General features: G+C 40.9%; 1 protein-coding gene across 1 annotated transcript; it reads left to right on the top strand.

Annotated features, from left to right (window-relative positions):
- Positions 1–26,746: 26,746 nt before the first annotated feature.
- On the top strand, positions 26,747–127,122 carry C11H12orf42 (chromosome 11 C12orf42 homolog). Its single transcript, XM_049694937.1, is given in 4 exon segments — positions 26,747–26,828; positions 27,640–27,708; positions 122,872–123,258; positions 126,611–127,122. Coding segments are annotated over 4 exon segments (1,050 nt in total).
- The last annotated feature ends 17,057 nt before the right edge of the window (positions 127,123–144,179 follow it).

Raw genomic sequence — 144,179 nt, 5'->3', positions numbered from 1 at the left:
GCCTCCCCATCTTCACCTGGCAGCTCTCTCCATTCGACTGTAAACTGCTTCTGGCAGGTTTAACAGCTGCCCTGATTATTTCTCTGTTCTTAGCACCAAGGGCGACACACACACCTAATAGGAGCTAAGTATATATTTGTTGAATGAATGATTATATGAGAGAAGGAGATAATTATATATAGATAGATAGATAATTATAATATATAATTAAACATTACCTATAATTATATAAAATAAAATATAAAATTATACCAAATTAAATATAAAATATAATTAATGTATCTAATAGTTATGTTATATATAATTTAAATACATAATTATATAAATATAAAAAATAGAAATAGCATACATATAACTTGCAAGGCAATTTCCATTTTGAATGATATGAAAAATTGTTTTTTACTCTTTAATATATCCATGATTCTTTAATTCATTTCTTTTTTCTTTCTCTTTTCAAAACATAATTTGTCGCACTTGGAAAGCATATAGGACAGTATCTGACACATAGAAGGTGTTTATTTGTTTATTCAAGAAACTGATCTACATTGTTCTAAGCCCTGTGATTTGATGATTTGTTAAAATGAAAATTCAGTGTATATCAGGATGGGAATAAAAAAGTTTGCACCAGGAAATGTGGGTACAGAATGGAGGGCTGATAGATTTCAGCAGAAAGGAGCCAGAATGGACCAGTCTAGGGTTCCATTTGCTGGATTGGAATGTCAGTGATAAGGTTTTCCAGGGAGAGCCTCCTCGTCTTCAGTCTGCTAAAGGTCTTGGGCGCCCAAACCAGCAATCTGTTGACTTGCCCGTCTGTGCTGCCCAGTGCTTGCAAATGTCATAGCTCACAGAGTTGTCGACCCCTTGTGATTGTGAGACCCAAAAAGCAGGTATGAGATCATCAGTCGCACCTCTCCTTGCTTTTGTGAAGAAATGGCAGTGTGTGTGCACATTTGTTACAGATGGTGGGTGGCATTATCTTCTTGTAAAAATCTAGGGGAAAATATGTACACCAGATTTTATAATATGGAATGGAGGTTAGAGGAAAGTTGTAAAAATGGAGGAAAATGAGCATGTGAAAATTGGAGTGGAAGTTTTAACGGTTACGAAGCAGATTCTTGATTTTTAAGAGAGAAGAATTTGTCTTTAATGATTGGATTTCCTTTGACGTGGGATGACATTTCTCCCTTTCTCAACAGAAGGTTCTGGTTTTCTTTAGAGAAGACATTTCCTGGTTTCACAGTTGCCCATCTAAAAATTGTACCAGACCTGAAAGATAAAGGATGCTGCTGTGTACACCCTGAAGATGGGGTTTGCTTGACATAGCGCCCAGCTCTCAGCCCACTGCTATTCCTTCTGAAGACTCTTCCGTGATGAGCTTCACTCATTCATGCCCAAATGAAGCCGCTCACATCCTCAGAGGCTGTTGCTCCTGGGTGGCAGGTCCACATAGATGTCTGAGTCCCAAGATGTAAGAAAACGGGCGGAACAGGAAGAGGTGATAAGTTTTTGGTTATGCATGGAAAGCATTTCTTAAAGCAGCTCAGTTTGAAATTGTTGCCCCACTTTTTCTTTTCATGATCAAGTTTTAGTTAAAAGTCTTCACATCTGAAGAAAAAAAATTTAACTCACTTCTGTAAAATTTAGCCCAAAGCCTTCAGTTTGTATTAGTAGTAGCAGTGACATCAAGATGTGAGGACATCTTGAAAAATGGAAATTTCCTCCCCCTTTTCTGTTCACTATTCTAGGAGATAAACTTTCCAATGAGCTTGGGTTGGGGAAGGGATCCTAGACCTCATGGGCTCTTTGGAAGGTATAATACGTAGGAGACTAAATACTTGGAAGGAAATAATACTGTTCTTGACAGAGTAAAGATAGTTGCTTATCAATGAAAAATGATGCTGGTCACTTATCATCCACTGTTTTCTTGCTAAAGAAATGGATTTATTCCTTTCCCATTTAATGGTATGCATTCATATTCTCAAATTAAAAAATGATAGCAATATAGTAAGATTTCACCCATTGATAACATGGAACAATGAAGCATTCCTCAAGGTGTGCTCTGTGGGAATACGTGGGGTTAATAGATGTTTAAAGTTAAAAAAGGTTCTATGTTCAAAGTTTGGGAACTTTGGCTAAGCCAATATACATTGCAACTCACCAAGAAGGAAGCTGCCACGTGCAATGATTGCCATGCTGATTTGGCCCCCTGGCCAAAGACCCTCTGGCCAAATTCTTCCTTTGATATGGAGTCAGACAGATCTGGGTTGGAATCCTGTGCCACTCTGGGCAAATCACATAACCTCTTTGAGCTCTGGTTCATCTGCAAGACGTGTCTAATAGCACATGTTTGATGGTTTTGTGGCGAATATCAATGAGATAATGCATATAAAACACCCAGCAGGGATATTGCATAAGAATAAATGTTAATTTAAAATGTATGCCTTTATCCTTAATTTTGTAGTTAGGGGTCTATAGCGAAACACCCACGTGCACCAGAGTAGGACATGGAAGAAGCAGGTCCTGCTACTTCCTGACTGAGTAACCTTGGCAAACCTCTTAACCAAGAAAATTGTGTTTTCAATGTTTTCATCTTAAACAACAACAACAACAACAACTAAATCTACCATCTTTTGTGGAGCATTTGAGAATCAAGTTAGTTTTAAAACTCTTATGGAAATTCTCAAACATCATGCTATTGCATCCACAAATTCTTCAGTGTGCATCATTAATTGATAAGGATGTCCACATCTATACCTAAATTTACATCTCTCTACATTTGTACATATAGACCATGCTATGATTATACATAACAAAAATTAATAATAATTCATCAACACAGTGAAATGTTAGTCCACATTTCTTTTTCCCAGACTGTCTCAAAAGATGCCATTTTACATTTGATAGGATTGAATCAAGATTCAAACAGATTGCACACTCTGAATATGTTGCTATATCTTTTATGTTCACTTTAATTTTGTGACGCTCTACCTTTCCTCTTCCCTCCAACCCATGCCACGGTTTTGTTAGAGAAAATAGGTCATTTCTCCGGAAAGTGTCTCACATCCTGGATTTTGCTGAATCCTTCATTGATGTGCCTTTTAACTTGTTCTTCCAACCCCTATATTTTTGTAAACAGCTAGTTAGATCTAGAGGTTCAGTTAGACACTGGAACAAATTTTTAGGGAAGATACTTCAAAGATGGTGCTATGTCCTCCTTGTTGTATCACATCACGAGGCATACTATCTAGTCACCCCCTTTTTAGATATCTTAAGATTCATCAGTGAATACAGATGGTGTCAACATGATCCTTTCATTGTAAATTCCCCATCAATCATTCAATAATAATTTCAACATCCATTTTTAATCATTTTAGTATTAGGTATAGAAGCAATCAGCATAGATCCATTTTTGCTGTAAGTGTAACAAGATGGCAGTTGCCTCATTTTATCATTTCTTGTGCATTTATTAGCTATAATATTCATATAAAGAAGAACTTTCTTACATCAACTGTTTGGTTACCCTGGACCACAGGAAAGGAAGGATAAGCATTTCTCATGGTTTTACTTATTTAATGAATATCTATTGGGTACCAGGAACGGTGTTAGGTGTTGGAGACACAACAGCAAATGTATCTGCACCCTACTGTTAGGAAGCTTATACACCCAGTAATGCAGATGAGTAAATAATTCCCATATTGTGTGAGGTATTATAAAGTGCATAGTTCTGTGGGAGTCCTTCTGGGCTTGGGATTACTGGGTCTTGTATTACTGCTTTTCATCTATGTTATATAGTGTATTAATTTGTTAGGGCTGGCATAACAAAATCAAGGTGTCAGCAGGGTTTTTGTTTTTTTTTTCCGAGACCTCTCTTCTTGGCTTGCAAATGGGCACCTTTTTGCTGTGTCCTCACGTGGTCTTCCCTCTGTAGCTATCTGCGTCCTAATCTGTTCTTTTTAAAAAAATTTATTTGTTTTATTTATTTATTTTGGCTGCGTTGGATCTTCGTTGCTGCGTGCAGGCTTTCACTGGTCGCGGCGAGCGGGGGCTACTCTTCGTTGCGGTGCACAGGCTTCTCATTGCGGTGGCTTCTCTTGTCGCGGAGCGTGGGCTCTAGGCGTGTGGGCTTCAGTAGTTGTGGCTCGTGGGCTCTAGAGCGCAGGCTCAGCAGTTGTGGCACACGGGCTTAGTTGCTCTGTGGCATGTGGGATCTTCCCGGACCAGGGCTCGAACCTGTGTCCCCTGCATTTACAGGTGGATTCCCAACCACTGTGCCACCAGGGGAGCCCTAATCTGTTCTTATGAGGACAATAATAATATTGGATTAGGATCCACCAATATGACCTCATTTAACCTTAAGTATATCTTTAAAGTGATTATCACCAGGTACAGTCACATTCAGAGATACTGGTAATTCATTCAACATATGAATTTGGGGAGACACAGTTCAGCCCATAACATAATGTAAGGCTGAGTATTTAATGCATTTTCTCTCTCACTAGCTGCAAGCTTCTTTAGGAAGTAGGGACCTTCTATTATACTTCATACATTCCCAACATAGTTCTAGTAAGTTTCTAGTAAGAGGTTTCTAGAAAGTTAAGTCATAATAGAAAACATTCATTGAAAGCTTGTGTGAAAGAATAATCCAGCTATTGCTTCTTGAGCACTTACTGTGGATCAACACAGTTTATATGTGTTATTTTATCTTAAAAATGACCCTCAACTTTGGCTGTTGTTACTACTATCATGACAGTGGCCACCTTTAAGGGAGAGGAACTTGAGAGGTAAGAGAGGTCACCTTGTCTGGGCTGCTGTAACAACTAAGTGTAGGATGCAGGATTTGAACCCACAGCTCATGGTTTTACCACAGTATTATGCCGCCTGTGATATTGAGGAAAGTGGTTTATAAATGATAGCTCTCCATAAAAGGTTAGACATTAATGCAGTTTGGTGGAAATGGCATGGACTCTAGGGTCAAAATGGCCTTTGTTTAATTTTTAACTCCATCACTCCTCACTGCGTGGTCTTGGATTCCTAGTTCCTCTGAGCCACAGTTTCCCAAGCTAGAAGATGGAAATAATGATATGTGACCTGATGGCTTGTTGTGAGCATTTGAGAGGCTGTACATAAAGACCTCAGCACACTGTCTGAAGGATCAGGTTCTAGATAAATGATAACTACTATTCCAGTCTCCTCACCATCCTTCACATGTTCTTTTTTTTATGAAAGAAAAAGAATATTCATTTATTTTTAATGACTTATTAGAACAAATACCTATAGATATCATTATATATATGATATATAAATTATACAATATATCATGTATTAATTATTAAAACATACTCTGGTAAATATTATATATTCAATATGAAACAGGAGGAAAGGGGGCAGGGCACAACCTTTAAAAGAATTACATAGCCTGAGGACACAACATAAACTGATTAGAACAAAATAGGTCCAAGATGGCGGACGAGTCTACTTCCACTAGACCTTGAGCCTCAGTATACACTCATTGTAACACATCAGCAAGCTAAGCGACACACCCACAGGTGCCACGACAGTTCCAAGGATGACCATAAAGGTCAAAAAGTGGGCGGTGGCTCAATTCCTAGAAATCCCCACCCCTTCCCAAAATAGCTGGAATACTCCTCCCACTGATCAGCGTATGAAATTACTCACCCCTATAAAACTAACAACCCCATACCCTGGTGCTGCCCTCGCCTTTTTTTTTTTTTTTTTTTTTAATAGGTATACCTGGATTTAATTCTCACTTCTACCGCTTGGTAGCTGGATAGCCTTAGGCAAGTTTCATACCTCCCTGAAATTCACTTAATTCAGTCTGTAAAATGGCATAATAACTTATTATAGCATCCTTTTAGGAATTTTAAATCAGTTCTTGAAATAAAAGTACACAATATATAGACAAGTATGGATTCCTCAATAGATGTTTGACCTTTCATTTCTCCAGTATCCCACCCGCATCAAATAAAGAAAAATACTTTTTAAAATTTACGAATATTTCATTGTTGTAAAGTTAAAGCCATAAAAATAATCAAATGGCCTACTATCATACCGTTAGAAGAAAAAAAAAAGGTGTTCATGAGAGTTCCATATTAGAATACAAGTTTTCCTTAGGCACCTGTTTATGTATGCTATTCTGCTCTTTGCAATAAATAATTAAATTTAAAAGACTTAATTCCTCACTTTTAAGACCTTATTAGTTTACAAATTACATATTGACCTATGCTAAATTTTATACCGACCCATGCTAATGAATTCAGTACAGAAAACAAAAAACACTGCACTCAAGCAAACTACATATATATATATATATATATATATATATATATATAACTTATATGAGAATTGCTACTCCAGCTTTCTTTTGGTTTCCATTTGCATGAAATACCTTTTTCCATCCCCTTACTTTCAGTCTGTATGTGTCTCTAGGTCTGAAGTGGGTCTCTTGTAGACAGCAAATATATGGGTCTTGTTTTTGTATCCATTCAGCCAATCTGTGTCTTTTGGTGGGAGCATTTAGTCCATTTACATTTAAGGTAATTATCGATATGTGTGTTCCCATTCCCATTTTCTTAATTGTTTGGGGTTTGTTATTGTAGGTCTTTTCCTTCTTTTGTGTTTCTTGCCTAGAGAAGTTCCTTTAGCAGTTGTTGTAGAGCTGGTTTGGTGGTGCTGAACTCTCTCAGCTTTTGCTTGTCTGTAAAGGTTTTAATTTCTCCATCAAATCTGAATGAGATCCTTGCTGGGTAGAGTATTCTTGGTTGCAGGTTTTTCTCCTTCAACACTTTCAATATGTCCTGCCACTCCCTTCTGGCTTGCAGAGTTTCTGCTGAAAGATCAGCTGTTAACCTTATGGGGATTCCCTTGTGTGTTATTTGTTGTTTTTCCCTTGCTGCTTTTAATATGTTTTCTTTGTATTTAATTTTTGACAGTTTGATTAATATGTGTCTTGGCGTATTTCTCCTTGGATTTATCCTGTATGGGACTCTCTGTGCTTCCTGGACTTGATTAACTATTTCCTTTCCCATATTAGGGAAGTTTTCAACTATAATCTCTTCAAATATTTTCTCAGTCCCTTTCTTTTTCTCTTCTTCTTCTGGAACCCCTATAATTCGAATGTTGGTGCGTTTAATGTTGTCCCAGAGGTCTCTGAGACTGTCCTCAGTTCTTTTCATTCTTTTTTCTTTATTCTGCTCTGCAGTAGTTATTTCTACTATTTTATCTTCCAGGTCACTTATCCGTTCTTCTGCCTCAGTTATTCTGCTATTGATCCCATCTAGAGTACTTTTAATTTCATTTATTGTGTTGTTCATCGTTGCCTGTTTCATCTTTAGTTCTTCTAGGTCCTTGTTAACTGATTCTTGCATTTTGTCCATTCTATTGTCCATTCTATCTCCAAGATTTCGGATCAACCTTACTATCATTATTCTGAATTCTTTTTCCGGTAGACTGCCTATTTCCTCTTCATTTGTTAGGTCTGGTGGGTTTTTATCTTGCTCCTTCATCTGCTGTGTGTTTTTCTGTCTTTTCATTTTGCTTATCTTACTGTGTTTGTGGTCTCCTTTTTTGCAGGCTGAAGGTTCGTAGTTCCTGTTGTTTTTTGTGTCTGTCCCCAGTGGCTAAGGTTGATTCAGTGGGTTGTGTCGGCTTCCTGGTGGAGGGTACTAGTGCCTGTGTTCTGGTGGATGAGGCTGGATCTTGTCTTTGTGGTGGGCAGGTCCACGTCTGGTGGTGTGTTTTGGGGTGTCTGTAGACTTATTATGATTTTGGGCAGCCTCTCTGCTAATGGGTGGGGTTGTGTTCCTGTCTTGCTAGTTGTTTGGCATAGGATGTCCAGCACTGTAGCTTGCTGGTCGTTGAGTGAAGCTGGGTGCTGGCGTTGAGATGGAGATCTCTCGGAGATTTTTGCTGTTTGATATGTGCAGCTGGGAGGCCTCTTGTGGACCAGTGTCCTGAAGTTGGCTCTCCCACCTCAGAGGCACAGCACTGACTCCTGGCTGCAGCACCAAGAGCCTTTCATCCACAGGGCTCCTTAATTTGGGATGATTCGTTGACTATTCAGGTATTCCACAGATGCAGGGTATATCAAGTTGATTGTGGAGCTTTAATCCGCTGCTTCTGAGGCTGCTGGGAGAGATTTCCCTTTCTCTTCTTTGTTCTCACAGCTCCCAGGGGCTCAGCTTTGGATTTGGCCCCGCCTGTGCGTGTAGGTCGCCGGAGGGCGTCTGTTCTTTGCTCAGACAGGACGGGGTTAAAGGAGCCGCTGATTCGGAGGCTGTGGCTCACTCAGGCCGGGGGGTAGGGAGGGGCACGGAGTGCGGGGCGGACCTGCGGCGGCAGAGGCCGGCGTGACGTTGCAGCCTGAGGCGCGCCGTGCGATCTCCCGGGCGAGTTGTCCCTGGATCCCGGGACCCTGGCAGTGGCGGGCTGCACAGGCTCCCCGGAAGGGCGTGTGGCTAGTGACCTGTGTTCGCACACAGGCCTCCTGGTGGCGGCAGCAGCGGCCTTAGCGTCTCATGTCTGTCTCTGGGCTCCGCACTTTTAGCCGCGGCTCGCGCCCGTCCCTGGAGCTCTCTCAAGCAGCGTTCTTAATCCCCTCTCCTCGTGTACCAGGAAACAAAGAGGGACGTAAAAGTCTCTTGCCTCTTCGGCAGGTCCAGACTTTTCCCCGGACTCTCTCCCGGCTAGCCGCGGTGCACTAACGCCCTGCAGGCTGTGTTCACGCCGCCAACCTCAGTCCTCTCCCGGCGCTCCGACAAAAGCCGGAGCCTCAGCTCCCAGTCCCGCCCGCCCTGGCGGGCGAGCAGAAAAGCCTCTCGGCTGGTGAGTTCCGGTCGGCCCGATCCTCTGCGCTGGAATCTGTCCGCTTTGCCCTCCGCACCCCTGTTGCTGTGCTCTCCTCCGCGGCTCCCAAGCTCCCCCACTCCGCCTCCCGAAGTCTCCACCCGCGAAGGGGCTTCCTAGTGTGTGGACACTTTTCCTCCTTCACAGCTCTCTCCCGCTGGTGCAGGACCCGTCCCTATCCTTTTGTCTCTGTTTAGTTTTTTCTTTTGCCCTAACCAGGTACGTGGGGGGGTTCCTTGCCTTTTAGGAGGTCTGAGGTCTTCTGCCAGCGTTCAGTAGGTGCTCCGTAGGAGTTGTTCCACGCGTAGATGTATTTCTGGTGTATCTGTGGGGAGGAAGGTGATCTCCGCGTCTTACTCTTCCGCCATCTTCCCGGAAGTCCCTTCACATGTTCTTATACTCAATGTTCTTTCTTATTTGATGCTAGATAGTTACAACAAAGGAATGAAGACACAGGGGGCTTAGTAACAGATTACATTATTACTGCTGACCTCAGAGAAACAGATCCGGTTTGTGGATTCATTTATAAGCTCATCCCCACCATATATATTTTGTGCCCATGGTGTGGGAGAAACTGGAAAAGGCCATGTTTACAGGGGGCCTGACCTCAGAGGGCTTCACTTCTGCATGGGGATTGGTATAGATGTGTTTCTAGTAAGTTAAGTGCCAATGCTTTCCATTCATGCATTTGCCAAAGTGGCCCAAATGTCATACGATACATAAAATTATCACAAAAACATAAACTGAACAAACGAGCAGTGCCTTGCACTTCCTTTTAAATCCATCTTCAGTTAACAAAGTTGAGTGGATTTTTATATGAAGAAAATTAAAAATTTCATATATACATATATAAATATATATATGTATACTTTGTAGGATTACCCGGGAATATAATTTTCAACTTGTTATCTTTAGAAGGGATACTGAGAGCTTTGACTTCGTTCGGAATTTTCATTTGCCTTAATTCTGTTTTTGAAACTCATTAAAGTTTAACCAGATGCACACTCTTTCTGCTCCACTTGGAGGAAGAGCACAGTTTAAATATCTGTCAAGCCCGTCGTCGCTACTCGTAGAAATGTGCCTAATTGTGAGCCTCAAGATGTGATCTGCTGGGAGGAATGCCACACATGTCACCCAGTGAGTGTGCAATGGAAGCACATGTACAAATAGAGGAGCCCAAAATCTTCCCAGAAGTTTCCTGCTGCATTAATACTCGAGGGTTTGATTTGTAAATTTCCCATTCAGCCCTACTAAAGAGTCGGGGGCGGGGTGGGGAGAGAAAACCCACTTATCTTAAAGATTCATGATTCAAGCGCTTGATAGAATCTGCAGTTTCCATAGTGCTGGGCCCTAGATTTCCCTTTAATGTAATTAAGCCTCAAGATTTATGAATACAACAGGCCAGAACTTGATCCGTGTTCATTTTCAATTACTGCAGTGAAAGGGCTCTATCCAGATGTCTCTATTTACAGCGTTCAGGCAGGCTGGACTGGGGGCCGAGGGGGGAGGACCCACAAATTGTCACACTTGTTAATTCTTCACAGAGGATACTCAGCCGAGGTCCTGGCTTTGACCCTGTAACAAAAGGCTGGGGGCCCCCGGGGCAAGGGCATCAATGCTTCCAGGGACAACACGGTGACCCACGGGGGTCACTCCCTCTGCTCTGTAGGTATTTGTGTAATAATGGGGTCCATTCCTTATTTTTATTTTTGTTACAGTTCTGGGAGCATCCAAAGGAAAAGCCTGGCTCTGATGTGAAAGACAAACATATATAATGAGAACATCAAGTGTCCCCTGGCAACAGTAACCATGATAAAATGCTACAGGGGAAATGCACAGTAGGCAGTGACCCACATAATAGGGCCTATTTTGGGGCATTGTTTTATTTTTCTTTTGAAGGGTATTTTTTTTTTTAAATGTTCCCTGGTCTGCAATTTAGTTTTGTCAGGATTATTGGAACACAAGTGTCTTTTCTCTTGCTACAGTTACAGTCCTACTTGTTTTGGAGCCCGTTTTATAACCCCCAAATACCCACCTGCTAGCACAGCCTAAAATATTCCATTTTATTCCCTTTATTTTTTCTTGAAAAAATTTCTGTGCTTTCCATGACCATTCTACAGGTTTCTTAGGCGTGTGCTAAGTGCTTTCTTACACTAGTGTGGACGTTTGCATTGAGGTATCATTTTAAAAGGAAAATTCCACACAAAAGCCTTAGAAATAACAGCCCAGCGGGAGACTCTGGACCTCGAATGCAATGTACTGCCTCCAGTAAAAAGCCCCAAATCCTGCCCCACACTTTTCCTCTGTGGCGTGTGTCTAGTCCATCATTTTATTTTCTCAACTCACAGACCAGAGTTGTTACCTTATGAACAAGAATGAATTGGGATATGGCTTTTGTTGAACAATAATTGGCTGTTATATTAACATGTGGCTCAGTAAAGTGGAATTGTTGGCCAATTCTCTACCATTTTCAGAAGGTTGTTTCTTGAAAGTACTGCAAAGCTCCTCCTTGATTAGCCCCTTTAAATCAATTTTGGGTTTTTCTTTTTTGAGTCATGACCTCTACAGGCCTCAAATTCATTTCAGTCAATTTAAAGAGATTTGAATAGGACAAGGGATTGTTCAAAAATAGAGCTTTCACTCACACATATCCCATTCTTGCCCTTCAGAGCAACACCTCTTTTTTTCTTTTTTAATTTAAGAAATGATTTAATAATTCAACACCAAATCTAATCAAGGGCAGTACTACATTATACATAAATTTCTCCCTCTGGCTCCAACGTTTCAGATATGTTTCAGATACAAATGGCATCATTTCTGACCATCTTATTTTCTTTTTCGGAAGGCGAATGGACCAGGTGTATAGGGCCAGAGAATGGGACTGAAGGGCTTTGCGATTAGTCACTCCTCTGGAAGGCTCTTACCCTGACAGTTTTAACAATTAATTTGTACCTTTTGCAGAAACACTGGTGTAGACTTCAGGCAGCCCTGCATCCGTCGGTTACTAGAGGGAATTAGAGCCAGGGGTATGTATTGGAACAGTTGTTTTGCAGCAGTGTTGAGACAGTGCTACTGTACCGGAATATTAGTTCCGTCAAGTTTTAGTTAGTTAGTTTTTCTGCTACTTCTGTCCGATAGATTGTGTTGGTATCAGTACACTTTATTTTCTAAAGTAGTTTTGAGTTTACATTTATTTGGTCTTAATCTTCTCATTGCCTCTTTACTTCCCTTCTACATTCTCTTCCTCCCTTCTCTCTTTTACTCATTTGTTAGTAGTCTCAGTGGATTTTTCCCCCCGTGCTTCTATGTTTATGATGATAACAACCCTGCAAAATGTGTGTGTGTGTGACATATAATATTTCCTTTGGATTTAAAAAAGGCAGTATTACATAAAATATACATATATATAAAATTTGGTACAATTAATAATAATTATGGGAATTTTTGTTGCAGAAAACTCTGTGTACAAGTTCAGCTTTGTGGTGAGAACCCTCTGTGCAGGGCACGCTGGAGGGAATAGATGGTGGGTTCGGGTTCCAGGAAGCACAGCAAGGTGTCTCCCAAGGGTCCAGGAACGGAAGGAACCAAAGGCTGATTCCCAGCTCAGGTTCTCTGAAAATGTAAAGGCCAAGCTGGAGAAGCCAAGTTCAGTTAAACGAATGGCCATAAACAGGCCCAAAGGACTGGCTGGCGTGTATACTGAGCAGAACTGGAGAATCTGGGAGTCCAGCCTGGAGGATTCTGGGCAGGGGCCATTCGGACTCTCCTGGGATCCTACAGTCTTCGATGGCGGGGTCCCCTGTCATCACTGCCTCTGGTCTATTTTAACCCACACAACCTCCAACCTGGGACCAAGGTGACCCTTCTAAAATGTATCTTTGCTTAAAAAGTCACACCTTGGCTTAAAACATTCTAACGCCTCCCTCTCCATTGCCTCCAGGATAAATGCCAAACGCCTTTACAGACGTGCGAGGTCCTTCGCCATCTAAACCCAGCTTCTCCAGCTTTTCTCTGCCACTAAACCCCCTTTCTTCTCTCTGCTGCCGTCGCTCTGAACTGCTCGTGGTTCTCTGAAGGTGCTGTCATCTTTCTGTTGTGTGTGCGGCCTTCCTGCCCGTCCTCCATTCAGGGCCGAGTTTGGATGGCTCTTTCTTGATATCCCAGGACTGGCTTGGACGGCCCTCCTCTAGTGTGGCTGTTTGGGACTCACCCGTTTAATTCTCTGTTTCACTGATGGGCTCAGAGAACCAGAAGCACATGTGGAAAGAACGCCAGAATTGTGTCACCAGTAGAGACAATATAAGGAAGCTGTACAATATGGCTACCAAAAAGAATCCCCCTTCCCCACCCAGTGACAGAGACAACAAAAAACTTAATGGACTGTTGCATATAAAAAATAAGCTTTTAGGGCTTCCCTGGTGGCGCAGTGGTTGAGAGTCCGCCTGCCGGTGCAGGGGACGCGGGTTCATGCCCCGGTCCGGGAGGATCCCACATGCCGCGGAGCGGCTGGGCCCGTGAGCCATGGCCGCTGAGCCTGTGTGTCCGGAGCCTGTGCTCCACAACAGTGAGAGGCCAGCGTACTGCAAAAAAAAAAAAAAAAAAAAAAAGCTTTTAAAAACCGTTTTCGCGTACTCTGCTTAGCAATTGTCTACAAATTGTTAGTTTTTACTGCAGTAAATACACTGGTCTATGCCAGGCCTTCTTGCTGTATCCAAGTAGCTGCTTGCGATCTGCTGCTTGTTGGAAGTCAGGTTATCTTGGTAGCATTGTGTGTTATATAAGAGTCTGTAGGCTTTAAATGAAGACTGCACACTTCTAAGAGGAGCACGTGGCTGCTGGTATCAGGCTTTTCCTGTCCTTGTTTTGATATCTCAGAGGCCTGTGTCTAGATGTTGATGGATCCAGAAACCTGAATTTTTCAGAGGTGAAGATTATTGTATTGAGAAAACAAAATATTTTCCCAGTCAGTGAAAGGAGGATTTGATTAGGTAGTACTTTAGAAATAGATCTGGGTTGAGATTCATTTAAATACAATTCCCATAATAGCTATAGAAATAAACAGCTATTCTAAAGAGCTCTTGGCTGCAGGGCAGAGTCCCAAAGTTATCTTTAAAAAATGGCTTTGTGAACAGAGTTGGATTAGACTAGATTCGGAGTTCAATTGATGTTCTTTTCCAGAAATTTTTTACTGTCAACTCACTGTATTATTACTGTTTTTCTACTTGAATCTCATGTAATAAGATACACCATTAGTTCGTTCATCCAACCGTTGAATCATGCATCCATTTATCCACTTATGTATTCATTCCTCATCTTCCCATCCACCCATCAATCCAACCGTTTCTTCTCCCGCCTGTTTCTGCATCCATCCATTTATCTACCCAGTAAAACTTGTGTAAGCATCTACCCAGGATAAGGCATTCTTAGTTACTGAGGAGATTCAAAAATAAGCAAGACAGTCTCTCTTCTCAAAGTGTGTCAATGTTAATGCCCTCTTAGAGCATTAAAATTGAGACCCAGATACAGGTAAGGAGAGGAGAGCACCAAGGAGGAAGACAGGGTGTGATGCTGCCACGCAGCTGGGAGAGTGTGAAGCACGGTGGGGACCCTGAGGTTTGTGTAAGGGGAGCTGAGTGTGTCCAGGGGCGAGTGGTGGCCGTGGCTGGAAAGGCGGTTTGGATAAAGGGGCAGAAGGTCTTAAATACCAAACAAAGGAGTGTGGAGAACCTTGGGTGATTTCTGAGCAGGGAAAATAACATGAAGGTTAACTATTCTTTAGGAAGATCAATCCAGGTCAATTTGGGAGATGGATTGGAGGAGAGGGATAAGAGGGAGATAAGAGACAGAGAGACCGGTTAGTGCTTCAAGATAATTAGGTTTACTCTGATTTGGGTGGCTTGCAGCACATGGACTGTGCCACGGTTAAGTTAGGGGACTTTCCCATTATAAGTACTCAGGTACTGGTCATATTTCAGGGATACAAGAGAGAAGCCTACAGGAAGCAAATTTACTCTTTTTGGCTTATGTTCAATGTTGACTTTCTCCTAAATGTTCAGGAGGGTGTTTTGTACATTGAAAAGAGCTGTTCTTGATCTGGAACATTCAGGTAGCTTTTGTTGTAGTAACATATGAAGGCTTAGGGGAAAGATACAATTATCAAAGTCCAAGCTTGAGAGTGGGGGAAAGAGAGGCCCCTTCTCTTAGTAAAATAACATCAACATTAGAAACCAGCCCTTTGTCCTACACATACTGGTTGTGATATCTTTTGTGTAACTACTGTGAAAACAAATATTTGACTCATTAGTGATGTAGCTTGCTTTGAAACCAATGCTTGGGATATGGAAGGCTAAAACAGAGGTGAAGAGTTCTAATTCAGTTCTCAAGGTCACCAATTTCAAAGAAAACAAAGTCAGAATCATGCAAAGTAGGGAACAGTAGATTCTTTCCTACAGGGTAGATAGAGTGTTTGTAAAGTTGTTACTTAAGGGCCAAAGTATCTTTGCTCTCTCTGAAGCAAACTCTGTTTCAGCTGCCTGCATACAGTAGTAAACAGGGCACAGATATGAATACATGCCCTTCTTTTTTGGGAGTGGGCTGCTGTAATGCTTTCTTCAGTTTCAAGAGAATGTCTTTCCCCTACCAATTTATCATTCCTGCAGAGCCTTGTTAAAAGCAAACAACCAACCTAAAACTTCATTGCAGAAATATTCTCTGGCTACCCCTGGGTTTCCAGCCTCCCGAGAAAATGTGCCTGTTTCCCCAGTATGTTTAGCTGGGCCCATTGCTGCATGCCGCCAACACCTCCCTGTCTTCTATAATGCAGTAAACCTTTTGGTTCAGAGGATGCTGTCAGATTCTGAGGGCTTCAGCTCTTCAGATCAACTGAAAAGCTCCGGGAGTCGAAACTCTTTTTTTCTACCTTTCTTCTATATCAACTTCTGTATTATTTTATATAAATGTGCATACCCCTGTTGAATAACATATACTTTAATTAAAATAAAGACAAACAACCGAAATGACACCCCACCACATGTGTGCACACACACTCAGTTGCAAAAAGGCCATTAAGAAACACTTTGAGACAAAGGCAAAGGGGCCTCAGTCATCACTGCTAGATCATGTGGACCCCTCTCAGAAGGCAGAGACTTGCAGAAGAAGACAGAGGGGTTTTCTCTTCTTGGAAACAGGGAAAAATGAATAAAATTCGGCACTTTCTCAGCGTAGCAGCTGCGCCTGTCTCCACAAGAAAACACCATCCAGCAATCCGTGAATTCATGTTAAATAATTGCTCTTCATGTAAGGTGACTATTGTGTTCTGTCCCTCATTATGAATATCTTGCAGTCTGATTTTCAGCACATTGAATTCTGTTCAAAACCAAATGAAACTCCGAAAGCATATGTTACTGTAAAGCCTGAGTCACAGACTGTCATGATATTTTGCAGAGTATTCAGCAGCCGTCTGAAAAATGAAAGAGCAAAGAGCGACATGCACTAAATGCTTATCACGTGGCAGAGGCTGTATGAACTGATTTGTGGACCAGCGTTCAAGGAGTGAACACCGTAACGTGTTTGTATTATAACACTGTTTGGTTATTGCTGTTTAGTGGAGGTATAATAATCTTAGTGTTTATTTGAAAGGCTGTTCAGTAAGAAAGGACCCACTGTTCAACGTATTCTCATTTTGATTCCAAAATCTGACATTTCACTTGTGCTGATTCAAAGGTTAAAACTTTGGACCTGGTGAAAATGTTAGTTAGCAGGATGAGTTCCAGAACATATGCTTAATGCCAGGGTATCAGATGGTGTTGTGTTGCCTTGGTAACCAGTCCAGATGTGGCACCGGTGTGTACGTGGAGTCTACTTAATTACGTCTACAAACTCAGAGCACTGGAGTTAGTTGCCAGTGATCACTGCATCCGTCACTCAGCCCGTTACCAGGGAAACAGTACTGGGCTCCTTATGACATATTTAGAGTGGTAATGAGGTGTGAAATTCAAGTAATCAGTTTTAAGTCTCTCTCTCTCTCTCTAATTGTCCATGTTACAAATTTTCTTTCAGTGGTTTTACTTTTGGATAATAATTATATTTTATAATACCCAATGATACCATATCCAATGGAAATAGAGAGTTCTGGAAAGTGTAGGTTGTTATAGTTTTGCATCATAAGATTGACAGGAAGTCCTCCTTGATCATGACTTCTTTGAAAACTTTTGCATATTAAGAAAGGTTAATAGGGTTAAATATATAACCCTATTAGAATGGTGTTATGACAATAAAAGATTAATGGGTTTTTTTAGATATATAGAGAGCAAATTAAATAGTTGCCTGTTAGCTTGATACAATGGATAAAGCTGACAAATGAATCTGCAGGTGTGCATTGTGCTAGAAGGGATGGGAGAGGATGGAAACCACTGCAGCATAGTCTTTTTTTCTTTACTCCTGTTCTGAAGGGAGTAAAAAGTACTATTTTACTATCAGAAGAATAGTAAAAGTTATTGGACCATATTTGGAGGCATTCTGGGGACAGATCTTAATTCAAGTCCCCCTTGTTTAGTAGCTGAGGTCCTTGGGACTGTCATTTAGTCTTCCGGGCAGTTTTCTAATCTGAATGGAGACCATACAACCTCTCTCCAGAGCTGTTGTGATGTGCTCAGTAACTGCTGACGCTTCTTCCTCCTGACCCTTGTGCTTGCTTAACTTTCAAGAGAGTGAATGGACCTAAACTTACAGAGTCTTCCTCCTTTAACCTGATTTGCTGATCTGAAAGTACACAGGTCAGGTTTCTCTGATCCCCAAGACTGGAATCACTCCAGAAATAACTCCTGTGTTCTCACCTGCCCCAATCTCCCAGCTGTTCTTGCTGGAACAAAGTTACCGTCCCAAGTGTCCTTCTTCTAGCTCTGTCCTAGGCACTACTCAGAGCAATGGTGGTCAGTATGGACACATGTTCCCCATCCACCCTGAGACACATGCTCTTTCCCATGAAACCTGGAAGGTTTCAGCGTCCTCCTTAATGTCACGTCCAGGTAGCCACTACCAATGGATCTGAGTTGGTGTCCAAGTTGAAGCTTTAAGTTGAAGCCAGTTCTCTGTCCTGACCTAACAGCCCTACAGGAAGAAGATTTACAGCACACAAATTTGAACACAAAGATCTTGACTCAAAGATGATCACACAAATATTTTTACCTTCCTTTTTACACTAGCACAGAGAGATTAAATGTTACTCAAGATCTTAAATTGGTTTCAGAACCAGGGCTAAAATTTGGGGCTCTTGACCTCAAAATTAAGGCTCCTTTTAGTTTAGGTTTTCGATTTTTGCTTATGAAAGTGTTGTCTCCCTGGAAACGGGTGGCTGCAGGAAACAGTGAGTTTGAAGTCTTCATGGAATTATCCAGCTACAGACTGTATGACAGTGGGGTGAGGGTGTTATGAGGACATGCAAACATCAACTGGGATGTTGGATTACATCGTCTTTAAGATGTCTTCTGGGCCCCTGATTCTGAGATTCTCCTTACAATGTCACTCAAGAATGCAATTTCCTAAACATCACATGTCTCAGGAAGTAAGTTCCATGTCTGGGGCTCATTTGTAATTGGACATTCAAGACCCTAAATGACATTTCGGTCAATTAAGTTTTGTCTGGTTTCATAAAACACATTTAGTGCTTCTAACCATGTCAGTACATTTGCTCATTATAAGGTTATTAGTAGACTTGTGGAAATTACGAAATTTGGAGAATAAGAATCACTACATAAATACCTAATGTTTTACAAAGTCAAGGCACTCCTAAATGCATGACCAGATATCGTGTCTATTTTTTTTTAGGTAGGAAAGAAATCTTATTCATCTGAATATCCTTTTTAAAAAGGATCTATAAGAAAGTTGACAATTTAAGATAATTCTACAATACGAAATTTCAACAGTGCACATCTGTCCACTTCTGACAACAATGCATGTTAAGTAGATTTTCAGGTTTTCTTTTTTTTTTGTGGGTATCAAAGTGATGTTCTTATTGAACCTTAAAAGCCATAGTAAGCCTCTCTTGTCTCCTACCTTCCCCTTCAGCGCTGTAAATCTAACTTCTGCCTGTCCTATTGTTCAGAAAAAAGCAGACATATTGTGCTGATTGCTATTAAATTAAAGCAGAAAGGGAGAGACACAAATGTGGAAGGCCATCTTACCAGCAGGGATACCACTATCTTTTATTTTGCATTTTGGGAGGGTCAGAAAGTCATGACAGGCATCTGACCTCTGATAACCTCTTTGGTGCTTCTGTGTGCAGTTTTGGGGGGAAGAACTTAATTAAATACAATTGAATTTCCCTGCTAACATTGCCACTGAAAGGACTCCTTTTAGATGGCTTGGTGTTTGCTGGTGAGGAACAAACAAAGATGCTTCTTTTGTTCCTTAAAGAAAAGTTAGCATATGTTAGTTAAGGATTTGTGATTTCTTTTGACTAGACTGGCAGGTTCCTAAAAATTCAATGAGCCTTCTGAAATGGTACCCACAATAAAAGATGAAACATAAGACTAACTAAAACCCTAACTTTTCTTATTCCTGATAGTTATTGATAAGGCTACTATTTTTAAGAGTCTACTATATTTATTTGTACTCAAATAAAGATTATGATCATAGATTTATAATGAGGCTACTAATATTTGGCCACACAATGTATAAGTTGTCCATCTCCTGGATTCTCCGGTCACCAGAGGAAGAGAACTGGAAGCAGATGAATTTTTAGTGCTATATGTTAGGAAACTGTTACAACAGGTGTTGATGAAGAATACACAATTTTTGGTTATGAGTTTATTATTATGCATATTAATTGTTGAATAAGAAGCTTGTCTGTAAGTTATACTTTAATAAAAATCAATAATTACATAAATATGTGGGTTAGAAATCCATTTTCCCATTGTTATTCTTGAAATCAGCAGCTAACCATTAGAAACGGAGGAATCAATTTTATAATTATGACATATGGAAAGAATAGGTTATTTTATTCAAGTTTGAGTCTTAGTGTTTATTTTAGGAGGAATTAGGTTTACATCTTCTTACATTCAAAGAATCTTTTAATCCTGAGATGATTTTTTTTTCCTTGAAGAGAGGATTAGAATAAGGAATTGATGCTTTTGAATTTAAAGTTGACTATTGTGTGTTAAACCTGCTTCCTCACCTCCATACCCCTTCCTCTATTTCTAAGCTTTCCCAGGTCTCTCTAATTATTTAGGGGGGAAAGTCAACACTTGACCCTGTTACCCTGTCTGGTTTCTGTCTCATCTCTTGTTTTCTATTCACGGTTAAACTCCTAAGAGTAGTGTGTACTGCACTTACGGCTCTTGGGTCTGCTTCACTATCTTTCTGGAATCTAGTTTTTACGTTCAGCCCTGGGCCACATACTGTGTATCCCAGCTGAAGGCGGCCACATCAGGGCCACCATATAAGGGCTAGAAGGGTGTACCCGACACAAGGGCTCCAGGCCAAGGGGATAAGTGGAGGCTGAAATTCAGGCCCATTTGCTGGTGAAACCAAGTACTGTCTTGGGGCTGTGTCTGTCCAGAGGGGGGCGGTTTTGTTTTGTTTTGTTTTGTACTTTGCCCGAAGGCTCCATAGGGCTAGCTGTGGCTTTGTCAACAGTTTCCTTGGTCCAGTCTCAGCCTTTGCTGCCTGATCTTATTCTTCAAAATCTAGACCTTTTAAAAGATAATAAATGAGCATGTGGTCAGGAGGGAAATCATTCATTTTTTTAAGGGTCCGCAGTTCTTTACCAACCAGTGTCAGCCCAAGGCAGTTAAAATCTTAAATTACCATGCGATTGGGATGAATTATGTTTTCTGTTTATTGAGCAAAATGCTAATTGAGGGAAGGAAAATTCAAGGCTGGAATCCTTATGGAAAATGTAATGTCAACCTCTCACCAGATCACTGGCTGCCTCACACCCCACAGCCCAGTCACACTGAAACACTCATACGAGAGACCCCAGAACATAGTGAACTAACATAGGCTTGGCTACTAGGTAGGTTCGTGTTGGAATCTCAGCTCCACCGCTTCCTTAGTGATTTTGCCTTGAGCTGTCACTAAATTCCCTGGGCTTCAGATTTCTCATCTACAAAATCAAGATAAAAATAGTCTCACCTCTCTGTGGTCCTTTGGTGGAGAAATTGTTGTCGAACCCAAGTTTGTGTGCCTGACACACAGTGAGGCCCAACAAACCCAAAGGTCAAGATTTTGCAGTGGAGAAAGGTTTATTGCAGGGCCAAGCAAGGAGAATGGGGTAGCTCACGCTCAAAAGACCTGAACTCTCCGATGGTTTTCAGGGAAGTTTTTATGGGCAAAATCTGTGGGGAGGTCTGCAGGATATATGACCTTCCTCTGATTGCTTGGTGGGGAGGTAACAGGGTGGTGTTCCAGGGATCTCAATCCTCAGCCTTCTGGTTCCACCCAGTCTGAGTTTCACGTGTTAGTTCCCATCCTCCACCTGGGTGGGGGCCTTAGTTCCTGTAGACGGCTCAGAGATGTGTATCGGATTGTTATGTAAATCCCTTGAGGAGGAACCAGGACCCTGCCCCGCGGCTGCACTACTGTTTCTTGACGGCTTTTCTTTGTTTATGCATTCCCTCACTCCTCTAATTAGCAACTTTTTGAATCTGCCCTTTGGAACTCAGGGAAGGTCTAGGAAGCTGAAATCTTTTTCCTGCAGACAAGAAACGGGGGGACACAGAAAGGCTTTTGTATCCAGGAGGGCCCCATAAGGTTCTGCTCAGTTTCATATTCAGGGAGTTATTGTAGGGACATACCTGCTATTTTATTTGGGTTCAGAATGCTCTCCTGGTGTAGACATTTTTCCATGCTGATCCTCTGCTAAGGACATTCTTACTTCCTCTTCTTCAGGTAGATAATTTTTTGCTCCTGCTTCAGTATTCAGCTCAGCTGACATCTCTTCCAAGAAGTGTTTCCTGATAACTTTTAACTTGTTTAAACATTCTTCTCTTTAGCTCTGGGTCAGGAGCTCCCCCCGGTACCCTATGCATCCTTTTATCATAGCTCTTATCCTGCTGTGTGGTAACCCTGTTGGGGGAGCACCATGGAGATTACGACTCATTTATTTTTACATCCTCAGTACCTCACATAGCGCATGGCATATCAATAATTATTTGGTAAACTGAATTGTCTGGATGTCAACAACTGGAGAAGTGGACCAAAAAGCTATGGCAGCTGGGAGCTGTGTATTAAGGAGGAGTGGTGACTAAACCACTTAACTTGTGTCTTTCATTTGTAATGGGTATTCATTCTTTTAGTGCTTAATTTCTGGTCCATCACACTTTCCAGGTTTCTTCTTGGAGAGGAACTGATCTATTTCCAAGGCTTCAGTTACCTCTAGTCCTGATCTTACAACCTTTTAAAACCAGCTACCTGCTACAGTGATCAGTACATAACTACCTTGCTGTATGGAAATCAGTGTTGCCTGGGAGCTTGTTATATTGATATAAAAGCAGAATCTCAGGCCCACTATGGACCTTCTGAATCAGGATCTGCATTTTGACTAGTTTCTTAGGTGATTCGAATCACTATAAAATGTAAGAAGCACTGGATTAGTAGTAGGTGCCTTAAGAATAGTGTATTCCCTGAATTTCCTGATATATTTCTTTATGAAGACTTAGGAAATGGTATTGGGACTGTTGCAAAGAGAATGAAATATTGATGAAGTCTTGGTCAAAATCAGGAAGTAATTTTCTGACCAAGAAAATCTCAAATGAAACACTCCATATTAGGTTAGAACTAGGTAGATGGTCTAAATGTTTCAAATGGTTGTAAACAAGTGAGAAATGCGTTTTTCAGTTTAATGTCTTGATCCTCTGCCTGGAAATAAAATGTTTATCTTTTTAAAGCGAGGCCACATGTCTTGAAAGAAATGCACACACCCCGTCATGGCAGACACATTTTTTTTTAAATTTGGTAGCAGTTAAATGACCTATGTAAGGATTTCAGAAGCTATCTCCTGGTTTCCGTTTTCTGTTCCAATCCGGAGGCAAAACAAGTATTTGTTTTTACCATAGTGGATACCCAAGCACGTTGCAAATGTTTCCACAAAGCCATCTGCCCGTTAAGGATCCCCCTGGGAACCGTTCTTTTGGTTACCAACCCTCAAGCGCCTTTAACCCCTATTTGCAAAGTATTTGTCAGATGGGGAGGGCTCATGAATCTTCAGCTTTTTTTTTTTTTTTTCTTTTGCGGTACGCGGGTCTCTCACTGCTGTGGTCTCTCCGGTTGCGGAGCACAGGCTCCGGACGCGCAGGCGCAGCGGCCATGGCTCACGGGCCCAGCTGTTCCGCGGCATGCGGGATCTTCCTGGACCGGGGCATGAACCCGTGTCACCTGCATTGGCAGGCGGACTCTCAACCACTGCGCCACCAGGGAAGCCCTTCAGCTCTTTTTGAGGAGGATGCTCAACACCCCTGTTAGGAAAACTTTGTCCCCTGCTCAGACCTTCGGATTCATCTGAAGACTCTAGTACAACCATCCTATTACAACCCGAGGAAAGCAAAAAAATAAATAAGTACACCCAACCAGCACCTCTGTAATATTTCTTGTATGACTATTGTAGGATCGAAAATTCTGAAAATATGCAACTCTTGTTTTGAATTGTGAATGTATTTTTGGAGCAAAGTTTCTGTTTATGAATGCTGGGACCACATGGAATTTTGTGTCTCCTTTCTGCTCTCTAACCAGTTCCAGGATGGTTTTTCCCTGGGGATCACCTTTATTTTCCCTACCACCGCCCTTCTCTCCTCCTTTTTAAAAGTAGCCCCTAAATGCATTTAATGGCTGGCCTTTCATGCCATGTGCTAACTCGAGTAAAAAAGCTATAGTCAAGCACTGTTTTGGAAACTCAAGTTACAGAATTGCGAGTGACAGAGACCTGGTAACTACATACTGAGAGGCAGGGGCTGGCCAAGGACCTGATTGAGGATTCAGTTTTTACGCTTCACACATCTAATAGGTAGTTCAAGAATGTAGAGTCTGTGTGCCTGTGCATGTGTGTGCATGCCCACGTGCACAGACAGAACAAAAACTTGAACTCTCTGCCACAGGCCACCTGTTTTCACACCATTGTGGTTACAAAAGGGTTTTTTTTTTTCATTCTTTCTTTTTTTAATTAGCTAAGCTGTCCTATTTTTTTCAGTAACTTGCCTCTTCTCTAACATATGGGCTGGAACCGTATTTCTTTTCATTAGACCTGGGCCTTATTTATCATTTACACCATACTTTTGCCTTTCTCTTTCATTTTGAAAGAAAGAGAGGTTCTTCTATTATTTTAGAGCAAAGCACCTCTGGTTTATGTGGCGACTCTTGTGGCTTTCTAAATGCACTTGATTTAGCTTTCAATGTGTAATTACTGCCAAACAAGTTAATTGCTTTATAAGTGTCCAAAATTCCCTGGTTTAATTTTGCTTTCATTTACCAACCTTCATTATACATCCACTCTTCAACATAAACACAAATGATTGTTAATGAATGCCTAATGCCATATTCATTAGAAAATCAGGTTAATGACTGGCAATGAATATCCCAGTTACTTTATTCTTTCAAGCCTTTTTTTTTTTTTTTTTGCTTGTTGATTACAATAGCTTTTTTGTTTACCAAAAAATTCTACCTGCATTCTAGGCTTGCTTAAAAGTTCAAGATGGAGCTTTTCTAAGGTATCAGATAACCCCATCCCTGATTCTTCTTTCTTCTTGCAGCTGCCTTTACCCTTTGGAAAGAGTCTACTATTAGAATGAAACAGAATGCACAAGATTTCCTCAGACTGTTGGCTACCATGATGGCTTATTGTTTGGAGAGCAGAAATCTCAGGACCGCTGTGTACCTACGTTCAGGTGGTGCACTGAACAACCTCAGGGGGGCATTGTTTGCATGGTACACTCTGTGAATGATAGCACTCGGTTGTTACATCTACAACCTGCAGAGCTCTGAGCAGTGGTGCTGAGAAATCTCCATTGATTGGAGAAACACGTCAGAGCAGTGTGGTTTGGGACAGCGTTCCGTGCTTGGTGCTGACCACCCCGGGCAAGGGTTACCTACTCAGAACAAAAGCAGATGTGTGAAGCAATATGGGGGAGGACTGAGATGCATGTGACGGAACTGGGCCTGACTCTCCATCTGCTGATTCTTGCTTTGTGAATGAGATTCCTTTTCCTCCCTGAAGACATGGGGTTGCTTTCTCAATCAAACCTGAGAGTTGGACTTGGAAGACCACGTGGGCTCATACCTGAATATAGGATTATGGAGTGGACCTGGGAGTCCAGACTGGGAAATGTGATCGCTGGCTTGTCACTGCATGTTTGCGCGGTCTTGAGCATTTTCCTCATCTGTTCAGTGAGAATGTTAGTGATTTAGGATCCTTTTCAGTTCTTATGCTCTGTGACTCCTTTTAGGATCATGGGAGAATCCACCTGTATTCTTTAAACACACTGATTGGAGGCTTACCTGGTACCCCGGTACAAAGTTGATGTCAGGGATCAGGTAGCTCCAATCCCTGATTCTTCCTTTACTTTGTAAAATTAGATTCTTCCTTTATTGTGTAAAAGACATATTTCCTGACCTCACGGGAAGACAGACGAGTGTGGCGCACATGTGCGCAGCTGTACTTGCCAGTGTGGTATGTTTACAGTACAGTGCTATGAAAGCTTTTTAGGCCCCTCCCCCCAGTGGTTTCCTCCAGTCATTTTACCTTTCTTCTTCCACCTGGAACATCCTTCTACTTCTCTTGTCATATTTCTTCAGTCTTGGTACTTTGATCTCAGAAATGCCATTGTCTCTTCTTCCAGTTTTGTCCAAGTCTCTGTAATCCACACTCCTTGGCTCCCCAGATGCCTGGATCCCATGTATCTCTCCTTTATAACATTTAGTATCATTGCAAATTTGCCTTTATTTGTGTGATTCTCTGTTGACTGTCTCCTGCTTTGGACTCTAATCACCTTGAGGAGAGGAAGTGGTGGACTCACCATTGGTTTCTTCAGTATGTAGATACATGCTTATGACCTGGTCATAGCTCTCTTGGGGTCCCTCCTTCTTGACACCAGGCTATCTAGGCCAATAAAAGGCTGAGGCACTATATTAGCAAATGTTGACCAACAAAAAGTCAAGGACCTTGAGGACTGTGACTAACCAAACAAACAAAAAGCATCAAATTGAAAAGTAGAAATATGGGGCTTCCCTGGTGGCGCAGTGGTTGAGAGTCTGCCTGCCAATGCAGGGGACACGGGTTCGTGCCCCGGTCCGGGAAGATCCCACATGCCGCAGAGCGGCTTGGCCCGTGAGCCGTGGCCGCTGAGCCTGCGCGTCTGGAGCCTGTGCTCCGCAACAGGAGAGGCCACAACGGTGAGAGGCCCGCGTACCGCAAAAAAAAAAAAAAAAAAGTAGAAATATGAAAATAAATCCTGATACGGTCTTTTTAAGGTTTGGTATTTTAAGTAAAATTCCAAGGCTCCCGACCATTGTCATATCCTCAAGGGTGCCTTTCCTGACCTCCCCGAATGAACCTACTGTATCTATTGTATATTTGTTTCAGTCAGGTTTCTGCTATGATAATTTTGCATAACAATTCCAAAATCAGTAGCTTTTCATCAGCAGCATCCAGTTTTTATTCATGTTTGCAGATCTGTGAGTTGGCTAAGGCTCTGCTAGCCTCAGCTGGGATTGGCTTGAGGCTGTGGGTTAGGTTTGAATCTATTGCATTTGTCTCGTCCTATAGCTGTCTCCACCAGTAGCTGCCTGGAGCAATATTTTTTGTTTGTTTGTTTTTCTTACTAAAACAGAAATGCAAGAGGCCAAGCCAAACCCTGTGTGTACATTTAAAACCTCTGCTCATGTTAAGCTTGTGAACATGTCATTGGCCAAAGCAAGTCATGGGGACTGGCTCAGCATCAGTGGGACAAGGAAGCATATTTCCTTTACTCAAGTGGGAGGTACTTCAAAGTCACATGGCAGAGGGTGTAAATGTTTAATTCCATTTCATCCTAATACATCACAGTGTTCTTAAAATTCTTTATCTCATTCATAACATTTGTCACAGTTGAAAATTTACATTTATTTGTATAATTCTGTAGTTACTACCCAAGTCTTCCTCTGGACTCTTGATGGTAGGAATTGTATCTGTCTGGCCTCACCATTGTTCCCCTAGAACCCTGGACAGCATAATGGACAATATCAGGCACTCAGTGACTGAACAGCCATTGTTTGAATTTGTTTTATTGAAGAATAATTGATTTACACTATTAACTTCAGGTATACAGCATAAGGATTCAATATCTTTACAGATTATACTCCACTGAAAGTTATTACAAGATAATGGCTGTAATTCCCTGTGCTATATCCCTGTTGCTTATCTATTTCATACATAATAGTTTGTATCCCTTAATCCTATACCCCTAATTTGCCCCTCTCCCATCCCTCTCTCGGTCGGTAACCACTAGTTTTCTATATCTATGGGTCTGTTTCTGTTTTACATATACTTTCATTTGTATTATTTTATAGACTCTACATACAAGTAATGTATAGCATTTGTCTTTCTCTGTCTGACTTATTTCACTAAGCATAATATTCTCTAGGTGTATCCACATTGCTGCAGATGGCAGAATTTCATTCTTTTTCATGGCTGAGTAATATTCCATAAAAAAGAATAGCTTCTGATCTGCCCCCAGATCAACTCAGGAATGGAAATATATCTTTGTGAGAATTATTGGAGTGATTCTAAATGCCTTGTTTCAAATCTTTCAGAAATCCTTCTGCTGTATTTCCATTGTGAGAAGTGCAACCCTGTGGGAGAGAAGGATATCTCATGCAAACGTGAGTAAGTGGAGTGCTCTTGTGCAGGACTGTGTCCATTGTGTCATCATTTGGGGTTCAGTTGCTTGATACATAAGATTTGTTCCTTCATTTAAAAATGTATAACTGGTGAAAGATTTGTTTTTTAGATTTCAAAATAAGGAGAATGCTAAAAGACATTTCCCATAGAACTTTGGATCCCTGTTTGAGAATCATTCTACCCCTTTCTCCTTTACACACAGATATGTACACTGAGAAAAAACTGTATCACTAATCTGATGAGGAAGTATAGAAAGGCAGTGCTTATATGTGGTACAGCATACAGGAAAGAGGGCAATGATTTCATCTTAGCATAATCAATAAGAAGAAACAACTGAATTCATCAAGAAAAAGGCTGACGTGTTAGTAGAATTCTTCCCCAGCCCACCTTGTACTCACTGGTTGCTAATGATCCGCTCTTGGGGAGAGCAGAAGTGAATGTTTATCCTGCAGTGTGCATATGCATGTCTGTAAACGGCTGTGATGTGCACATGGAGATGGTCGCCATGGCTGGCCTGTCCAGTTGTCATGGAGCTGTGGTAGCTTTCCAGGTTTAGTCCCACCAGAGCTTGTTTACAAAAGCAGGATTGGGAAAAAAAGAACCTTTCAGGGCCAACACCGAAATTTACATCCTAAGGGCTCTAATTGCCTTCATTTCCTTCCTATTTACATGAAGAGAATGGCAATGTCCTTTAGAGAGGACCAGAGAGCTCAGTGATACTGATGAAATCAGAAAGTCCCAAGCCCATGGGGAGGGGGCGATTCTAGTGTTATCTTCCATAGTCTCTACTTTCCAAAACTTGTGGGCAAAATTGCTCCAAGTTACTGCTTGCTGAAAAGAAGCATATGGTGACTGGAAATAGAATTCAAGAGTAGAAATCAAGAGATGTAGAAAATCACACATTAAGATGAAAGAAAAAGGCCAACTGTGGGAAGATGCAAAACATGACCTGGTTGAAAAATGTGACCTGGTTTTCTATAGCGCTAAAACCCAGAAATATAGCTAAATAAGGCATCTACAAGATGCTGTTTCATTAGTTATTTTTCCATTTGGACTTGGAGTAATTGATTTCTTAAGAATCCTCGCAATTAACGGATTCCATGACTCCCAGCATGGACTTTGTTGTGGAGAAAATGGACTCCAGTGAAGTACCCTTATTGCTACCACTCCACCATTTATACACAGGCCCTGAGAGGTCAAGGCTTCATGAGAGGGGACCACAGGTCCACTCACTTGGCGAAGAGTGACGCAGGTGACAGTGAGAGCCGTATGTTGCTAATTAGCTGATGCCACAGCCATACAGTGCCTCTCAGGCTCACAGACAGGTGCCACCTGGGTACCACCTGCCACTCCTTTCCTCAAGGTGAGGACTGGGAAGCAAGTGCAGTCCTCTGTGAACTCAGGGGCTTGGCATCAGCTGGATCCTCTTTCGAATTGTTTTATCCCTTCCCTTTTCTTGTTTCCCCCTTTCTGCTCCTTTTCTTTCTCTTTCTCTGTGTGTTTGTGTGACTTTGGAGGAATTATAGAAGTGGGACTAAAAAATTTTAAGATGTATGTCTTTAAAAGACTTTCCGGGGCTTCCCTGGTGGCGCAGTGGTTGAGAGTCCGCCTGCCGATGCAGGGGACACGGGTTCGTGCCCCGGTCCGGGAAGATCCCACATAGCGCGGAGTGGCTGGGCCAGTGAGCCATAGCCGCTGGGCCTGCACGTCCGGAGCTTGTGCTCTGCAACGGGAGAGGCCACAACAGTGAGAGGCCCCCGTACCGCCAAAAAAAAAAAAAAAAAAAAAACTTTCCTATTAGTTGTCATCATTTATAGTAGATTGACTACTGTATACTTTAGTACATAGTATATATTATACATTGTATATTATGCATGGTACATTGTATATTATATAGAACGTATTTTGTATAACACGTTAGACATCATATATAATATACTACCATATATAATATCTCAAATAACTATATGGTGTGTGTGTTCCAATATTATACATGATATATTGTATTTGCTGACACCAGTGGTGGTCAGTGAGCTGTTCTAAAAGCAACCGTAAAGAAAAAAATCTTTGCCTTCTAGGAGCCTATCATATAGTGAGGAACATAAATAATGGTAAATGAGCAAAATAAAGAAAGTAATTGCCGGTAATGAAAACTGCAGTGCTGTCAAGTGGGTAAATTGGGGTAATAGGTTGAGGGTGATGTGAGGTGGCCGGGGAGGCACCCAGGTAAAGTTCTGGCTGGCAGGAAGTGCCCCTGCTCCGAGCAGAAAGAGCATCCTGAGGTGGGCTGCGCTTAGCACATCTAAGAGCCGACAGAATGTCAGTGGAGCTTGAAGCGGTTGGAGCAGTGAGCAGGGGCCAGGTCACACAGGGCCTCGTGTGATGACTTGTGGCCAGTGAAAGGAGTTTGTCTTCTGTTCGGATTGCAAGGCAGAAGCCACATGACAGTTTATTTTATGGCAGGGGATGCAACGATCTGATTTACGCTTTAAGAGTTTCACTGGCTGCTTATGCAGGATGAAGTTTTTGGGAAATAAGAGACCTCGAGTCCCAGGAGGAAGTTATTAGAATATTCCAATGAGGGAAGATGGTGGCTAGGACTAGGTTCATAGCAGTTGGAAATGGAGCTGATAAGACACGGTAATGGATTGGATGTGGGGTATGGAGAAAAGTGTAATCAAGAAGGACCTTTGGGTTTTTGGCCCAAAAACCTGGGGTGGAAGATGGTGCAGGTGGTAGGGATTTGGGGAATAGATGTTTGGTAGTGGTTGATCATCAGTAGTTGTGTTCAGAGAACGTTAAGTGTGATATGCTTAGTAGTTAACAGCTCATTGATCAGAACTTAGGCTCATGGTCAGATCTAGCTGCAGGAGAGGCTGGGAAATGTCCATTAACTGAGCACATTGTGACCTCAAACTCAGGGTTCTGTTACAAAGAATGAAAATAGAATGGATATTGGGATAGTTGACTAACAATGTCTGCCACAGAAATCAATAGTAAAAATACTACCCAAAGTATGGCTGCCAAAACATTGCTTCAACATGACTAATGGGTCAAAGAAGAAATAATGTTGAAAAGGAAAAAGTTTTCAGAATTAAACGATATAATAATAATAAGAATAAATGTGGGATGCACTTAATGTGGTTCCTGGCGGTGGATTTATGCCTAAATCTCATATTAGAGAAAAATAAAAGTTGAAAATTAAAGAACTAGGCATTCAAATTAAGGGCATATTATTAAAAAAAAATTCAAAGGAAGCGAAAAGAAGGAATTAAAGTAGGACAAGAAATCACCAAAATAGAAAACAAAAATACAATTAGAGAAAATCAACAAAGCTAAAAGCTTTGTTATTGGAAGGAGTGAATAAAATAGACAAGCCTAGCAAGACTGATAAAGGGGAAAAAAAGGAGAAACAGTTTTCATTTTCATTTTTAGGAATGAAAAGGGAAATGTACCTACAAATGCAGTGGAGACTTAGAAGATCAAGGATCAATACTATAAATAACTTACGTGAACAAGTTGAAAACACTATTAAATCAATATTCAGAAGTTTTCATTCCCTCAAAGAAAGCATGCCCAGAGGGTACTGTAACTGAGCTTTATTAAAACTCTAAATGTCAGATAATCCTTATATAGAGAAAGAGAAAACGTCACCTCAGTCATTGTTTGAAGTTAGTAAAGCTTTGAAAATAAAATGGGACAGACTATGGATCAACCTCATTTATGAAAAATATTAAATTAACTGTGAGCAAACTGAAATTCAGCAGTGTAGACAATAAAATAAATCATAACCAAGTAGGGTTTATTCTAGAGATGCAAAAACAGTTTAACATCAAAAAAATCAATTCATGAAATATACATTAACAGATTAAGGGAGTAAGATCATATGGCCATCCCAACGACACTTCAGCATTAATTTATGGGAAAAAAGGAACATTTAGAAAACTGGGAATATTAAGGAACTTCCTTAACCTGAAAAATAATCCATAAAAAGCCTACAGGAAGAATAATCAGACTTAATAGCAGGCCTTTGGATGCATTTCTATTAAAGTAAGGGAAACCAGAATGTCTGCTATAATTGTGTCTATTCAGCAATGTCCTGGGGGGACAAAGCAATGAAATATATATTTTAAAAAGTTACAAGAATTGGGAAAAAAAGGACAATATTGATTATATGCCTTGCAGATTATCTCCAAATTATTAAAACATGAATTATTAAAACCAAAACTAAAGTCAGCTTGGAATAAATCTAACAAAATATTTGTAAAACACATATGGAGAAAAGTACAAAATGTTACTGAATGACATAAAGAAGGACCTGAATAAAGGAAGAGACACTATGCTAAGGAATGAGAGATAATCACAGTGTTTTTGGTGAAGTTAAAGAGCAGATCCTACAAGTTGTCTGGAAGATCAAGGACTAAGTGTAAATAAGAGTTATGAAGAAGAAAATATGGGAACTTGTAGTATCAGCTACCAAGACCTTCATAAAGATATAATAATAAGACAATGAGCTATTGGCTCAAGTTTAGGCCAACGGAGCAGAATAGAATATATAATTCTTATATATTCTTATATAAATTCTTCTTTTTTAACATTTTTATTGGAGTATAATTGCTTTACATTGTTGTGTTAGTTTCTGCTTTATAACAAAGTGAATCAGCTATACGTATACTTATATCCCCATATCCCCTCCCTTTTGCGTCTCCCTCCCACCCTCCGTATCCCACCCCTCTAGGTGGTCACAAAGCACCGAGCTGATCTCCCTGTGCTATGCGGCTGCTTCCCACTAGCTGTTTTACGTTTGGTAGTGTATATATGTCCACGCCGCTCTCTCACTTTGTTGCAGCTTACCCTTCCCCCTCCCTGTGTCCTTAAATCCATCCTCTACATCTGTGTCTTTATTCCTGTCCTGCCCCTAGGTTCTTCAGAACCATTTTTTTTTTTAAGAGTCCATATATTTGTGTTAGCATATGGTATTTGTTTTTCCCTTTCTGACTTACTTCACTCTGTATGACAGACTCTAGGTCCATCCACCTCACTACAAACAACTCAATTTCGTTTCTTTTTAATGGCTGAGTAACATTCCATTGTATATATGTGCCACATCTTCTTTATCCATTCATCTGTTGATGGACACTTAGGTTGCTTCCACGTGCTGGCTGTTGTAAATAGAGCTGCAGTGAACATTGTGGTACGTGACTCTTTTTGAATTATGTTTTTCTCAGGGTATATGCCCAGTAGTGGGATTGGTGGGTAGTATGGTAGTTCTATTTTTAGTTTATTAAGGAACCTCCATACTGTTCTCCATAGTGGCTGTATCAATTTACATTCCCACCAACAGTGCAAGAGGGTTCCCTTTTCTCCACACCCTCTCCAGCATTTTTTGTTTGTAGATTTTTTGATGATTGCCATTCTGACCGGTTCTTATATAAATTCTTACATAAATCTTATATAAGTCTCGTTGTATACAGAAGGTACATTAGATACTGATGGGGAAAGGAAGAATTCTTTAATGAACGGTGCCTGAAACAACTGGCAATCCCTACGGAAAAAAGGTGAAAATGTATGCCTACTTTATAGCATGCAGAAAAGTAAATTTTGGGTGATTTTAAGCCCTACGTGTAAAAGGAATAACTTTTAGAAAAGAATAAAAAATATTTTTGTGACATTAAATGTCTAGGAAAGTTTTCTTCAGCAAGGGATGTAAATCACAAACTTTAAAAGTATGTTGATAAATTTTACTACATTAAAATTAGAACATTTTGTTGACTGAGATTTATAACAAAAGTGAAAAGACGAGTTAACAATAAACATATGTAAAGTAAATATTAACAAGGGGTTGGTATCTTGAATTTACAGAGAATTCATACCAGTTGGTAAGAAAAAGATAAGTAATGTGGTAGAAAGAGGAACAAAGGGTAGGAATTGACAATTCACAAAGAGCAAAGCTGAATATCTAATAAATGTGCTAATTGATGTTTAGGCTTACTTATATCCATCAGTGGACATAACTTTAAAAAATCTTACGGTAACAACTGTTGGCAAATGTGCAGAGAAATGAGACGTCTTGTACACACTGCTGTGGAATCACTTTGGAGAGCATTTTCACCATCTAACACAATTATAGAATGCAAACACCTTTGTCCCAACAATTTCCCACCAGGTGTGAATTTAGAGACTATGTGTACTCCAGGATACGTATAAAAGAATGTTTTTTGTTGCACTGATTTTTGATAATGACAAACTGAAAAGACATACCTGACCATTAACAGGAGAATGGATAAATACATTGTGACATATTTATATAATGGTATAGTATTGTACCATTGGAGTTTAAAGGAATTGCAAATAGTTTAAAGGAATGAGTTAAAGCTACACATACCGTCAAGGATAAATCTCAATAACCTGATGTATGGATAAATCACGTCACAGAAATAATTATGTGTTTAATGTGATAGATATTGTCGTTTAGGCCAGATAAATCTACATGCCTTTGCTTTCCTTTCCCAGTTTAGGGTCATTTGAGACAGACAAATCAGACAGTTGGTGGTAAAAATATACTCCATGTCAAAGCTGGATTGAAGGACTTCGTAATGTTTCCAAAAATATGAACAGATTATATCATTCTCCTGCTCACAAACCTACAGTGTGTTTTGATTTAACTCCCAATAAAATCCAGAGTCTTTATTATGGCTCTAAGACCCTGCACCTTCAGGGTCCCACTACCTTCTTGGCCTCATCACTCATCCCTTTCTCTCCAGCCTGTCTCTAGTCCAGTTCTCCCAGCCCCCTTTTCACTTACTGTTCTAGTATTCTAGTGCAAGGTCCTAGAATGCACCTTGCTCCCTCCCTTCTTCCAGATCTCAGCCCCACTTGCCTCAGAACTAGAGAAACCTGGTTGGATGGGACATGCAGGATTGGAGCTCTCCTAAGTAAATCGATCTAGAGTTACTCACCAGCTAGTCTGTGCTCAAGGATCTAAAACAGTGGTGTCCAAATTTTAACTGCAAACTCCTAGCAATGAAAAAAAGATTGAGTGCCTATCTCCAATCTACTTACATTTATTTATGTATATGTACTACTCCATTTGTTAGTGTTATAAACTATGTTCTAATGTATTTATACATTATAAATATGTTATAAATACATATCCCATCAAATTTAAAAATAAATAAGACAAGTGAACATTATTTTCTCATGTCTAATCATGATGATTTCATACTATCTTTAAATAATGTCAAGAAACATCATGCACAAGGGTTATTGTTAGTAAGAGTGGATATAAAGTCTTTATATATGTAGTCTTCATATATATAAAATCTTCAGAAGTGTTCTTACTAAATTTCAAGTATCTTGACCAACTTCTTGACAGCTTCTTTGAGATCATCATTTTTTACCTTGTAGTGTGGCACATGAAGATATCATACTAGAAAAAAGAGAAGTGTTGACTCAGCCATTTTCTCAGTTGATTAATTCATCAAATACTGATTCAGTTACTGCTGTGTGCTAAATGTAAGCTCCCTAAGCGTAGGGGCCAGGCTGTCTGTTTTACTTTGGTTAGATCCTCAGCTCCGGGCAGGATGCGTGGTGCATGGTAGACGCTTGTTATCTGTTGAATATCAGCTTAGTATTTGTTGAATAAATGAGTGAATGAGCCGAGTGCCCTGCAGGTGCTGGGGAGACCCAGGTGAGCCTCTAACCCCACTTTCCTATTGCTGTGTTTAGCTGTTGTTCCCGGAATGACCTTGCTTTGCTCCTGAAGCTCCCACATCTGTACCACTGCCCCCGCCAGCCTTGTTTCCCTGCACCCAGCCCCACACTAGATGGAATTTTCTCTGCCCCGATTTGGAGTCAGCCTCCGTTGCTGGGCTTTCATCTGGACCTCACAATGAGCTGTGTACTCACTCCACCCCTCCAGTGCTTGCTTTCCTTTTCTGCTAGAGTCTTTCCAGGTTGCATTGCTAGGAAACACTTCTTAGTATTTGTGGAAAAAAAATACGTTGTTTTCTGGAAAGTATGCTTTCAACTGGCTGCACATTTCAGATCACAGTCAAATCAGCGATCGTGTATTAAACACATATTCTAAAGTTACGTGCCATTCAAGGCTCGTATACAAGCTGTGGTGGTTTCACATGGAGAAAGATACAGGAGTTGGTCATAAACAGGTCAGTAACCCTTGCACGCATCCGTTCCACACAAGTGTTAAAATGGATATTTGAAAGAATGAACTGGAGGCGGCTGGGTGAGCTGAGGACTGTAAGAGGTAGGTAAATGTAGGGCAGGTCCTGAAACTTGTGTTCTAGAAAAGAGCGTCATTTTCTTAGCAGGTGTAAGTGAGCTAGATTTGGACAGGAGGGAATTTTCAGACCTTTTATGAGTGAGTAATTTGGAAAGTGGAGTGTCTTCATCTCAGCATGCCAGGTAGAGAGCTCATTCTCTATTTCCTGTATGATTTCGGAAGTGGATTAATCCTGCTGTGGCTGAGATGGTCTGGGGACACCTTTTGTATTCAGCTAAGTGTTTCTGCAGACATTTAAGTTTGGCTTTTCTAATATCCAATATGAAAGTCTGAAAGAAAAAGAGAGGAATGTCCACTTACTTTGGAAAAGCGAATATTAATTGTCCCAGACGATAGCTGGCAAATCAGGGTCCTACAGAAATGATAACAAGCACATACCTGCGTCCCTGGAGGAGGGCCCACTGGGGACCCTGCTGATCTCTAGCATGTTGCTCTGCCTAGAAGCATAGAGCACAGAGCTGGAAAGGGTTATGTTTCAGAAGTGGAATCACACATATAGAGCTGTGAATAAACATCACAGGTTTTCGCTTTTAACAGACCTGTGTTGTTGTTAGGGTTAAATGAGTTAACAAGTGTTAGATGTTTCATTCATGCAACAGATTGTATTAAGTGAAATAAATACACAGCAGGCATTGTTTTAATCATAATTAGTGAGCAAAATGAAAGACTCTGTCCTCATGGAGTTTCCATTCCAGCGTCAGAACCAGTTAAGGAACAGATGGGTCAGAAAGCATTAAACATTATAGAGAAGATGTTGGATAAGAGAATGGGGGCATGTGCCACCGTGGATAGTATATCAGTAGGATTCTTATTTGCAAACAACAGAAGCTGACTCTGGTTGTTTGATCAGTAAAGGGGTTAAAATTGGGTGGTTCACAGGATCATCGGGAGTGTTAGGGAACCAGATCCAAAGGTAGGCTTCTTAGAACAGTGTCTCAGAGAACCTTGCAGAACTGATCTGATCCCTGCTACCACCTGCCTCCACCTCCACCACTGAGAATGAGATGCTGTAGCTTATGCTGCTGCTACTTCTGTGCCAGGGACTCGGACTTGCACTTTCTTCTACTGGCAGAAAGAGAAAGAGCTTCCTGCCTTTTTCTCACATGTTACTAGTTCAGGAGTCTGGCTGCGGATGCCAGTGCCTGGGCATTGACAGTATCCACAGATTTGAGATCAAGGTTAAACGAGTTAGCGCTAATAAACAAATTCAGCAAAGCTGTAGGGTACAAAATCAACATGCAAAACTCAGTTGTATTTCTATACACTAGCAATGAACACTCTGGAAGGGAAATTAAGAAAATAATTCTATTTATAATAGCATAAAAAAAGAATAAAATACTTATGAATGAATTTAACCAAGGAAGTGAAGGATTTGTATGTTGAAAACTATTAAACAATGCTGAAGGAAATTAAAGACCTAAATAAATGCAAAGACATCTTGTGTTCACAGATTGAAAGACTTGGCATTACTGGTAAGATAATATTACTACCTAAAGTGACCTGCAAATTCAATGCAATCCCTATCAAAATCCCAACTTTTTAAAAATAGAAAAATTCATCCTGGGAGTTCCCTGGCAGTCCAGTAGTTAGGACCCAGCACTTTCACTTCAGGGGCCCAAGTTTGATCTCTGGTCAAGGAACTAAGATCCCACAGGCCATGTGGCGTGGCCAAAAAGAAAAACAACAAACATTCATCCTAAATTCATATGGAATGTCAAGGGACCCCAAATAGCCAAAACAATCTTGGAAAAGAAGTACAAATTTGGAAGGCTCACACTTCCTGATGTCAAAACTTGCTACAAAGCTACAGTAATCTAAACAGTGTGGTACTGTCATAAGGATTAACAAATAGACCAGAGGAATGGAACTGAAAGCCCAAAAATAAACCCTCACACATATGGTCAATTGATTTTGACAAGGGTGCTAAGATCATTCAATGGAGAAAGGACAGTCTTTTCAATAAATTTTGCTGAGAGAACTGGATATTCAGATGCAAAAGAATGAAATTGGACCTTACACAATATATAAAATTAACTCAGAGTGGATCAAAGACCTAAATGTAAGAGCTAAAACTATAAAAGTCTTAGCAGAAAACATAGGGAAAATTCTTCACATGGAAAAATCTTCAACCATTGCCATAGATTTGGCAGTGATTTCTTAAATTTGACACCAAAACACAGGCAGCAAAAGAGAGAATAAATTGGACTTCACCAAAATTAAACACTTTTGTACATCAAAGGACACTATCAAGAGAGTGAAAAGACAACCCACAGAATGGGAGAACATATTTGCCAATCATATCTGATAAGAGGTTAATTATCCAGAATATATGAACTCTTTTTTTTAATTGAAGTATAGTTGATTTACAATGTTGTGTTCATTTCTGCTGCACAGCAAAGTGACTCAGTCATACACATATATACATTCTTCTTTTAATATTCTTTTACATTATGGTTTATCATAGGATATTGAATATAGTTCTCTGTGCTATACAGTAGGACCTTGTTATTTATCCATTCTACATATAATAGCTTACATCTGCTAACCCCATCCTCCCACTCCATCCCTTCCCAACCCAACCCCCCTTGGCAATCACCAGTCTATTCTCTATTCCTGTGATTCTGTTTCTGTTTCATAGATAGGTTCATTTGTGTCATATTTTAGATTCCACATGTAAGTGATATCATGGTATTTGTCTTTCTCTTTCTAACTTCACTTAGTATGATAATCTCTAGTTGCATTCATGTTGCTGCTAATGGCATTATTTCATTCTTTTTTATGGCTGGCTATATGAAGTAGTATATGAAGTACTCCTATAACTCAACACAAAAAACCAAATAATTGGATTAAAAAATGATCAAATGACTTGAATGGACATTTCTCCAAAGAGTACATACAAATGGCCAATAAGCATATAGAAAGTTGTTCAACACCATTAGCCACTAGGGAAATGCAAATTAAAACCACAATAAGATATTTCTTCACAATCATTAGGATGGCTATTATTAAAAAAACAAAAAATAGCAAGTGTGGGCAAGGATGTGGGGAAATTGGAACCCTGGTGCATTGCTAGTGGGAGTATAAAATGTTGTAGCCACTGTGGGAAATGGGCCCCAAAGAACTCAAAACAGAGACTCAAACAGATATGAGTATGCCAGTATTCGTAGCAGCACTATTCACAACAGCCAAAGTGTAGAAACAACAGTGTCATTAATACATGACTGGATAATCATAATGTGGTATATCCATACACTAGAATATTATTCAGCTATAAAAAGGAATGAAGTTTTGATATTTGCTGCAACATGAATGGACCTTGGAAACATTATTCTAGGTAAAAAATAGTGTATGATTCCATTTATAGGTGGTCTCTAGAAAAGGCAAATTCAGAGAGACAGAAAGTAGAAGTTGCCAGGGAACCTGAGGCAAGGAGCTAAAGGGGAGTTATCACTTAATGGATACAGAGTTTCTGTTTGAGATGATGAAAAATTTCTGGGATTAGTGGTGATCATTACTGCACAACATTGTGAATGTACTTAATGACACTGAATTGTATACTCAAAGATGCTTAAAATAGTAAAATTTCCTGTTTTGTATAATTTAAAATTATAAAAAATAAAGATGAAATGGTGTAAAGCACATAGAACTGTCCCTGGAACATAGTAAGTGCTCTGTAAATGGTAGCTATTAATATTTTGTGCCAGATTCTGGGGATGCAGTTGTAAGAGAGTGAAGAGAAAAGACATACAGAAGAATGAAAATCAGACTGGTAGTGGAGTTTCCAGCAGCAATGCTGGAGGCCAGAGACATTGAAATAACATCTTTAATGTGCTGAGAGTAAATTAGCCTTGTGTCACTAGCAAAATGATCTTTCAAGGATGGGGATGAAATAAAGATATTTTAAGTGAAAACTGAGAGATTTCACCAACAGACCATGATGAAAGGAATTTCTAAAACTGTGTTTCAAGAAGGAGCAGTATGACCCCAGAGAGACCTGAGATGCGAGAAGGTGTGAAAACAGAGCAGCTGGGAGTGCAGCTGAGGTCCACATGTGCTGCCCAAGATTAGACTGAGCCTCATGACCTCTCTGGGCCTCATATCTTCATGGACAGTGGATTCCTCAGCAAATTAACTGCCTCTGTGCCTTCCTATCCTGAGGTCAACCTCTTCTGTGGCCCCAAGGTTAGAAACTGATAGAATGGCTTGTCGAATGAATACATGAATATTGGGTAGAAAGATGAGGGCACTCAAGGGAAGGTCTGTGTATTTCATTTCTTTCTTTTTTATTAATTATCCATTTTATACATATTAGTGTATACATGTCAATCCCAATCTCCCAATTCATCACACCACCCCGCCAGCTGCCACTTTCCCCCCTTGGTGTCCATACGTTTGTTATCTACATCTGTGTCTCAACTTCTGCCCTGCAAACCAGTTCATCTGTACCATTTTTCTAGGTTCCACATATATGTGTTAATATACAATATTTGTTTTTCACTTTCTGACTTCACTCTGTATGACAATCTCTAGATCCATCCACATCTCTACAAATGGCCCAATTTCATTCCTTTTTATGGCTGAGTAATGTTCCATAGTATATATGTACCACATCTTCTTTATCCATTTGTCTGTCGATGGGCATTTAGGTTGCTTCCACGTCCTGGCTATTGTAAATAGTGCTGCAATGAACATTGGGATGCACGTGCCTTTTTGAATTATGGTTTTCTCTGGGTATATGCCCAATAGTGGGATTGCTGGATTATATGGTAATTCTATTTTTAGTTTTTTAAGGAACCTCCATACTGTTCTCCATAGTGGCTGTATCAATTTACATGCCCACCAACAATGCAAGAAGGTTCCCCTTTCTCTACACCCTCTCCAGCATTTGTCGTTTGTAGATTTTCGGATGATGCCCATTCTAACTGGTGTGAGGTGATACCTCATTGTAGTTTTGATTTGCATTTCTCTAATAATTAGTGATGTTGAGCAGCTTTTCATGTGCTTCTTGGCCATCTGTATGTCTTCTTTGGAGAAAAGTCTATTTAGGTCTTCTGCCCATTTTTAGATTGGGTTGTTTGTTTTTTTAATATTGAGCTGTTTATATATTTTGGAAATTAATCCTTTGTCCATTGATTCGTTTGCAAATATTTTCTCAGAGGATTGTCTTTTCATCTTGTTTGTAGTTTCCTTTGCTGTGCAAAAACTTTTAAGTTTCATTAGGTCCCATTTGTTTATTTTTTTATTTCCATTACTCTAGGAGGTGGATCAAAAAAGATCTTGCTGTGATTTATGTCAAAGAATGTTCGTCCTATGTTTTCCTCTAAGAGTTTTATAGTGTCCAGTCTTACATTTAGGTCTCTAATCCATTTTGAGTTTATTTTTGTGTGTGATGTTAGGAAGTGTTCTAATTTCATTCTTTTACATGTAGCTGTCCAGTTTTCCCAGCACCACTTATTGAAGAGACTGTCTTTTCTCCATTTTATGTCATTGCCTCCTTTGTCATAGATTAGTTGACCATAGGTGCGTGGGTTTATCTCTGAGCTTTCTATCCTGTTCCATTGATCTGTATTTCTGGTTTTCTGCCAGTACCATATTGTCTTGAATACTGTGGCTTTGTAGTATAGTCTGAAGTCAGGGAGTCTGATTCCTCCAGCTCCGTTTTGTCCCCTCAAGACTGCTCTGGCTATTTGGGGTCTTTTGTGTCTCCATACAAATTTTAAGATTTTTTGTTCTAGTTCTGTAAAAAATGCCATTGGTAATTTGATAGGGATTGCATTGAATCTGTAGATTGCTTTAGGTAGTATAGTCATTTTCACAATGTTGATTCTTCCAGTCCAAGAACATGGTATATCTCTCCATCTGTTTGTATCATCTTTAATTTCTTTCATCAGTGTCTTATAGTTTTCTGCATACAGGTCTTTTGTCTCCTTAGGTAGGTTTATTCCTAGGTATTTTATTCTTTTTGTCACAATGGTAAATGGGAGTGTTTCCTTAATTTGTCTTTCAAATTTTTCATCATTAGTGTATAGGAATGCAAGAGATTTCTGTGCATTAACTTTGTATCCTGCAACTTTGCCAAATTCATTGATTAGCTCCAGTAGTTTTCTTGTAGCATCTTTAGGATTCTCTATGTATAGTATCATGTCATCCGTAAACAGTGACAGTTTTACTTCTTCTTTTCCAATTTGTATTCCTTTTATTTCTGATTGCCGTGGCTAGGACTTCCAAAACTATGTTGAATAATAGTGGTGAGAGTGGACATCCTTGTCATGTTCCTGATCTTAGGGGAAATGCTTTCACTTTTTCACCATTGAGAATGATGTTTGCTGTGGGTTTGTCATATATGGCCTTTGTTATGTTGAGGTAGGTTCCCTCTATGCCCACTTTCTGGAGAGTTTTTATTATAAATGTGTGTTGAGGGTTTCCCTGGTGGCACAGTGGTTGAGAGTCCGCCTGCCAATGCAGGGGACACGGGTTCGTGCCCTGGTCTGGGAAGATCCCACATGCCGTGGAGCGGCTGGGCCCGTGAGCCATGACTGCTGGGCCTGTGCGTCCGGAGCCTGTGCTCCGCAACGGGAGAGGCCACAACAGTGAGAGGCCCGCATACTGCAAAATAAATAAATAAATAAATAAATGGGTGTTGAATTTTGTCAAAAGCTTTTTCTGCATCTATTGAGGTGATCATATGGTTTTACTTCTTCAATTTGTTAATATGATGTGTCACATTGATTGATTTGCGTATATTGAAGAATCCTTGCATTCCTGGGATAAATCCCACTTGATCATGGTGTATGATCCTTTTAATGTATTGTTGGATTCTGTTTGCTAGTATTTTGTTGAGGATTTTGCATCTATATTCATGAGTGATATTGGTCTGTAATTTTCTTTTTCTGTAGTATCTTTGTCTGGTTTTGGTATCAGGGTGATGGTGGCCTCATAGAATGAGTTTGGGAGTGTTCCTTCCTCTGCAATGTTTTGGAAGAATTTGAGAAGGATGGGTGTTAGCTCTTCTCTAAGAAGAGAAGAGGGTACTCTGAATGAGATGCGGAGCCACTGGAGGGCTGTGAGTGGCTGGATGTGACTTAAGTTTACCAGGACCATTCCAGCTGACTTCTTGGAGGTGAAAGAAGAGCTAGCAGGTAAGGATTTCCCCCAGGAGATCAGGGTTCTGTAGGAGGGGTACTTGGGCAGCCCAGCCTGGTTCTCGGGACTCCCTTCCAGATCTAACACCTGGAGGCTCGCTCAAAACTCCAGCATGTGTGTGGATGTTCAACCCACTTCAAAGGTGGTTCACTTCATGACAGCTGAAGCCAAAACAGCTGAAAAGAGTGGGTGTGACTGCAGCCTATTCTGTGTCTTTTAAGCAACTACACCTGCGGAGTGGTTGCTATATTTTGGACCATGCTAACCCTCTTTTGTGATAAACTTTATGCCTAAGGATCAAAGGCTCACATTCATGACGAGTTCAGGAAGGTTGTACGTGGCAGGGACTTTGAGCGCTTAGCCAGGGTTTGAGTAGACTCCTTTTCTGTGGTGGATGTGACATTGATCAGATGAGTTTCAGGGTTTAGAGTATTGAGAAAGGATGGGTGAGTCCATGTCAATAAGCCAGAGATAACCTGGGCTCAGGACAAGATGGAGTTCCAAGAGATCACTTCAGGTCTAGAGAAGAGTTTGGAATTACCACCAAATTCTTGACTGTATTCCAGGTTACTTAGAAATGTGATGCTGAGGCTCCTGGTACCTGCTTTCAGATGGCTGTGGCTTGAGTGGGTGGCAAACGGAATAAACGCTTAAGGACAGTGATTATACAGACACACCCTGGGGGCAGACATCCTGAGTTCAAATCTTGGCTTTGCTGCTTGTTGGCCTGTGACTTTGGGAGATACGTCTCATCTTTCTACGCCTCAGCTTCCTCATCTGCAAGATGGGGAAATAATAGCACCAACCTCATAAGGTTACTGTGGGAATTAAGTGAGTTCAATGTCAAATGCTAGCACTGTGCCTGGCATGCATGAAAGCCTGCTACATACGTTAGCTTTTTTTTTTTTTTTTTTTTTTTTTTTTTGCGGTACGCGGGCCTCTCACTGCTGTGGCCTCTCCCGTTGCGGAGCACAGGCTCCGGACGCGCAGGCGCAGCGGCCATGGCTCACGGGCCCAGCTGCTCTGCAGCATGTGGGATCTTCCCGGACCGGGGCACGAACCCGCATCCCCTGCATCGGCAGGTGGACTCTCAACCACTGCGCCACCAGGGAAGCCCCATTAGCTTTTACTAACATTTCTTCTGACAAATGCACTTTATATTTGAATCTCTCTTTTTCACGAGGCTGGTCCTTTTTGATCACAGTGACTGACATGCTGTCATCTTTCTGGTTTCAGAAGTAGGTGAATTATTTCCTCTGAGGTTCTCTCTAAATCCATCAGCAAATGTTGTTGGTTTTAAACAAAGTCAAGCTTAGCATTTATCTCAAGTTGTCATTTTCACTTCAGATATGAAAAACATCAAGCTAAACTTGGTCAATTTTCAAAGTAAAATTTTTTTTTTTTTGGTTTAAATCTGATTAGGCAAGTGAAATTTAGAACTCTGGTAAACAAAAATGATGAATCCATCGTCCTCAGAAAAATAAGGCCATAATTCTCTAGTAAAGAAGGTGACATCATTACAGCTTATTTTAATCACTTAAAAACTTTATTGAGCATTACATGGATTTATTTACGAATCCAGTTTTACCTGAGTAGCTTTCATATTCTACTAATGGGTTACTTATAGCACAAGAATGAGTACATCTCAAGGAAGAATATATTTGGATTCATTACTCATCATAAGTATAATTATTGTTTAACAATATTATGAAGGGCTGATGATGAGACGCAGGTGTTTAAACACGCAGTGCCAATAGATTTGACACGGTATTCAGTTCTGGGCTTATACATTTTTAAAGGCTTCTATTCACCGGGGGGACAATGAAGCCCCACACAATGGTAAGTGTGTTTGCTAAAAACATGAAGTGACTGGTTAATTTTTAGTCTTTAGATTTTAAAATGGATTTTTTGGGGGGGCAGTGATATGTATTTCTTAACTTGCTAGTCTATACGTTATAATACTTTCGAGTAGAAAATACAACAGAGCTATATTGATAAGTCCATGTAACTAGACCTTTCAAACCGTCTCTGGAAGATGATTGAAGACTGGAGGAAACTACATGCAGTTCAAGACTGGGCCAATAACCTACAAAGTGGTGACCTGAAGCTTTAACAAGTATTTTTTCCTGGAATTATTGGTAGCTTAGAAAGGATGTAGCACAACCTTCTAGCTTCCCAGATGAGAAGACTCAGGCTGGAGAAAATCATTATTTGCCCAAGAAAACATGGCTGATGGACCAGAATTTGTCGACTCGAACCCGAGTCTCCTCATTTTTTGTGACTGGACTCCTCCCAGTGTGCTATGTTGCCTCTGGTCAAATGTGGGACTCTCATTATTTCAATTCTTGATTAATATATCCACTCAATAGACACTTTTGGAGTATCTGTTCTGTGCCTGTTCTAGGCCCCAGGATCTCTGAAATTCCCTGACTTGATTCTGATGTAGCTGTTCTGCTCTTTGTTCTCCTTTGGGTTGATGATTTCTTCAGAACATTCTGTGAGTGTGTCAATACGTTTGTGGCTTGTCGTGAATCTTCAGCCCTTAGTCAGGAACAAGTGGGAAGAAAACAACGTTTACTAAATACTGCTGTGCACTTTACATTTGTTACCTTTATGAAAGGCTTATAAGGTGGCATTGTACCCTAGACAATGAGAAGCTAAATCATTTGATAAGGTTTCAATATCTCTTAAGTGACAAAGTGGGAGATTTATTCACCCACAGTTTAACACAGTGCTTGGCGTTCAAACCACTTCAATTGTGTTGAATGAATGAATGAATGCTGGACGTTAAACTCAGGGCTATGTGTTTCCAAAGATCTTTCTACTATATTTAGTTACCCCTTTTGGTACATCCCAGGGTCAGGAACACACTGGCTTTCTTTGGATCTCATCTAGTGTGTAAGCAATTGTTTAATAAGTACCTTTTCTTAGGATGGCGTATAACGTCTCTGAGGCTTAGAGGGCTTACGTAGCTGTCATTGTAGGGTTTTTTAGGAATAAGAAAATATGTACTTGCAAAATTAATTAATTGTCATTGGAAGGTCAAGGCAGATAAGGATGCCCACAGTGGTGCTATGAATACTATGCAAAATACTGGAGTTGTGAAGACACCCTCCAGGGTTGAAGACCCTCTTCTGCCCTGTGGCTCTCAAATACTGCTGGTGACTTTCCCTGTCTGCAAAAAGTTCACAGCACCCACACTCCCCTCATTTAAAAGATTTACATGCATGTGTGATTTTAGTCCAATAATAGCTTACTTTCCCCTGGGTTAGGCACCTTTTCGATACTATCTCGTCTAATCCTTCCACAGGTTTTTGAAATATTTCCCCATTTTACACGTGAGGAAAGTTGATTTCAGGAGTGGCTAAGTAGAGGTTAAATCCTGTAACACAGGCCCAACTACTGCATCATTTACCTTGACTGTGGTTTACTATCACACTCTCAGTTACTTGCTAACTTTTTCTTTCATTCATTCATTCAGATTTTAAAAATGTGCATTTGTCATTATCATTGTATATTATAGAAAGCTAAGCCAGAGAGACACAAACCCATGGTTGTCAAGAGCACATCCACACTTCCTCATGTGAAAGAGATGCGTTCACATGGCTTATTCATTGCAGCATTCTTGTGATAGCAAAAAGCCAGAAACAACCTATATATTTATCAGCAGGGACTGGTTACATGCATTCTTAATACTATAGAATCCTATGTCCTTTTAAAAAGAATGAGTCAGGATACTATATACTGATGAGCAGATATGCCCGTGATGAATTTACAAGTAAAGGAAGCAAATTGAAGACAGTGAGTATCATATCGTGACAAGGACAAAGTACATGTATGTATGCATAATCTTGACCGTCCACTGGCCTTGGAAGAGAAAAGTTCATTTGTTGCTTGGGTCTGCCTGTCACATCTGACCTTTTGTTGGGCTAAACCAGCAATGAGTATAGAAAAGAATGGAAAGAATCCTAGGAAGACGAGTGATGTTAGGATGGACAGAAGCTACTAAGGGATAAAAGAATATACAGGAGGGGCAGGAAGAAGGGCACAAAGACTAGGCCTGGCTTGGATTGAGTTTTGAGATTTTTTTGATGAGGAGAAGTAAGCGGGTGAGAAGGAGAAGGGAAGAGAGAAAGAGAGTGAGAGAGAGGTTCCCGTGCTGTGCTGTGACTCGGGAGACTTTGCGGAGAAGGGGGAAGAGGTGAGGAGGAATTTCAGAACGTGTTGCCATTTGCCATGCAAGGCACTATTTGTTTGTTTTTTTTGATGTAAAGATTTTACTTGCTTTCCAACCAGTTTTTGGATGTAGGGTTTGCTTTCTTGTGGCGCCCACGCTGAAGTGGACCGTGAGGAAACAGCTTTATCTGGGTTGCATTGTGATCTCACTTGTGTAAAAAAAAAAAAAGGGTGTGTGTCTAATGGCGCTGTGTATGCATCACAACTTTCTGGAAGCAACCCCAGAACATTTTTGTAATGTTACTTGCCTCTTGAGAGTGGTGAAATCAGCATGCTCTTCTGTACTGTTTTAAGATTTTTAGAGTGAGCATTTATTATTTTTATAGTTTTTTAAAAAAATAGATATATTTTAGTGATACAGTTTGTCTTTCTCATAAATTGAATAGCGATATTTTTCTTAAGTGGAAGAACTGTCCCAAACAGCACTTATGTTTCTTGCCTCAAAAGGCTTTAAAAATGTAAGATTATGGAGAAAACTGCTTCTAATGCCTAACAAGTTTAAATAATTGCACTAAGCCCCTTAGAAAGGCAACAGTGCACAGACCAGAGGGCAGATCAGAGTTAAGTCACTGCGTGGTTTAATTCTTCACAATAAATCTAGGGAGTGTATCAGGGAGGGCCTTTCCTTTTCAAACTGCATCTGAGTGAGTGTAGCAAGCTGGGTTTGGAAAACAGCAACTAAGGCATCCCCATAGGTTAAGAGACAGAGACATTTGCCTGGTGCCAAGGGTTGGGGAGACACTGGGGGGGGGGGTCTGTCTGCCCCTTCGATTTCTACTGGGTGCTGCCTCCAAATGGGGAATTTCCTCCCCACAAAGCAAAGAATTGGTTTGATGCTGAATAGACCAGAAAACAAAAATGAAAATAAAACCAGGTGAAATGAAACAATGAGCAAAAAATCCCAAACCAAACAAAACCCAGAAAAATGTTCCTATTGGGGGGTCTAAGGAATCAATACATATCACTCTTTTTTTTTCTTTGCATGAATTTTGAACCAGCGAGAGAGAGAGGGATATTTGCTGAAAGAGGTCAAAGCACCAGGTTGGGTAGGAATATGACTTAAGCGTGCGGCAAAAATGGGCTTTCTCTTCTGACCTCCAGAATGACCGACCGGCTTGCCTGAGCCACCGTGACAGCACTTGGAAATGGCAGAATTCCCCTGTGGGATGGGGGACAGCAGATGTTTCCTGATAAGCTAACCTCATGTCTAAAGGCGCAGGGGAGCCACTTGCCTTCCATAGACCCCAAAGACAAAGGAGGAGAGTTCGTTGAGCGGAAGATGCTCAGTTCTTCCCTCTACACTCTCCAGCCAGGCGAGGTGTTCCACCTCCAGAGGATGATGTGAAGCCAGGACTGATTTGCAGCAGGGTTTTCTCTTCAGGACAAAACAGAATTGGAGAGTAGGTTTTGGAAAGAAGGTGAGGTTTTCTAGGGGGAAGGCCGGGACTCTTAGTATGGGAATTGGTGTCTTAGAATAAAGCCCTCTCGTCCTGACATTTGGAAGAGCTCCAGCCAGCCAGCCACACTGAAAGAGAAGCCAGTCAGTTCACATGTCTTGACCATGTCTACCAAGCTCACGGTTATTGAGGGGAAGCCTGAAACTTCTAATAAGAAAATAACATCTGCACAAAGAGAGAGGAAACCCATCTGCTGGACTTTTAGTCATCATATCAAGGACTGCCAGATTTTAAGGAAAACCAATTGCACAAAGGGACCAAGAGGATACAACAGAAAAACTGGCATTAGAGGAAACAGGCATAATTCAGAAACCAGAAAGAAAATTTCACTCTAAAAAGATATCTAATTAGTGTCCTCTGGAAAATTCTGAGAAAATCCATAAAATAAGAACATCTGTGTCCTTGAAAAATCAGCAAACAGAAAGAGTTCGTGGAATCAAATATACGCCTGCTGAAAGTAAATAATTTAATAGAAGATTGCAAGAAAAAGTTGTGGAAAATCTCCTAGAGTTCAAAGCAAAACGATAAAAACAAGAAAAATGCAAGAGGAAAGTTAAAGCATGGGGAATCGATCAAACAGTAATCCAAGCAAACATAAAAGATAAGAACTACAGGTTAATTTGCCCTGAAGCACCAGTGCCTCCTTATTGGTACATCAGTGAAGCCTCTAGCAGGAGCCTGAAGGGACTGCCGTGCCTGGGCATTGATCTTGGTCCTCTGCTTCTTCCATCATTGAGTCAGTCACCCTCTCATCTACTTTTCTATCCCATGCACCCATGCATAGCCACAGGATCCATTTTGGACAGCTCAATCCCCTCCCCGCCCCCACCCCCCACCCCGCCCCATAGTAGCTTTTATTTATTTATTTTTAATTTATTAGTTGTGGTAAAAATATGTAACATAAAATTTACCATCCTAACCACTTCGAGTGATACAGTTCAGTAGTGTTACCTATATTTGCATTGTTGTGTACCAGATCTCCAGGCTTACTCATCTTGCAAAAGTGAAACTCTGTACCCATTAACCTACAACTCCCAATTTCCCCCTCTCCCTGGTTCCTAGTAACCACCATTCTACTTTTTGTTTCTATGAATTTGACTATTTTATATACCTCTTGTAAGTGGAATCATACAGTATTTGTCTTTTAGTGACTGGTTTATTTCACTTTGCATAATGTCTTCAGGGCTCATCCACATTGTAGCATTTGACAGGATTTCCTTCTTTTTTAAGCCCGAATAATATTCCATTGTATGTATATACCACATTTTGTTTAACCATTCATTTGTTGATGGACATTCAGGTTGCTCCCACATCTTGGCTATTATGAGTAGTGCTGCTATGAACATGGGTGTGCAAATATCTCTTTGAGACCTTGATTTCAATTCTTTTGGATTTATATTCAGTGGTAGGATTGCTAGATCATATGGTAGTTCTATTTTTAATTTTTTGAGGAGCTTCCATACTAATAGCAGTTGTATTTTGCAATCTCACCAATAGTTCATAGGGTTCTAATGTCTCCACGTCCTTACCAACACTTGTTATTTTCTGGTTTTTTGATTTGTAGCCATTCTAGTGGGCATGATGTGATATCTCATTGTGGCTTCAATTTGCATTTCTCTAATTATTAATGATGTTGAGCATCTTTTCCTATGCTTGTTGGACATTTGTATATCATCTTTGGAGAACTATCTATTTAAGTCCCGTGATCAATTAAAAAAATGTTTTATTGTTGTTGAATTGTAAGAGTTCTTTATATATTCTGGATATTAACCTCTTACCAAATATAAGATTTGCAAATATTTTCTCCCATTCCGTAGTTTACCTTTTACTCTGTTGATTATCTCCTTTGATGCACAGAAGTTTTAAGTTTGATGTAGTCTTATTTGCCTATTTTTGCCTGTGCTTTGATGTCATATCCAAGAAATCATTGCCAAATCTAATGTCATGAAGCTTTCCCTCTCTGTTTTCTTCTAGAAGTTTTATAGTTTTGGGTCATATATTTAGTTCCTTAATTCATTTAAAGTGAATTTTGGTCTATGGTACAAGATAAGGATCCAACTTCATTCTATTGCATTCTTCATTCTTTTGTGAATATCCAGTTTTCCAACACCATTTTTTGAAAAGACCGTCCTTTCCCTGTTGAGTGATCGCTGAACCCTTGTTGAAGATCATTTGACTGTATATGTAAAAGTTTATTTCTAGGCTCTGTATTCTATTCCACTGGTCTACATGTCTGTCCTTATGCCAGTAACACACTGTTACGATTATTTATAGCTTTGTACTATGTCTTAAAACCACTAAGTCTGAGACTTTGAACTTTATTTTTCTTTTTTCAAGGTTATTTTGGCTAGTCAAGGTCCCTTGAGACTCCATACAAATTTTAGAATGGATTTTTCTATTTCTGCAAAGAAACAAAAAAAGCCGTTAGGATATTGATTTGGGATTATATTAAATCTTTAGATCACTTTGGGTAGTATTAACGTCTTAACAATATTAAGTCTTCCATTCCATGAACATGGGATGCCATTCCATTTATTTATGTCTTCTTTAATTTCTTTCAGCAGTGTTTTGTGGTTTCCAGTGTAAGTCTTTTACCTCTTTGGTTAGGTTTATTCCCAAGTACTTTTATTCTTTTAGATGCTATTGTAAATGGAATTGCTTTCTTAATATCCTTCTCAGATTGTTGTTAGTATATAAAAATAGAATTGATTTTTGTGTGTCAATTTTGTATTCTGCAACATTGCTGAGTTCATTTATTGGTTCTAACAGGATTTTTGTGTGTGGAATCTTTAGGGTTTTGTACACATAAGATAATGTCATCTGAGGACAGAGATAATTTTCCTTCTTCCTTTCCAATTTGGATGCCTTTTATTTCTTTTTCTTGCCAAATTGCTCAGGCTGGGACTTTTAATACTTTGTTGAATGGATATGGTGAGAGCATACATCCTTGTTTTGTTCCTGCTCTTAGAGAAAAAGCTTCCAGTCTTTCATCCTTGAGTATAATGTTAGCTGTGGTTTTCATATATGACCTTTATTTTGTTGAGACAATTTCTTTCTATTTCTAGTCTGTTGAGTGTCTTTTATCATGAAAGTTGATTGAATCTTGTCAGATACTTTTCCTTCATCAACTGAGATGATCATGTGAATTTTTTCTTTATTTTGTTAATGTGGTGTATTACATTGATTTTCATATGTTGAATCATCCTTTCATTGCAGGAATAAATCCCACTTGGTTGTGTTGCATAATCCTTTTAATGTGCTGTTGAATTCTGTTTGCTAGTATTTTTTGAGGCTTTTTGCATCAGTATTTATTAGTGATATTGGTCCATAATATCTTGTAGTATCTTTGTCTGGCATCGTTATCAGGGTAATGTTGGTAGGTCACTTTGTATTAATTGAAGTTGACATTCTGTTAGCAGAAAATATCTAATCTGGGTCTTCAGTTGCTCAATATTCAGTCTTAAAAATATGGGAAAACACTACAAAAAGTGTTAAGGTTTCTCATCCACTTGCTATTCAACCATTATGTGCAATGCTGAACCACCAGCAACATTGAACTCTGGGCTCCCTTTTCACATGTAGGTGGTTTCTCCCTGTGCCTCCTCCCTACTCCTTCATAGCTGACTGACCTTTGGCAAATTTAGTCACCTACTCTCAGCCATGATTCCCGCACCTGTAAAATGGGCACAGTGCACTTTATTTCATAGCACTGTAGTGAGGATTCAGTGATTTGGTGTAAACACCTATCTCAGGGCCATGGGGGTTTAGGTCCACTTCTGCTATATTTGTTCTTTTTCCTTAGTATATCTCATTAGGGTCAGAGGAAGGGCAGAGGTGCTATGGCCAGGGATTTGGGGGCAGGAGACCCACTGCTCATCTGTGCCTTTTTTCCTGCTGATTTGTGCCTGCTACCGACTTGATTATTTTGCCTGTGCTACTTCTGCCTTAGCGTCTCCATAAACACCATAAACGGTCCTCATGCAATCCCGAAGTCTCAATAGTCTAGGATGATTCTACAGTGCTCAAGAGAACATTTTGTTACTAAAATGTAAAAACAGAAGTAGATGAAATCAGCCACATAAATTGTGAAGCCCAAGTTCCTGTTCTAGTTCTCTGGCCAAGATGGAAAAAATCATTAATTTTTCATCAGGATAAAAAGTAGAAACAAAGAAAAGCCATGATTCTACCTTTTAACTTCCTGGTACAATAATCAATGAGTTGATGGTACCTGTCACTGAACAATTAGTTATGTTACTACTCACAACTCTCCAATGTGTATAGATACATAGTGGTGACTCTCCACCTGGCTGTTCTTAATTCTCTATGAATATTGTCATTGAATTGTCATAAATACCCTATCCGATGGGAACTACTATTATTATCATTTTACAGGTGAGAAAACCAAGGCAAAGAAAGGGAGTGCAAGTGATAGACCCAGGATCCAGCTTGGGCAGTCTGGCTCCAGGGTCTGTGCTGTGAACCACTGCATGTACTGCTTCTTTATCCCAATGAGCACTTCTCTTTATGATTGTTGTACTTGTTGTCATTGTCACCTTTCCCCTTTCTTTCCCCTCCCTCAAATAAACCTAACTTGCAAGAAAGAGCTTAGGAGCAGAGTGGGGGAGTGAGGAGAACGTGCTAGATTCAGACTCTAAGAGCTTTGCTTTTGACCTTTCACCCTCTGTTTCCAGCCTTTGCCAGTGGCATTGTCCTGTCAGTGTGCCCTTCACACTTCTCAAAGTTCGTTGACTCCCTATCCTTTCTCAAGGGCCATGGGAAATGGCCAAGGAAGGGAACATTGGTCCCATCTGACTTCCTTTCAACACAGAGTTGGGTGATTTGCCCAAGGTTGGAGAGCTGGTATTGGTGCCTGAGCCAGCAGTGGAACTACTCTGAGGGTCCTGATATGCCATTTCCTTTGCCTTCAGGCTGCTGTCAGAGTGAGCATCGCTGTAAAACAAGCAGCCTGAGTATATCACACAGAATAGATTCTGGGAACTTGAAGGGGAAAAGTTATTTGAACTAGAGTTTAGAAGTTTGATATATGGTAAAACCAAATCTGATTATGAGGATGGATAAGACCAACAGAAATTTTGTTTTGTTTTTGGCTGCATTGGGTCTTCGTTGCTGCGCGTGGACTTTCTCTAGTTGTGGCGAGCTGGGGCTACTCTTCGTTGCGGTGTGCGGGCTTCTCATTGCGGTGGCTTCTCTTGTTGTGGAGCATGGGCTCTAGGCATGCGGGCTTCAGTAGTTGTGGCTCACGGGCTCAGTAGTTGTGGCGCACAGGCTTAGTTGCTCCGTGGCATGTGGGATCTTCCCGGACCAGGGCTTGAACCCGTGTCCCCTGAGTTAGCAGGCAGATTCTTAACCACTGCGCCACCAGGGAAGCCCAACAACAGAAAGTTTTATATAAAGTTTAGAGTAGTGGGAGCCAACTGAGCAAGTTATTTAATCTGTCTGTGACTAATTTCCTTCTCTGTAAAATAAAGAGAATAAAGTAATGATTTCACAGGGTTACTAGGAAGATTTGAGGAGTTAAATATATCTAAATTGTTTAGAACACTGTAGTAGATACTCAGTAAAGTGTTAGTTACTGCTGGCATATAATGAGTAGTAGATAAATAATAAAAGTTATTCCTAAAAAAAAAACCCTACAGTTAAGGACACTCATGCTATCTGTCTCTTCCAAAAGCAGTTGCTTCTTTATATTTTGAAAGATCTCAGCATTCTTATTTTGGCAATTTTACAACTTGATTTCTTTTCATCCTCATAATTAGATCTGGTTTTATCAACCTTCTAATCCCTAGTTCCAATAATTTTTTTGCCTCTGGGTTCCCAGAATTTATTCTGTATGATACATAACTCAGGTTGCTTGTATCACAGCAATAGTCACTCTGACACCATCATCTTTGCCAAAAAGTGTTTTTCAACTTTCACATTTTTTGGTGTTGCTTGGTAGGAAGCATTGCATTTATTATCAACAGCACAGGTTTAAGAAATTACGCTTTATGAAACAGAAATCTCTCTGCAGAAGCTTAACATCTGTTTGTTCAACGACCTCAGTAGGTAACTCTGAATCCCCTTTGGTAAATTTCCTATTAAAATTCTGGCTCTTCTACGTCTAATTTGGTAGAAACAACTTTCACCAGAGGAAATTGGGCAGAAAACCTTGCCAGCATATTTAACTTCTTGTCCTTTAAGAAATTATACTTTGATTTTAGAGGTTCAACTGCTAGAGGATGAAATTATCATGGTGGAACAAGCCATAGAGATAATAAATACAGTAATTCTTCTTTGCCTATTGTGTGCTTTTGCTATTCACATAAATTTTAGGGCCTTAGATATTAGATACACTTACGTAAGGCCTCACGAACGGTAATTATCTTTGGCCAAAGAAGAAACCCAACCGAATGCAAAGCTGCAGTATCGCTTGGCTTCTGACATGAGCTGATAATCAGATTTTCTTGCTTAAATCCATGGTGCTCAAACAATGCTACCCACTGTCTGTGCTTCCCGATATTACCCTTAATTAGAAAGAACAGAAACACAAATCTGAATTATTTCAAAATCTGGTTTCCATGGTCAGTGGTTTGAAGGGCTTAATTTTATTATAAATAAACCTGGCTTTATTGGCTAATGAAATCTGAAATGCGAAGCCTGGGATAGAGGGAATGTAATACTCTGATGTTTACACATCAAAATAGTCCGTGTGGGCAAAGTGTTTTGTAATAAATCATTGGATAATTGAATTATGATTCCTTTGTCCAAGTACCATCTAAACTCCAACACTAAGGAGAACCTGGAAGGAACTTTATATTTTCTTGAGAAGCAGCGTTTGTAGGCTTAATAACATATGTTCCCATAGCTGTCAAAAAGGCATTGATCTTTTATTTATTTTCTCCCCTTTTGTAATTTTTTTTCCCTTGACACACTGGGGTACATAGTTACAAGTGTGTAATTGTCGGGCTCTGCACACGTAAACATCCCTCAACGCATTAATCTTAAGTATTCACATTGGGGTTTTTTTGCCACACAGAATAATGTGTGGGCTGGTGTCTGAGTGAGGCAGATGATAAGATGGGAGATTGGTTGTATTTTTATTTATAGTCTTGTAAAAAGAGGGCTAACAACAGAGGAGGATGCCTGACCTCATTTGAAGGACTAATTAATAAACTAAGTGGAGAAAGTAACTTTGTTCCTCTCCTGGAAACAAGCTAATTCCTAGAACCCCTGTCACATATAAGGACTTCAGATGCTATTGACAAATGTATATGTTTATATATTCTGTTTTTAACATACTTTATATGTATTTATACATATATCGTGTTTTACATATTATATAATCTATATGTGTCTATCTATCTACTTATCTATCTTTCTCTACTGATTTTATGTGGATGGCGGAGCCCTAAGTATCTATGTGTTTGTCAGCTGTGGCCCTGACCCCTTTTATTCTCTGTATAACATTACTTTCTAAGACCCTATCTTTTTTTCTTTGTGAATATTATCTTTTTCATTTTAACCCTTCACCAGTATTTTCTGCACCCATTCCCTCATCACCTTTGTGCTAGGCACTTTCTCACTTAAACATTCATAGCAACAGGAATTATTCTTAAATCCTGTTTTCCAGATGAGGATATTGAAGCTTAGAGACACAGAATAATTTTCGTAGGCTCACAGACGCAGTAAATCGTGGAGGCAGGATTCCAAGTCAGGTATTATTGTCTTGAGTACTGTGTTACACTGTCCCGCCAAACCGTACGTCAGCTTCTTTCAGATTACTCCCTCTGTCTTCACAGAGGTTCTGTTTCATTGGCTGGGGTAGATGCCCCTCTTTCTTAAGTCACCAGGGACCAGGCTGAATGTGTCTGGGGTTCAGGCTCCTGTGACTTAAGTGACTCATTATGGAGAGAGGTATTTGCCTTGGGTGTATGGTGCTCTTGGTAAGACCCTCAGGAAGATGCCATTTAGAAGAGCGGAATGGATACTCCAGGACCATGAGATGGATGTCCACGGTGGGGAAAATCATCTAACCTGGACGATACAGATGAGTGAGCAGTGAGGGGTAGCTGGTTAAACATGGTAGACTTGACCACATTTACCTCCTCTCCCTCTCTCCAAGCCCTTCTCAGAATTAACAGTAGAAAAGAGCCTCCCAAATGGTATGCTGCAATTGGGCTGCAGGTAAGCAGAGATATTAATCTATTTAATTCTCTTGGTGGTGGTGCGGGGGCTGGGAGAGCTGGTAAAGGTCAGATAAGTCGCCCTTGGCCTTGAATAACCTTATCCATTTACTCCAGTGTTTCCTACAAATGCTATATGCTTTTTTGTCTCCTGTGATTTTTAAAACAATTGGGAGCACTGCTTTAAAACAAGTGCAGTCCCCACAAGGATAAAAAACAAAGGCAAAGAGAAGAGACAATATCAAGCAAGCAATTTCAGCCATTTTTTGAAAGCTGTAAAGTTGGTTAAAAAGTGGTCGCCGAAGGAGTGATTTCCCAATGCAAGTCTACACAAGGGTCCTACAAGGAGAAGCGAGTCAATTCATTCTACCCCCAAGAAACCTGGAATCGAAGGTTTCGCATCTCTTCTAAAGCAGGGAACAGGCACAGGGCTAAAACAAGGGGCTGGTGACAGTCTGGATACAGGGCTCCATTCTTCCTTGGCTCACCCTGTAGAGTCAGGACAGGGATTCATTCTCCAGTAAATTTAAGTTAGAGAGACTCCCACCCGCGGACACTGGGCTCCAAGATGAAGTGGGATCTCCAAACAGGGGTTTCTTGAAATTTTAGATAGCGCCCCTTTTTCCTGTTCTGTTGCCAGAGTGCCATCAGACAGGCAGCTATTTCCCAGGCTTGTATTTGGAGGAGTCTTCTCTGGAGAAACCAGAGAAAAACCCTCACATTCTGACATTCCCTCATGGGAAGAAGGGCAGGCTCACTGCCATACGCCACAGTGAAACCCAGTAGTCAGCAAGACTTCAAGTGAGTCCAGAGGTTGCAGTCAGCCTTTTAGTGCCTTACTCTTAAATGTGAATGGATAGCCAAGATTGCACATAATGTTTGATGATGTTTAATTTTCAGGAGAATCTGTCTGCTGACGCAACTGTTGTTAACACTGTTGAGTATTTTTTGGAGGCTGAAATATTGGGATACATTTATGATAAATTATTTCGCAATGTAAATTTTAGTACATCCAGAGTTGATGATTTTTATAGAACAATGTTCCTAAAAATAGTTGACTCGTCATACAAATCCGTTCCGTGTAAATCTGAATTTCGTATTAAGTTCAAATTCGTACAGCGGTATTTTCATGTGCCCTCTGACATTTCTTGTAATTTGTGGAGATTTTACAAGAAACTGAAGGTGGCTTGATGATTCTCATGTAACTCACAACACTTGTAATGCCGTGGAGATCATTCGAACCCAGCTCAAAAAGGGGGGCTGGTTTCAGCTCTTTACTCTGTGTCTCACTACATACATTGAGAAGACCAGAATACCTCTTTATTTTAGTTGTAAGGGTTTGTAGTAAGTATCATACCTTTCATTTTTAGAACGAGTAAATTACCTAGGATTTTTTGGCTCAGCTGGTTAGGAAATGGTGCCAACTGAAGGCAAAGTGGGCATCATCCTCATCAGTACCATCCTTATCAGAACTGATCAGTTTTACCCAAAGTGAGATAAACCATTCCATGACCACAGACTGCATTTTGAATCCTCATATCACAAAGGCAGCTCTCTGGGAACCAGGCAGAACTGGCACAGTAGTACAGCTCGTCCAACTCAAGCTGTCTCACCAGAAAAATAATTCAAAGCCAGCAGGGGCTTGCCTTGTGTTTGTACGATGGCTGCGGCAGCCCCGGACTCTGCAATCCCTCACGGTCAAACCTTGATCCCGGACGCCCCAACGAAATCTCATTATATCCCACTGGTCCTGAACTTCAATCCCTATAGCCAATAGAATGTTAATGTGCTGACGTGTCAGACCTGAACATTTGCTTTATCCCTGCAGTTTGGGGAAGTCACTCACTTATACCATATAGATCAGGATTTTGAGTCACGTGTATTCCCAAATAGTTGTTCTTGAAAGTAGAATAGAGATATGTAGGGAAGGAAAAGTAGCAAATACCCTCCCCAGCGGTGGTGGTAATAGAGGCTGCAACACTTTGAGAAGTCAGCTTCGAGTAAGAGAAAGGGCTAAAGCTTTACACAGACCATTTGTCCCTACACCCAGTTTGTCATCAGCGCTGACCAGATCACAATTACCATCCGCAGTTTATTTATTTTTTAAATTTTATTTTATTTATTTATTTTTTTGCGGTACGTGGGCCTCTCACCGCCGCGGCCTCTCCCGTTGCGAAGCACAGGCTCCGGACGCGCAGGCTCAGCGGCCGTGGCTCACGGGCCCAGCCTCTCCGTGGCACGTGGGATCTTCCTGGAGCGGGGCGCGAACCCGCGTCCCCTCCATCGGCAGGCGGACTCTCAACCACTGCGCCACCAGGGAAGCCCGTCGTCCGCAGTTTATTTTACTCTAATGCCGTGTTGACACGTGGCTCAGTGGGGAGTGATTAAGAGCAGTGATCCGGATCACACAGGGCGTCATCCCGCTCCATCCAATGGTGGGTGATACTTCATGTCGAAGAAATAGTATTTATGTTGAGACCCTTGGGGTAATATTCTAAGTGGCCACCTTCAGTCGCAATTCGAATTTCTGCTTGCTGAAACCCCATGCTTATTTCTGATTGCACGTCTTCATGCTCAGTCAAAGAATGGTCTGGATTTCAGCAAAACCAAGTTTAAAACTTTCTGCCAAATACTAAGGCTGTTGAGGAAATCCAAACCTTTCCTTTTGGTCTGCGGTGGTCCATTTCTCATCATCCTAGGAGACAAGTACTTGGATACTGGAGTTCTAATTTCTGTCCCCCTCTTCCCATGCCGTCTAATAACAGTGGCTGCTAGGTGCCCTAAAGCTGATGCTTCCCCTACAAATTGCCAAGAGAGAAAGCAAACACACCTTCATTGGCTACTGTACTTATAATGGCTCCTAAAACCAAGCAAGAAAACCACAGTGATCTTGGCAAGCAAACAATTGAAAGTCCAGGTGCTGGCAGTACGCAGAGCCCCAGAATCAACATGACTTGGGAGGAGAGGGGGTTGGAGAACAAAGAAAGGTGCTTTCATTCAGAGAAATTTATTTCTTTTAAATATTTGCTATCTGCAGTCGCTAGCACAGGAGGCCACTTGGCATTATTTCCCCACAAAGGGGAGGGCTGGGTGGTAACGAGCAGATGCTTGAGTGGCCTGTGGCGTGAGGTGCACCATCCGTCAAGAAGATCAATATTTACTGTTCTTGTATCTTTGTGGTGAAAGTTTGCTCTTCTTAAACAAAAAAAAAAAGGTGGGGATTGTGCTTTAATACATAGAGCACGGGTTTGACTTCAGGCAGTAAATCAACTGAGAGCAGCCAGGACTTCACAGGCAGGACTACTTACCCCGGTTCCCTGCCCCGTCACGCCATGTTCCGTGTTTGAAGGAGTAAGATGCATCTGGCTTATGACATTGCCAGCCTTTTCTCCGTGCATTCTTTTTCATTCCAGTTAGATCATACCTGGATGAAAGATACAATGTGAGTGTAATAGTGTATTTCAGACACCTGTGTTATAAAAGATACATTGATCCAGTTCAGTTTGACTCAACATGTGTCTTATGTGGTAGGAACTGAGCTAGACTCTGGGGCAACCAAGATGGAGAAGGCGGGGGTTGCCTCTTTAGATTTTGGGTGCCCCAGTGTCCCCAGTTTGTTAAACTTAGATCACAGAGAGAGCCCTGTGATATCAGGGGTGGCGGAAAGGATGAATAGATGATGGGTCATGACCAGCCTCCTATATCATGGAAAAGATTTTGTATTTTACTCTTTAGATCAACGTGTGTTCTGTGTCTATAACGTATTTGTATAAACAAATCCGCTGGGAATTTTGTTAAAATCCAGATCCTGATTCAGTAGGTCTATCTAGGGCCAGCCAGAGAATCTCCTTATCTAACAAGCCCCCAGGTGATGTTAATGATAGTGATACTGGTCCATGGGCCTGCTTTGTATAACAAGAATCAATATCAATATCAAGCTCCTGTGAGGCTTCTTTTTTTATTGCCTTACGCGGGCCTCTCCCTGTTGTGGCCTCTCCCTTTGCGGAGCACTGGCTCCGGACGCGCAGGCTCAGCGGCCATGGCTCACGGTACCAGCCGCTCCGCGGCATGTGGGATCTTTCCGGACCGGGGCACGAACCCGTGTCCCCTGCATCGGCAGGCGGACTCCCAACCACTGCGCCACCAGGGAAGCCCCTGTGAGGCTTCTTAATCATGCATATTCCTTGCCCACCCCACCTCCAGCTCTTTGAATCAAAATCTGCATTTTAACCTGTTGTCCAGGTGATTTTTACGCACAGTAAAGTTTGAGAATCATCGATTAAATGATGGGAAGCCATTGAACACTATTAAGAAAGTGAGTGCCATGTTGACTAGCGTATTTATTATGTTAGGTTTTATAAAGAGAATGTGAAAAGAGAATTCCATGGAGGTGAACTTCAGCAGGGGACAGATGGAGAAGCTAAGGCAGAAGGACTCTAGAGGAGGGAACTGGTCTGGAGGACCTTCAGAGGGTGGGGTTGACAGGATTCAGCCTTGAGTGAATCTAGGGCCGAAGGGTGTGGGATGAGGCCTGAGTGAGTGACCTTTCGGGATCTGGTTTGCTGGTGTGGGGTTAGGGACGCGGGCTTTGGAGGGAAGGAGTGCCCTGAGACCTGCCTTCAGCGATGACTACTTATACAGTCTTGGTAAGTTAATTTTCCGTCAGTAAAACGGGGATACTGGTTGTTGTGAGGTGGCATTAGCCCCATTTTGCAAAGGTGGAAACTGAGGACGAGAGAGGGTAGGTTGTCCTTAGCTCCTACAGATAGAGAGGAGTGGAGATTAGATTTCCACATGGGCCTTCGCGAGTCTGCAGCCCGTGCTCTGAACCATTACTTCCAAGGTCTGTCCAGGGAGGGGTACGCAGAGTTTCCCCCTCACTTTACTTTCTCTCAGGGTTTTCATTTCTCTGAGCTCTTCAAAGGTGATTGTCAAAAATACGTCTCTTAAGATGAAGAAAATACAGAAAGAAAGAAAGCGCTGTCAGCAGAGAAGATAAAGTACAGGTTTCTGATCCTTCCTCAGCTGATCTCCCACCCGTGTCACTGGTGCAGCGGGCTTGGGTCATTCAGTCCCCAGCTCTCTTCCTGCCTTTGAGGAGATACATGTCCTCTTAAGCCTCAGGAACAGGTGGGGCTGGGTGAATGATACGTCTGTGGGGAATGACAGGATGAAAACCTTACCCTTTAGGGAATGTCCTGTCCTGCATGCAGGGGTGCTTTGGTCCCTTGTAGACCCAACAGATGAACACCATCCTAAATACGTGATACTACACGCACCAAACAATACTATACATACAATGATGTCCAATATCTAAACAATAATATCTCAGCAGTCAGGGTTACACACGAACACTAATGGACAGTTGGTACTGACTACATGTTTGATGAATTGTTTTTAAATAAAATCGATCAGACTGTCTTTATTTATGACCTTATTTCATATTAATTCTTCAGTATCTTTTAATCTCTTTCTCCTCTTTATTTTTGGGTTTGGTTATTTCAGAGTGACAAAGCCCAACTTGAGAACCCCCCTTCCCCAATCTTCTGATCCCCTCCCCTTCCCTATGCCCTGGGTCCCACCCTCTGACACACTAGCTGTGCTTGGGGTGATCCTCGCCCCAGAAATCACATGGCTACACCCACTCTGCTTTAGAGTCTTCAGTGTCACCCTGTCCAAGGAGATAGCTCTTACTTCTGTATATAAATCAGTACAGTATCCTCGACATTTTCCCATTCCCATCACCTTGTCTTATTTTCCTACTGAGCAATAGAAAAATTACCATCTCATATATTATAGATATGTTTATTTATTTTTCTGTCACTGCTACTAGAATGTCAATTTCATGAGGACAGAGACTTCATCTGTTGTATCCCCAGTTTCTAGAAGAATGTCCGGCATGTGGTATAATTCAATAAAAATTTGTTGAACAGGTAAGTTAATTAGCCACTTTAAATATGGGAATGATGTACATGTCGATTCAGTTGTCTTCGGGATCATTTCATTTAAAGAATAAAGAAACAAACAAACAAAAAAACCCTTTTAAAATATCACTCATTTAGGGAAGTGAGAATGGCAGGTAGCATGGATTATATAAATTAAGAAATAATCCCAAGAAAGATCAGAATTTCTAGAGAAACTCTGGAGTATGTATGCGTAAAAGCATAAAGACCTTTTTTTTTTAACATCTTTATTGGAGTATACTTGCTTTACAATGGTGTGTTAGTTTCTGCTTTATAACAAAGTGAATCAGTTATACATATACATATGTTCCCATATCTCTTCCCTCTTGCGTCTCCCTCCCTCCCACCCTCCCTACCCTACCCCTCTAGGTGGTCACAAAGCACCGAGCTGATCTCCCTGTGCTATGCGGCTGCTTCCCACTAGCTAGCTATTTTACGTTTGGTAGTGTATATATGTCCATGCCACTCTCTCACTTTGTCACAGCTTACCCTTCCCCCATCCCATATCCTCAAGTCCATTCTCTAGTAGGTCTGTGTCTTTATTCCCGTCTTACCCCTAGGTTCTTCATGACCTTTTTTTTTTCTTCTTAGATTCCATATATGTGTGTTAGCATACGGTATTTGTTTTTCTCTTTCTGACTTACTTCACTCTGTATGACAGACTCTAGGTCCATCCACCTCACTACAAATAACTCAATTTCGTTTTTAAGACAAGAAAAAAAAAAAAAAAGAGCATAATAATGGTGAAGCCTGAATCCAGCCATGCTTTGAGCCAGTCCACCCCTTGGATTTATCAACTTCATAAACCAATGGATTCTCTCTTTTGTTGCTATTTTGAAACACAGTTTAAATGTTCTTTTAAAAGGTCTTTTTATGGCTGAATACATGGAATATACAATGGAATATTGCATACAATGGAATATTAATCCATGTTGACTTAATATTATCTCCATGTTGACAATTCTCATTTGGGGCTTATTCTCAGAATGGATAGCAATCATGGATCCCGGGAGCTGTATGATTTTTAAAAATTTTTATTTATTTATTTATTTTTGGCCATGCTGCATGGCATGTGGGATCTTGGTTCCCCTGAACCCTGGCCCCCTGCAGTGGAAGTGCGGGGTCCTAACCACTGGACTGCCAGGGAATTCCCTGCTCTATGATTTTTAGACCTTGTAATCGCCAAAGTTAAACAAAACCCTCTCTTGCTCTGCATTTGTAACAGTCTCCACCTCCTATCCTATTACTCTGGCCAAACCTGAGTCTCATGTTCATTCCTGAAACAATCAGGATGTCTGGGAGAACAAAGCATACCAGTCAACCCCTGCATTTAACCCTGACAGCTGCGTTTAACTTTCACAGAATATTTGTGTGTGTGTGTGTGTGTGTATCTGTGTGTGTACGTGTATATCTGTGTGTGTGTGTGTGTGTGTGTGTGTGTGTGTGTGTGTGTGTGTATGTGGTGGGGGAGGATAGGAGGGATGGATTCCCAAAACAAGGTGATATAGAGCAAGCAAAGAGTGTCATTTGTGCCAAGCCAAAATGATGTGTGGTAGCAATAGTTATATTTTATACAATGCTGGCACCATAGATTATGAGGACAACCTCGGATAATTTCCCTGACCTGAAAGGGTAAATGAATGTCTACTTTTCTACCTAAGAGAAAATAAAGTTTTTAGGATAATTGGTAAAGCAGATAACCACTACGCTTCTGTTTAGATGATTTATTATTTTAGAATGTATTTATTTATTTACTTGTATTTTAATAAAGCTTGTCACATATGTAGATATCAGAGCCATTGAAAGCTTATGTTGGTTTTATGATAGTTTCAAAGCCCTGGGGTAATGCAATTTTAATGCGGCTTTTTGAGAACCACATTGTGGTACCCACTCAAACTCTTCTTTCTTTACAAAAATTAAGAAACGAAGAGGGGGTAATACATTCACCTGATTCAAAACCCTGAAATACAAAGAGGTAAACAGTGGAAAGTGTTGTTCCCACTTCTGCCCCAGTCCGCCTCATCCCCCTTCTTCCCACAGGAAAGCACTTTTTCTGGTTTCATGGGAATGCTTCCACATTTTCTCTGAGCAAATCCAGGGGTGTATATGAACGAGTAAAAGTGTGCAGGTGAGCAGAAGCATTGCACACTTTGCTGTCTTCACTTAGTGCCATGACTTGGAGCTCTGACCATAGCATTACATGGAGAGCTTCCTCATTCATTTTTCTTACAAGTTCAGAGTAGTATATTTTATGGATGTAGCTTAATTTATTTAGCCAGTTTCCTTTATTTATTTATTTAAAAAACTTTTCCATGTGATGAGAACTTTTTTTTTTGATGTGGACCATTTTTAAAGTCTTTATTGAATTTGTTACAATTTTGTTACAATTTGTTACAATTTGCTTCCATTTTATGTTCTTTTTAAAATTAATGTATTTTATTTATTTATTTTTGGCTGCATTGGGTCTTCGTTGCTACACGTGGGCTTTTCTCTAGTTGCGGTGAGCGGCGGCTACTCTTCGTTGCGGTGCGTGGGCTTCTCATTGCTGTGGCTTCTTTTGCTGCGGAGCACGGGCTCTAGGCACGTGGGCTTCAGTAGTTGTGGCTCGCGGGCCCTAGAGCGCAGACTCAGTAGTTGTGGTGCACAGGCTTAGTTGCTCTGTGGCATGTGGGATCTTCCTGGACCAGGGATCGAACCCGTGTCCCCTGCATTGGCAGGCGGATTCTTAACCATTATGCCACCAGGGAAGCCCCCCATTTTATGTTTTCATTTTTTGGCCACGAGGCATGTGGCTTCCTAGCTCCCCCACCAGGAATCGAACCTTCACCCCCTGCTTTGGAAGGTGAAGTCTTAACCACTGGACCGCCAGGGAAGTCCCAGCCAGTTTCCTTTAATGGATACTAGTGACTCCTCAAAAAGAATCAATGACATAGGTAGAATTTCACGGTTTAGAGCTTTGAATGCTCCTACTAAAAATTGTTAAAAATTTTGACCCAGTCCACTTTTGTCAGTTTAATAGGAGAAGAGTAATTTAGGCTTAGTTCCAGTCAACTGATGTAATTCAATAAAAGTAAATGCCAACCTCTTAATTCTTTTCGAAATACAATGGAGGAACAGAGAAAATAATTTGCCACTATCAGGATCTGAAAAATGTATGGCTTCAGGGTTCAGTATACCAGGACCTTGAGAGGTGGGAGTGCGGGTTTCACTTTGAAGAGTGTCATGGTTTATTAGTACGTGGATTGCTCTGATAGCTCGAAATTCCTTGTCATGTGGATATTTATCTTAAATTTGGGAACACAAAGCCCTTAGGCATGCTGGGATTGAGGGGGCGCGGACGTGCTGTCCAGAGATGAGGGGCTCACTTTCTGTAGGTAGGACAGAGCAGCAGCAGCATTTTGGTTCTGGGAGTCATGTCTGGATAGGAACGGAGGGAGCCCTGGCAGTAGCAAGAAGTGGGGTGGTTAGGGGGAGACACTGGGAGAAGAGCCCAGCTAGTTTGGTTTGGTTGCTAAGCAACAGGAACAATTGCCTATTTATTTATTTATTTATGGAGTGATGTAATTCACTTGTACCTAGCAGCAGTCAGAGACAGTGACTGAGGGGGCAAGACTGCTAATAGGGAAACCACTTCTCAGGCTATTACATCGAAGTAGAAAACAATTAAGGGCAGAAACATGGCAGAGAAGATAGAGGAAAGGGGAAAGAGATATTTAAGAGGTAACATCATGAGTTGTGGTCATGAGTTACAGGGGAGGACTGAGGGAGAGGGCCAAGTTGAAGAGAATTAATGGGTGCAGTAAGTCAGGGGTCCCCGGGGCTGTGGACTGCTACCGGTCCGCTGCCTGTCAGGAACCAGGCCGCACAGCAGGAGGTGAGTCTGCCGCCCCGCGTCTCTCCCCATCGCTCTCATTACCGCCTGAACCATCCCTCCCCCCGCCACCCCCCGAAGTCCGTGGAAAAATTGTCTTCCACGAAACCAGTTCCCGGTTCCAAAAAGGTTGGGGGCCGCCGCACTGTCATTCCACAAAGGATGGCTGAGCACCCAGTTAGTGACTGGCACTGTACTAGTCTCCAGAGACACAAAAGTGAACAAGACAGACAGGGTTCCTGCTCTCTTGGGATGTCCCTTTTGAGGAAGGCAACAGCGAATAAGTAAAGAAATAAATAAACCAGATTATTATGGATTTTAATAAAACCTATGAAGAAAATATGTGGCTGGATTGCCATGTGCCCCTTCACAGTCAGCTGCCCCTCCACCCCAACCCCTGACAATCACTGGTTTGTTTTATGCCTCTAAACTTCTGCCTTTTCTAAAATGTCACATACTCAATTGTCATAGTGGTTACAAATCTGTATGGGTTTGAGAAAACTCATATAGCTGGACACTAAAAAGCTTGCATTTTATTCAGTATAAATTATACCTCAATAAACCTGACACTAAAAAAGCTTATATCCAAAAATTTTAAAAATAAGAAAAATAATGGATTAATGAATGAGAGTAATCCAGGGATGGCAGAGGGTTGGAGGCTATTTGATATGGAGGTCGGGGAAGATGCCTTTGTATATATCTATATCTATATGTGTAGACAAGTGTGGCCAGAATATCATTAATAAATAAGAGAGTGGTGTGAATTAAGATTAAGAGGCAAGAGGAGAGCCTTCTAGGTCACAACAGAGAATTTTGCATTTTATCTTAAATGCAGTGGGAGGCCATCAGAGGTTTTAGGTGGTGCTATACCATCTTCTGATTTACTTTTATGAAGGATCACTATGTTGTCGTTTGGATACTTAATTATAGAGGGAACAGGTGAGGAAGCAGGGAGACCAATTAAGAGACTACAGAAAAAGTCCAAGTGAAAGATGAAAAAGAACCAGCTGATAGTAACGACAGTAAAGACGGAAATGAGTGGGTGGAAGTTAGAACTAAACTTTAGATGGATAAAACCAATATGCCTTGCTAATCGTTATTGTATGGGGATAAGGGAAAGATAGGAATCCAGGATGATTCTTGGTTTTTGGCTTGAACCAACTGGATGATGATACTGCCATTTAGTGGGTTGGGGAATTATTCAGAGAGGACTAGTTTTAGAGAGGAAAGTCAAGAGTAGAATAAGACTCTATTTTCCCAATGGACTCAGTCACAAAGCTTGGGAGCTTTTTAAAGATTGCCATCTTGGTCAGGCTAGCCCAGTTGCTCTCATCTTTGAAATGGCTTCTCCCAAATGCTGCCTCTTGACCCACTGTTTCTTGAATAAGTCTAACAATCTCACATCCCTAGGATCTTTCTAGTTTCTATTCTTATGTCTTGACTGAGAAAAATACCATAACATTGCAAAAATGGCCACAATAATTCATTGCATCTTTGGAGGTAACCCCTTTGAAATGTGTATTTTCAATCCTCCTATCAAGAACTAGAGTTTATTTCTCCACTCCTTGAATCTGTGCGTGGCCACATGACTTGTTTTGGCCACGTGGGACATTAGAAAATATGACGTAAATAGAGAATGGAAAAGTGCTCGTGCATAGGGCTTGCCCTCTCTCACTGCGGGAAACTCTTCATGCTATGAATGAGCCCAGGCTATCCTACTGGGTGATGAGAAACATGAGGTTGTCATGCCAGCTGACAGCAGACATGTGAGTGAGACCCCTCTAGACTAACTAGTCTGCCAGTTGTTAGACATGTGAGTGTGGTCATCTTAAAGTATCCAGCTCGAGCTGAGCTGGCTCAGTCCAGAAGAATTGCCCAGGTGACCCACAGAACCATGGGAAATAATATACGTTTTTGCAAGCCGGTAAGTTTTGGAATTGTTTATTATACAGCAAAAGCTAACTGATCCATGACCCAAAATTTTAGAGGTGGTTAGCAATCTCAGACTTACTTCTGTCTAAGTTTAGTCCATGGATAAGATCACCTGACCTTATCTGCAAATAGGTTGTGGAATAAATACAGCACCTAGCCAGACTGGCCAGTGAAAGAGGTTGAAGCTGATTCGCAAAAGAAGGAAACTTGCTGGAGTTTTTGTCATGATTGACTCCATATTGCTCCATTACCAGTGGAGCATCAGCCTTTGATTTTTCATTTCTGACTATAATCATGCAGTCAGATGCCGGGCCCAGTATGATGGCAGTGGTCAAAGAAGGAGTTTTTGGAGTCTCGACTGGCCTCCTGAGCAACTGGGATCTTGCCTTCAGCAGACAGGTGGAATGTTCCTCTTGCAACATGCCTGACCCTTCAGTTAAAAGGAACAAATATACCTTTAGTTAAACTAACAAGGAGGGATTAGTTTGCTGTTTTTGCTTTAAATAAACCAAACTCAAGTGGCATGAGGAGAAGAGAAACTGGAATATTATAAAACTAAACCAAATTTCTTATCAGCTGAGCAGAGGTTAGCAAAGGAGACCATCTGTGCAATGGACCTGAGCAGATACAGACATTGAAGTGGGTGTGTATATAGAGGTTTGATTTGTTTGTGACTTAGAATAGAGGTTTTAGAATAGAGGTTTGAGCTTGAGAAAAAGGTTATGGAGTCATTCGGGGGTTGTAAGGAAGTCTTGGGAGTGGATGAGATGATCGAGAGAGGGGAAAAGAAAGGGCTGAGACTGGAACTCAAAGGAAAACTATTTTTTTTAATGGGTATATATATATATATTTTTTTAAAAAATATTTATTTATTTAGTTGCACCAGGTCTTAGTTGTGACAGGTGGGCTCCTTAGTTGAAGCTTGTGGGCTCCTTAGTTGTGGCATGCGAACTCTTAGTGGTGGCATGCATGTGGAATCTAGTTCAGTGACCAGGGATCGAACCCGGCCCCCCTGCATTGGGAGCGTGGAGACTTATCCACTGCGCCATAAGGGAAGTCCCAGGAATACTATTAAAGGGGCATGAAAGGGAAGGAAACTGAGAAGGCACGTGAGCTAGAAAGGGGAGAAAGAGGCAGGAGCTGACAACTGTGGTGAGAAGCGCGCAGTCTGCAGGCAGATTTTTGAGTCTGAATTCCAAGCTAACCATCGACGAGTGGTGTGACCTCAGCCAAGCTACGCATCTTCTCTTCTCCTTCGTTTTCCTAAGTTAAAATGGGGACAATCACATGTCTAACTCCTAGAGTTCATTGTGGGGAATAAGTGTCACAAAATAAAGTTCTTGGAGTGGTGCCTGTCCCCCATCAAATGGCCAATAGCCATTAGCATTACTGTTAGCAACATCCAAAGGAGGTCATGGGTTTTAAAAGGAGGGAGAGTCCAGTTGGCATAAAATAGTAAAGAAAGACAAAATAAGAAAGAGAAACAAGAATGCTCATTTGATTTAACAACTAGGATGATTTGGTAACATTAGCAAAAGGAGTTTTTCAAGAGTCATAGAGCTCAAACTAGGCTGCTGAGACTCAAGGAGGTGAGAGGATGACAGGCCCTGGCACCCTCATCCGCTGTGTGATTTTAGACAAGCTGCTTAACCTCTCTGGATCAGTCTCCTGAGCTATAAAGCAAGAGAAGGAGGAGACTGGATGATCTATTCTCTATTTTTAAATATCTTTCAGTCAACCCATGAGAACCTGGAGGGTCAATCAGCAGAATGTTATAGAAATGATTTTTTTTTTAAATTTTTTCAGAGAGGAGGGTTGATGACCAGCCAAAATGTATGGCCTCCCACTTCTCATTTTGCTTGGTGCTGCTCCTTTCAGAGCCAGAGACATATACCAGTACAGACGTAAATGCAGACAAGAAAATGTGTATGTACATGTGCACACACACATACACACGCAAACACGAGTCATGCTGTCCAGAGGCCCCTGTGACAAGACTGCACGTAAGCAGATTGTGCCACAGACCACAGATTCAACCACCACTTGCTAAAAACCTACCATGTTCTGGGTGTTCTTCTAGGTATTGGGGGGGCATACAGACAAATCTGTCAATGTGATTGTCCTTAAAGATATTTTAAGTTCATAGGGGGATTGGGAATTTATCAAAGGACGAGGTAGCTGGTTGGTAATGAGTTCTATGACACAGTTCAACAAATACTTATTAAATGCCAACTCTGCACCAAGCACTGCACCGAGGACTGGGGACAGCAGTAAGAAAAGTTGGGGAGGGCTTCCCTGGTGGCGCAGTGGTTGAGAGTACGCCTGCCGATGCAGGGGACGCAGGTTCGTGCCCCGGTCCGGGAAGATCCCACATGCCGCAGAGCGGCTGGGCCCGTGAGCCATGGCCGCCGAGCCTGCACTTCCGGAGCCTGTGCTCCGCAACGGGAGAGGCCAAAACAGTGAGAGGCCCGCGTACCGCAAAAAAAAAAAAAAAAAAAAGAAAAAGAAAAGTCAGGGGAGTGTAAAATTATTTCTAACAGGAAGACCTCATAAACTTTCAGCTTCTTTATGAACTGCAGTGACCGAGAGCGGCCCAGTGACCTTGGCATTCACCTTGGGAGGTCTACCCCTGCTGACCTCAGTCTTTGCAGTAGGGTTAGGGATCATGGCCTGGAGAACTATGAGATGGGCCTGGAAGGCGATAGGGAGAGCTGGGATCTTGTTCTCCTGCACTCACCCAACTTCACTTGCAAGCCACAGTTCTCTCTTTCTAGAACTGAGAGTCACCTGCTTCCCCGGTCCGTAAACGTGCCCCGGGAAGGTTTCCGTGATTGCTACCCCTCACCACCATTCTGCTGGCACTGGCACAGCCTCAGCACAGTGCACTGGCTGGAAAAGTCTCACCAAGGTCGGAGACCCCTGTAGCATAGACCCCAGAGGCTTCCTGGAGAAGACTCACTTTTGCTCCTCCCAAGTACAGTCAGAAGAGATGAAATGGCTTCAAAACGTCTTAGTTTGCTCAGACATACCTCATGTCGGTTTTCACAATTACCTTACAGCCAACTGAAGGCGGGGGAAGCCTGATTGGGCCTTGCCTGGATGACTTACTATTTCCCTGAGGCTTTCTTGCTCTTTTCTTTGCCATTTCCAAAGACTCTTATTCCTTTCACACTAGAACATGTGAGAAAACTCTTGGATTCTGGCAGGAGTCTTTCAAGCTACTTACCCTCGTGAAGGAATGGTGGTTCCCATTGGAACCTTAAATGCTTCTGTGCTGTTCTCGCTACTGTCTTGCAAAGAGCTTGGGGTGGAATCTGCCATCCACCCAGGCCTTGGTGAAAACCACTTTTCATGGGTTGACAGAAATCTGCACTGGGGGGCAGGGGGACAATTTCCAGTTGTTTGGCTTTTGGAGGGAAATGATGCAAACACAAACCCGGGGTTTAGTTCTTGGGAAATTCAGGAAGCGTCTCCCAGAAGCGGTGGGGGAAGAAGGATGTTTGTCAAAGTGCCTGTGCTCCCCTGTCCTCACATAAATGAACTTTCTCCTTTGTTCCTACTGGACTCTGAAGAATACAGCTCTAGCGCAAAGCCAAGGAGGCACTGGCAAGCGAAAGCAACAGTGTTTTCTAATCTCCCTGGATCGAAACCAGGCAAGTTTGGATTCTGTAAGGAATCTTCCTTAGCATGCTGGATTAATCAAATGGATTAATATGACACAGTCGTCTTTACTCAGTGTGCCTCCTAGCCTTTGTACTCGCCACCCTCCCGACCCCCCCTTTTTAAAGTCTATGGAACTCTGAGGGAACAAAAGGACCAGCATTTTCTATGAGTGCCACGGCCATTGGTCCCTTGGCCTAGCCCCTCTGGAAGGTAGGCTCCCGGAATCTCTCAGTGTGCAAAGCTCTTGTTGGTACCCCTGTGTCTTGGGGAAAACTCACAGTGTCTTTTGGACCCTACATTCTGCGTGCTTTGCTGTGAGTGAAAAGTAGCCCATTGCTGTCCTTTACATGTAAACCACAGCAAAGACTAAATGAAAGCCAACTTGTACATGTTGAGGGGTGTTAGATAAGGGCCTTGGTTAGATAGATACGCGTATGTTGGTCTCAACTCTTTTTGGCCTGTTTAACTTTCATAAACCTTCACGTCCCTGTTTTCTGGGATGAGATCAATCTGCCTATGTCTGATTCAACAAAAGCCATAACAATAACTAAGGTTCATTGAACTTATCTGCCTGACGTTGATTTAACACTTCACCTGAAGTCCTCATTTCATCCTCATAGGACCCTTATGGGGGCAGTGGTGTTATCATTTCCATTTTCTGACAGAGGAGCTGGCATCAGGGACGCTTAGTATCTGGACCAGGGCTTATGCCACTGCTCAGTGGAGGTGCTGAAACAGCTCAGTCCTGGCACTCTGCAGAGCCTGGGATCCTAACCTTTGCTGCTGTTTCTTCTTCCTGGCCTAAAGCCAGTTTGTTTAAGTTTTCTTAACCTTTTTTTTTTTTTTTTTTTTTTTTTTTTTTTGCGGTACGCGGGCCTCTCACTCTTGTGGCCTCTCCTGTTGCGGAACACAGGCTCCGGACGCGCAGGCTCAGCGGCCATGGCTCACGGGCCCAGCCGCTCCGCGGCATGTGGGATCTTCCTGGACCGGGGCACGAACCCGTGTCCCCTGCATCGGCAGGCGGACTCTCAACCACTGCGCCACCAGGGAAGCCCCAGTTTTCTTAACCTATTTAAACCATACCTTCAGCGATGAGGTAGATACTTCTAGGCTGTGTTTTAAGTTTCTTAATGAATTGTGCCTTCTTCAAAGTGAGGAAATAAAATGGCAGTGTCCTTTCTCAGCCCACAGTGCATAGTTCTTATCATTCATAAGTTGGAAAACCCTGATTGAAACCTTGTAGGACAAAACAACATAGTGGGAGAAATGCATGAAGGACAAGGGAGTGGCTAGTAAGGGGAGAAAAAGCAACGTCGTGAAATGCACCAACATGTACAGACACTTTGGCATCTTGTCCTTATCTGTCTGAGTGTCACTGTGATGGGGGGAAGGGACTCATTTTTGTCTTTCGTCATCTCTCTTCTGCGCGCCATCCTTCTCCCTCACCTTCCCTCCAGGGTGAGCATCTTTTCTTTTGCCTCTGCCCACTTGGTCTCATCTTCAGACTGACCAGCAAGGAAGATTCTGCCCTCCCTAGTGAGCTCCTTGGCCTTGGTATCAGAGAAGGGTAATAGGGGAGCGAAGAACCAGAAAAAAATGAAGAACCCAAAAAGTATGCAGAGCGAGAGTAGAAGAAAAATAATAATGTCAATGGGGGCAAAGGGCAAAGGGTGAGGGAGCCTGTGGTGCCAACCGGGGTGGAGGAGAGCTCTCGGGGGCTTGTTGGGGGGCGGTACATGGGGAGAAATGGGGGACTACTGTTATATAGGAGAGAGTGGGAAGGGGAGAGGAAGAAGGAGAAGGGAGCGGGGGAGAAAAGGAGGAAGGGAGTTGGAGAAAGAGGCTTCCAAGGAATTTGTTGTGTGTGTGAATCTAAACCCCATCACTAAAATACGTGGGACATGCCGGTGGTTTGTCTTTGGACATATATGGGATCTATTTATTCCCTTTTTGTCCATAACGATGTTTGCAGAGTGCCTACTCTGTGCAAACCTGTAGTGAACAAGACACGGTCCCTGCCCTTTAAAGCTTCCAGGGGAGGAAGCAGAAAAGAAACCGCTAAACATAGAACCACATCATTACAGATTGTGAAAAGAACTATAAGGGAGGTAAAGTTGGAGCAACTCCCTGCAAAAGCGACAGTTAAATCAGGATCGGAAACATAAGAAGGACCTAGTTGTACGAAAGAGCTCTGGGAAGAAAAGTAGATACTTGCTAAGACACTTGCAAATGAAACTTCTGAAAACTCAAGATAAAATCGAGATAGTCTGTTAGTTACCCTTACGTGGCTGGTGTAAATTTTAAAAAGTGAAGATTTAGTGTTTCCAAGGCAGGGAAAAAATATGATTGGAGAATTACATAGCGATAACTGGTTACATTAGTAGGATCCGGAAGGAAGTATTTGGCACGCTTACAAGGATCTCACAGAAAGTAATTTAGTAAAGGGACAATACACAGAGAGATGGGCAGGGTTTCGGTTCTGTGAGGTGAGGCACACAGGACTTGGAATAAGCATGATGGGAGCCCGTGACTATTCCTAGGTGTTGTCACCAGCTCCTGGTGGAAGTCGGAGCCGTCTACTGACAGAAATTACAACACGGAAGAACGTGCTTGAACAGCGGTGAGACAAGGCAGGAGAATTAGACTCCCTTCTCTTTCCCTCTTCCAGCGCTTTGGTCTCTCAGTGCCTCCCGTGACCCAGACCCATCTGGGAGCCCAAGGGAGAGGAAGACCAGGTAGCGCATTCAGTGGAGACAAGGCTTCTGGGCACAGATGTTGCCAGAGAAGAGAAGAGAGTAGGAGGAACAGTGGCAAACGGAGAATAACCAGCACCCTGTGTGTTGACTCAGGAGTGAGGCAGTCTGTTTTCACTATTAATCAGCTGTGGGACTTCGGGGAAGTCACCTGTATCCTTTGGGCTAAAATGTACTTCTCTGTTACATAAAGGCATGCAATTAGATAACTTGAATGTTATCTTTCAACTCTATGCAGTGTCCTCTGTAGAAGTTCTGTGTCGATGCTGCTGGTACATGCCATCTGGGTTTCAGTTATTCCAGAACTGAAGTATTTAAGGCTTAAATACTCCCAGACTACAGTAACTATTCTCTTACAACCCCCAAATTAATTGACCCTCTACTTTCTCCAGGTTCACCAATGTCCTCTGTCTCCTTTATAGAACATTCTGACACCCACAGCATATTGCTCACGTGCTACTCTTCACTTTACCCATCCAATCCTATCACCATCGAGTACCGTTTGCCAAGTTGTCTATTCTCTACCCTGTTGATGCCAGTTGTACGTGTATTATGATTATATAACAATTAAATCTTATATTAGGGCAAAGAGTTGTTTCTTTAAAAACTAAGTGCTTCAGAAATACAGTAGTTTGAAGTGAGGCTTAAAATTATTAATAGTTGTAAGAAGTTAGGAGGAAATTACTAAATCTAGAATGAATTTGAATTCAGATCATTTTGGAAGCATCCCACTGTACTTCAGGAGTTGGAAACCAGAAACTGCAGGTAGGTGACTGCAGACATGTATTGTGAATGCAACGTATGCAAGAAAGGAAAGTCGGGCTTCCCTGGTGGCGCAGTGGTTGAGAGTCCGCCTGCCAATGTAGGGGACACGGGTTCGTGCCCCTGTCTGGGAAGATCCCACATGCCGCGGAGCGGCTGGGCCCGTGAGCCATGGCCGCTGAGCCTGCGTGTCCGGAGCCTGTGCTCCGCAACGGGAGAGGCCACAACAGTGAGAGGCCCGCGTACCGCAAAAAAAAAAAAAGAAAGGAAAGTCGACACTCTGTCAGCTCTTAGGCCCATGCTCAAAGAAAAGGCCTTGGCCCTACATCAAAAGTTTGGTTAAAAATGTGCAGACGTATGTTTTACATTAAAAAAAAAAAAAACTTAAGATAAAGGAAGAATATTTTGATTCCTTGCTTTTTTTTGATTAACTGACCATTTGTTGGACATAATCAAATCGTGTAAGAAGGCTTATACTATTCTTGATCTTTCACATGTTTTTCTTCTACAAGAAGTAACGGCTGCTAAGCTTGCTTCATAACCCACTAAAAACAGCATCGTGTGCGTTAAGACTCCATAGCCTGTTAGGTAGTTAATAACTTCTGAGTCTGAGCTAGTATCTTGTTACATTAAACCTAAACCATTTTCTTTGGCACTAATGCATTATGTCTTAAGATTGTGAATCTGTGCTTATCCAAGAAATGCTGGGTGGCCTCGAGGTACAAGTTACTTATTCCTCAAAAACTTCTACGAAATGGAATGACATTTGCTATTGAACGACTTGCTGTTGTTATCACCTGAGTTGAAATTCTCTGGCTTCCTTGACGGACATGTGCTTTTAAAAAGAACTCTTTTGAGGAATAGTCCTTAATTTATTTTCAGTGTGTATGAGAACTAAAGTCCTTTGTTTGATACCTGGTAGCTCATTTGGAGACGTATCATTGCTTTGTCATGCCATTTGTCACTTCAGATGTCAAATACACTCTGCTATCTCCCTTGGAAGTTAATAGATGTTAGAAGATCTCTAAGACCTGTCTTTCCACAATGTAGACAATCGGAGACGATTGATGTAAAACTGGGTTTGATAGGGGACTAGAAGGGAGAGGGAGAATGTGGGAGAAGGAAAGAGCTGTGGGTAGTTCAGAAATTACAGTTATTGCTATTTATGGTTTTCTAAGAAACCCCATGTTCTGCAAAGTCATGTACAAAAATGGAAAAAATAATGTTGGTCTGATCACTCAAAGCATATGCAACTTTGAAAAGTTACAAAAATAATAATCCTAACAAAAATAGTGATGCTGTTAAAAGGATGTGTTGAATTCTTGATAAAGAACTAGAGCAGTAAATACAACTTTTTAAAAACCTTTTAACTTTTGTTTATTGTATTCCCAAAATACAGCAAATGACTTAAATGGCCAAAGAGTACAAAAAACATTTATTAAAAAAAAAAAGCAAGTCTCCAGACCCACCAGCAAGGTAGTCCCTTTTAACAGCTTTTTGTGTCATTTTTACAGTTTTTTTTAATGAAAAGCAAGCATAATTTTTATCTTTTCTCTCCTTTTCTAATGCAAAAGAGAGTATATTGCACAAAGTGTCTGCATCTTGCATTTTTCAGTTAATAATCTATCTTGAAGATCTTTCCACATCAGTACATACCCTTTTTATTGCTAAATATAGCTTTTAAAAAAATCGTAAGGTAGTTTAATGTAGAGAAATATAAGGAAGTGTTGAGGCTGCTAAGTTTTTTAGGCAAGGGCAAATGCATAAAGATTTGGGAGATTTGCACAATTAACTTTGCAGGACCGAGCTGTTGGTCAGACTGAGTAAGAAGTGTGTGATGGTGAATCCTCTATAACTTGCTGTGTTCAGCTATATCCTAACATAGCTGAAGTTGTATTCGGCTGCTCTTAGCAATGGTTCAAACATGAACACACTGGGAAAATTAGGTATGAAAAAATGTGTTTCAAACGACTGCATTATATTGACCTCATCTCTTATTTACCAATGACAAATGAGCTAATTTGCTTTACAGAAACGCACATTGCAACAGGCCCTATTTGAAGAATTTGAGTGATATTTAAATGTTTACCACGATCCATCTGCTTCATAGATTATGCTTTTCAGGGAGAAATTAATTTCTTATTCTACAAGGTATTAATAGCAAAATAGTGTTATTACATTTTTTGGCCAACCTACATATTGGAGAATTCTTCACATAAGAGCAGGGGCTGTAAGCTACATCTGGTGGGCGACAATTTATTCCAGTATTGGAAAGATTAGATAGAAGAACTAATAGGTAACATTTATCAAACATTTAATGGTGTCATTAACTCTGCTCAGCGCTTTGATATGTTATTTCCTTTAAACAACACACATCTAGTCGCACAACACACAACGGCAGAGCTAACTTTTCAAACTGGAGTTTGATCTCAAAACCTTCTCTCAACCAAACACTATACTACTACCTTCAGCAAATGTGGCACACGATGTGCTCGACCATTCTGTACAGCCCCCAAAGACACTTAGCTTTTCAGAAGGATGTGATCAAGAAGCCTTTATTCAAAATCCACAGTTTTCACATCTGGCAAGTCTTGCCCATCTTGAGATCAATGATGCATTTATTTATCTTTTCTTTTAAAGGTAGGTACTAATCTCTTTGTAACTTTTCCTCCCACCATAACATGGGGATAATAATAGGGTCATTATCTTAGGGCTACCTTTAATATTTTCAAAAATATTCTTCGATCCATATTTGTATGTTCAGAAAATTTATGAAAAAAATGTATTTTGACTCCTTCCTTTAGAAACAAGGAATTTAGCAAGCTATCTTACTCACAGCGCCCTTAACTTCCCAATCTTTGTTTATGTAATTTAGAATTTGGGATGTTGTTTTTAGTAAATATTTAATTTAATTAATCATAAATCAATTGACTTTAATTATTTAGCTCCTTTCATGTATTGGAATCACATTATTTACAACAATCATTTCAGGCTAATCTATGTTTAAATTTTTTCTGTGTTCACCACCAGCCTGTAATCGTTTTTTTTAAATTAATTAATTAATTATTTTTTGGCTGCGTTGGGTCTTTGTTGCTGCGCGCAGGCTTTCTCTAGTTGCGGCGAGCGGGGTCTACTCTTCGTTGCAGTGCATGGGCTTCTCATTTGGGTGGCTTCTCTTGTTGTGGAGCACAGGCTCTAGGCGCGGTGGGTTTCAGTAGCTGTGGCACGTGGGCTCAGTAATTGTGGTTCACGGGCTTAGTTGCTCTAGGGCATGTGGGATCTTCCTGGACCAGAGATCGAACCCCTGTCTCCTGCATTGGCAGGTGGATTCTTAACCACTGCACCACCAGGGAAGTCCCCAGCCTTTAATCCTGATTAATCTTTCAGTTTATTAAGGACATTTTAAAGTAAAATTTTAAAGAAACACGTTTACTTGGTATATTTTCTGATCTCTTGCATATCTTAAGACAGCATTTTTCTATTGTCTTCCCACGTGAATGAAAACTTAACTAGAAGTAAAATTACTTGGTGTTTGTAGACGTTGGCTCATTGTCATTGGTATTTAAAATTGTATAAAAAGAAGCAGATGCCAACTTTATTTATATACAGAGGTGGACCTCCTTTCTTTTTCTACCTAAATACTTGCATGATTTTTCCTTTATCCTTGAAAGGAAAACCAAAATTTGCTATTATAAACCTATGTAACACCCTTTCAAATTAATTTTACTTAAAATACAGTGAATGCTTTGGTTTGAATCATCAGGATATTTTCATCCCCTATCATTTTTCTTAAATTATATCTTTGCTATTGCTTGAATTTCAGTTGTTCTCTTTGTTTTTATCTGGACACTCCTGTATTTCTTAGGTTTAATTTGTTTTTACTTGTCCGTATCCTCCCTATTTTCTACTCTCTGTTGGTTTTCATTTCTTCGTCCATTTTTTTTTTTCTTTTCTTGAGAATGGGTGAACTTCTCACATTTGCCCAGCATATCAGGATTCTTTCAAATATGACTAAGAGAAGCCATGCCCAGTGTGGGGACCGTGACCGCAAGTTAGTTTCCTTCATGTGAGCAAAGTAGCCTCATGTTCCATAAGAGCAGTCTATCTGTGTGTTGTCACCTTCACGAGCAGACTCTTCGCGGAAGTCCCCAGCAGACTTCCCCTCAGGTTTCATTGAGTTTACCTAAGTCACATGCCCTCCCCTAAACCAGTCGTGGTAAGAGGAATGCGGTTCTCATTCACAGGGATTTCCCCCTTAACTGAGAATTGGGCTACTTCTCTGAGCTGCGGATGCTTGAACAAATGGTGGCTTCTGTTTGCAGAAAATATAGTTTCTATTTGTACCAACAGTGTCTGCTGCATCTTCCTTACTGTTGATTTGATTTTCTTGCAGTGTTGCTTATTTTATTTACTCATGCAAAGAAGATGTTGATATTGCTATCGGACATTTAATTTCCGTGGAATTGTTCCTTATCTCACCCTGCTCTGTTTCGTCTCTGCTTATTGGTCTTTGCTGGTCATCCTGGTGTTTTTAAGTCCTCTAATGCTCTTGTCCTTTCATCTTATCCTGTTCTTTTGCAGGTTCCTTTTCGGTAAGGCTATGTCTTATATCCCGTTAAGGATGCCAAACACTGTTTTCTAAAAGTCCCAAAATAATTGTTTGCAGGAGGTTCTTCTGAGCTTTCAGGATGAGGCACTCTCTTCCTCATTTTGCTCTCTGTAACTACATATCCATTTATACATAGCATTATACAAGTTCATATTTGTCGTCTTTGAGTGAGCAGTAGTAGTGTCTTTCCCTTGGGGCTTTCTAGAAAACACAGCAGTCATTTGTCTCTCTTCATTATCTACTTGGAAGTTACTTGATCCTTTTCAGGACTGATGCTGGAAAGTAGATCGATGGGTACAGGGCCAGACCTGCTCCCAGAGAATAACCTACATCCTAATCCCAACCCTAACCCTATCCCTAACCCTAACCCTAACCCTAACCCTACCCCACCTCTATTTGGTGCTGCTCTCCCCTGATATGGTGGTCCCTCCCTCTCACTGCCTGACTACCTGGTACTCATGGATCACAAGAGGGGTTAAAACTCCATCAAGCATTGTTACCATGAAGCTTTTCTCTGACCTGACACTTGACATGTAGGGTCTGTATCTTCTGGGATAGACTGTACAACTGCCACCCTCCTCTCTCCCTGTGCATCCAGGCAGGGATCTAGGGCAGGGAGTGGAGTACATGCCTTGCCTCAAAAATCAGTGTGTGTAATACATAGAGGAGGCTCTGCTTTTTAAAATTTTCTGTTTCTATTTTTGGCCACAAACCCTTGTTCTCTGGGCCAGGAGATGGACCATTGGGTGGAGCAAAATGTCTACCTCCTATTTTCTGATCAGCTGGGACTCCTTTGTCAATTATCCATAGATGGGTATGGCACTGATGGCTGTTCTCATTCCATCTGATCTGGATGTAAATGCCTCTTAGAATCCAGCCTAGGGTGTCTCTCAGGCTTAGAGTTTAACAAAAAGTGAGGAGAGGTCATACCTGGAATGATGGCTAGACATTCACATTCTTCTTCTTTTTTTTAAATTTATTTTTGACATTCACATTATTCTCTTAATAATGGATTTTCACATGGTATTATTGAGATTATGGAATTTTTGCCATGTAACTTTATTTGTAGTTCACAGCATCCATAAAAGTGGTAATTACAAAACATGGTGCAGACTGTCAGTGATGCTTGGATGTCATCTCTGGGAGGGGCTGACCAAACCCTCATGTAATTAAGGAAGGTGATCACGGTCAAACTTTGGAGGATTGTCGTGTGCTTCCTCTGTGTTTAAAAACAGCAGGACCTGTTTTCTGTGACTTTTCTTGTCACTTAACATTGGAGTAATCTAATTAATAGGGTATGATGCAGTTATTATGAGAAATTCATCACAGAAGGTATGGCCAATGGAGTGAGAGTCCTCAGGTCCTCATAGCTTGACAAAACTTACCACTGCTTCAAAGAGTTATCTAGACTTTCCCCATGTATACAGGTATTATCACAGAGTTTCAATCATGGAATAGGTACAATTTTATAATCTGCTTTAACTTACCACTACATCATTCTCTGTATTGCTTCATGGTTCAGTTAAGCAAGGCTCAACAGTATTATACCCAGCTGACTTACTTTGATTGAATTAGTCATTTCCCCCTTGTGAGACATTTAGGTTGCTTTTGCTTATTTTTTTTCCCATTCACAAGTAACTTTGAAATGCTTGCCTAGATAGAATACAAGAATCACATTAAAACGAACTAGCGTCACTCTTGCTGCATATTTAATAGGGGTGGTGCCAGTAAAAATAGCCCTAAGAAAGCATCCAAGATTTACAAAGTTGTGCACAGAGGCAAACATAATTCCGTAATTTTCTGATTAACTAGCTTAATCTGCAAAGGTGATGATGTTAAAAGTGCTGCCAGGTCCTGCAAGGCACTGGGATGATAATCATAATAATCGTAATAACATCATCATCATAGCAACAGTAATAATAGAGATAATAATAGCAACCGAAATTTACTGAGCCCTTACTATGTACCAGGCACTCTTCTACATGCTTTATATGTATTAACTCATTTAATACTCACAGCAACTCTATGAGTAAGATACTATTAGTATCTCTATTTTATAGAAGAGGAAACAGTCCTAGAAAGGTTAATAATTCTTTATTATTTCAGAGCTGATACTTCTTGGATGCCTTATGCTCTGCATGCATCCTTTATTTAATTCTCCCAAAATCCTTATGAGGGAGTATAATTATTACTCTGATTTTGCATGTGATGTATTTGAAGCCAAAGAGGCTTCAGGCAGGTGACTAAGTTCACAGGGCTTGCAAAGGTCAGAGCACAGACTCAGACCCAACTCTGCCTGACCCCAAAGCGGCGAAAGTCTTCATATGAGCGATACAGAAATCATGGAACCAAAATTGAGTGAAGTTAAAGATTTACCTAGAGCTACCTCAAGAGCAGTAGCCAATCCTAGACTGGAATCCATTTCCTTTCTCCTAGCCCAGTGCCCTTTCCAATGCGCTGTTGTACCTTTCTCTTTCTCTCTCCCTCTGGGTACCTGGTCCCCTTCTTACTCTACTATGTGCATCTCCCTCGCTCTTCTTTTTCTGTAAACCAGCTTCCTCTCTCTATTTGCCCTTGGACTATCATGGACCTCCCCAGATGTGCCCTCATCCCCTAGGTCCACCAGACTTTTCCAGCCATTTGATTTACTCCCTGTGTCCGGATTTCAGATTTCGGAGAACAGAGTGTCTGATTAGTCCAGTTTGGCCCCAGGGTTTATCCAGTCACCTGTGTTGGGTGTGTGTGTGTGTGTGTGTGTGTGTGTGTGTGTGTGTGTGTGTGTGACATGGTACCAGGCTGTGGGTGGTCCCCTTTCTCTCTAAGTAGGGGATATAGGCAGTAATGCAGGGGTTGTCATATTTCTTATTGATTGGAACGAGATAGGCAAAAACCTGAGCTTTCCCAGTAGAGGAAGGGAACGGTGTGGTCCTTGCCACCTTCTAAAGCCTTGGATGATCAGCCCATGCACAGAATTCTTCAGAATTCTCAAGTAGAATTCTGCATGGAGAGATTCAGTGTCTACTGGCTACTCTTCTGGCATCATCATGGCCATTTCAGCAGCTGCTCCCTTTGTGCCATGAAAACACAGCTTCAAGAAGTTTGAATTAGATTAACTTTCATGTTTGTGGATGAGTGAGGAAGACTTCTTTATCTTGATCCAAGATCCAGCTGCCCTCCCACTTTATTGTATAACAAAGATGAAAATGGCTGAAAACAACTTAATTTTACACAAATATAGCAAGGCTTTCAGATGCATGGCTTTTGCCTGTTTTGATCACATCAGCTGACATCTGGTAACATGCCTGAGCTTGGCTACTGCTTCTTGTCTGGGTTCAAAGACGACAAAGATAAAAATCTTTCCTTCTGGATATATACATTTAGGGCTCATGGATACACTAATTGGTAGCGCTTATTATGGTGCCGATTCAATAAATTTGTACCATTAAAACTAGCAGCCCTGGAGAAAAACAATGGACTTTCTCCTCATGTTTCAATTCAAGCATTACTAAAAATTCTGGCTTTTGAAATGCCATTAAAAGGCATGTCAGGAGGTATCCCTCGGCTGACTTTATTGCTTTTAAGGTTATTCAACTACGTAATTCCTTTTATAAATATTCTTTAGGAAATGGAGAACTGTGTCCACAGTCTAATTTTTTAAAAAATCTTTGATTTCAGCATGTTTCTCTTTTTAAAGCAATGCTTTAATTGCGCCGCCTTGAATTATGTTTTTCTCAGGGTAAAAAGAAGTCAAACTGAATTGATTTTTGTGATTCAAATGCCTATGTAGAAATAAATGAAAAGAAGATATTAAATATCTCAATTTTGGGGGGAAGACATGTAGGGGAATCACTTTGTGTGTGCTTGGGTATGGAAGAGTTTTGCGCTCATTTGTGGACATTAGAATTTAAGCATTTTGGTAAATCACACTGGCAGCAAACATTGATATTTTGAAAATGGATCAGTCCATTTGGATTTGTACTAAAACTCTAACATGTGCACATTTTCTTTTTTTCAATGTCACAACATCTCTGACAGGTCCTCACAACCTTCTGTGTCCTGGATGCAGAGTGTTAAGTTGTAAACAGGCAAAGGGTTCTTAAACAGTACCCTTGAATTTGCCCCCTGCACTTGTCTGGTTATTTTCTTTCTGACATCTGGGAGGGTAGCAGAGACCTGGTGACAGGACAATGAGGTTTTCCTATCAATGCTGATCCTCAGAAACCGACGTCATCTCTCTAATTTAATTCAGTCCAGTCGTCTGTGCGTGTTGTATTCCTGTCAAGGAGTTTTGTTTAAGAGTAGACTTGTTTTCATAGAAAGAGAGGGGGAAAATGCATATGTAATCTTTAAATTTGGATTTTTTTTTTTACCTAAAAAGAGTAGAATGTTTTCTCATTTACAAGCTCTCTGATTAACTTTGCTTAAAATTCTTAAGGCGTCTGTATTATAAGGTCATTAAACTACACTTGGACAGATTTGAGGACTAGAGATTGTGTCTATAGAATACCTAGTACAGTGCCTGGCACACCGTAGGAACTCAACGCACATTCATTTTTCCCTGCCACCTGTCTTTATGTGAACACTTTGTAATGGGATCCAATAAGGGATCATTCCTTGCCTAGATCTCTATTAGAGTAGAATAACATGTCCCAGACTTAATGGGATGAGAGACAAAGTCTGTCACTGTCAGGTGATATCTTTACAACACTTTTGGTCTTAGAAAGTTGGCTCTTCTGTTAAAAGGAAAAGGTTGAGGAGGCCCATCAAGTCATTTGAGTATCTGCTGAGTCTTTGAGGCTCATCATGGGCCAGAGGTATCCTACCCGGTACCCCTCTACCTTGGAGATCTGTAGAAAGGCAGACATGCCTGCAAAGTGATCAGCTTGGTGTAAATATTCCATCCATCCATCCATCTATCCCTATCTTTCTTCTCCTTCTTCATCAACGTCATCATCACCTATTTATTTATTTGAAATATTGATTATACAGCATACCCAATGGACGCATTGTAGGTAGAGAATATTATAGAACAGGAAAAAACTGAGAGATGGTGGGCCTATAACATCAAAGTACTTTCCCCCTAGTCTAAGGGATCTTCCTTTCATTTAAAAATGTAAAATAGACTTTAGCCAGGCAACTCTTTAATCAAGGCATAATGGGCATAAAATAAACCGCTCATATTCAAGGGCACAAGTATAAGTTTTGACATATACATACACACCTATGAAACCTTCACCACATTCACGATATTGAACATATCCATCACCTCCCAAAGCTTCCTCATTATATTATAAATAAGGTTGGTACAAACATTTGTGTACAAGGCTTCATATGGACATATGTTTTCATTTCTCTTGGATAAATACCTAAGATGGAAATGGTTAGATCACCCCATAGTTTAACTTTCTTCTTAACAACTTTAACTTTTTAAGAACCTGCCAAATTGTTTCCACTGTGGTTGGTCTGTTTAAGTTCCCATCAGCAGTGTCTGAGAGTTCCATTTGCTCCCCATCTCACCAACAGTTCAGTTGTTTTAATTAGCCATTCTGATAGGTGTGTAATGGTTTTAATTTGCATGTTAATGACTAATGTTGAGAATCTTTTTACATTCCAATTTGTTGTTGACATATCTTCTTTGGTGAAATGTCTGTTCACATCTGTTGCCAGGGTTCCACTTCCCTGTGCCATGGCCAGGAAGCTCTTGGAAGGTGGTAAGCTAGACAATCTTAGTGATCACCTCATTCTCGCATCTCTTTAGGTTGACTGTCCTTTTTGATTTCCATGTTACTTCTTTCCTAGCAAATTTTAAGAAGTCTTCCCCTCTTTCCAAGAAACACTGTTAAATGCATTTCATAATAGTCTCTTTTATTTAATTCTGAGTGAATTATTTGAGTGCAGGTGATCTGAATATCACTAGAAGTTCTGAAATACCATGACCTTACTAGAGTACAAGTGGCACATAAATGAAATACGAATTCAAATATTTGAATTTACCCAATAATATACGTATCTTAATATGTCATCCTGCCTTAGAGACCCCAAATGCAAATACAGCTGACCCTTGAACTATTCAGGGTAAAGGGTGCCAACCCTTCCTCACAGTCTAAAATCCACGAACGACTTATAGTCAGCCCTCCGTATCCGTGGTTCCTTCATATCCGCAGTTCCTAATCCACAGATTCAACCAACCAAGAACCACGTAGTACTGTAGTATTTACTGTAGAAAAAATATCTGTGTGTAAGCGGACCCATGTAGTCCAAACCTGTGTTGTTCAAGGGTCAACTGTAACGTTTATGTCTTGAATTGTTTTTATCGTGAAGGTTAAGAAAAGAGAAGTCTTCTAAATCTAATCTATTTGTAGTTTAAAAATCAGTCAAATGATGAAACATGGGCATATTTATGTTGAATATGAATGAATATCCCGATTGTTTTTATAAAACTGTGCTTTTCTATGTATCTTTCCCACAAAAGAGAGGTAGGCTCATCCCTTGAGGCTAGGTGGCTGTCTGGACAGACTTGGATTTAGCTAATACATTGGAAAAAGTGCTGAAATCAGTCAGAATGCCTGCTGCCCTCCTCCCGCTGCACTGCTTCCCATTCGTACCCCTTTCTGCCAGTGCATGCATCGCCAGCATTTGTGAACCAAGAATCAGCTAGAGACTCCACAGAGCATCTCTCCTATTTGACAGATGTTGGGGATCCGGGAACTATAGGCAACAGGATGAAGCTGTGGTCTGAAAATTGAAAAGGATAAAAGTGTTGGGGGAAAAATAAAAACACTTTTGGAAGCTCGTACCTTGAGGAGGGGCTTTACAGAGAAATCTAGTCTGGGAGGAGAGGATTGTAAAGATTGAATACAGCAGAGCCATTGCAAGTGACCAGGAAACACTCCTTTGGGCCTCTTTAGAAAAGCTTTTAGAAGCCAGATACTGCTCTGAGCTTTCCCGGGATGACTTCTGTTTCCAGTGCATCAGTACAGCAGTAAAATGCAGAATCCAAAATGTCGAGTTCCAGGTGTTGGAGAAAGAACTGGTATCGATTTTCAAAAGGAACCTGGAAACATGGGTCTGTTTCTTTGCCCTGTGAGAAAGCTTTGGTTATTCTCTGCATAGACAAGATAGGGAGAGCTCTGGGAAACAGTGAGTTCCCTGAGAGAGGATGCACACAAGAAGAGACAGAACTTTATGGCTGCACTGCTTAATATGCTAGGCACCAGTCCCATGCAGCAACTCAAATGTAAATTAATTAAAATAAAATATTAAATTTAGTTCTTCAGTTGCACTAGCCACATTTCAAATATTTACTAGCTACATCTGGCTGGTGGCCACGGCCATAACACAAATATAGGACATTTCCATCTGTGCCGAAAGCTTTTGTCCAGTGCTGTTTACGGGGATGCTTACATTTTAGAGAGGTGTACGGTTAGGGATTGAAGGAGAACCAGTAGGCAGAAAATAAGAAGATCAGAAATGTGGATGGAGAGCCAGAGAGGGCAACGTCTAAAGAGACAAGAAGAGTTACGGAAGTAGGGAATATACGAAATCGGGAAATGCTGCCTGGTGGACAAGGTGGAAGAGGACACAGAGGCGGTCACTGGATTCGGTGCTTAAGGTTTGGTGATGACCGTCTGGGGAGCATTTTCAGTAATGGAGGCAGAATTCGAATAGGAGGATTAAGGAGTAAGTTGGGGGCGAGAAAATGGAGGCAATCAGAGTAAACCATCCCCTGTTTTTCCAAAAGTCTGGCTGTAAAGGGAAAGAGAAAGATAAGATAGCAACATTAGAGCTAAAAGATCTGAGTCATTTACAGGTATAGAAGAAGAGATAGAAATTCCCAACAGAAACACGGACAATTAACACAATATGGCGTAGGGAGAAGTGGCAGGGGACAAAATGAAGAGGCCAGGTCGAGACTTGACTGAGACTTAACAAAGAAAAGAGGACAGGAAAGGGTTGGATGGGTGGAGACAGACAGAAGAGGCACACGATGGTGGATGGCTTTGTCTTCTCAGTGGTGTCAGGGTCATGCTGGGAATGGGTTCTGGGCTTGAGGAGATTGGAGAAGGTTCATATGTCTACCATGGCAAGTCCACAGAGGTGAAGAAGTGAATGCTAGGGAATTAATGTGGTATCCCCTTCCAAATACAACATAGGCTTTTAAATGGAGAACTTCTGGAGACAACATCTTAACCCCAAACCATGACTTCAAGAAAGGATAAGAATTTCAGGGTAACCTAGTAAAGTCCTAAATTGGGAAAGGAGGGGAGACTGTGTATCACACCTCAGCTCACCTCCCATGGTAGGGGTCTACTCCGCCCTCCATAGACTTAACCCTGATTGTCACTTCCTGTTTGCCCAACCAGCTCATTTGAAGCAGGGCAGCTTTTTTCAGGGGGATATTTAGAGAATCATTTTAACAAAGCAGTCGCTTAACCGTTGATTAGGGAGGCTGGGTAAGGTGAACATGGAAAGGAGGAGGAGAGCACTGTCTTAGCTTGGTACCAGGGTGCCAGGGTGTGTGTGGTGTATGAGAGGTTACCCAGCACGAGGGATATGGTCCCGAGTGATACGCCATGTCTTATATTCAAGCTCCCTGCCCCTCCTAGTTTACTGTGGGCTCCCCCTCACAGTCTCAGACCCTTGTCCCCAGCCCTACAGCTGGGACTTACAAGCTGCCGGGTGGGAGCAAACTTTTCAGACGTGTACAGAGGGGCCGATGGCACTGGGACAGACCATTCCTGTAGGCAGTTACCTCTTCATTTACAACAGTTGACTTTTCCCTTTTGGCCTCTCGTTGAATATATGTCTTGACTAGAGACCAATCAGAACAACAACTCTGCTTTAATATTGAAGTCTCCAGCTCATTTAACTGTAACTTTGTAGGAAGTCATTTTTGGTTATGCAGCAGAAGTACTTCCCTTAAGAACAGTTTCTTGGTGAAGCACCCCCATCCTTCCCTCAAGGGCTACACCTTGGATCAGTTTTGATGCCCACCAGCAAGATGAAGGTAGGATGCCAGAGACTTGAGAATCCTTTTTCCCCTCAGAACAGGGAGCAAAAGGAAACTTGTTTCTAATACATAGTTTAAGCCAAGAAGAGAGTCACTTCAAGCTGTTTATTTTTCCGAGTGACGCATTTTTAGTGCTTTATTTTGAGCAAAAAAAGATTTCACTCAAAATAAGAGGGTAGATCCATAATCAACTCCCCTCATGTTTCAGGTTAGTGTTTATTAATGGTTCCTTCAAATATGAAGCCCCAGGATTAAGTAGATTTGATACTTTGAGGATTTAGTCATTGATTGTATCTAAGAATAACCACATTTCGTAGATGATAAACTATGCGTTAAGCACCATATTAGGCAGTTTGCACAACTTACTTTTTAATCCACAAAATGATGCAGAGGAAGTATTATCTTCTCCCTTTCTCTTCACCATTTATAAACACATGAGGAAACTGAGGCTTAAAGGAACTAAGCGGGAACTAGTCCGTGGTGAAAGCTGGCGCGAAGCTCGAGATGGATGGCTCCCAAACTATACTGTTGCCCCTGCATTTTCTGACCAAAAGTACACAGGAAACACCATAGCAGGTGCTCTTTGACCAAAAATGGAATATGCTTTTCCCACAATTGGAATTTTAGAGTAGAAAGACAAAAGACTATAATTATAGGCCAGTGGTAGTCAGAGGGATAATGCTAATTAGATGAAATGGAAGATTCCCCGAGGTGCTATGTTCAATATCAACCTCCAGTGCCTGCTGGCAGGGATTCTCCAACTATGATCTACCAAATGCTCGTGGTTCCTAGACTACTTTTGTGTACTATTCAAGATTATTTAAAGTATTTACTCAACAAATGCATGTTGAGAATTTATACCCTGTAGCTCGAACCATCTGGTTGGTGCTGAGCTCTAGGTACTGAGGATATAGTGAAGAGCAAATAGAAACCGTCAACGTCCTCAATGAGTTTATAGTCTAGAGGGTGACATAGGTATTATCCTAATTGACTACAAATATAAAAAGAAAATGACAGTTGTCATTTTATGGCACTGATTCACTTTTTTTTTTTTTCGGTACGCGGGCCTCTCACTGTTGAGGCCTCTCCCGTTGTGGAGCACAGGCTCCGGACGCGCAGGCTCAGCGGCCCTGGCTCACGGGCCCAGCCGCTCCGCGGCATGTGGGATCTTCCCGGACCGGGGCACGAACCCGTGTCCCTTGCATCCGCAGGCGGACTCCCAACCACTGCGCCACCAGGGAAGCCCTGATTCACATTTTGCTTGTGAGATTTCTCTTGACTGTCTCGTTAAATTATCACCGCTCTGCTGATTTATTCTGACGGGGCATTTCTTTTTCAGCCATAAATAGGAGGGAGGATCTTGGGGGACTTCTGCCATGATATGATGGTCTGCAAACTAAAGGTATTTGGGAACCACTGACCTATATAGAAAGGCTCTGAGAAGTGTATTAGAGAATATTTCAATTCCCCGTCTCTTTTCCTCAGGGTTCATATGTTTGTACACAAAGAACATGGAGACCAAGGTCAGAAAGCAGTTCGATTTAAAACCTATCAGGAGCACATCAGTGTTGCCTTACCCTAGAAAATGCAAAAATGGATGCAAACTTAGGTATTTTTATCTTGTGCTGTATATGTGGAATAAATGTTTATTTTCTGACTACACAAAGATCTTTCCCTCTTTTGAGAGAAATGATCTGCTGATTAAGGCTTCTACTTTGGGGATAGTGAACTTGAAATCTCAACTGGGTTCTTAAATCTTCATGCTAAGAGCATCAAGTGTATTTTCTGTTGGAATGAGGAGGTCAGTGTTTATTTAAAGAGGCCAAAAAGTGCATCGTGCTTGAGACAGCGCTAATGATACTATAAATTTATGCTCACCTCTTACACATCAAGGGCAAAGAGCCGTCCTGGCACTCGGCTTTGACGTACCATCTTCACATGGACTAAATTCATCATTGTGAGAACAAGAAGATTAAAGCCATTTTATTAAAAGAAAGACATTTGGTTGTGAAAACTGGGCATCTCCCATTGGGTTGCAGCCTTTCATAAAAAGACAAACAAAATTTACAGTTTTCTTTAAAATGCTCTGGACTCCCAGTCATCACCTATTTGAAAGGAGGCAAAGCAAAAGGGACAGAGCTTGAAGCTGGAAAAGAAAAAAAAAAAACAACTCAACTTTTGTTAATGTATAGGCATTCAACCCCCACTGTTCATTAACACACATATTACTAACGTTTGGCAATGAAGCGGACATTTTTCTTGAGTGGGGTCGAAAAACTAATTATTCACCATATGGTGGTTAGTGCAGCAACAATCACTGAAGTCGTGGAAGCAAAGGGAGGTTGGCTGAGCGATTTCTTTGGGCAGTTTGCACAGCTCTGACTCTCTTGACATATGCCATTCATGTGGCCTCTGGAGAACAGATGGGCCAGGGCTGGGAACCGGGGAGAAATAGTGGCTGGGATCTGGTGGCAGCCCCTGTCTCTTTATCCTTCAGAATGACTTGGAGTCACATGGCATGCGAAAATAACAAGTAGGGGATTGTACTCGGAGGATTTCCCTGCCTTCTTTTATAAAGCCACAGCGTAATTTTGACTGCCTTTTCGTATTTTGTTTATTAAAGGGATCAGGGTTTTAGATGAAAGGGATTCCTTGGTTGTGGGTAGGGTCTGGCCTATGCCAATGACACTTGCTCGTTGTCAGCAGGAAAAATGCTGGCGGTTTGATAAGGGATAAGAAAATAGAGGGTTTTTTAAATTAAAATTTAAATTACTCCTTATTTGTTCTCGTCCCATTTGTAAATCTCACATAAGCAGGTTAAGATAAGAGCCGGTTCAGATTCAGGATACTCAAACCTCCTGAAACGAGTTAGTGTGGGTTATTTTTTTTCCCCTTCAGAGGAGCCGATGCAGCAATGCTTGAGAGTAAGATGGACGTTGAATAGGCACAACTTGGGTGCCTTCTGGATCTTACATTGTCCAAAAGAAGCAAGATAGAAGAAGGAGGGAAAAGTTACCAAGTAGACATAAGCTGGGCATTAATATGCATAAAAACAGATTAAGCTGAAATTGTTCACTTAGCAACTTCAGTTTTAATTAAGAAGCACTTGCAGTTAGGGCCTACAAGTTACAGCCCTGGGAAGGTGCTTAGCTGCCATTCTTGCTTTGCAGTTATAGCCCTGGAACTCGTACTAACTATGGGGCATTGTTCTTGGTCTTAATTCTGGAGATGGATTTCCAAAGCTGACTCCTCGCAGAGAGAGACATCCTGAATGACAAGTACAGTGCTTTACATTTCGGAGCTTTTGAAAGCAAAATCGCTTGGTGATTTGAAATTAAAAGAATTACAGGACTTTTCTTCTTGTCTTTCTATATTTTGAAATTTTATCATTGAAAATTTGATCCTAGCACACCAAGACGATATTGAAAGAGGACCCTGAGAGTTTTTCATCTCATCTCAGATGTGATTTTCTGAGTTTTTTAGAGCCAGACCACAGTTTACCTGCTAGTGCTGAAAAAGGAAAAATGGTTTTAATTCTTCTTTAGGTTTCTTTTTTTGTTCCTGAAATTTATTTTTAACTTTCGGTAAGGTATTAGGCAAAAGCCCATCACTCTGTTCTCAAATTTGTGTAGTTTTCCTTTATTCCCTATGAGGCAAGCATGATCGACATTTTATATTTTTATTCTTTCCCATCTGCAATTCCTCTCTTTGTGTACTGGGTCTTTGGCTTATGTGTTAGGTAGTTTGGAGTGGCTTCCTAAATATTTGTTTGATTCTCAAAACAGAGAGGCAGACCTGTTAATCCAGAGTCAGCGGACTTTTTCTGTAAAGGTCAAGATAATAAATACTTTGGGTTTTGCAGGATATAGGTGGGCCGGATATGTCTGGGACAGTAGATTGCTGACTTATGCAGTGTTGCTGAACAAGTGTTCTATTTATCTCAAGACAAGTGTTAACATATTTCTAGTCAGGTCATTTTTCATCTTAGCCTCTTTTGGTTCTGTTGAATCTGTTCTTCAGCTTCTCTGAAAAGCCAATGTTCTCTTGCCCCTTGCTGCTCAGAGTGTGGTCTGAGGACCAGCAGCCTGTGTATCACTCGGGAGCTTGTTAGGAATGCAGAATCACAGACCCCACCCCAGACCTCCTAAAACAGAATCTGCATTTTAAAGAGGAAACACTGGGCTAAACTACAGATCTTGCTCAGAGCTCAGAGATGTCAAGTAACCACCCAAGGTCACACAGCCAGTAAGATACCAAGCCCAGATTCCCCACCCCCCCACCTCCGCCAGGTCTGTCTCATTCAGTGCTGAACTTATCTTTAACCATGCTGGTATACTGCCAATAGGTCTAGAGCTCTAGAGCTTGACAATCTGCAGCAAGGATGATGCCAAGTCAGAGTGAATTCTTCCAAGAATGACCTTTTCAGCTGACCAAATGGAAACTCAAACTGGGTCATTCCTGACATCGAGTCCTATTGATGCTTCCCCATGAACCACAATCCTATTCTTTCTATGCATTTCTACTTTCAACTCTTACTGATTTAAACTTGTATCACCTCACACTTTATTCATTTAAATGATATTCATTGGTGCAGGCACTATGGAAAACAGTATGGAGGGTCCTTAAAAAAACTAAAAATAGAGTTGTCATATGATCCAGCAATCCCACTCTTGGGCATATATCCAGACAAAACTATAATTCAAAAAGATACATGCACCCCTGTGTTCATAGCAGCGCTATTCATGATAGTCAAGACATGGAAACAACCTAAATGTCCATCCACAGATGAATGGATAAAGAAGATGTGGTACACATATGCAAGGAATGCTACTCAGCCATAAAAAAAGAATGAAATAGTGCCATTTGCAGCAATATGGATCGAAGTAGAGATTAGCATACTAAGTGAATAAGTCAGAAAGAGAAAAAATACCATATGATATCACTTATATGTGGAATCTAAAATATGACACAAGTGAATATGTTTACGAAACAGAAATAGACTGACAGACATAGGAAACAAACTTATGGTTACCAAAGAGGAAAGGGAGTGAGGGAGAAATAACTTAGGAGTTTGTGATTAGCAGATACAAACTGCTATATATAAAATAGATAAACAACAAGGTCCTACTCAATAGCACAGGGACCTGTATTCAATATCCTGTAATAAACCATAATGGAATATATATGTGTATAACTGAGTCACTTTGCTGCACACCAGAAACTAACACATTTTAAATCAACTATATTTCAATAAATAAATAAGTAAATAGATAGATATTTGTTGAGCACTATATTTGTTTCTTAGGGCTGCCATAAAAAAAATACCACAAACCAGGTGGCTTAAACAACAGAAATTTATTTTCTCACAGTTCTGGAAGCTAGAAGTCTGAAATCAACCTGTCGGCAGGGCCACATTCTCTAAGGGAGGGTTCTCCCTTGCCCCTTCTGGTGTTTTTGGTGTTAGTCAGCAATTCTTGGTGTTCTTAGTTTGCATCTGTGTCTTTCTTCCTAATCTCTGCTTCTGTCATCAAATGACCTCACTATGTGTTGCTGGGTCTCTCCTCCTTTTCTTATAAGGACGTTGGTCATAGTAAATTAAGGGCCCACCAACTCCAATATGACCTCATCTTAACTTACATCTAAATTACATTCCTAAAGACTCTTTCAAATGGGTCACATTTACAGGTACCAGCAGTTAGGACTTTAACATATCTTTTTCTGGGGACAAAATTCAACCTACAACAGGTGCCTAGCGTGGGACGGACGTTGCTGAGGAGACAGTGATAACCAGGCAGACACAGTCCTGCCTCTAAGGAGGCTCTACGGAATAGACAGAAAGGCAAGCGCATGCAATATTTTCAGGTGGGGATGAGTGCTATTTAGAAAATCAAAGAGGATAACAATATGAAAACTCAGATGGCTTTTTTTAGCTGGGGAAGTCTGTTGAGGACTTCTTTTTTCCCTCAGATTTATTGAGATATGATTTAATAAATAAAAACTGTATATACTTATGAGGTACAAGATGATGTTTTGATACATGTACACATTGTGAAATGATTCCCAAATTCACGCTAATTAACATATTCATCACTTCACATAGTTACCATACGTTTATTTAGTTTTTTGTAGTGAGGGCAGTTAAGACCTACTCCTGTAGCAAATTTCAAGTATACAATGCAATATTGTTAACTATAGTCACCATTAGGTCTCCATAATTTTTTTATCTTATAACTAAAAGTTTGTACCCTTGGACCAACATCACCCCTTTTCTCCCACCCCGCAGCCCCTGAAACCACTTTTCTACTCTCTGTTTCTATGAGTTCAACTTTTTAGATTCCACATGTAAGTGAGATCACGCAGTATTTGTCTTTCTGTATCCGGCTTATTTCACTCAGCATAATGTTCTCCAGGCTTCCAGGTTCATCTATGTTGCTGCAAATGGCAGATTTCCTTCTTTTTTAAGCTGAATAGTATTTATATCATTCATCTGTTGATGAACACTTGTTTCCATATTTTAGCTATTGTGAACAGTGCTTCACTAAACCTGGAAGTGCAGATATCTCTTTGAGATAGTCATTTCATCATCTTTGGATATATACCCAGAAGTGGGATTGCTGGATCACATGGTAGTTCTATTTTTAATTTTTTTGAGGATCGTCCATATTGTTTTCCATAACAGCCATATCAATTTCCATTACCACCAACAGTGTTTAAGTGTTCCCTTTTCTCTACATCCTTGCCAACACTTGTTATCTTTTGACTTTTTGATAATAGCCATACTACCAGGTGTGGGGTGATATCTCATTGTGGTTTTGATTTGCATTTTCCTGATGATCAGTGATATTGAGCACCTTTTCATATACCTGTTGGCCATTTATATGTCTTCTTTAGAAAAGTGTCTATTCAGGTCCTCTACCCAGTTTTTAATCAGACTTTTTTTTTTTTTTTGCTGTTAAGTCATATCAGTTCCTTATACATATTAGATATTAGCCACTTTTCAGATATGTGGTTTGCAAATATATTTTATCATTCTGTAGGTTACATTTTCATTTTGTTGATTGTTTCCTTTGCTATGCAGAGGTTTTTTGTTTGACATAGTCCAACTTGTTTATTTTTGCTTCTGTTGCCTGTGCTTCTCATGTAATATCCAAAAAATAATTGCCAAGGCCAATGTCAAGGAGCTTTTCCTGTTTTTTTCTAGGAGTTTTATTGCTTCAGGTCTTAACATTTAAGTCTAATCAATGTTGAGTTGGTTTTTGTATATGGTGTAAAATATGGGTTCAATTTCATTCTTTTGCACTTGGGAATTCAGTTTTCCCAACACTATTTGTTGGAGAGACTTTCCTATCTCCATTGTGTATCCTGGTGCCTTTGTTGAAGGTAAATTGGTTAGATGTGCATGGTTTTATTTCTTTCTGTGCTCTCGATTCTGTTTCATTGGCCTATATGTCTGTTTTATGCCAATACCATACTGTTTTGATTACTATAGCGTTGTAATATAATTTGAAATTAGGAAATGTGATGCCTCCAGCTCTGTTCTTCTTGCTCAAGATCACTTTAGCTATGCAGGGTCTTTGGTAGTTCCATACAAATTTTAGGATTTTTTTTTCTATTTCTGTAAAAGATGCCATTGAACTTTTGATAGGGATTACAGTGAATCTGAAGATCACTTTGGGTAATAAGGACATTTTGACAATATTAATTCTAAGCCATGAACATGGATATATCTTTTCATTTATTTGTGTCCTCTTTATTTTCTTTCATCAGTGTTTTATAGTTTTCAGTGTACAGATCTTTAACCTCCTTGGTTAAATCTATTCATAAGTATTTAATTTTTTAAATGCTTTTGTAAATGGGATTGCTTTCTGAGTTTTTTTTTGGATAGTTCATTGTTAGTAAATAAGAACACAGTGGAATTTTGTATGTTGATCTTCTATCCTATAACTTTACTGAACTCATCTATTAGTTCTACCAGTTTTTTGATGGAGCCTTTAGGATTGTTTATATAAGATCATATAATCTGCAAATGGAGACAATTTTACTTCTTTTCTGATTTGGATTCCTTTTATTTCTTTTTCTTGCCTAATTGTTGTGGCTAAAACTTCCAGTAGGTACTCTTGTCTTGTTCCTGATCTTAGAGGAAAAGCTGAAAGCCATTGTGTATGATGTTAGCTGTGGGTTTGTGATATATGGCCCCTGTTATGTTGAGGTACATTCCTTCTATACCTAATTTATTGAAAATTTTTATCATGAAAGAATGTTGAAGTTTGTCAGATCTTTTTTTCTGCATCTACTGTTATGATCGTATGATTTTTATCCCTCATTATGTTAACGTGGAATATCACATTTACTGCTTTGTGCATGTTGAACCATCCTTGCATCCCAGGGCTACATCACATTTGATCATGGTGTATGATCCATTTAATGTGCCGTTGAATTCAGTTTGCTAGTATTTTTTGAGGATTTTTGCATCTGTGTTCATCAGGGATCTTGGCCTGTGATTTTCTTTTCCTGTAGTATCCTTGTCTGGTTTTGGTAACAGAGTAATGCTGGCTTCAAAAAACGAGTTTAGAAGTGTTTCCTCCTCCTCAATTTTTGGGAAGAGTTTGAGGAGGATTGGTATTAATTCTTTAAATGTTTGGTAGAATTCACCATCTGGTCTGGGGCTTTTCTTCACTGGGAGATTTTTGATAGTTAAGGACTTTTAAATGGCTATGTCAGCAACCTCCCAGCGCTATTCTTAGTCTTCCATTTCATTGTCTAAGGAATTTGCTCCAAACACTGTTTTCACCACTCTGACGTGCTGCCTCTGGAATACATTGGTATAGTGGGTGAGCCACAGAGGTCACCGCTTACTTTACGACCTCGATGAAAGTCACTTTAGAAGAAAAATTCAGTGTTGTTATCAGTGAAATGGGATTACTGTGAGAGTTAATTGAGCTAGTTTTGTGGATGGTACTAAGCTCAGAGCCCAGCACACAGATCCTTGATAAGCCATTGCTCCAGTGTGTGGGGTTTTTCATTTTCTTCTTTTACTCCTCCTTTCTTTATACTTCTTTTGCACAAATTGCTTTCATCATCATTCTCTTCATTTCTACATCTATGTATTTCCTAGATCTCCCCCCTCCCAATTTCTGTTAATTGAAATCCTCACCATCTTCCAGAGCCCATTTAAAAGACTATGCATCTCCCCACTGCATAGAGTGGGAAGGTTAGAACCCATCCCCATTCAAACTCTCTGTAGGACTTCACCCCTTGAAGCCTACACTGCTGTGCTATGTCCTAACCCGCCTCCCCTGGTTGGCAAGGACTATTTCTGCATCCAACTCATTCATTTAATTCCATGTGTTGAAGCTGCTGACACATTCGCCACAGCCCTGGATAATTTAAACCTGCTCCCCTCCACCAGCATCCTTGTTTTCCAAGTCTCAGTCCCATGCTGTGCTCCCCTCACAATCCCACACCATTTCTCTTGTTTCAGTCTTTCACAGTGCAGTTTCTTCTGTAATTTGACTGTTTCCTCTTCTTTACACCCATGAACTGAGCCACTGGCTCCTCCTATGTTCCCTTTTATCTCCCTGGACTTATCTTATCCTCACGCTTTCCGTGAGAGTGGCTGTCTTTCCGCCATACTGTAAACAAGAGCAGAGACTTGGCACAGTTCCTGCCACATAACAGTCACTCAAACATTTGATGAGAGAATGAAGAAATGATTGAATGTTTCCTTGCAGTTAAGGTACCTGATGATTTTATCAGGGTTGGACATGAAGTATTATATCTTTTACGTTGAGAATTTGCTTGTTTTATTAAAAAAGAGCTACCAGTTAGCAGGTGTGAGCCTTAAATATCATTCTAGTTTCTTTATGTTTGGCTGTTCATACTTCTTTTCTAAGATCAATATTTATTTGATAATGGACTTGAATTTTATTAACCTCATCTCAGATTTGCTGAGGGTTAGAACTGTATTTGAAACTGTGGGTTGGACATATGCTTATTCTCTTTTCCTAAGGAAGACACAGTCTATGTCAGTGTTTTTACAGGCCAAATCTAGCCTTCAGGTATGCATGGTTTTCTCTGGAAAGTAGATTAAAAAGAAAGAAAGAAATAAGCCCCCCCCCAAAAAAAAAAAACACCAGAAAAAAATGTAAGTAGGTGGGTATTAAGGTTTTTTGTTTTTGCTTTCAGAACAAGAAACTTACGTGTTTATGTTTGTGTTATCTACTTGGCTCTGTAGATATTTGAATTTGCAACACCTGGTCTACAGGTAGGCACATGGTATTTGAACATGAATCAACATGTGAGAGCAAGAGCAATGTGTTCCATGATTTATAAGGAACTTTCTTACACATTGTACTTGAATCTCATGTCAAGTTCCTGAAATAGAGGGAAATAGTTATCCTTGTTTTATGGGTGATATTACTAAGGTTCAAAGCATTTGATTTCCATTCACCTGTCGTGAATGAGCTAGTATTCATCCCCAAATCTTCTGTCTCTACATTCAGTTGCACCTCTGTAGTCATGGATAGAGACAGTGGGTTATTGTTCAAAACATTTGCTGCCCTGGATTATGGGAGGATTTTACTTCTCTGCCTTATTGACATGAGGGTTGGCCATGTGACTTGTTTTGGCCAGTAAGGTATGAACAGAATTTTGTCACTTTTAAGCAGAAGCTATGAGGGCCATGTCCTCTTTTCTTCTGCTATGATACAAGCAGTGTCCCACATATAGACTGCTCTTCTGCATGAGGTCCAGGATGAAGATGACATGGAGCAGAGCTAATGTCAACTTGAAGATGACATGGAGCAGAGCTAATGTCAATTGAGAATGAGAATGATTCTTTGTTTTTGTTAACTACTAAGATTAGGGGGTTGTTTGTTATTGCAGTGTAAGCTAGTTTTTTTTTTTTGCGGTATGCGGGCCTCTCTCTGTTGTGGCCTCTCCCGTTACGGAGCACAGGCTCCGGACGCGCAGGCCCAGCGGCCATGGCTCACGGGCCCAGCCGCTCCGCGGCATGTGGGATCCTCCCCGACCGGGGCACGAACCCGCGTCCCCCGCATCGGCAGGCGGACTCTCAACCACTGCGCCCCCAGGGAAGCCCTAAGCTAGTTTTAAACTGACTCATAAGTATAGCTTGAAATCAGGTGCTAGATGATCTCCCATCAGCAGTACGGCCTAGAAGAGTGGTTCATATAATCATAGTATCTATATGGGCTGGAGCAATCAGTCGTAATCCTAAGGCAATAATGGATGACTTCTTTAATCATCTTAGCTTCCCTCCCCTTCTAGAATAAATGAGGTTCTGTGATTCTGCAGAGGTGCCATGCTGTAGCAGAAATGTATGGACCAGAGACTTTTCTGGCTGTAACTATCTTGTGCCATTTTAACCTTCAGTAACCTGGGGTTTCTGAGCCAGGTATCTCATCTGTAAAATGGGAATATTAGTGTCTGCTGACTCTACATCCCAGGGCTACTGTGAGATGCTCCTACCTCATCAGTGCAGGCTTCCATGACAGCTATTGTTACACTGTGTGGTGACTGTCTGTTTGCTTATCTTGCTCCTTCTGGACTGGAGCCTCTAGAAGGTAGAGATTGGGCTTCATTTATTTATTGCTGTAAGACCAGTGTTTAGCACGATGCCTTGCACAGAGTAGATGGTAACAGATGAGTTGTTCGGTGGAAATTGTAAGGCCTCTTTGAGAGTGAATGATGCATGGAGGAAAGGCCTTTCCAGGAGGTGGTGGGTGTGTCTCGTTGCACTTTCACTGAAGCACACCCAGCCATGTCCGCCTTTGTGCACTCCATAGGAATGAGGGTGCTGGAGGTTTGGAGGGAGGTAGCCGCTAACCCTTCCCCATCCAACTGAGAGTAGGCACAAGAAGGCAGAATAGAATCAGACCTCGATTTCACCAACTAATGGTAAAGCTGGATGGAAGGGTGTGGCAGTTTTGCTTGGTGTGCTTACAGAATGAGCATTGGAAGCACTAGGTGAGTGCGTCCTGCGCAAGAGCAGGCATGTGTGAAAACAGGAGCGTGACAGAATGCATACATTCTGCTTTCCTGCTTTGGGGAACAGTGATTCCTATAGCTGATAACGTGGCCAGTCCTATCCTGGGGAGAGGAGTAAGCTTGGGGGTGGGAGAAAGGACTGATGAGACCTGGACATTGAGTTCCTCCTACACTTAAATATAGACACATGGAAGCAAATAGATGAGGAATACATAGGCAGTCCTTGCAAACAAAGGAGTCCAGTAAGGAACACAGATAACTATAATTCAGGGTGATACAGGTGGTGAGAAATAAAGCCCAAGGGGGGTTAGAACAGAGAAAAAATGATGCAAAAGGATACAATTGGAAACAAAAGGTGAGGATTTAGGACCAGTAGTGATAGTGGACAAATGACCTTCATCCTTCCCCACCGAGTCATGCTTGTCCTGGCCAACTATCTGAAATAAATTCAGACCCATATTGTGCCTCTATTCTGTGGGCCTGAGCAGCCGACCACTTCAGGTTAAAGTTAATGGTTACAGGTTATCCAGACTTTGACACCAAGGGATTTATTGACACTAATGGGTCTAATCCTATTAGAACTCCCTGTGCGTTCCTTGCAGTAATTCCTTCACCACCAGTGGAACTACCTCCTCACCCTTGAACTTACAGAATAAGATAAGACAATCTGAAAATCGTTAGTGACATTTAACACAGATGCAGGGCTGTAAAGTCAAGAGCCACATCCTCTGTCTATAGCTCCATCTGCAATAGGATTGACTCATTAAATTCTTTTAAATGGAGTATTAAAAGTAACTGATATTCATCCCAACCCAACACTATAAATAAAGCAGAGAATGCTTTGATGTTGGTCTGAATGTGAAGGAAGATATTATAAAATCACATGAGAGTTATTTGTTATATTTCGTAATTGCTTCCAGAATTCGAAAGGAAGTACAACAACATTTTACCTCCCTTAACGTTTCTGGCACTTGAATTTTCTTAAACTTTTAGGGTTGTAAATCTCAGTCTGTTTTGAAGTTTGACATCTTTGCCTGCCAGAATGAGTCATTTCACTTGACAGTTTCTTTTTATTGCCTCTGTCAAAACGGCTGTCCAAAAGGAACAGGGATATTCTCATACAGCAATATTATAGAGTCATAAAAAAGTCTTCAAAGAATATTAATTGGCACAGGAAATGTCTAACAGTGGAGGGTTAGGTTCAAAACACAATATAAAATTATCTGTATTGCTATAGGTGTTTTATATATATAAATCTCCATGGATACACATATACATTACACATTTTACATATGTTACTACATATGTATTACAATTATCTATTTGTCCATTTGTAGAGAGAGAAAGGAGAAAGACCAGAATAAAAATAGCACGAAAATGCTAATAGTGGTTGTATATTTTTTTATGTCTTGCCAGATTTTGTACAATGAATATGTATGCTCTCATGATTAGTAAACTGAAAGTCTTTGTGTTTTGTAAAGAGCAGTGGCATTATTTAGTTTAGTCTCTTTTGGACTATCTTCGTAACCGCTGAGAAAGCAAGGTGACAAACTGAAAGATGTTAAAAATTCTTACATACAGATCTATGGCCCCTGTATTGTGAAAGGGTGGTAACAAACGCCCTCCACGTGTCCCCGCTGCGTTAAGTGCCACCTCCTGTGCTGCCTTAGCCCTGAATGCTTCTCTGCCTCACTGTACTCATCCCATCATTTCATGGTCTCCTCTGCATATTTTCTCCTTCCTCACTAGGTCAGGATATTCTGAAGGGCACGGACCATGCTTTAGCTATCTTGATATTCCTAGTTTGGGGCATGGTAGCTAGAGCATACTAAGTGCTCGGTAACTCTTTTCAATTCAGAAATGGTCAAGAAATACTGAGGAGGCCCATCTCCCCTCCTTCCAAGCTCCTGAAGTCCTAGTGTTGGAAGAGTCTTTGGCATTGACCTCCCCTCACCCAGGACAGGCTGCCTCTCCACGTTCTCTCAGTTCTGTCGGCGCCATGGCTTGCGGACTCCGGGGGTAGGAAACCAGTGCTGCAAAGGGAACCCATTCCACCATGGTCTGTCTGTATTTATTGAAAAGCTGGTCTTTCTAAAGAATTGAAATATTTTCGTCTCGAGAAATGTTTTCACTCAATGGAACTGAATAGTGGGGAAGGGATTGGGTTTGGGGGAGGGGGAGAGAGGCAGCCTGCTGTTGCTGAAGGAATGATGAAAGCATAGTTAGAAGAAGATGACGTTAATAAAAGCACATTGGCGTGTATGATACTATTTATACAGCTGGCATAGATTGAATTTGGAATATAGCACTCTCTGGTATTTTTATCTGCTCAGCATCTGATATCCCTTTTTCTCTGGGAACATCACCCTCCTCCCCTAGTTGCAGTTCCTATAACTTGGGTGGGGCTGACCCTACTCCCAATTTCCAGGAATGAATGAGTCCGTGATCTAAATGAGTCTCATCAGAACATTTAATTCTCCTGGGCACTGTGATACTGGTTTGGGGATTGGCATCTGACCCAAGGAGAGGCCATGACGTTGTATCCTCGTGATTTTGCTGAAACTGTTGAGAAAGAGGACTGCTTGCCTGATGAGATTGCTAACCCATTAGGATATCGGCCTGGAGCACAGGTGATGGCTTTATCACCTTGAAAGAGGAGGCTGCGGAGAATGGAGTCAATGCAGGAAAAGTATTGGCAAGAGATGAATCTGAATCCTGAGAACATCATTTCTACACACCTGAATTCAGTCATTCTTGAGTCAGGGTCCTCCTGGGTATTTTCTTTCAGTGCAAAGTAATAAGTTCATTTTTTTTTTTTTTTTGCTTAAGGCCATTTGATTTGGATTCTAGTTATGTGCAACGAATGGAGTCCCATCTAACACAGAGGTCTGTTCTCATGCCTTCTGTGGGACTGAAGTCCTAGCATTGGAAGAGTCTTTGGCATTGATCTACCCTCACCCAGAACAGACCACCTTTCTCAACATTCATTCAATTCTTTCAACAATGTGGCCTGCATACTCCTGGGGGTGGAAAACCAGTGCCGGGAGAGGTAAGCCATTCCACTATTGCCCACCTGTATTTATTGGAAAGGTGACTTCAACATCTGGTCTTCATCTGTCCTGTAGAGTAACAGAGGCTAGAGGTCCTTTCCCTTCGGCTATTTGAATATCACTGCAAATCAGGTCCCTCTCTCAATCTAACTTATTTTCTTCAGACTAAATGTCATCTCTCCCTTTAATACAGGGTTTTTCTCTAAGTGTGGTCTGCAGTGTTTTCAGATAGAGTATAGGACCCTCAGTTCATCCTTCAGATCGTTTTTAGTAGCATAAGCACATCCCATGCAATATATTTGTTGTTTATCTGAAATTCAGGCTTAACTAGACATCCTAGAGTTTTATTTGCTAAATGGGGCAACCTTATCCCCAGAGCACCTGGATCAGAATCACCTGGGAGCTCCCCACCCCAGAGGTCCTGACACAAAAGGTGTATACTTGTTCACTGAAGCTTGAGAACCACTTCTTTAACTATTTCTCACACTCCTGCTTGTCCTACTTCAGGCCTGCTCTTCTTGGATTATGTTCGACAGTTTTGAAATGTTCAACAGTAAAGCAATCTTAAGCAACATCAAGGCTCTGGGATATTTTGTGAAATGTATCGAGTGCTTTTTATATGCCAGACACTGGTCTAGGCAGTGAACAAGAATACCCAGGGCCCTGCCTTATGGGATGTACATTCCAGTGGGAGAGCCAGGTAGTAAACAAGTAAACAAACAGATATGTCATTATTTCATTTCAGGCAGTGTAAGTCCTGTGAAGTTTTCTTCATGTCACATTTCTTCAAGTCAGGGTAGGGAAAGAGCAGTGAGATGGAGAGGTGCTATTTTAGATAAGGTGATCAAGGAAGGCCTCTCTGAGGAGGTGAGATACGTGCAGAGTCTGAAGGGGGCAAGAGGTTGAGCCAATGCCAACGTCTAGGGGAAATAACATTCTAAGCAGAGGTAAGAGCGAAGGCATGGAACCTGGGTGGGAACAAGCTTGGGGAGGTCAAGAGGCTGGAATGGAGTGAAAAAGATGGCGTGTAGTAAGGTGGTAGGTAGGTATGGAGGTAGGAAGGGGGTAGACCATGTCAGGCCTTGTGACCGTGATAAGAGGTTTTAATTTTTCTGTAAGTACAATGGGAAGTCATTGGAAGAGTTTGAACGAGGAAGCCGCAGAATCTGACTTAATCTTTGAAAGGATCCGTCTGGTGGCTCCACGGAGAATAGGCTGAAGAGCACAGGGATAGACACTGGACCCTGATGGTGAGGCTGTTGCAGTCTTGGTTCCTGCCTTTGACAATGTGTTGTTGTTGTTGTTGTTTTTTTACATCTTTATTGGATTATAATTGCTTTACAATGGTGTGTTAGTTTCTGCTTTATAACAAAGTGACTCAGTTATACATATACATATATTCCCATATCTCTTTCCTCTTGTGTCTCCCTCCCTCCCACCCTCCCTATCCCACCCCTCTAGGTGGTCACAAAGCACCGAGCTGATCTCCCTGTGCTATGCGGCTGCTTCCCACTAGCTAGCTATTTTACGTTTGGTAGTGTATATATGTCCATGCCACTCTCTCACTTTGTCACAGCTTACCCTTCCCCCTCCCCATATCCTCAAGTCCATTCTCTAGTAGGTCTGTGTCTTTATTCCTGTCTTACCCCTAGGTTCTTCATGACCATTTTTTTTTCTTAAATTCCATATATATGTGTTAGCATACGGTATTTGTCTTTCTCTTTCTGACTTACTTCACTCTGTATGAGAGACTCTAGGTCCATCCACCTCACTACAAATATCTCAATTTCGTTTCTTTTTATGGCTGAGTAATATTCCATTGTATATATGTGCCACATCTTCTTTATCCATTCATCCGATGATGGACACTTAGGTTGTTTCCATCTCCTGGCTATTGTAAATAGAGCTGCAATGAACATTTTGGTACATGACTCTTTTTGAATTATGGTTTTCTCAGAGTATATGCCCAGTAGTGGGATTGCTGGGTCATATGGTAGTTCTATTTGTAGTTTTTTAAGGAACCTCCATATCGTTCTCCACAGTGGCTGTACCAATTCACATTCCCACCGGCAGTGCGAGAGGGTTCCCTTTTCTCCACAGCCTCTCCAGCATTTATTGTTTCTAGATTTTTTGATGATGGCCATTCTGACTGGTGTGAAATGATATCTCATTGTAGTTTTGATTTGCATTTCTCCAATCCAAAAATGGGCAGAAGACCTAAATAGACATTTCTCCAAAGAAGACATACAGACTGCCAACAAACACATGAAAGAATGCTCCACAATGTGTTCTTGTCTTGCTGATTTTCTTCCAGTCCTTTCAAGAGCCCCATAGTATAATGGTGGAAGGATATGAGCTCTGAAGCCTAATGGCCTTGGCCAACTCTGCCAATTACTATGTGTGGGATATTGGCCAAGATTCTTAACTACCCAGGGCCTTGTTTTCTTAATTTGAAGAAAATGAGGGTAATAATTACACCTACTTCATCAGGTTGTTGAGGGAAATTAAATTAGTAGATACAAGCGAACTGCTTTGAACAGCTTCTGGCATATCAGGAGTGCCCAATAAATGTTAGATACTATTATTATTCAGCATAGCATGCTCTTTCTTGCCTTAGGACAATATTGTCCATTTCCCCCTATTCATTAGGCTAATTTCTGCTCATCCTTTGTGCTTTAAATTGTCACAGGAAGCCTCCCCTATCACCTCTGCCCCACTTTGTTGGACAAAATAAGTCACAAGGCGAGCCCCGATTAATGTAGGGAAACACTCTATCTTGTGACGGGGCAAAGTTGCATTGCAAAGGAAGGGTGGAGAATTAGGGCCATTTTGGAAGCTGCCACCACAGATGCCAAGAGGACCATTGCCACATGCTGCTAAAACACACACTTTGGGCCATTTAAGTACCCCAAGGACCCTGTTCCAAGACAGCTTCAACCTCATGTTGTGATCTCCGCCGGTGGTATTACAAGAACCAGCTTCCCTGCCGTCCAGAGTGCTGGCTGTTCTCTTGGCTGTATTTGCTACCTTCTAAAGGAAAAGTGTTGCAAAAAGCAGTCTGGGCGGCTGAGAGTGTGATGAGGCATGTGGGGGAGGACCTGTACTCCAACACACACTTTGAGCCACTTAATGATTTCTCAGTGGAGACAACTGCAGTTGGATGCCAAAGCTTGGGGCCACGGGGCTTGAGGTCTGTAAACATCAGACGCTTTTAATGCCGCCCTTCTTGCTTTGCCACAGAGTGTTGCTCAAAAAGGGAGTTCCCCACTCTGCCCATGAATAAGGCCTGCCTGCCAACACCAGTTCCAGCTGTGAACATGTAATCAGCTCTTCTATGGCCCCAAAAGGGGAGTCCCAGAGGCCTAAATTTAATTTTCATGCATATTTGTCATCTCCCTCTACTTTATGCAAACACAGTTTTGTCGCCAACACAGGCGCCAACTGTTTTGTTTGGATAATTGCTCCAAGTCAACCCCAAACTACAGGGAGTTTTCTTTTGCAGAAAGCACGTTTTGGTTAATTTTCCGTTAACCAAATTATATCTTCCTTCAGCACCTCCTTCAGGGTCTCAGCGACCATTTCTGTAAACATTTTCTCCCTTTGAAGCAGTTCACCACCAGTGTCAGGTTTATCCTCCTCCACGCTGGGTCGGTTGGAAGGAGCAAAGAAACAGGAGCTCTGCAGCTCCACGGATCATCTGCAGTTGCTGTTTTTCTTCCAGATAATTCTCTATTCATCTTTTCACAATTGGCTGGTCCTAGAGTGGCTGCAATAACCCAAGTAGAGGTTTGTGACCATAATAGAGATGAGGGGAGAGAGGAAAATGAACTCTCGGAAAACAAAGGTCTTATTTTTATGGAAATGAATAGAAACTCTGAAATAAGGATGAGACATATGGAAAAGCATAAGATATGAACAGAACGTTTTAAAATAGAAGGTCCTCAGAAATGCTCCATATGTCCCAGCGGTATTTAAGGTAACAGAAAACAGTTCATGGCGCAGCTGCAAACGTTCATTCCTGGGGTTCAGGACTCAGTTCACGAAACTGTACTTTCCACTTTGTCTTGAAGAAGGCTTCCTTTGTCTCGCTCCTGGGGCTAATTCTTTTAGGGTTAGGGGGAGAGTTACATTAATAAGTTATTAATTAAGAGCTTCAATTTTAATTAATTGTATTTCACTCATAATGAAGTGATACATTACTCATAAGTCATCATCATTTCTCCTCCTTCCCTACTTAAAAGTCAATAGCTAATGAAATAGTTGTGAGTCAACAGTTATGAAAACTTCATGCAGTTTTAGAGCCTGTTTAGAGCTTACGGACTAAATATTACAGCATAGTAATATTGCAGGGCTTGTAACTGAAACATCAATCTAAAAATGATACAGGACATTAAAATGACATCTCCTAAAAGCACAGTTGACATACACCATTAATGCTAGCCAACAACTACTATCTAAAGAGTCAACCAGAAACGTTACACAACTTATAGAGGATGTTCAGATTTTTGCCATAGTGTTATAAATGACTTGGGGAAATCAGTGAACATCAAAGAAGTTTTGTTATTTAGAATTCTCCATAGATAGTATGCATCTCAGTATGCTTTTTGCCCTGTAGAAAATGAAGATAATATTTGATTTATCAAATATGAAACTAAGCCACATTGAATGATCACATCAAAATCTGTCATATGCCAGACTGAGCAAAGGAGAGTGCTTCTTTTTCATATCCTGAGCCGGGGTATAACTCAGATCTTTGGACACCTGCTTTGTTTTTTCTAGATTTACATCTTAAACTTGAATTCTGAAAATGAAATAGAATCAAGAGGAAAGAGAGAGAGAGAAACATATAACCCCACACAAAATTAATGAATCTGTTTTAGTATGTTCAGTAACACCTCTGTATTTCTGACAGTGAGCATCAAAAATCTCCTTACTTACTCTCCCTTTTAAGTCTGTAATCTCCACCAGGACTTTTACCGTGCTATTGTATTGACCTTCGTTTCTTCATTTTATTTTGTCCGCACAGTCCCCATCAACTAATTTCATTTTTCCTGTTGCTAAACTGTATTTTTTTTTTTTTTTGGCTCAATTGACTGGATGTTTGGCTTTGTGTAGACACAGCCTCACTGTAAGTTGGGCCCCTAATTCAATAATTCACCATGAAGACTGGTTTTCATCCTCAGTGTGTTGAACAGGCATCTAATCAACCAATAATTTCCTTTTTGTTGGATGAACATAATAACTATTTCTGTCTTTCTTTCTGATGGGAAACAGAGGCAGAGAGGCTTAAGGGCTGCCCTAAGTCAGAAAGGGAGGTTGTAGAATTCAGCTTCAGGAATCCCTAGAGTATTCAGGATTGATGTGGTGAGATGAACCTAATAGCATTCTTATGAATTTAGACATTTGTGGTGGAGGGACAAGTTTAAACTTGTAAAGAAGTGCAGTTTCAGTTAATATAATACAATAATAGTGACTAGTTTTGACATCATGGAGATCAATCGGAATTACATTGGTCAGAAGGAGAGGCGTCTTATATATCTGAAATAAATGGCATTTGCGGTGAGTCGGGCCTCAGGGCAGTTCTGAACCAGGGGATATGAGCATCCTTAGGACCCTCCATCTTGTGCCTCTTCTCTCTGCAGTGTCACCTTTATTTTCTCAGAGCAGATTCTTCAATGAAAACTAAAAACATGGCCTCCAATAACTTTCAGTTCATATGTCACGGCATCCCCTCCGGAAAGGAACTGAGATGTCGTTTCTTAGGTCCTGAGGACAAAAATCCATTGAAAGAGTCTAATTGTCCAAGCTTGGGTCAGTTGCAGGAACCTGGACCCATCAATTGTGAACAGGAAGTAGGGGATCATCTTGAGTGATTTTCCCATTGTAGCTGAAGAAGGGAGAATCTGATAATCAGGGGGCTCTCATTCAAACCACTTAGGGTCATAGGATCATTGACATGTGGTTGTCTAAGCAGACAGACTAAAACACAATTATTATATATGTTTAATAAAGCATTGCCAACAGAGATTTTTCTTTTTGGAATTTGCTTAAATACTTAAATGATTATTTTTATATGTTAATGCATTTATTTCGAAAATAGTCATTGAACACCCACAGAGTGCAACGTGCTAGGCACTGGGTTGGATTCAGAAAAGTACAAATATACAGATTCTTCCCTCAAATAATTTACACATTTTTTTGTTAAAAAAGGCACACTCATCTAAGACTTTCAGCTGCAATGTGGTTCGTGTCCAGTGGGAATACAGGAAGAACTAGAGGTATTCAGAATTCAGGGAGAGGGTTGTGAGTATGAACAGCAGGAGAAGGCTGCATAAAAGGAGTGGCTCTTACCCTGGGCCTTGAAGGCTACTACGCTGTAGACAAGTGGACAGCATTCCAAGCGGAGGATGTTCCAAGTGGAGTCAATGTACAGAGGGGGCAGAAGGACTCAATGCCAAGACAAGTGGCTGAGTTGCCCCTGGTATGTTATGTATGCAGTTTTTTTGCCTAGCAAGCACCCTTTTCACAGGTGGTTGAAAACTGACTCCCTCCTATCCCTTATCTGGTTATGGCTTGCTCTGAAATAATAGAATATGAATTGGTGAAGCTGCATTATAGTGGCTTACTACCTTCTCTGTAGTACGATAAAGGCAAATTGCTCCAGTGCTGAATCCTTCCTTCATGCGCACAAGAATTTCTTTTATTTAACAGAAACTTGTTATAAGTCAAGTTTTGATCCAGTTTTATTATTGAAAGTTACTATTTAAAGTACAAAGGTTTATGAGCACCTACAAGGATGAAACTGACATATCCCGTCTCTCTCCTCATGGAGTTTGGAGTAATTTAGAAGACAAGATGATTCAGTAAGCAATTTCAAGTGTTGAGTGTCATGATAAAGCAAGTCCAAAAACCAGAAGGATCTAAGCAGTTCAGGGGTTTGGGAAAAAGAATGGAAGGAGTAGAAATTGGTCAGAGGAACGGGGCTGTGGGAAATATGCCAGATAGAAAGAAACTGTCTAAACGTCAAGAGAGAGTTTGAGAGTATGAGGTACCCAAGGAACTGAACAGCGTTCCCTCTCTTCTTTCTCTTTCCCTCTTTTATTCCCTCCCCAACCCCCTCCAGGACTACAACAGTAAGGTCAGAGTGAGGGAGCTGAGATACATGCTTATTCTCTAATCATTCCATTGACTGTATTCTTTCTGATCTCTTAAATAAAAATAATTTTCAACTTTTACTTTAAAATGCTGTTTAATAACAAGAACCCCATATTTCTAATACTGACCATAGAACTGCTTCTGATCAAGATCTGTCAAGTAAGAAAGCTTGCTGCCTGCTCTTAGGTTTAGTGTTAAATGCATGCGCTACCATCCAGCTGCATTCAATTCTGCCATCATACTTTATGTACCCTTTAGCCAAGATGCAGTATGGTCTACAGACCCAGGCCTTTGAGTTCTTTTACACCAGCTGTATTAAACCTTATTGATAGAATTGTCATGAACTTGTTGGTCTTTACCATTAAGAAGACCATTCAAGACTCTGAGCTGTTAAAATATGATTTCTCTTTTCAGTGTGGAAAGTTACGCCTATTAGAAGGAGATGCCATTTGGTCTAACGATTGCATGTTATTAAATTAATATTTTAATTGGGTTGCCTGGTTATTTTCACCTACCGTGGCCTCGAGGTATATTCCTTAAACATGATCTCTAGCCATAATGTCTGCTCCTGCTTCAAAGAAGTGAAAGGATGTTTGTTAAACGAGGAGATCATCACTCAAGATCATTGCCTCGTTGGTGTCAGCTGTCAGGCTAATACATTTATTTGGACAACAGTAGGTTCTGAGAGAACTTATAAAGTTCCCTTTCTCGGTTGTGGAATATGATGGATGTACCATACCGGTGACCTTTACACAAGGCCACATGTTAATATTCAGTACCTCCCTTTTGTTGGCCTCAAACAATGGCTGTCATTAAGAAAGCTGCGTTTGCCAATATGCCCTCTGTTAGGATGCTGGACCACTCCTGATTGGTCACTAGGAAGTATCATGTGCCTTTGATGGAAATGACATGGAAGATGTATGGTTGAAGTGCTGTGCTTAGCACCACTGCTGTGCAGGGGAGAAAACCACTATGACCCAAATAGCCCTGAACTCAAACAATGTCGCACCAACCAAAGACAACATATTGGGAAGAAAAATGCTTGTAAACTGCATGTGTTAGAAGATGTATTGGCCAGACGGCCATAGGGCAATCTTTGAACTATTGAAATCTTTAGAAATATTGTTTGGTTCTGAAACAATACTTACAAACCTAATTAATCAAGCATAGATGGTTTATTTTCAGGCTTTCCACAGTGTGTTGCTTTAAGGCAAGAATAGGGTCCGTTGGGTTCTTTTTGCTGTTTCACAGAGGCATGCAAAAACTCAGCATGGGCATTCATGTTCATACAAGTTGAAACTCTAAATTTCGAAATAATATCTACACAGATCTCTGGTGATCCCTTCTACAAAGGCCGGGGTTGGGGGTAGCCTGGATTCCTTTCTCAGTTGTTTCCGATTCTGTGCGTGACTCTTTCTTCCACCCTTCTCCGAAATTGTATTCATCAGCATCATTTAAGATCATCATTCCTGTTGCATTCTCTAGCTTGAGGGGAAAACACTTTTGATTTTTTTCTTATAGAATAAATATAATGAAGTGTTGCTTTCCTGAACATGTGCACTTGAATGATGCGATTTAAAATGTTTTCCAGTCTTAGGATCCCATGTTAAAAGGGTGACTGAGAAACCACACATCCTCAAGGCAGAAAGGTGAGCAACTTGAAAACCGTTTCGTGTAAGAAGGCTAAGTAAGGGGCCATCTGGAGTGATACTACAGGCAGGTAGTGGAAGCCCTTTGTGTCTCAAGTAAGCTGTGGTTGAAATAAGCTCATCATTCAGATGAAAGAATTGTCCAAGTACTTGGGTGCATGCAAAACAGTGCCTGGCCAGAGTTTTAGCAAGACATGAAATATTGCACTGGGTCGTGGCAGTTGAATTGCGTGAGTACAATCCCCGAGGGTCAACTCCTGGTTGTTTATTTAGAGGCAGGTTATGGACTTTGTGGATTATCTAAGTGTTCCCCACTGTGTCATCCGGGGCTGTGCCACTATTTACCAGCTGGTTAGAATATGAAGGGCAGAAGAAAGGAAAGGGGTGGAAACTCAACCCATAATCACATAGCTTGTCAGATTAAAGATGTGGTGGGAGGAGGGATGTTAAGCTCATTATTTATTGGGAAAATGAAAAAATTAAAACCACAATGGAGTACTGTTTTATACCCACCAGAATGGCAAAAATTGAAAAACTCAGTCAAGTAATAGTAAGTGTTGGCAAGGATGTGGAATAACAGGAAGCCTTATACACTGCTGGTGGGAGTGTCAGTTGGTAAAAACACTCTGAAAAATAATGGATATTGTATAATATTGAAGACATGGATACCCTAGGACTTGGCTATTCCACTCCTAGAGAAAGTAGAGTACATGCAACAGAGGATGTGTACAAGAATGTTCATAGCACCTTGTTTGTAACATTAAAAAACAAAACGAAAATGGATTTCATGCACACTTCCATCAATAAGAGAATGGATGAATAATTTGTAGATATTCATGTAATGAAATTAGGTTGGTCTGTGGCTGTTGTTTCCTTTGAACAATGTGTATATGTCATCTATACTCTTATAAGCATCATATTAAGTTGTAACATGTGAAATTGCCTACATTTGACAGTTTTTGTCCTACAAAACAGCAATTTCACATGGTAACATAATGCTTCCAAAAATAAATAAGGTAATTAAATAAAAAATGTTTTGCACAATTAAAAAAAAAAACCTCAGAGACTCACAGGATTATTAGGGCTGGGGAATATTGTAGAGATCATTTAAATTCTTCCATAGATGAAGAAATCAAGGCCTTCAGACACTCATTCAATGAATCCACCAGAAACCAAATACAGTGGCTCTCAAATTATAGCTCCTGTTTAAAACAATTCACAGTCTAGTCAGGAAATTTAAAAACAAAAACATTTCAATACACATCCATGTCCCTGGGCTGGAGACTTTCTGTGATTCAAATGCAACTGAGTAAGGCGGATAGTGTCATGGGGAAGAGATGGTGTCATGGAAGGAGGGTGAAGTGCATCTGAATGCACTTGGGTTACCTTCTGGTGCCTGGTGAGACACCAACTCCTGTGTCCTTTTACTAGAGGAAGGGAGGTGGTTGAGTGATATTGGAAGAAGGAACATCCCTCCCCCAGAGGCAGGGAAGTCACCCTCATACTTAGCAGAGTACCTGAGCTGGGACAAGTTCCTGCCCCTCTTGTAGCACTTCATTCTCCCACATCCATGGCAGACATCAGTCATTTCCCCATGAACTGAGACAAGCCCTGGAACTCTTAAAAATTGATGTCCCAACGGGTACTGGTGTTCAAGAAGAAAGCTGTTTGCCATCCTTAGTAAGAGACACGACATTAGAGCTGGAATGACTGGTTATGGTGAACTGAGCAACATGGACTAATCCCTGAGGCAAGAGAAGTGGTTATCCCCAGGCAAGTCTGCAGAAAGGGAGGAGGGGGGTATGGGGTGCACATGGAGAACGGTAAGCTATAATGCTGAAGGGCAGTCCTCCTGAGTTCTTCTTCTTATTAAACTTACTAGACACTTACTAAAAAGCGTTCCCTGCTTGTTTCTCAGCCCCCCAGGTTCTTTCAGGATTTTCTTTCTGCGTTTGGTTTTCTGTAATTTTAATATGCTATGCCTATAAGTAGTAGGTCTTTTGTTTTTGTTTTGTTTGTTTTTGCATTTATCTGGCCGTATGTTCTCTGAGCTGCCTGAATTTGTGGTTTGGAAAGTTCTCAGCCATTGTTACTTCAAACATTTCTTCTGCCCATTTTCTCTTTCTTCTTCTACTGGTATTCCCATTATGATGCATACGTTATATCTTATGAAATTGTCCCAGAGTTCTTGTTTTGTTCTTTTTTCCCCCATTTCTTTCTCTCTTTGCATTTCAGTTGAGGAGTTTTTATCGACCTGTCTTCATGCTTTTGCTGATTCTTTCCTTGGCCATGTTCAGTTTACTGATGAGCCCGTCATGGACATTCTTCATTTCTGTTACAGCGTTTTATATTTCTAGCATTTTCTGATTGTGTTTTACTTTTAATAAAAATTGTATATATTCGAAGTGTACAACATGATGATTTGATACACGTGTACACAGTGAAATGATTACTACAGTCAAACTGATTAACCTGTTATCTCCTCATTTAGTTTTTAACCATTTTTTGTGTGATGAGAGAACCTGAAATCTACTCTCTAGCAAATTTCCAGTGTTCAGTACAGTATGATTTACTGCAGTCTTTATGCTGGAAATTAGATCTCTAGATTTATTCATCTTCCATAACTGCAACTTTGTACCCTTTGACTTAACACCTTCCCATTTCCCCCACCTCCCTGTCCTTGGTAACTCCTGTTCTACTCTCTGCTCCTAGGTATTCATTTTAGATTCCACATGTAAGTGAAATCGTGGAGCATTTCTTTTTGATTCTTAGAGTTTCCATCTCTCTGCTTGCCTTACTCAACTGTTCTTTCATGTTGTCTACTTTCTCCATTAACGCCCTTAGCATATTAATCACAGTATTTGAAATTCCTTCTCTGATAATTCTGATGTCTGTGCCATAGATGAGTTCTTATGCTTGCTTTGTCTCTTCAGATTGGGGTTTTTTTGTTTTCTTGCCTTTTGACATGCCTCATAACTTTCTGTTGAAAGCCAAGCATGATACATCAGGTAATAGGAACTGAAGTAAACAGATCTTTGCTGTGGGTTTTTGTGTCGACCTGACTCGGTCCTGGGATGTGTTTAATGTTTGTTGTAGCTGTAAGAACGAGAGGCTTCAGGTTTCTCCAGTGTTCTCACTTTTGTTCCCTTTCCAGACTTTGGGCTTCCCTGACTACTGTTCCTGAGAGAGAATCTGTATCTTGTAGCTCTGCCAGCTGGAATCCACTCTTATTATACCGGACACCTGTTGGTGTGCTGATAAGGTGTGGGGGAGGGGAAACATTCTATAATCTTATGATTAATCTCAGTCTTTTAGTGGGTCTGTGTCTCTGGCTGTGACCTTAACAAGTGTTTTTTAGCTTTTTTTTTTTTTTTTTTTTTTTTACTGCTCCTTAGGTGAGACGAGAAGGCTAAAGGAACTGGAGTGGGGAAAATGCCCTTCCCTCAGCTGGGATAAGGATATGCTTTTGTTGTGGAGGATGCTCTGGGCATATTTTACTAGGATTGTTTTTCCCATGCCTGTATCAGAGCTTTGAAGGGATCGTTTTCAGACTTTCACCTTGAGAAACTAGTGGAGTTCTTATAGACAAAATGTGCTAAAGTGCAGGGACCCCCTAAACCTGCTGTCCTCAGGAGTTTCTAACTCTCAAGCTAGTCTACACCCAGCCTCCAGCAATTCATCAAAATGATCATTTAAATGTTCCTACCAGTGTAGGAACCAGCGTATTGTTCCAGAGGCTTCTACTCCAGGTCAACAGATCTTGGTTTGACTCTTTGGATTCACCTGTCTCTCCAGATTTTGGGGTGGCCTTTTGCCCTGCAAACTCAGTTCTCTGATGGATCCAGGAAAAATTGTTGTTTTTCACTTTCTTAAACTGTTTCTTGTTGTAAGGATAGGACTGTCAGTTTCCAGGCTGTTTCCATGTTGGAGCTAAAACTGGAAGTCCATGACATGTATTTCTGCCAACACCTTCCCCCCCAAAAATGGGGATTATCATTATCTATCCATTTTACAGATGAAGAAAATCAAGCCCAGACAGTCCGTGTCTCAACCACTATACACAACTCCCAGGCACATCCAAGTTGCCGTCACTGTTCACTTAGCTGACTGCTAACTGCCTTCTAACTGGCTTCTGTTCTCATCCTCTTCTGCCCAGTTTTCCTTAGAGAACTTTTTCAAGGATAAGTGCTGCTGTCGTGACTCATCTATGGGAAAATTTTAGTAGCTTTCCATCATACATTGTGTAACTTCTAGACCTCACCTGTCCCTTCTTTTTTGCTCACTTGCATTTAGCCATTGGGTGTAGCAATCTTAGGAATATATCTCAGTCCTTGTGAGGCTGGAATGCTGTTCCCCCTCCTGCATGACTGACCTTTTCAACCTTCGGGTCAGTCCCAAATTAAATATTACCTTCCTAGGTCTCCACCCATGTTTCTCTGTCTCGCTCCCTTGCTTTTTCCTTGATATCACTCACTGCAATTTGTAATCACTTAGTTGTGACTTGTTTTTGTCATCTCCAGTTGATTGTAAGCTCTGTGAGGGCAGGGACCACATTTTGCCTTATTCTGTTGTATCCCCAGGGCCAAATACAAAGCAAGGCACATAGTAGGCATTTGATAAATATGTTTTTGAATGAAGGAATGAATAAAATGAGGCAAACTCTGGATGGGTGGAAAAGATATTATTTTCCACTTGAGTCCTTATTGCCAAAAGAGGCTATTCAGGAACTATAGAGGGAGAGAGAACAATAACAACAGCTAAGGCTAACTGAGTACTTCCTGTGTGTCGCATACTGCTCTAAACTCTTGTTTATTAACAACTCATTTAATCTGCACCTCAGCCCTGGGTGGTAGTGGCAATCATTATTGCCATTTTGTGAATGGGGAAATTGAGGCACAGAGCACTTAAGTAGCTTGACTTAGGTAACACTGCCAGGAAGAGGTGAACCAGAGTTGATCCAAGAAGTCTGGGCTCAGGGCTTGATGCTTTCCAGACCCCTCCCACAGACTCAGCCCCACTAGCTTAAAAACTCTCATTCCCCCACTAGGAGAAGTGGTGAAACTGAGGTGGCAGACCCCAACTCCACTACGTGGTCTAAGAGTCCTTTAAAAGTGTGTCATTGGGGTGTTCAGTATTCATTGAAGACCTATTTAAAGTTTAAGTTTGATTTTAGATATGCAGGAGATGATATTAATTAGCTTTAGCCTCTATTTATGCCTACAGTTAAGGGCAAGATGAGCTCTGGGGAATTAATTGTCTCTGGGTTTCATTTCTCCTTCTAGGACAGGTGCCTCTAGTTTTTTTGTAACACGAACATGCTGGAGTTAGAAGCCCAAGGGAGCAGAAGAGATAGGGCGGGGATCAAACACATAGAAGTTATACATTGAGGGAGAGCTGCCAGAAGCAGGTGTGATGGGGAGCACCGTCCTACTCCTTGGTAGCCCAGAGGGGCTGAATATGCAGGGGTTACCATATTTGTCTTTTTCTAATGAATAGAAGATGAATAAATCTGCATCTGTCATGATTTATCATGAGCTATTTTGCAGCTCAAGAGAAAGATAAATTGTTTTTGTGAAGTACATTCAGCTCTGAGGGTTATCTTATTGTGCCTTGAAATCTCCTGTCTGCCACAATATAATTTCAAAAGAAATTAGCAACAGATGGAAGACCTGTGCTGCAAAAGAGGCAGAGCTGTCTACACATTGAAAGAACCTGCAAAACTTGAATGTCAGGAAGAATTTCTTAAGATGAGAAACACCCGGGCTTCCCTGGTGGCGCAGTGGTTGAGCGTCCGCCTGCCGATGCAGGGGACGCGGGTTCGTGCCCCGGTCCGGGAAGATCCCACATGCCGCAGAGCGGCTGGGCCCGTGAGCCGTGGCCGCTGAGCCTGCGCGTCCGGAGCCTGTGCTCCGCAACGGGAGAGGCCACAACAGTGAGAGGCCCGCGTACCGCAAAAAAAAAAAAAAAAAAAAAGATGAGAAACACCCAAAGACAGGCAGTTGAGAAAAGTTGGCCTGTTGCATCGGTAAGTGAGCACTGGGAGAGGTTGTCTGGAGGCGGGGTTAGCATGTGGGCTTTCCTGGGAGCTGATGTCAGTCACTGGGCCTCAGGCAGAGTACGCAGTCTAAGGTGCCCTGTCTTCTGCACGATGGAAGTCATGCTGGTGGCACTGATGGCGGGCTAAGGCATGGCCAGGAGGGTGGTCAGCACCCACTATTTGCTAGCTGTTGTTGTGGACATTGGCATCCCTCCCTTCATCAAGCCCAGTTCATGGTAGTCACACGTTTCTTATGACGCCACTGGCATTGATTGGGCTATAGAAGAACCAGACTCCTTCAAAATCTAAGAGCTGAGTCCCAACCCCAGCTTCTCTGGTGCTTGACTCGTGGTGTGGACAGATGCTTACCCTCTGACCTCAGGCCCCTCCTGAGCGAATAAGCTGAAGGGTCGTGGTCTGGCTCAAGTGGGTTTACTGGTGTGAAAACAAATAAAATAAGGGGTAGACCAGTTGTCAAGTGGCTGGTATTGCTGGTATCGGAAATGAAGACTGTTCACAGAGAGATAATGCTTGGAGGAGAGAGACATACCTGAGGTCGTGGCTCTAGATTGTCCATGAGTGTTTGGACTACATACAATTTATAACAGTACCTGACATCTCTGATGAGTGAGTTAGACCAGTGTCTCCCTAATTACACATCGTAATACCCGAGGGGCTTACAAACTACAGAGACTGGGGCCCCGGGACCACGCGCCTGTATTTTTTCAAAGCCTGCCACACATTGGTGAAGGTGCGGCCAAGAATGGGAAGCACTGAAGCAGACTCAACAGCCCGGTAATGTAACGAAGAGCACTGGACTTTCAATCATGAGCAGTGGATTTGGGCTCAAGTTCTGCCACTGTCTTGGTGGGGAGATTTGAAAATTTGAAAAAAAAAAAAAAAGACTGAAAGCCATTGGAGATTGGAAACAGCCCTTGCATTTCTAACAACTGTCTCTGTTTGATGCCCAAACTACTGGTTGTTCTATTCAATTCAGGCAACCTGGCAGCTGTATCATAGAGGAAACCTGAAATCCATGCAGGGGTCTGTGAAACTGGGAGGCTCTTGGGTTGCTGTGCTGAATTCCATTTTGCCAAAAATCAGCTGGTCAGTTTAGCCTCAAGATGATGGGTTCTGTTGATCTGAGTAAGATTTTGTCATTGTTGCAGTACCTAGTATATGGTAGGAGCTTAATGAATATTGGTTGAATAAATAAACAAACATAGTCACCAGCTGTCTCAACATCATATAAGGTGACCTTGATAATTATTACCTATATAAAGTATTACCTTTCTTTCTATCTATCTAAATGTGCCTCTTATATGGCAATTACAAAGTTACCTATTTGCCTTTCTGATAAGCAATGAAATCTCTGATGCAGAGGTAGTGAGATTCAGGGCCCTAGAGGCATTTAAACAGAGATGGATGAAGAAGGTGGTGAGGGTCAGCCTCAGATGACCTTTAAGGTCTCTTTCAACCCATAATTGTGGAATGTGAAGGTGTGTAAGGTGGCTTCAGCCCTTCCGTCCTGTTCTTGATATCTGAACAACAGAATGAAGGCACGTCAGATGCCATTGGTTCTAAGGCTGTAGACTTTCCTTCGGGACCAAGAGTCCCAGAGCTACTGTTCTGAAAGATTCTAGGAGTTTCTCTGCATTTGGGAAAGACTGATACATTTGTCTACCATTTCAAATTCTGGGATTTACAATGAAAAGGGGCAGGCAGGTAAGATTAAAATGAAAAGCTCAGTCTTCCTAAAGTGCAGGAGGAAGATGAGACTTCTAGAACTCTGTAACCTGCTTATGCACAGAGCTTGCAAATACATCCCCGTGACTCCAAGCAGAATACTTAAGAAAATCATCTTCTGAGATGAAGATGGTATGAAAGGAGGTAAATGATAGTGTAACTTTTATAGGGCTGGCCATAGGCCAAAGATGCACACTGGTGGCCCATGGTGGTTCAGAGAACAGATGTGTTTTGGGGCATCCATACCGTATATTTTTTTTAAATCGAGTGAGTTACAAACATTTAAAAATTAGAAGTTTTTACATATATTGAAAAAACATATGTCTGCTTCTCCTGAAAATCCAGAAAAATCTGTCTTCATGGGGCCCACATCCCCTCAGGGCAATAAGAGAACTGAGTCGTGGCTGGCCCCTTCTGATGGCTGCTTCTACTTGACCTCTTCTCTCATTTCTGTTATCTGTGGGGCCCCTGGAGGCATTTCTTTTGATTTCCCCTTCTGCAGGCAAAGCTGAGATTTAGGAGTAGTGTGTCCTGTTACCTAACATGGCCGGCATCTTTGCCACTTGACTGAACCTTGACCGCAGGGAATACGAGTCTTGCTAAGAGTTGCTGCGTCCTGGCACGGTTTCTGCCACATAGTAGAACTCAGGAAATCCACTTCGTTCCTCCCCCCGTTCCATACCTCCCCACCTCCTGGTTTTTCTTCTTTTCTATCCCCCAAGTCTAAGCAATTTTTCTTTTAGTGAAAAGGGATACTGTTAATAATTATTCTGGGATAACATGTGTGAGTTTGAACCATTGTGGGTCTATTAGTTTCTGAGGACTCATAACAAAGAACCCCAAACTGGATGCTTAAAACAAAGTTATTATCTCACAGTTCTGGAGGCAGAAGTTGGAAATCCACGTATCAGCAGGATACCAAGTATCAGCAGGCTTGGCACCTTCTGGAGGTTCTGAGGGAGAGTTCATGCCTTTCTCTAAGCTTCTGGTGGGTGCTGCAGTCCGTGAGGTACCTTGGTTTGTGGATACATCACTCCACTCTCTGCCTCTGTCATCACATGGCATTCTTCCTGTGTGTCTGTGTCAGTTTTTTCTTCTTATAAGGACACTAGTCATATTGGACTAAGGCCTTACCCTAACAACCTCATCCTGACTTGACTGCAGTTACGAAGACCCTATTACCAAATGAGGTCACATTCACAGCTACAGAAGGTTAGGACTTCAACATATCTTCTTGGGGGACACAACTCAACCCATAAGCTTCAAACTAGCTTTCTGACCTGAAAAGATGGAGATAATAATTCTATTTGTTAGATGAGGTTCCTGTGAGGACTAAATGACCAACATGTCTGGGTCCTCACACGGTGCCTGCAATATAGCTTGAACTCAACAAAAGCATTTCCAGCCTTTTCCCTCCCCTTCCACATCTTTTCCCTCCTCTTCTTCTCCTACTTGGGCACCTGGGTCCTTGGTTTCTCTGTCATTTTGTTCGCTCAGGATAGAAACATGAAACAAACAAAAAAATCCATCCATTGCCTGATTTTATCCTTCCTGCCATTAATTTCGTAGGTGATATTTAAGTGCCTTCCTTCAAAATAATGTGTTTACCTTTTACAGTATTTCCAGAAAGGATTCAGACTCCAGTGGCATATAGAAGACTGCTCTGTGCTCTCCAGTACAGCATCCCCAGGCCTCCTGCTCTAAGTATAGCTTCTTTCGACAAAAAAAGCCACGGAGAAGCAAGTCCCTCTCCAACACCATCCAGTGAATGGGAAGAGACCCCATTGATCTTCACGGTCAGACAAGAAATGAATATGGGAGCCAGAGGATCACCCAGGCAGGCCTGGGGCAGTTCAGTTCTGGAATAGTGAATGACAAAAACACCTATTCAGGTCCACTCAGTAAATCCTATGCACCTGGAGGCCACAGGCACACATATCAACAGGCACGTGAGATTTCAGAACCAGCCCCCTTGTAATTCCAAGGGAGATTCTGTCCCATCTGGTGAGTATCACTTTGTGGTTCCTAACTCTTTCTTCCTCTTTTCAATTGGCCACATTTTGTTTTTAACTTCAATAGAAACAGCAAAATTATTTGACTCAACGGTAAGTCCTATTCTAGAACATTCTATAAGAACTGTAGTTGTCAGTCTTTAATGGAAGTCTACTTGTTGCTTTGTATTGTATTGGAGGAGAGCACAGGTGTGAGCTGATGATAAGAGTTTAATGATTCAGGTATTGCACCTGATAATAATGACAAGTATTATCATCAGCATCCCAACCCCCATATATGATGCTCTCAGATACTGTGCTGAGCACTTTATTTTATGAAATCCTCATATAACCCTCTTAGGCAGATAATGTTATTATCCCCATTTTACAAATAAGGAAGGTGTGAATTCATAGCACAGAATAATGTGTATAAAAATGAAGTATCTCAAAACTGTGTAACAGGAGGAATGGTTTAAAGGTAAGAAGATGGACCAGAAGGAATGAGCTTTGACATCAGGGAAACCCGAGCCCAGAACCAGAAATACTTGGGCTCAAATTTCTGCTTTCTACTGTTTCATTGAGTTCTGTCGCCATGATCAAGTCCCATAAATGTTCTCTGAGCCCAGTACTTTCTGTAAACTGACAATTACTACCTTGAAGAGATGTTGTTGATATAAAGTTCCCTGAACACAGCAGGGCCGACTAAATGGTGGTTGTGATGGTGGTGTTTATGGTGCTGATATTCTGACCGCAGGAGAGGAAATGTCAGGAGACAATGCATACCTCCAAATATTCTAGGAAGTGTCATGTAGAAGGAGAAGGATTAGACTGATTTTATGCAGCTTTTGTTGTTTTTTTTTTTTAGGTAACTTTTTGGGTAGATTTTGTTGCACATATTTATACAGTTTGTTGGAATCGACCAATAGAAGAAAGAGAAATTTTGACACAGTCCAAAGGAGAACCTTCTTTGAACTAGAGGATAATGTCCTGCCTGGGCTGTAAATGGTAAAGTTGAGGCTGGGAGACTTTCTACCAAAGATGCTGAGTCAGAGATTCTCCTTCTCTGGGAGGATGGGCTTGATGATGGCACGTTGAGGATGCTGGCAGGTTAACACATTTTGAGTCTTAATGTATAAGGCAATGTGCTAAAATCTGAACATACATCTTCAACTATGGTCCATACGGCTACCTTCTGAGACAAGAACTGTTATCTTCCCATGGTTTAGATGACGATTTGGTGGCCCACAGAGATTCTGTAATTTTAGGGACAGAGCCAGGATTCGAGCCTCCATTCTGACTCCAGGTCAGAGCATTCCTCTGTTAAGATTCCAGATATGACAATAATAGCTCATAGGTACTGAGCACTTATTATGCACGAGATGCTTTACATTTTATGATGTTCTTCCCTCAGATACTTGCTTAGTTTGCTTTTACGCTTCCTTCAGGTCTTTACTGAAATGTCACCTACGTGGGTGGGCTTTCCTAACCTTTCTCACTTTATTTTCCTCCTTAAGATTTATTACCCGCTGACACTTATACATTTCTTTGTTTGCTTATCTGTCAGCCTGCTTTCTCTTCCACTCCCTCTCTTCCCAACTCGAATGCATGCTCCATAAGTGCAGGGATATTGCAGCTTTATTCCTTTCTGTATTCCCAGTGTCTAGAATACTGCCAGACACATAACAGGCACTCAAATATTAATGAATGAAGAAAACGAATGGACAGATTTAATCCCACTAGCAACCCTGTGAAGTAGGTAATACAATCCTCATGTTTCAGGTAAGGACAAAGAGACTTAGGCCAGGTGATATGCTGGGATATAAATCTATGATGGTCTGCCCCCAAAGCCTGTATATTCCCTCACACCAAACTGTTCCTCTAAGACAGTTTGTTACAAAATGCATCATTATTGAATTACGTTCAGGGAAGGAATTCCTATTCTTTGTCCCAAGACAGAGGACAGCATATTCTGTCTAGGTTGTATTCTGTTTCTCTAAATTCCAGAGTGACATCTATGATCTTAGGTGGAATCGTCTTGCAATGAATGGGTCATATGCCAGGGCTGTAAATCCAAATCACCAAATAGTTATTAAGCATCTAGTTTTCACAAAGCAATGTGTGTGGCTCTCTGAAAGCTTTTACTTACCTGGCCATATTGAAATGCCATTCTACCTTTATTTCCAGGAAATAATTCTCACGTTGGAGAAATCAGGCTCACTAAAAATTTTTCACAGTTTGACTTGGTTATGTTAAGTGTGTAGTGGGAGCTGCCCAGTACATACCAAACATAGAACAGTGTGTGATGAACTAAATTGAAATACTTAGTGTTATACCATTTGACACCCACTGTTAGGAAGGCAGTGTGCATTTGAAAACTTCTACATATTTTTTGAGTTTGCCAATGATCCCTTGGGTGGCTCCAAATATTTCAGACATCTGCATGCTATTCAAAGCCCTTTAAAAGTTTACAGAAAGTGATTTAAATCATCTAAGTTATCTTAATACACTACTGAAGAATTACACTTTAATTTTGCGTAGGTCAGTGGGCAGGATTTCTTACCTAAAAACGATTTTTTTTGGGGGGGGCCACAGGGCGCGGGGCATGCAGGATCTTAATTCCTTGACCAGGGATCAAACCCGTGCCCCCTGCAGTGGAAGCGCAGAGTCTTAACCACTGGATTGCCCACTGATTGTTTTCATTTTCACCTAGTTTGACATTTCTAATAAAACTCATGAAATAGTTGCCTCCTGGAGTTTTAAATTGTCAGCAGCGTGTCTAAATGCGCCGTGGATCTGTTTGTTTTTCCAGATCTGAATAATTTCCATTCACAAATTTTCCCCAGATTTCCAATTTGAGGATTTATTTTAGTCACCCATTCTTCTGTTTCCCTCTCTTTAGAAGTTTTGAACTGTTTGTCTTGAAATTAAGTTTTATGAGGATTGGGCTTCCCTGGTGGCGCAGTGGTTGAGAGCCCGCCTGCCGTTGCAGGAGACACAGGTTCGTGCCCCGGTCCGGGAAGATCCCACATGCCGCGGAGCGGCTGGGCCCGTGAGCCATGGCCGCTGAGCCTGCACGTCCGGAGCCTGTGCTCTGCAACGGGAGAGGCCACAATGATGAGAGGCCAGCGTACCGCAAAAAAAAAAACCAAAAAAACGTTTTATGAGGATTCTGTAAAAGTTATTTTGGGGGGAAGAGGTGCTTTCAAACAATAGGAAAAGAATCGATAGCATTTTATTTTCTTAAAGAAATATGGGAAGCACATGAGGATAATGTCAAGGGATTTAAAATTTTTTCTCAGCACGTTACAAACATCGATTTCTCAAACATCCAGTTATCAGGAGATTTTTTTTTTTTTTTTTTTAAGTCCCAGCGGGGCAGGTAAATTCCACACACTTGAGCACCACCCTGGCTTTTCTTTGCCTTCCAGGTCTTACTCTGAGGCCATACACTGCCGTCGGCCTCAACGGGAGAAGCCAGACCCCCTTTGCCTCGTCCAGGGTCTCCTGGAGTTTGTCAGAGCTTGAGCTGGAAGAGAGGATGACACCCCCAGTAGGCGCACCGGCAAACCCAGATTCTCAAAGCTGGCTCCTGGGCGCACCCGGGAATTCAGTGGGAAGGGGCACAGTTGCCATGGCACCAGAGATGCTCCCCAGGCATCTTCATCCTCCCGGGAAAAGGGGGCCCGGGGCAGACGCCTCTCTCCCCGGCAGTCTGGCAGGAGCGCCCCTTCCTGTGCTTGCCCGTGCTCCCACCCATCTCCCCTCCAAGAGGTTAATCAAGGTTTGCTCCTCTCCGCCCTCCCGCCTACCCCCGCGTTTCCATACGGTTTGTTCACAGGCCCCTCCTAGGCCGGGGGTGAATGCTCACTTACACTGACCACTGCGAGGGAATTGTTCCGTGAGCGCTGCCCGTCTTCCAATCAATGCCTGCCCTGAACAACAGAAAGGGCCTCAGATGTACTAGTTTCCACAGAACCATTGTTAGGCTTCACAGAAGCAGTTTTGAACCTAATAAATAATGTCAAAAGTCTCTATCGCAGCCAAAAATGTTCCTTTTGAAGGATTTCTAATAGTATTTTTGTTCTGCGGTGTCTCCCAGTGTCACAAAGAATTTGTGCCTCACAATGGGGATGGGGTACATCGCGTGCCACTTCGCAATGTGCCGCCGTCAGGGATGGCCAGGACCCCGCTTTGTTTTGCTCTCGCAGGTAAACGGTTTCACCTGCCAACTTGGGCTTTAGTTTAAGGATGTTTTCTAAGGGCCTTCTGAGTCTCTAAACAGAGGTTTTGAAAACATAATTGAATGTCTGTAATTTAATAGTTAACATGAAATTTGATTACTCCAAGGTGCCTAGGGGAATTTTCTACAGGCTATATTAAGGTTTTTATGTCAGAAACCTGAAGCTGGATCCTCTCTGGAGGCTCTGAAACACATGGAACTAAGTTTAATGCAAAAGAGATGCTTAGGGAATGTTTTATCAAACTGGTGGTTTTAGGCAGTATTTTTGATTTTGGCTAACGTCAGTTAAACATGGCAGCTTTTCGCTGTGAGGCGATGCAGAGACTGATTTATCAAATGATTTTATGGGTTTAGTTATTTTTTTTTCTTTTTAATGTGTTATTTTTTTCACCATTCAGAGAGAAACACAAATCAATGTGACCAAGTCATTCATGTGCAGTTTTGCACTCAAGTTTCTTGCAATTTTCCCACAGACTTGGGTTCATGGAATTTGATACATGTAAAATCCTACTGCACTTTCCCCTTCAGTTTGAGATTTATATATATATATATATATATATATATATAAAATGCCTATATACTACTATGTGTATACTATATGTAGTATGTCTATATTTAAGGTGTCCTCCTGTCTAAAGTCCAAATGTAAGTTTCAAAGTTTCAATCGAAATGAAATGTTATACCTGATAGTTGCTTAACATTTAGAAGTCTGTTTAATCCTTTGAGGATGATTTGATGGTTTTTGAATATTATTCCCTAGGAGTAATGCACTTAAAAAATGTATCCCCAGGGCTTCCCTGGTGGCGCAGTGGTTGAGAGTCTGCCTGCCGATGCAGGGGACACGGGTTTGTGCCCCGGTCCGGGAAGATCTCACATGCCCCGGAGCGGCTGGGCCCGTGAGCCATGGCCGCTGAGCCTGCGCGTCTGGAGCCTGTGCTCTGCAGTGGGAGAGGCCACAACAGTTAGAGGCCCGCATACCGCAAAAAAAAAAAAAGAAAAAAAAATGTATCCCCAAACTAGCGCTTTTCTTGTTCCAGATTAATATGATTTTATAATAAATACGCTTTTTTATTTTTATTAGCCTGATTTTAGATAAAAGAATGTACGGGTTATCAATGGTGGTTGCTGTGGTTTCCTGAGGATATAATGGCATCTGCTCACCAGAGTTCTTGCGACAACCGTAAGTTCAACTTCATGTCATTTGGTTAGGGAGAAGTGGGTGGGCACACTCGTGGGTTTTATGTAAAATTTTGATTCTGGGATATGTTAATTATGAGTTAGCACAATTGATTTTTTTTTTTAAGGTCAAGAGAGCATTGCTTTAAGTGATTATAAAACAACCAAAATTTTATAATGGTCAAATGCAGGAATAGAAAATGTTTTTGATATATAGTAAATGGATTTCCTCACCTGTGGAAATACAAAATAGTGAATGTACTAAAAAAATACAGTACAGAAGAAGCAATTCTGCTCAGATTTGAGAAAAGGGATACAAGCAAAAGATATAAAATATGTGATACATGATATTCTAAAGCAATTTCCCAATGGAACACTAGAATTAGAAAGATGCTTTGTGAGATGGAGAAACTATAGATGAGTATGTCTGGGAGATGTGGCCACGATGCTCCCACTTAGAAAGTCATGGTAATATATTAAGGATCCCCCAAAATTCCATGGCAAAAATCTGATAAACTCTGTTTAACCCAGTGTATCCCAGTTTTATGTGCTCAGGGAACACCGACGTGTGTGTGTGTATGTGTGTGTGTACACATATATGTATTTTAAAAATATAACGCCTATCAATACCTTGCAGCGCTAGTGTCCTGTGGAACACAGTTGAGAAAACATTGCTCAAAACTCTATTCTTAATATACTAGATTCCATGTAAACTGGTAGGGTTCAAGGTAAGGGTTTCTTTTCAAAAAAGTGAAGTAAGAATCAGAGCTAAAGAAAGCAGCCCTTCATAAATACCTCCAGGAGCCCATTCTTCCTTGGAGGAATGTAATGAGCTATCTTAATTTTCCTCATTTTGGGTGCACGTGGTTGGGAGTTTAGTTGGTCTAACGATGACCATAGCTTAGATAGTGATGGATGAAGAGCTTTTTCGGCTTTGACTGTCGTAGTTATGGGCTACAGGTGTCCAAGTCTTTCTGAATGACACTAGAACTTAGACACAAATGCACCAAGGTAAACATAGATAAATCTTTCCCAATGTCATTATTTCTGAAAATAGTGCTGATTTAAGCAGTTATAATTGGGTACACATCAATTTTAGGAAATAAATAATATGTGTGTGTGCTTGAGGACTAGAACGAGGTCTTATGGTATAAAATAATTGTTGCTAAGGTTCTGAATTACAGTTTGCTTTTATTTCTTCAGGGATATGTGGTTTGACTTAAGGGACATTTATTACCACATACTACAACAGTTTTCTAAGGAAGATAATGTGTCATTTTAGGGAAAAAATGTTTTTCTGAAAGTGGCACTGGAAAATAGTGATAAATTTTAAAAATTAGTACATTGAAGAAAGGAAATATTTAGGAGAGTCTCTAGTGAATAATGTTTACAAGTGAGGAACTCTGTAAAATAACTAATAATTATGGCAGATAACATTTACTGAGTATGTATTTTATGTTAGGGACTGTTCTAAGCATTTAGAATATATTAATTCATTTAGTCCTCATAACGGCTTCATGAAGTAGTTACTGATACCATTATCGCTACTTCACAGATGAGAACGCTTTATTTTTAACAATTTTATATACACATGTATATATTGAAGCTTATAATTATATATACATAAGTTACAAACTATATTGTTATATATTATACAATATTGTTTGTGTATAAAGCTGTGTTATTACGTTCTGTATCATTAGAGCTAATATATGTACATGTGAATGTGTGTATTCCACCTCATACAGATATCATATATAAATCAGTTTTTATTCCATGCTGTTGGTGCCTAAGTGAGGTCAGTATAGAAACTCTACTCATATCCGTCTCCTCCTAATAACAAAGTGGAGAGTAGGAGGCGATAGCTGGGAGTTGATGACATATGATATGTTCGAACACTTTGAAGAGCAGAGTGGGGTCAGAGATGATCATCACATCGTTCTTTTTGTTTGAAGCAACATCCTCGCTGTGAATGAAGTCTCAGAAACTCAAGAAAGGGAAGGTGGTTTTGAGGTTTTACTAAAGACGGCAGCACTTTCCAAGGTTATTGGAGCTGACCCACCTCAGCCTTGCGGAAGGGATGGAAGGCTGTAGAGGGGGAGCTAATGAAGAGCTAAGGTACTGGGGCTGACCTGGGTCTGAAGGGCCAAGAATTTGTTCCTGTAAACGTGACCTGAACTTAGTGTCACGCCATCCTTTGGCTGTAGTTTCTTCACTGTTAAATTGGGATAACGTGTTTTGTTTACTGCAAAGGATACTTGGGGAACAAGTCTGCTATCAAATCAAAGCATTTGAAAAGCAAGATCACTATGCAAATGCAAATAATTATTTTGATGTTAATATCAACAACAATTAGCATAAATATTACCATCAGTTATGCAGGGCTAATTTCAGGCTTATAGATCCAGCTGCCTTACACTGACAGTGAATATTATTTCTGGTAACCAGGTGATCATGTCTCTCTGAGAAGTTTTATATATCGTATTCTTCACCTTCATCCCGGCATTATGAGGCACGTAGAACAGCAGTATCCCATTTACTGACAAGGAAACAAACACAGAGAGACAAAGCAATTTGTTCAGTGATTGCCCCCAGCACACAAGCTCACGGTCATTCTCTATTAAAAACAATGTAGACAGTTGACAGCTCAACAAAATATTCCATTTAGAACCTCCAGTTTAGAAGAGTTCAGTGTAGAGTATAGAATGACAGTGGGCAGTGTCTACTATCACATGTAATCTTTTATCTCGACTATCTGTAAAAGTCTGAAACTACCCAGACAAGGCAGCGGGGGTGGGGAGGCATAAAGCAATGTTGTAAATACCATTGTGATGTTGAGGATTCTGTCATGTAGAGACCCAGGAAAGAAGTTGTTTTCAGGAGTCTACTTTTCCTTAGGAAAAATGCTCCAGAATTCTTAAGGTGTGTGGCCTCCCTATTGCACAGTCCAAGGTCTTTTCACCTGCATCAATACTCTTCCCACAACAAATTTTTGCCATGTCTAGGCTCCTTCTCTTACTACTCCCTCCGTATCCTGCAACTGGTGTTTTCCCTCCACTACGGGAATCAATCTGATTTTGTAAGTCAGTGATATTGGGATCAATATCCTAGCTAGTCATTGTGGGAGATTTGAGAAGTGTGATTCAGCCCAACCAGCATGCGTTGAGTATTCACCATGTGCCAGACACTATGGGCACCAGCATGCATTGTGAATGTCAACTGAAAAGGACACAATCCTTCCCCTTGACCAGCTCAACCTAGTATAAAACTTAGTTCTTCCATTGATTCATTCATTCTATCAAATGTGTTAAACACCCACTTATATGCCAGACACCTTCCACTGGGGATATAATGGTGAAGAGCCGTTTTGGTCAAGTAAAACCTAACTGATGAGACATGAAATAATAACACAATAACGTTCAAGTCTATAATCCTTTAGCCGTAATTCCAAAATCCAAGATCTCTGAAAACTGAAAGTTCTTTTCTAACTCATTTGGTGTTAGTATCACCCAAACTCAAGTGAGGCTATTTATAGCCTTTAACTCAGTGTGAATATTTATGTATTTTGATGAAGATGTGTTAATATAATTGACTATGGGGTGTTACTTGGGATCCTAATGGGACAGTGTTATGTAATATATGATTTATGCACCATTACATAATATATAGCTTGTGCACAATAATATACAAAAAAAAATTAAGTTCCAAAACTTAGTTGACCTGGAGAGTTTTGGCAAAAGGATTTTGACGTTGTCTAGTGAATAAGTGCAGCAAAAACTTAGAGAAAGAAGTCAGTTTGGGTTGGAGTAATCATAGAAGGCCTCCCATAGTAGGATTTAAACTTGACTTTGGAGAGGTAGGATTTGAAAGGACAAAGTAATGGGTAGTGCAGGAAGTAGCAACCAGGGACAGATCAAACTTTGTGGAGCCTGAGCTTATATATTTTGAGGGGGCCTCTTTAAGAAAAAGAATACAAAATTATTAACATAGGTAGAGGGCCTTGGAAGGGTCTTCAGGAGCCCTGAAGCTTAAATTTCATTAGTTTCTTAGTAAATTCACCTTTGAGCAAGGCCAAAGGCATGGATAATTTATAAAGTGAAACGTACCTGTAGATCTATAAGTAGACACATATGTTGACACATGGAAGGAGAGAAGAGTTGGGTTCTTGTGGGGCATAGGAGTGAATCTGCCATTTTTATCTTTTTGAATTGTTTGAGATTTTGAAAATTGACAACAGCTATTTTTTTTTTATCTAGGCATAATATGTGTGGCCTTTGGAAAATAGTCCAAAGATTTTTTTTAAAGAATGATTTCAATTGTAAGTGTATTTCAGAATGAATGAACGTTCTTACTTTTCTGATGTTTGATTCTGTAGCTAGTCAGTTTCTAAAGTTTAAAGAAGATCTGACAATCATAAATAATTTAATGTACTTAAATATCAAACTCTTTAGGGAAGAGAAAAAGCTGCATTGTATTTTGAAATTTACCTTTTGAATAGACTACTGAGGAATAGATTGTCTTTAGATTTCAGGGAATAAGGTCGAATTTCGAAAAATCTTTAAAGATGAATATTTTAAGATTAAAATGGAAATTTCAGTCTTACCATTAGTCACACTACATAACAGTACTCTTTTCCAAAGCTTTCCCAAAACTCTTCACAATGATTTATACTTACTCTCAAAAATAATTACTGATACTCACTGTTTATTGAGTACTTACTCTGTGCCAAGCACTGTTCTGATTGCTTTGTTGTAGTATCTCTCCACCATCCTTTAAAAATAGTATTTTGTTTTATTTTTTGCCACAAAGATTTGTCCATCATTCTTGGTTTGTTTTATTTATTTTTAGCAACTTTATTGAGATATAATTTACATACTATACAAGTCATCCATTTAAAGTATACAATATACTGGTTTTTAGCATATTCACAGATCTGTACAGCCATCACCACAGTAACGTTTACGTTTCACCCGCTCAAATAGAAACTCTATACCCTTTAGCTATCTATCACCTTTCTATCCTCCCCTTCTTCTCCACCCCTCAGCCCATTCGAACAATCACTAATTTACTTTCTGTCGCCATGGATTTCCCTATTCTGGGCATTTAATATGAATGGAATTATATAATATGTGGTCTTTTGTGACTGGATTCCTCCCCTTAACATAGTTTTTCAAGATTCATCCATGTTGTAGCATGTCAGTATTTTATTCCTATTTATGGCAGAATAATATTCCATTGTGTGGCTAGACCAGATTTTGTTTATCCATTGGGGTTGTTTCCACTATTTGGCTCTCATGAATAATGCCGTGATAATCTTGCGTGTACAAGTTTTCATGTAGACATGCATTTTCATTTCTCCTGGATGCAGTCTCTCCTTTAATCCTCCCGATACTCCTGCTGGCCTGTTGTTGTTATCCCCGTTTACACAGGTGGTGACCGACAGGAGTGAGGTTAAGGTGCTTGTCCAGAGTCACGTGGCCTGAACAAGGCAGACCCAGACTGTAAACCTAGGCATCTAGGTGGGCTGACACAGATTTGCCTTGTTGCTTCTCTCTAGATCAGCTTTTCTCAGAGGGATTTTGAGACTTTCCTTTTAAAGATATCTAAGAAATTGCACAAAAGAAATAACTACTGTTTAAATATACCCACCCACCCAGCCACTTACCTATCATCTGACTAGATGCCACACATAGTTCCCAAAGCACATCCAGAAAATAAAACTTAACAAATATAATAGCCGGCATAGAATTAATACCACTTGCGTTTACATCATTTTTAGAAAAGTCACGTTTTTCTCACTTTGCCTTAAATTACACTTATCTTTCTCATACACAGTGTGGGTGCGTGTTTGGGATGGCAGAGATCATCCCCAAACTGTCTATTAATTAATCCTCTTGGGGTAGATCCCCTCCCCTCTCAATTCTTCTTTGGGATGAAATTGGTATTGCCTGTTACTTCCTTCCTTCCCACACCTCCTCTAGATTAAAGTTAAATTCTTTGAGATCAAGATTTTTTTTATTTGTGACTTTAACAATGTCCTCTTCACATGTCCTTGCTTAGGCCCAACAATTGCTTGTTGACCCATTTTAACCTCTTTTGAGCGTCATCTTCAAAGTGTAACTGTCCTTGACAATGAAAGAGACCTTCCTATTGTCTGGTCCTTCCAGGCGAGCTTTAGCATGGAGCTAAATGGCTTTCAGATGGAGGAGTTGGCCAGAGGAAGGAGACAAAGTCAGCTGTTGTTCCTGAGTGACTTTGCGAAAGTTTCCCTTTTCTCTCTTAGAATGGGGAATTTCTATAGAAGATGACAGACGTTTTGACAGGTGCAATATGCTTTGAACTGTTGTGTCCGATAATTCTTTTGTCTTGGGTTTTCCCAGTAGAGTGGTATATCTTGGGATGCTGATATGCATATTGTTTGCCTTTCATTTAGTGCGGGGGAAGCCTTCCTTCTCACTTTCCCTCCGCCTCTCTTTTTAGCCCTTTACACGCATGTCACTAACCCAGATGGGATGGCAGGCATTGGTGCAGGAACCTCTCGTTAACCTTCCCCCCAGCCTTTTTTTTCCTCAAAATGGAAATCACTTCTTGTATAGTTTTCTCATGATTGTTAAAAGAAAAGGAAATTACTTAGAAGGGGGCAAAACACATCAGAGGCAATGGCTGATAAAGCTAAAACCCTACTATGAATAATACCTAATACATATGGACCTTATGTATTCAGATATTATGCTAAAACCTTGACGTGAATTGTCTATTGTGGAAAAAGTGAAAATTGTCTATGGCCTAATGAACCCAAAGACAACCATTGTTTACATTTTGGAGCATATCCTTTAAATACTTTTTTCTTAGCATATTACATCTTTGCACTTTGTGCAAAAATGAGCTCGTACTGCATACGTTGTTCTATAAGCTGATTTTCCCCCCATCACACTGAACTGTGGACATCTTTGTAATATCAGTAAATAGTGATCTTCATTACCAATTCAGATACCTACAGAGAATTTCATTGCAGCATCATCATGCAATTTGCCAATCCATTATTTTGGGACATTTTAGTGACTTGCAAATTTCACTATTAACAAGTATTTTTGTAATGAATATGATGAATATATTTTACATGTTCTTATTTGTACTCTTTTGATTATTTTTATAATAGAAATTCCTAAACGTGGAAGGCTGGTCAAAATGCATGTAAGATTTAACTTTTGCTTCTCTTTTGCGCTTGTCAGAAAGATTCCTAAATGTTTCATTGGAGTGCTCTCTGACTTCCAGAACTTAAAGAATTGGTAATATTAGAAAAGATTTAGCATAAACTAAAAATACACACCAGAGATCCTAAACGGATTCATTTTGCTTCTTCATCTTTAGTCATGGTAAATTAGATCCGCACAGATTTTTCTGCCTTGGTACAAATGTGGGTACGTTTTTATTTGACAAATTAGAGGACTTCTCTTACTTCAGGAACTAAAACTGGGGGCTTCCAAGCACTAACTGTTCCATATCTAAATGGATATGGAAAGAGAACCTTAACACAGCCCAATTTGTTTCTCTGGATTGCCTTTTGTGTATTTCTATTAAATGTAGTTTATGCCCAGCGTCTTGTCCCAAGTATGACTAAAAAGAACAGGCTGAACCAAGATAGGAGAGAATTGTTTATAAAATAAAATTGTCCTGCTCTCTGTAATAAGTGATTTTACTTTTTGTTTTAATTTATATTTTTCCTTAATACCAAGAAGGTTCTAGAATCAGAGGAAGCATGAACTAACAGAGAAGGGGTTTTGGGTTTTGCTAAGAAATAGTTAAAGGCGATGTTGAGATGTTTATTTATCTACCTTTCAAAACCATCTAAAGATACTCTTACAAAGAGTTAGCACATAAGCAGTAACAAACAAATCAAAGAAGGGCAAGATCAGTCACACGTCTGACCTAATGGGAGCTGGTTTACAGAGCATCTGAAAAATCAGAGTACCGTGTTCTGTGGTTTAGATCAAAAAAAGGACAAGATTAAATTTCAATGCATATTGAAAATAATGGGTAACAGTACCTGCAATTTTCAAATAAGGACACATTAAGTTAAACTGGATAATGTGCTAAATGTGATTTTTATTTCCAATTTGTTTTTCTTGTAAACTATGTGGCCAACTTATCTTGTTTACTTGGTGACATCGCCCCTCTCAACACACACACATACACACACACACACACACACACTACCACCCACCTCTGGGTTTTCGACTTTATTTTATTCAGTGACTCTCCACAGTCTGAACTGAACCCTGGCTATGAAAAACCAGCATCGGTTGTGAATTCGGCTAAGTGGGAATAGTTACAAAGTCACTTCTGCTTTGTTTAAGCAGCAGGATGCTGGCCGTTTGGCCTGCGGTGGGTCATGTGATCCATTGACCTCTATCTGGGTTCCATGAGTCTGCCTAGTAACAATTGATTAATGGTATATGGTAACTTTGAGAGCAGATCTCATCAGTTCCCCTGAGTTTGAAGACTTCCTCATTATCTTAGACCTTTCACTACTGCCCTTAGGAAATTTTACTCACAAATTAGGTGGAACAAAATCTTCTCAAAGAAAATTATTTTCGGTGTTTGGTCATCGGGAAGCAGAAGGCTCGATGGTCATTTACTGCACTGAAAAGGGGGGGCGGGGGAGGCAAGTGGTGGTTATAGAACCCAGACAGCGTTCAGGCTTCCTTCCTCTATGCTCCAGGACTGGGTTTTTAGAAGAAGCCAAGTAAAAAAACTATCACTTGAGTGACAAGTTGGCCTTAAAGATTTTTTGGGCGGGGGGCGGAGGGGGGATGGGGTAGCATATCTGATGTTCATGCTGGCATAGAAGTTATGAGCACGTTTATTTCTTGAGCTTTAACATCCAATAGCCACCTGGATTTGTGACGGGCACTGCTGGTTGTCTACCCAATATCCATTCTCTGCTTCTCAGTAACAGAACCCCAGTTTTATTTAGGGTAACAATATGGTAGGTTAAAAATATTCACATGTCCATACTTCCTTGTAGTTAGAATGGCTGTGTTAACCTGTCCTGGTCAACTAGTTTATAAATGGAGTTCTACTGGAAAAGCTATCATTTCCTTGATAAAAGGAACAGATTCGGCTAGCATGTCCTTTGTCCCTCGCTTTTCTGCTTCTTTCTGCTTCACTACAGATGCAGTGCCTGTATCTGTGGATACAGATACAGGGCTGCTCTGTGGAGCAGCCCTCTCCTGACAACAGCCGCAAGCTAAGGGTGGTGCCTATGGAAGCGAGAAGGCAACTGGGGCTTTGAGTCTTTGAAGACTTCCTGAGCTGATGTTTGAGCCCTCAGTTCTCTATGCTTGGATTTCTTGGTGTGTAAGAAAAATTAAACCCTTATTTGGTTAAGCCACTGAAGTCTGGTTCCTACTGCATACAATTGAATGCAGCTCTGATCAGTGCTGTTCAAATCCTGGCTTCATCATTTTCCACTTGGGTGACGCTCTCTGAACCTGTTTCTTTATCTACCAAGTGAGAGTTGACAATAGCTGTCCCTACCTCAGAGGGTTGCTGTGAGGATTAAATGCAACAGGCAATGCATGTCAAAGTCTTAGCGTAACATCTGACATGTGGAAGGTGTCGATATAAATTAGGTATTACTGTTAGTAAGGATTTAGCTCTGACTGCCATCGCCTCTGATGTGCCACTGTGTTTGGTCTCTCTGATGTTTGTGTTAACCCCATCTTTTTAAGGTCCAAAAGATGATCAGATATCTATGTATTAGTGTTGGGATAGCATTTGACACATACTTATTTCCCATCTGTTGCATATGTACCCAGTCCATAGACAAATTGCTAAATGAAGAAACAAAGTAAAATATAGACTGTTCGGTATCATGGGATTATGACTGGAGTGGCTGTTTCTATTTCCAGACGGACAAAGAAACTGGACTTCTTTTTTTAATTGAAGTATAGTTGATTTACAATGTTGTGTTAGTTTCGGGTATATAACAAAGTATATATTTATATATACATATATTTATATGTATGTATTCTTTTTCAGATTATTTTCCATATAGATTATAGATTATCACAAGATATTGAATATAGTTCCCTGTGCTATACAGTAGGTCATTGTTGTTTATTTTATATATAGTAGTTTGTATTTGTTAATCTCAAACTCCTAATTTATCCCTCCCTCCCCCCTTTCCCCTTTGTTAACCATAAGTTTGTTTTCTATGTCTGTGAGTCTATTTCTGAGAAACTGAACTTTTTCAAGGGACACACGCCATGATTTGAACCCAGATCACTTGTTTGATTGCTGAAATAGAGATATCTCTTTGTTTCCGGGGGCAAGGAATCAGAAGTTCAGCTTATAACTAAGCATACACTATAGATTATGAAATCTTTTGAAAGCAGGGTTTAACCATCAGGCTTTTGTGCCATTCAACTAACCAAGGAATCTTTGGAATTCTCTGTTGTTTATAACCAGAAAACTCTTATTTATTAACTCTTTTTATGCCAGGATGGAAGGGTAAAATTATAGCAGACGGACAGCAATTGATTCCACAAATAATTAGAGTCTATTTTAGGCATTTCTTTCTGTTACCCTTAGAGTGAGTTTTTGTAAAAAAATATTTTTAAAACTCGTAGGCTTTAGGAGGCCTGAGTTCTAACTGAATTTCTGTATTGCCATGAATAAATAATTTAACTTCTCTGGGCCCTGGTTTCCTCATTTGGGGGATGAGAAGGCTCATGCTTTATGATTCCGTGCTTTCTCCAACTTTACCAACCTCCCTAGTGTAAACACCACATCCTATTTTATCTACTTCCGTTTATCCGTGACCATCCTTCCTTTTTGCTATCCCAAACAGTAACTTAACTTAGTCCAATTCGCTTCCGTATTCTGTGATCCATTTCTTTATCTTTATGTCAGACCTTAGAAAAGAGGGACACATGGATCCAGAAGTTGAGAGACGTCTTGATTGTAAGGCGAAAGTACATATGTTTTGCCTCTCTATTGCATCATCACCACTGTCATCACCATCACCACCATCATCATCACCGTCACCACCACCATCACCATCCTCATCATCATTATCATCACCACCATCATTATCACCATCATCATCATCACGATCATTGTCATCTAATGGCTAAATTGTACTGACTAGTTAGTATGTACCAGGCCCTGTGCTAAGCACTTTATACATATTATACTTCTGGCCAGTGGAGTATAAAAGAAAGTCTGTTGGGCTTCTTAGGAAAGAAGTACCTACTGCTGTCAAGAGAGAGGCACTTGAGAAGTCCCTGATCAGAGCAATGGCAGCCATTTTTACACTGTGAAGTCAGGTCAAGAGAATTCCAGAGATGCTGGACCAGATCCCCATCATTGCTAAACAGTTCAGTGGATAGCCCACTCCCAGGCTGCTTGTTAACAGAACAATAAATCCATGATTTAAGTCACTACCGGTCAGGTTTCCTGTCCCTTGTAAGCAAAAACATTCCAACTGATATAAATAATCACGTGCCAGACACTGAGTTAAGCCCTTTATGGTCATTATCCCATTTAATCTCACAGCAATTCTAAGAGGTAAGTACTGTCATTTTCCTAATTTTAGAGATGAGGAAACAGGTTGAAAGAGCTCATGTACCACGCCCAAATCACAGACTGTTCGTAACTCTCTGATGATGACCCATCTTCCCTAGGAGGCCTTGAGCTACCTGTAGTCGGGGAGTGTCAGTCTTGTATCCTAGTAGCTCTGAGAAGCAGGTGGACCTTCGTAAAGTTGGTGGAATAATTACTGCGCGAATGCTCTGCTTTTCACTGCCAGTTTATTCTACCCCCTTTTTCATGTTGGCCTCAAGCCAGTACAAGAATCATCATCAAGGGATGGTGCTTGTTAACAAAACATTCTGTTTTTTTATGTTTCCCAATAGGCATGATGAATAAGAAATAAAAAAACTCCAAATAATTATTTATATCGATAGCAGTGTTGAAATTTCAAAAATGTAAGAAACCCTTGCCATTTCATTTAATGTTCTTGGGGGACCAGTTTGATTAAGAGCACTCAGGTGTCAGGACTCAGGAGAGATTCATAAATTCTGTCTCAAGTGTTTGATGAGATTCTGCCACTCAGAAGTTCTTTCTCATCCCCAGAGTTACCTAAATGGTGTCTTAGGCGAAGCTGGAACAAAGCTTTCAGTCTAACTTTTTTTACCTCCTGATAACTAGAATGGACATTTAACAAAGTATGTATTGTATTAGAAAATTCTTTAAGTTACTCATTCACTCTCAGCCTTAGTTTTCTGGACTTGAAAGAAGATGAACTTTTCACTAGCTCATTCTCGTGTCATTTACAAAACATTTATTGAGCAGCTACTATGTGTTCAGGGAAGGTGTTAGGCGGGCATCAGGAACAGACAGAAAGAAGACATTACCTTTCTCCTTAAGAAGCTTAGTGCCAGTGGATTAGAGAAATATGATGTCAGAATGTCATATAGGAGAAAATTGACTTATTAGGGGGTCTAAACAAAAATAAGGGTAAAAGGAAGAATGTTTAAGTAGGAGAATCGGTTGTTCTAAGTCTATGGAGAGGAAACAGACTAGCAGGCTTGAGGCCATGTGTCTGGAGCACAGAGAGTGAGAAGACTGTGGTCAAAGAGGAGGTTGCGTGAACTGGTGGAGGTCAGACCACAAGGGCCGGGAGGTCTTGCTAAAGATTTTGATTTTCTACTGATAGTGATGAAAAGTCATGGAAGGGTTTACAGTAGTGGGATACACTCTGAACACAGAGCGAAGAGTAGATCAGAGTGGAAGCAAGCAGTCCAGCTTGGAGGCCGTAAAACTGTGGTCCAGGAAGAGGATGGTGGTAACTTGGACTAAGATAGCAGTTGTGGAAATGGAAAAGTGGACAGATTCCGCTAGTATCAGACACCAGCTCTCGTATTCTTTGTCAGCACCTCACTCTGTGCCCACGTGGTATGCTGATTGCAGGTCAAGGCACAGGCTAAAATGCTAGGGGACTTTTTCAATTCCAGATGGCAATTTAAAGCATTATTTTATGTTAAATAAAAGATAATATGAAATCAAATGAAGTATTCATATGACATTTTAAAACCCAATCAGTAGACTTGGAAGACATTTTCTACTTAGGCCAGGATCCTTTGGGCTCTATCTCCTGGTTTCCCTGGGTATATGTGTGTGCACTTGGCATTTGTCTCTGAGAAAAGAGGTACCTCTATGGAATAACTTGAAAAATATGGTCTTAAGGTGTTACTAAGCCCTCCCCCAGGGTGGTTTCCCCATGTAGAGCCTCTGTGACATGTCCACATTGCTACGGTGAACAGACAGAGAGGGGCATGTTCTGTTTTTTCATCAGTAAGGACACCTAGTATGCCTGCTCTTTCATGTGACAGATGAGATAGGGCAGCTCACCCATATGCTGACTGACAGATGCAGGGTGCCAGTCAGAGCCCAGCATGTGGACAGAGGTTAGCCATCCACATCTGATCCCAGCGTCATTCATCAAAACTGTCCCTTCCTTCCATACGACTTCCTTCCATATGTGATTTGTCAAGGTCTGAAGATAGAGCTCATCTTGACAAATCATATAATGCTTGGTCTGTAATATTATGTTCTTGGGCTTTTTTGTTTCTCTTTTTTCTGAGTGGAGCAAAAAAGAGTTGATTTTTGAAAAGCATATTTTTATCTAGTGGAGGAAAAAATGATTTCTAGAAACATATTTTGAAGTGAACTAGTTTCATTCTCCTTTACCATAGAAAAAGACCCAATCAGTAATCAAAAATGCTTCTGAGCCTTACCATAGAAAGTTTTCCCATTTTTGTTCTTTTGTAAACAAATGTATCATCCAGCCAAGGGTGCATTCCAGTGAAACGAATGAGAGAGACCTGAGAAGCTGACTTAAACCTAAGGTGTATCCTGGGTACCTACTAGAGTCAAGTCCAGCTGAACTCAGCCACGCCCAGCAGACCCACAACCCAATCTGTAAGCTGGAGAGTGAAAAATAAATACTTATTGTTGTAAAACATTGTGAGTGGGGTTGTTTGTTACCCAGAATTGTCACAGTAAACCTGACTAATACATGGGCTGAAGTGGGGTTTATTTTTGATGACTTTGACCAACTTGAGGAATATTGGTCAGGCTTTTTGTAGAATGTCCCCCCGTTAGGGTTTGTGTGATGTTTTTGCTCATGATTAGACTGGGGTTTTGGGTTTTGAGGAGGAAGATCACAGAGGTAAAGTCCCATTCTCATCACATCATGTCAAGAATAGATGCTGTCGCCATGACTTATCAATGTGGAGGTTGACCTTGATCACTCAGCTGAGGTAGTGTTTGTCAGGGGTCTCCACTGTGAAGTTGTTCTTTTCATCCCCCTTTTTGTACTGTACCCTTTGGAAAGAAGTCACTATGGGCAGCCCGCACATAAGAGATGGGAATTTATGGTCCACTGTTTTGGAATGATTGTCATTTTTATGTTTTTACTGGTGTAAGTTACTGATGTTTTAATTGATTTTATATGCAACAACCTGCTTGAAATTTATGAGTTCTAGTAGTTTTTTGAATGTATTGGGTTTTTATCATAAATCATATCATCTAATTATGAATTTTTTGCCTTTTCTCTTGCAGCCCTTATATCTAATTTTTAAAAAATGTTCATGTTGGATAAGACCTTCAGGACTGTATTGGTCAGCTCTCATTAGGTTATGATATGATAAGAAACACTCTCAAATCTCAGAGGTTTCCAAGATCAAGTCTTAACTTCTTAATCGCACCTACCCATTGGTGACAGTTGGCTATGGTTGGCTGCAGTCCTATCTCCTTTCTTCTGCGATCCAGTGGAAGAAGCAGCCCCTGTCTGAGAAATGGCCTTCTGATGGCAGAAGGAAAAGAGCAATTGCAGAATCACATGGTAACTCTCAGAGCTTCTGTTGGATGTGACATGGCCAAACTTGATAGCCATGACCTGGGAAGTCTACTCTGCTAAGGGGAGGGTCCCAGGGGAGAGCTGTCTAGAGATGGACTTAGTACAGAGGACAGGGGATAATTAGGAAAGGTATTATAAGCTTCCACAGACACTAAGGAGAATGATAATGAGAGTAGTCACCCTTGTCTTTTTCCAACATTTAAGAAAATGACTGAATTTTTTTCATTAAATATAATGCTTGCTATAGGTTTTTGGTAGGTAGCTTGTTACCATGTTATAGAAGTTCTCTCCTATTTGTAGTTATAACTTTTTAAAAATATTGGCTTGGTATTGAAATTCATTAAATTTTTTTCCAATATATACTGAGGTGAACATGTAATTTTTCTCCTTTAGTCCATTAACATGAATGGAATGGATTTTTTAAATGTCTATTTATCTTCACTTTTGGAAAAAAAAACTACTTGATCATGATACTTTTTTTTTTTTTTGCGGTATGCGGGCCTTTCACTGTTGTGGCCTCTCCCGTTGCGGAGCACAGGCTCCAGACACGCAGGCTCAGCGGCTGTGGCTCACGGGCCCAGCCGCTCCC

This window comes from Orcinus orca, chromosome 11, assembly GCF_937001465.1.
Source record: "Orcinus orca chromosome 11, mOrcOrc1.1, whole genome shotgun sequence".
NCBI classification, from domain to species: Eukaryota; Metazoa; Chordata; class Mammalia; order Artiodactyla; family Delphinidae; genus Orcinus; species Orcinus orca.
Note: the sequence above shows the minus strand (reverse complement) of the source record. Positions and strands in the feature narration are given on the sequence as shown.